The following is a 121,896-nucleotide window of genomic DNA, read 5'->3' as shown; positions in this document are numbered from 1 at the left end:
ACCTTGAGCAATCCACCCGCCTCGGCCTCCCAGAGTGCTAGGATTACAGGCGTGAGCCACCGCGCCCGGCCTCCACATCATCTCTTGATGTGGCAAGATGTCAGTTTTAAAAACAGCTTAATCTTCCATAAATAGTAATTATGGCCCATTTTAAGGATGCATATTAATCTAGTTATATCTGCCTTCAAGCTAATAGATATACTATATATACTATAAATTCAAGAGATGTGATAATAGAATTTTTTAATGGTTAAAAAAATAGTAAAAAGAACTTTTGAACAATGAAATGAAAATTTATACCATTGCAGGTTTGCCTTTTAATATGGCACAGCTAATCTTTAATATACATTTGTAAAAGGCACCATATGTTAACAGAGTAAAGAAAGCAAGAAACCAAAACTGAGCCATTTTCCCCAAATTCCTTGCTGTACAAGTGCATACATTTTAAGGCAGATGCTTTTCTGTGCAAAATACAACAGAAGAAAATCAACATTATAGTATATGTTCACACACTGAGATTTTTTCAATACCATTTGTCAGGATATTTATTTATGTTAAAGCATATTAAAACAGTTTTTCCCAATAAAATGTATAGAAGTCGATGAATAATTTTTAAAAATTATTTAGAGATCTCATTATAGACCCCTCACACAAGATAAAGAAAAGTCAATCTTTTTTTCTTGTTTCTTCTTTTAGAAATGTCCATATCAGTTTGTTCACTATGTCAGGTTGGTCTTGCTGAAGCCAATGACTGGCTTCTGACAAAATAGTTAGCCTGAAATAGTTTTTAACATAAATCTTTGTGACTTCAGCCATCTCAACTTCCATAAATGCGTCTTTCTCTCCCCACAGTAGTAGTGTTGGAGTGGTCACCATGTGGTGTTTGAGAGGCAGGCAGCTATAAAAACAAAATACATGGGCTTTAGATTCATTGCAAAAGTTAAAATAACATTTTCCCATAATGTTCCATTAGGCCATGCATTCTCAAAGGGGGCAATATTGCCTCCAAAGGGGCAAAAATTTGTTCTTGGGAGGGTGAAAAAAAATCTTACTCTTTATACATATAAAGCCTGGATATACACACAGTATATAAACAGATATTAAAATTTCATGGGGTGGGGGTGATTAGGAAAACAAAATGTCTAAAAAGGCTCCTTAGGGAAGTGATAATGAAGAAATGGTTGAGAAACTGCATTATGCAATCAACCTGTACAATAAAAAATTTAAAAGGCTATTTAAGAAAAGGTCCAATAAATTTTTAAATTGGATGAGCCTAGCAAAATTTATAATGAAGGCTATAAATTAAATGTAGAATTCATGACTATGAGGAATAATTTTCTTTACAAGGATACCAGAATTTCTGAATGGTGTGATGAAAGAGAGCTTTAAACTGTGTTACTGTTTAAGTATATTCTAAATTGTTCTTAGATAATTTGATGCATTTTATGTGAAAATTGGAGCTAAAAATCAGAAAATATATATGAACTAAACTTTAATATTATGCATACTTTATTTATTTATTTAGACAGGGTCTGCTGTGTTGCCAGGCTAGATTGCAGTGGCATCATTATAGCTCACTGCAACCTCAAAGTGCTGGGCTCAAGTGATCCTCCTGCCTCAGCCTCCCAAGTAGCTGGAATTATAAGCATGGGCCATCTCGCTCAGCTAATTTTTTAAAAACTTTTGTAGAGACAGGATCTTGCTATGTTGTTTAGGCTTAAAACATAAAGTTTTTATGTTTTAATATTTTCTTAAACACAGAAAAATATAAAAATAAAATCATGTATAATTCCATCGCCAAAAAATATTATTTTTGTCATTTTCTATGCATATATTAATATTTGAAACCATACTATAAATATAATGCTATAAATATACACAATTACATATGGTATACATATCCAAATTTCACATTAAATTATACCTTAGGAATTTTCTCATTTCATAACATTTTTTTTTTTAATTTATTTTTTTTTTTGAGACAGAGTCTCACTCTGTTGCCCAGGCTAGAGTGAGTGCCGTGGCGTCAGCCTAGCTCACAGCAACCTCAAACTCCTGAGCTCAAGGGATCCTCCTGTCTCAGCCTCCCGAGTAGCTGGGACTACAGGCATGTGCCACCATGCCCAGCTAATTTTTTCTATATATATTTTTAGCTGTCTATATAATTTCTTTCTATTTTTAGTAGAGATGGGGTCTCGCTCTTGCTCAGGCTGGTCTCGAACTCCTGAGCTCAAAGGATCCGCCCACCTCGGCCTTCCAGAGTGTTAGGATTACAGGCGTGAGCCACCGCGCCTGGCCTCATTTCATAACATTTTTAAAAAATAAATGTAAGAGATATTATTTTTATGGTATAATAGCCCATAAATGATTTGACTATTCCCTTATAATTGAATATTTAGGTTTTGTATTATTTCCCCCTGTTTTAAGTGATGCTATAGTAAGCATTTTGTGCCCAGATTTTTGTTGGCATTTCAGATAATTTCTTTGGGCTTGAGCTCTGGAAGTGGAATTCCTAAGCTAATGAGTATAAATATTTTTAAAGCTTTGACACCTTTTTTACACTGTTTCTCAGAAAGGTATATGTTATTAATTATACTCCTATTAACTAAGAATGAACATTGAACTAGATGCTCTCCAGCACTGAGTCACATTTTTGCTATTTAACCAAAAGCTTGACTTGTGGCTACTTGGGGTTGGTAAGATGCTACAGAAATGTACAAGATATAACACATGCCCACCAAAGACTTAACTTTTGACTCCCATGCAAGTGGCCATCATTTGGTTGCAACAGTCCTAGAAATTAAGTTCTTTGTGAATAGATAAATTCATAGAAAAATATTTGGGGTTTTCTTGTTTTTTGTGGGTTTTTTTTTTTTTTGAGACAGGGTCACACTCTGTTACCTAGGCTGAAGGTGCAGTGGTGTGATCATAGCTCACTGCCACCTCCAACTCCTGGCCTCAAGCAATCTTTCTGCCTCAGCCTCCCAAGAAAAATATATTTTATACTTAATTATTGATGGATGGATTTCTATACAAACTGCCAAGCCACTTAAATTCTAGAGCGTATAAAATGTTCAAAAACATTTTCTAACAGTTATCTGCCTACTTTAGCAATATCTATGCATGTAATAATTGAATTAGTAAGGTAAAGGGAGTTTTAAAAGACTATCAGTCAAAAAGCAAAGACAACTACAAATTCTTCACCAGATCAAATTGGGGATAAAAGGGAAGAGTTGCCAGAAAACTAAAAAAAAAAAAGCATATTCTCTTGTCCTGAAGTTTCAAACTGCTAAATTTCACACGAAATGTAAGTTACACATAAAATAAAGTAAAACTTAAATGTTTTAAGAGAGTAGGTTTTAGTATATTAAGCCAAATACTTATTGGGAAGTACTTAATAAAGCATTTCTGATTAAAAAGTGATTAATCTTAATAAGTATAGAAACAATTTGAAAAATCTAAAAAACTGTAACAATTAGTAAAGATTACTGCTCCATATTGTTAACCATTTGGCCTATTAAAATGTATTTTAAAGTACCTATTTTGAATTAGTCTGAATGTAACATGTTACGCCTCCAAACTGAGTTATCAGCTGATTTGCAAGTATTAAGGCAGAAATTTCCAGATTATTATACATTCCATCATCACTTTTTGCATGGAAATATTTCATTACTTTGATTAGAAAGTAATGTAGAAAATAAGGTCCACATACTTACCACTCAGCTTGAGAAGTAAAACATTGCAAATATTATTGCATCTTTCTGCTTACCTTTCATTGATACCATTTCTTTTCTTCACCTTTCCCTAAAGCAAGTGAAGATGTGGTTCCCTGACCAGCAGCATCAGCATCACCTGGGAAGCTGCTAGAAATACCAATTCTTGGGCTCTATCCCAGACCTACCAAATCAGAAATTCAGGGTGGGGTCCATTCATCCCGATTTTAACAAGCCCTCCAGGTGATTCTGATACACACTAGTTTGAGAACCACTGCCCTAGGAGTAATAGCTAGGCTGAATTTAGTTCTTACCATCTCCACGAATGTTTTTGAACTTTTATTATATGTGTTAGGATTCTTCTCCATTCTTCTAGTTTTCATGAAGAGAGATTTTCCTTAAGGCCTCCTGGGTCCTTGCCCCACCCCTGTCTGGTAAGTGAGAGCTGTTGGTTCAGGGTTCTAGACTGGATACATTTGTCAAATACTATGTTCTGAGGGTAGGAGATTTAGTCTCTTTCTCCATCTCACTCTACCAGATTAATGGGAAGAAGTGACCTAGGGGATAGGGGAGGGAAAGTTTGCTCTGCCAACGTTCCCATGGACAAACTGTTCTAAAGTGTAGACTGACAATAGAGAGGTAGCAACACCATTGTGGTTGTCATATTAAGCCATAGCCTTCGATCCAGCCTTTATCAGTAATTAAGATGGTAGCTTGGTTTTCATCTGCTGACTCTTACTTGATTTCTCAACTGGTTCAAAACTTAGGCAGGAAAAAAGAGGTGCTATTTGTCAGATTCCCCCCAAATACCCAACAATACATGTATTTCTATAAACAATTTATAGAGATGTTTTGAATGTTTTTAAACTTTATATAAATGGTATCATACTATATATATCCTTCCACAACTTAGGTTCGTTTTTTTTTTGTTTTGTTTTTAGAGACGGGGGTCTCGCCACATTGCCCAGGCTGGATTCGAACTCCTGAGCTCAAACGATCCTCCCAACTTAGCCTTCTGAGCAACCAGGACTACAGGTGCATGCCAGTACACCCAGCTCCCACAACTTGTTTTTGTTTCTTAACATTATATTTTTGATATTTATCCATTGATGATACATGAAGTTTTACTTCATTCATTTTCACACCTATATAGAATTCCATCATATGATTATGCCACAACTGATCCATTCTCCTGTTAATGGACATTTAAAAATTTCAAATTATTTTGGTAATTAAAATAATACTGAACTCATTCTTGTACATGTCCACTTGTGCACATGTGTAAGAGTTTCCTTACAATATATTACTGAAATAGAATTGCTTCCTCAGAGAGTACACACATCTTCAACCTTACTCGATATTGTCAAGTTGTTTTCCAAACTGATTGTGTGGTCCACAAGCAGCATAGAAGAATTCTTGCTCCACATCACTGCCAACACTTACTTGCAAACAATTAATTTTTTACCAATCAAATGAATGTGAAATACTTTTCATTTACGTGATGTGTTAGATACTGCTCCACAAAACTTCTTTAGAAGGACAAATGGCCACCCAGAATAAAGACTGACGACAGCTTCTCGCAGCTAGGTGAGGATACGTGGGCTATGAGAAACAATGTGTGCTAACTTCTAGGCCCTGCCCAGCATGCCCTCCCTGGCCCTTTCCACCTTCCACTGACTGAAATGCAGATGTGGCGTTCAACCATGTTGGGCCACACAGAAAAGGGCAACACCCTAGGGATGGCAGAACAACACCCTAGGGACACCTAGGCTCTGACCAAAGAGTGACTTGACAGCTCTGATGATTTCATGGAGCATAGCTACCTTATCCTAGACTTTTACTTGTGAAAGAAATTTCTATCTTGTTTATGCCACCGTTATTTTACATCTCTTTATAAGCTGTAAAACCTATGTTCTGTATCTGATTACTAGTAATTTGAGCATCTTTCATGTGCTTATTGACTTAGATTCCTTTTCTGTGAATTGCCTTTTCATACCCTTTACCCATTTTTCACTGGACTACTTTTTTCTTATTGATTTGGGGGCATTCTTTATAAACTCTGGCTGTTGTTAATTCATGATTAATTGTGTATTGCAAATAACTTATCCCCATCTGAGGTTGCCTCATTATTTTGTGCTATCTTTTGATATATAGACATTTTTAAATATTAGTATAGTCAAATTTATCAAGCACTTTCATAATTTGAGCTGTTTGTGCCTTAAGAAATCCTTCCCACCTGAGATCATGAAAGTTTGATCTTTAAAAGTTTTATCTTCTAGACATTTGAAAGGTTTGCTTATCATATTTGGATTTTTATTTCCCTAAAGCTTATTTTTTTCTTTGGCAAAATATCAGGACCTAATTTCATTTTATTCTATATGGATATCCAATTATTTTAACAAAATGTATTTAATCTTCACCACTGATTTAAAATTCTGTAGCTGTCATACCAAGTTCCCATATACATGGTTCTGTTTTGGGGCTTTCTTCTCTGTTTCATTAGTCAATTTGTCCATCCCAGAGTGAATATCATATTCTATTTATTTTATAGCCTTATTCAAACACTTGATATCTAATAGGGCTAGTCACCCACCTTTTCTTTTCTTTAAAATGAATTCTTGACCCTATGCTCTCCCATATAAATTTTAGAATCAGCTTGTCAAGTTTCATAAAACACTTTCTTATGTTTTTGATTAAAGTTGCATTGAATTTATACATAATTAGGGGAGAAATAAAGACTTTATGATATTGAAGTTTTCCACTAATAAACATGATAAACCAGGGCTAGTTCTCAGTAGTTTATATCAGCAAGTCTGTATCAATTGTAACATTATTAAAATACTTCTCTACTTTTGGTAAATAGGCACTGCTCTGAGCCTATATTCTTTACTGTCTTACAATTAGTTTTGATAATCCATAAAGGTTATCTTTTGTTAGAATCATTACTATATACCTTACAATTTTTGTTGCTTTGGCAGAGCATCTATTTCAGAAATATATATTTTCTGTTGTTGGTTTGTAAGATCATAATTTTGTATATTGAATTTTATACAACAACTTTGCTGAATTATTTTAATTTTGATAATTTTTCTGTAGATCTCTTGGTTCTTCTAAATCTATAAATACATTATTTATGAGTTATTATGGTTTTGTTTCTTCCTTTCCCAATTCTTTTTTTCTTATCTTACATGCTGGCTAAAACTTCAGTACACAATACAGTGGTGAATAGAAGCAGTTATAGCACTTAACTTTGTCTTTTGGGGGGCAGATAGAGACAAGGTCTTGCTATTTTGCCCAGGCTGGTCTCGAGTGACCCTCCTGCTTTGGCTTCCCAAAGTGCTGGGATTACAGGCGTGAGCCACTGTGCCCAGCCCCAAGTTTATTTTTTATTTTTAAAGAATGCTTTTAGTACTTCATCACAAAATGATGTTTACTATAGGTTTTTGGTAGACAGAAGTTCTTTTCTTCATTGTGGTTGTAACAGAACCATAATATGATTAACAGAAAGGCACCAACAGACACAGAGAATATCAAGTTTAATGGCAAATGAAAAGAAACCTTACAAAGATGGTTTCATAATGTAGGAAATACTCTCTCAGACAGACGTAGGACTTCCCGGTCCTCCAAAGTTTCCCATGGTAATACAATTGTGGACAGTACCACAAAGTAAGTATCCATGGAGGTTTTGTATCCTCTTGGCCCCAACTCCTGAAGAATCTTTTTATGTGCCTGCCAGCTCTCCAGGTACAAATAACCAGTGCAGAACACCCTCAGTATCTTTTTTTCCCTTCAGACAATTGAGTGAAGCCAAGGTCAATTTCCCAGAAATATCCCTTCAGTGGATTCAGGCTTATCTGGCCTATCTGAGGCCCACTCCTATATCCTCTATTTCTGGATTACTAAGAATTGTTGCATGAATGTGTTGGATTTTATTAAATGCTTTTTCTTAATTTGATCATATTTTTCCCCTTTAATCTGTTAATTTGGTGAATTAAATTAATGGATTTTTTAATGCTAACTCCTTGGTTTAATTTTTTAATGCATGCTGAATTCAGTTTGATAATATTTTATTTTGAATTTGTGGATCTATATTTATAACTTAAATTGACCTACAATTTGCCTGCCTTATACAATCCTTGTCTTGTTTGGTATGAAAGTTATATTAACCTCATAAAATGAGCTGAAACATAACTTCTTTTTATAATGTCCAAAAGAGTCTATTTATAAGAGTGGGATTACCCATTCTACTAAGTGAAGTATCCCAAGAATGGAAAAATAAGCACCACATGTACTCACCATCAAATTGGTTTCACTGATCATCACCTAAGAGCACATTTAGGAATAACATTGATCAGGTGTCGGGCAGATGTGGGGGGGGAGGGGATGGGTGTATACATACATAATGAGTGCGGCGCACTGTCTAGGGGATGGGCACATTTGAAGCTCTGACTCGGGGCGGGGGTGGGGGGTGGGGGGTGCAAGGGCAATATATGTAACCTAAACTTTTGTACCCCCACAATATGCTGAAATAAGAATAAAAAAAAAAGAGTGGGATTTTCTGTAGTAGAACTTACATGTAAAACCATCTAGGCTTATATGTATTGGTGTATATTTGTGTATCTATGTGTGTTTTGTAGATACGCTTTAAATTAATACTCCAAGTTCATTAATGGCTATAAGTCTATTTAGGTTTTTAAACTCTTCATGAGTCAGTTTTGAATGTTATATTTTCCTTAAAAAGTGTCCATTTTGTCAAAGTTCTAAAACTTGTTAACTTAAAATTTTATATTTTAATATCTGTTATATTTGTAGTTATGTTTACTGTTTTCTGATTCCTAATATTATTTATTTGTGCCTTCTGTTTTTTTTCTTGACCAATCTTGCCAAGTTTATCTATCTTAATAGTCTTCAAAGAATCTGCCTTTAGTTTTGTCACTTCTCTCTCTGTTGTGTCTTTGTTTCTATTGTAATAATTTCTGCTTTTTACCTAATTTAAATTATCTTCCAATTTATTTTTGTTTACATGTTATTCTGTTTCTAACTTCTTAAACTCTTAGTTCACTAATTTTCAATCCTCTTTTCTAATATAAGCGTATAAAGCTGTATATTTCTTCCTATTATTTTGACTATATTTCGTGTTTGTTTGTTTTTAACAATAGTCATTAATTCATTTATTGAACAAATGTTTGTTTAAGTTCCCAGTTGTCAGCTAGGGTATGTTAACTCTTCCCATAGTACCAGGTTTGAGTTTTAAGTAAAAAACTATTTTCATAAATATAGTCTCTTAGTCCTAGTTCATCCTGGTTCTTCAGTGCCAAATTTTGGAGAGTCCTTGGATGAGATTGTAGTTCTAGGGAAGCTCAGGGTGGTAAGTGAGGGCTATTTTCTTGCCTAAGTATAATGTACTATACTTATTTGTAATCTTAATGTATGTCATATAACTTTTTAATGATGTGCTTGGCTTTGCTTACCTATATAAAAAACTGCTCAGGGGGGGGTCAGTTGAGCTTCCAGAGGTCTGATGTGACCTTCGCCCAACTAGATTTAATCTACAACAATCTAGTTTGAAACTGTCTTTTGCTTTTATAAAACTGTGAGCTTTGAGCTTCATAGGCCTGCTTTTTTTCTCTCTCTCTCTCTTTCTATATGCTAATTAACAGGTTCTAGTGCTTACTCTTGGGAATACACGTCCTCCTAATTAACAATTGTTGGTAAAAGAACCTCAGAAAGATGAGAATATTTTCCCTCTTTCCTTATAGCTACTTGAAACATACAGTTCTGCATCTCAAAGCTAGCTCTGATAAAAAGATAAATTAAAAAACTATCATTCCTGCCTCCTGTCTAAAACTGAGACTTGTGTAAAAATGTGTCATTATCTGTGAACAAATGTATTTGTTAAAACAACAACAGTAAACAAGAAAACAAACTTTAGACATTGTTGCTGTATCCTATAAAATGTAACCTGTAGCCTCTGCAATCTTTGTCTGCCTTTCAAATCATTGCCTTGCTTGATAAATTGCTACCTACAAATTTCATTTAAATTAACAGCTCTATTTTGCTAAAGATATATGTATTTGTAAGTTTGTTTTTGTAGTTAGAAAAGAAGGTTTGGATTTACCTCTTTGCCCCTCATTCATATAATCTTCATGACTCCCCTTGGATTCCGTATTTAAACAGAGTTTGAGAGATTTTGTTTTTATTTAATCCTAAACCTGCTATACCTTTTTTCTATCTCTTACTTTCAACCATTTTGTGTCCTTATGCTTTAATCATGACTGTGTAAATGCCACATAGATGGATTTTTTTTTAATCCAATCTAAATTCCCTATTTTGTTCCTGGCAATAGTAAAACATTCATATTGATTGTGCTCACTGACATATATAAATTGTTTTTGTAATCTTTTTTTTTTTTTTTCTTGAGACAGAGTCTCGCTCTGTTGCCTGGGCTAGAGTGCCATGGCATCAGCCTAGCTCACAGCAACCTCAAACTCCTGGGCTCAAGCAATCCTCCTGCCTCAGCCTCCCGAGTAGCCACCATGTCTGGCTAATTTTTTTCTATATATATTTTTAGCTGTCCAGATCATTTCTTTCTATTTTTAGTAGAGACGGGGTTTCACTCTTGCTCAGGCTGGTCTTGAACTCCTGAGCCCAAGCGATCCACCCTCCTTGGCCTCCCAGAGTGCTAGGATTATAGGCATGAGCCACCGCGCCTGGCCTGTTTTTGTAATCGTATTTTATTCTTTCTATTTACCATGCTTAGCTTCTTTTTTCTCCTTTCCTGCCTTCTTTTGAATTGATAGTTTTCTTGTTCTTTTTTATTGGTTTGAAAATAATACCATTCTATTTCTATAATTTTCCCAGAAAAAATTGTTAGCATATATATGTAAATATATAAAGCATATATACATAATTTCAAATTCTACCGTCTACATCAAATATAACCTGTTTTTTACATTTTTCACTTTATTATTTCTATGAGCTACACTATGGGTAATGTTTTCGAATCTCTCTTCCAACTCAATTCTTTTTAGCTTGCCTGCTCTGCTATTTAACTCACATAATGGTCTTTGAGATTTCAATGGCCATACATTTCATTATCTAGAAGTTCTTTCTGTTCTTTTTCATCCCTCTACACTCTGCTTTATGTTATCTTATTCTTTTCTCATATTTTTATTCTTTCATATGTTTAATGATTAAACATACTTTATAATCTCTGTTAGTTCTATTATTTGAAATTTGTTGTAGTTCTGCTGCAATTGTATTCTGACTCTCATGAATAGTGGATTGATGTTTTTGGTAATTTGGATTATGAACTCATCTTCAGGGGACTTTATCTGTGGGAATATTCTGAGGTCTGAATTGAAATGTACTCTACACAGAGGTTTTGTCTTTGTTTCTTTCAGGCTTCCTAGGGAGTATTAGCACCCAAAGACCATGTTAACATATAATTTCTGCCCTGAGAATTCCAATATCATGGAGGTAGCATAAATTCAAGTCCGTAAACCTCCTCAAGGCCAGCTGTGGTTGCTATTTTCAAGAGAAATATTTTTTCTCCTATATAGAGTATAGACCCAAACTGGCAGATTTGTGTCTTATCTTTCACTCTATACTTTCTCTTTAGATAATATCTCCTGAAACCAAAGCTTCAGTTTTCTCTCTGTCAGTGACTCCCAGATTTTGGATAGCTTCATCCCAGATTCTCTCCTCTGAGTTCCAGACCCGACTATTCAACTGCCTATTTAAATATCTAAGGCACTACCCAAAACTCAGCTAGCCTAAGATCAATAAAACTCATAACTTTTCCCTCTAAACTAGTCCTCCTCTAGTGTTTTCTATCTCAGTGAATGGCATGACTGTCCATACCATTGTGTGTGCCAGAAATCCAGGAGCCATCTTTGACATTTCTCTTATCCCCCCTCCAACCCATCACAACAGCTGTCAGTTTTACCTCTTAAGTATCTCTTAAATCTACCCACTCTCAGCTGGGTGTGATGGCACATGCCTGTAGTCCCAGCTACTTGGAAGGCTAAGGCAGGAGGATCACTTGAGGCCAGGAGTTTGAGGCCAGCATAGGCAACATAGCAAGACCTCCATCTCTTAAAATAATGTTTCTCCATCTCCACTGTTTTCAGACCAGTTGTTCAAGCTATTATCATCTCTAGCCTCGACTGCTGCAGTTTTCCAACATTCACTCTGAATCTCCTCCAATACATTCTCCACTCTATATAGCCTGAGTGAACTTATCCAAATACACATTGTATTGTTTTTCTTGAAAGTCTCATTCACTGGCTTCACATTCGTGGCTTGGCTCTGCATGGCCAGTTGCTGCCTACCTCTTGGACCCATCCTCATTTCATGCTCTTCTTCTCACCCTTACTTTCTGGGCTCCAGCCACATTGGCCCTAATTCTGTTACTTGAAGCCACAACCCTCCATCTTTCCATGCAGCTTTGGTACTGTGGTTCCCTTTTCCTGGAATGCCAGTCCTCTGATCCCCTCTTTTATCTAGTCAATATCTAACTCATCCTTCACTTCTTTGTTTAAACATCATTTCCTCAGTTCTCATCTGTTTCCTTCAAAGCCTGTTAGTTTATAACCATTCACTCATCACTGTGGTTATTTGTTTAATATCTGTTTCCTCCACTAGACTACAAGTTTTATGAGATCAGGGACTCTGTCTAGTTTTTCTCATTACTGTATCCTGAGTACTAACATAGCCTAGAACATAGAAAGTGCTTAATATATATTCTTGAATGAATAAATGATCATTAAAAATATACATCTACTGAAAATAATCCAAAGGGAGAGAATAAGTGGCTAGAGCTATGGATAAAACAAGTGACAGCTATGTGGGTTGTCCATTATATTACTCTCCTTGCTTTTCCATATGTTTGAAATTATCCATAAAAAATATTATATAACTTACTAAAAAAATTAAAATACTTTGAGTCTTTGGATAAGTGGTGAACTTAATCTTAAATAAAATACTGTCTCTTTAGGATAAGACTGAAATATTTTACTTAAATAAAAAGAAATTATACTGACCTGAAGATATTTCGGTAATAGTTAATTGGACCACTCAATGCTCCAGGCTGAGAAAAGACATAAATATAAGCTTCAAGATCTTCTGTTGTTAATCGACATCCTTTTCTTCCAATGCCAGTGCTATGACTGGTAAACAGCTGTTTCAAAGCCTAATTTAAGTGAAAAGAGAATAATTAAAACTTTTTATTTAGCTAGTAATAAAGTAAATCTTTGGCTTTCGACGGGATGGTGGTCAGTGTGGAGTGACAACTCCTAATTTCTGCTCTAGCCAAGTTGGGGACCTCATTGTTTACAAACTTACCCATTGAATACATTTCTGCTTTCCTGGTTTTATTTTTGATATTTTTCCTTTCTAATCCCCCACTGCACATTTCATGTTTATGAAAAAGCATCCTGTCTTCTTGGTGACTATTTGTATCACGCAAGACCCAGCTCAAGTGCTATCCCTATGCTAAAGCCTTCCCTCACATTCCAACTATTATTTACTGCCAACCCATCTCCTTTCCCGAACAAAATTGTTCAAACTTTTTTGACCACAACCCAAAGTGACAAATAACATTTTACATCATCATCTAGTTCACATCCTAGTTCATACCAGTTTCATATATATTAATATATAAAATAAATGGGATAAATGTAATATATATGAAATATATGCTATATATGAAACAAAAATTCAAAGAAACAGCCATTACTGTTATTATAATGTGCATTGATATTCTCAATTCAATTCCATTCTAGTTAGGTTTTAAAATTCTAACTGTAAGCCACTACGTTGATTTCATGACTCACTAGTGGGTCACCACCTACACTTTGAAAAACAGTGCTCCATACCAGCATTCCTCAAAGCATGGATCTAAATCATCTGCATCAGAATCACTGTGATGCTTATTTAAAATGCAGATCTCTCAAAATCCCCAAAAATACACTTACAAAAATATGAAAGGATATATGCACGAGGTAATCAATTACAACATTATTTATAATAGAAAAAGACTGAAAACAATCCAATGTCCATAAGTGGGGGACTAGATGAATAAACTATAGTATAACCACACAATGGTGTACCATGTATTCTTAGTACTCCAAGAAAAGATGCAGATAATCTCTATGTGCTGACATGGAGTGATCTCCAGGATATATTGTTAAGTGGGGGGGGGGGAGTGGAAAATAGTATTTATAGTATGTTACCTTTTGTTTAAGTAGAGGAAATAAATACATACCTATCTGCTTATATATTTTAAGAGAAACAGTAGAAATATAAATCAAAACTAATTAAAATGGTTTCTAATGGGAAGAGGGGGAAACAGGATAGAGGGGACAGAGAGGCTAGCAAGACCTCTCTGAATGTAACTTGTTTTGGAACCACATAAATGTTTTCTATAAAATCACAGAAGTTAAGTAAAAACTCTGTAGTCTTAAATTTGCTTTAGAAATATAAGTAAGAACTCATGATTTATTTATTTCTTCTTTTTAAAAACTATGTATATCCAAATTCTGTCCGATGTAAAGATCTAGAAGCAATGAAAACTCAGTAACAGTGATCACCCTGACACCCAGATTGTGGTCTCTAAATACGTACTAAAAGGAGGTAGAGTTCCTTGGATAAATGACTGATTCCAGATCTGGGGCAGGAAACAAAAGATAAGCCTAGGACATTAAGAAAGCAAGCTATTGCTGACTAAAGGGATTATGTCAAAAGGATACAGGAGCCAACCTGGAGGGGTTGCCATTTGCTTTATATGGGACCATTTGGACATGAAAAACAATAATGACTATAATTGATTAGTATATGTCAAATATATATTCATTACTCTGAAACTTGTTTCATAAAGAGAAAGAATGAAGTATTTATCCTGCCATTCTTATGTGAACTATATTTAAGAATAACCAAATAGTAGATGTGGAAAAATTCTTCTTTATACAAGAATTCCAGTTAATAAAAGCAGAAAAATGATAGAATTAGAAAATCGCCATTTTTGACACCCTGATAAAATAATAGGCCTGGGCTATGATCATACTGTATGCTAAAATTAATCTGGTGAAAGTTTGTTAGGAAATTTTGCATAGACTGACAACTTGTGAGCCTACTGATCAGTGTTAGCATTACTAAAACTGGAATAAGTACATATTATGTGCTTCTCTGATGTGATACAACAGAAATATACAACAGTGCCTATTAATCAATCTAATCAAGTCTCTAGATCACTAGCACCTGAGAAGTAGGAAAACCAAGGGTTAGAAGAACATGCTAAATACCAGCACGATGAAGCAATCAGCCAAATCCAAAATGTGGGTCTTTCCTCAGGAGAAATGACCAAATGTCTTCAATAAATAAGTGGTATTTAAAAAGAAAAGAGAAGCCTGGCCACAGTGGCTCATGCCTGTAATCCTAACATTCTGGGAGGCTGAGGCAGGAGGATTGCCTGAGGCCAGGAGTTCAAGACCGGCCTGAACAGCAAGACCCCATCTAAAAATAGAAAAATTAACCAGGCATCGTGGTGAGTGCCTGTAGTCCCAGCTACCTGGGAGGCTGAGGCAGAAGGATTACTTGAGCCCAGGCGTTGCAATGATCTGTGATGAGACCACTGCACTTTAGCCTGGGTGACAGAGCAAGACCCTGCCTAGGAAAAAAAAAAAGGAACTGTTATAAATTTTAAAACACATAACAACCAAATACAATGTGTGGACTTGTTCAGTTCCTTATTCAAACAAATAAAGTATATCAAGACAGTTGAGACAGTTAAGGAAATTTGAATGGTTATGAGGTGATATTAAGGAGTTGTCATTAATTTTGTTAGGTTTGAGAGTAGCATTACGGTTATGAAAAAAAATGTCCTTATCTGTCAGAGATATACACAGAATTATTTCCAGGTAAAATGATATTATGTCTTTTTTTAACGTCCCCAATATCTAACACCATGTTGGACATATGAGGGCTGTCTGGAAAGTATCCAACCAGGTAAACCATTCTTGTTATATTAACAATGGCTGGATACTTTCTGTATCGTATAAAAGGCATTCAATAAGTTTCTAAGACAATTGCCTATGACTACTGGTGTCAGTGTTCATGGTACACCAATATCTGCATGCTCACTTTGTTTAGGGGTTTTGTTTATCCTCAAGGAATTCCATGTCTACTGCTGGCAAACTTACCTAGCATTTATATTTCCTCATCTCCCATGAGATATTCTCTAAAAAGAGGTATGCCTGTAGGGGCAGAGGCTGTCACAAAAAATTGAACAACAGCCAGGCATTTAAATATATAAACAAGGCTGGGTGAGGTGGCTATGACGATGCCACTGCACTCTCACCTGGGAGACAGATCAAGACTCTGTCTCAAAAAAAAAAAAAAAAAAAAAAAAATATATATATATATATATATATAAATAAGTAAGCCTATAGTTGTCCTTAAAACTATTTGTTAAGTTTTAATATTTTTCTTTCATTTTTTGTTTTTCTTTCTTAAAAATGGACTTTAATTAAAAATATTTTTCATTAATAATAATAATACATTATTTGTTTGACTTACCTTGAAATCATTTATTGAGAACATAAATTCTGGAAACCGTGGTATTTGGAAGAAGTAGTAATAGCTGGATTTTAACAGTTGGGCAGGGTGTCGTAAAATATATTCTGAAATTAAAATGCCACGTTAGACCTTATCCAAGGGGTATAAATTACTTACTACTGGAAGGATTTCTTTTTTTTTCTTTTGTTTTTGAGACGGAATCTCACTCTGTCGCCCAGGCTGGAATGTAGTGGCGTCATCATAGTTCACTGTACCCTCAAACTTCTGGGCTCAACCTCCTGCCTCAGCCTCCTGAGTAGCTGGGACTACAGGTGCGCACCACCATAGCTAGCTAGTTTTTTCTATTTTTAGAAGAGAAGGGGCTCACTCTTGCTCAGGCTGATCTCCTTGTCTCGAACTTCTGACCTCTAGCGATCCTCCTGCCTTGGACTCCCAAAGTGCTAGGATTACAGGTGTGAGCCAACAGGCCTGGCCAGAACGTCTTTTTAGGGCAATTTCACTTTAAAATGATCCCATAAAAGAATTCATAAGTAAGCCTTCTTTGGAACAATTTCTATGTTTTTATATTTTATTACGGTACTTCTGGAATTTGAAAGTTTTATAGCACTTTGAATAAAAAGAAAGTTCCACTTTATGAAGTCTTGACTCAGAAGGGAACAGGAAGCCCAAACAACATGCTTTTCCTCCAAGGTCATTATCAGTGACCTAACACTTTTCCTAGGAATACATGGTGATGTAATTTTCTGTTGTTTAAAAGATTTTCCTTACAGCCTGATTCAAATTGAACACGTATTCATTTGGCCTCAAAAGGACTGAAGTATTTCCTATAAATTCATTCATATATCTAGAAAACTCATTCATTCAATGAATATTCGAGTATATACTGTGTGTCAGGGGATTTAGCAGTGAACAAGACAAAAAAGGTTCCCACAAATGAGGGACTTACACAATAAATAAGTAACAAATACTTAAAAGATCACTTTAGAGAGCAATAATATCATAAAGAATATAAAACAAGGTAATCTAATTGAGAGTGATGGTGAGGTGGTGTGGAGGGTCTATTAGTTAACAGAGGTGGTCAGAGAAGGCCTCTCTGAGGTTATGATATGTACCCTGAGTCCTGATGGTAAGAGGGAGTCAGCCATGTAAAGATCTAGGAAGAGCATCTAGGAACAACAAGTAGGTCCTGGGCTTGGCACAGTCTAGAAGTAGAAAGGTCAGTGTGGCTGGTGTATAGTGACTGAAAGGAAGATTGTAGAAGAAGAGTTAGAAAGAGGCCAGGTTTGGTGACTCACATGTATAATCCCAGCACTTTTGGAGGCTGAGGCAAGAGGATCACTTGAGCTTAGGAGTTTGAGACCAGCCTGGGCAACATAGTGAGACCCCATGTCTATAAAAAAAAAAAATTCAAAAAATTTAGCCAGGCATGGTGGTGCCCTTGTGTAGTCCCAGGTACTCAGGAGGCTGAGGCAGAAGGAGCACTTGCCCAGGAGTTTGAGGGTGCAGTAAGCTATGATGATGCCATTGCACCCCAGCCTGTGTGACAGAATGAGACCCTGTCTCAAAAAAGAAAAGAAAAGAAAAGAAAAAAGATGTATTCACCACTGCGTTGAGAGAGAGCAATACAATTAAGGGTGCTAGAGCCCAGGAGTTTGAGGCTACAGTGAGCTGTGATCATGCCACCGCACTCCAAGCCTGGGTGACAGAGTGAGATCCTGTCTTTAAAAAAAAATTTTTTAAATACAATTAATGGAAAAATATAGACATGTTACTTGAAAACCTCATATTGACCTGACAGTGTTGAAACTATTGTTGACAAAATAGTTCTAGAAACATTACAAGTTTGTTTTTTGTTTTCTGAAAGCACCAATTATAGTTTGTCCATATAGCACCACCAACAAAATAACATTTAATCTAGGGTCCTGATCAGTTGAACAAGCATGTAGTATGACTTCTTTTGCCTAATTCAACGGAGAAAAATATAATGAATCTCAGGACATTTAATCCTAAGCATTTATCCTACTGTACCTCAACAGCAATAGGTCAACTGGATATGTATCTAAAATTCAACTCTTATAATATGCTTACTTACCCTTATATATTTATATAGTCATGGTCTGTTTCTTCCTTACCTGTTTAATTTTAAGGAAGAAATAGAAATATACTGTTCTGAATTTTTTGTTTCTTAGAGGGCTGCTGTGAGTAGTAGCAGTACTTGAACCTCAGAAAACAGGGTAGTTAAAAAGGATAAAATTATAATTTTTACCAAAACCAAATAAAAATGAGAGTTCCCTTTAAAGCAGAGGTTCTTTCAAGTATAGTCCATGTGAATCCCTGGGCCCTTTTAAGGTATCCAGGTAGTCAAAACTATCTCATTATGATACTACGGCATTCTTTTTCTTATTGTGTTGATATTTGCACTGATGGTACAAAAGCAATGATGGATAAAATCACTGCTGCCTTAGCACGAATCAAGGAAGCGGCACTAAACAATACTGGTAGTCATTATATTCTTCACCGCCACACACTTGCAGCAAATAATTTAATTTAATTAATTAAGTGCCAGTTTTACTTACCAATGACCTTGATAAAATAGCAAAAATTATTAATTGTATTAAATCTCAACCTTTGAGTACATGTCTTTTTAACATTCTGTGTGATGAAATAGAAAGCGCACATAAAGCAATTCTGTTGCACACCCAAATGCAATGGTTGTCTCAAGGAAAAGCACTTCTGCAATTGCTTCAGTTGATGAGTTGAATTAGCTGCATTTTTTAAGGAACACCATTTTTACTTGAAAGAATGACTAATAAGCTATCATCAGTCAGACATGGGTATCTGGCAGATAATCTCTTGAAAATGAACAAAGTGAGCCTGTCACTTCACAGAAAACAATTAAAAATATTTGTTGCCATTGATAAAACTCAAACTTTCAAACGAATAGTAGAATTTTGGAAAACTTGTATTTGCTACTGTGAGCTCAGCAGCTTTGCAATACTTAAGGGCTTTCGTTTTGAGATTGATATTAATGAATGTGATTTTTTGATATTGTAAAATAAAATGTATCACCTTATGGAAGATCTGCATAACTCACTGAACCAGTATCTTCCAATGTATAATGATACAAAATCATGCATGGATAAAAGATCCATTCAAAGTACCAGGGAGACCAGTGGGTTTTATTGTAACAATACGAAAAGTTCATTTATATGATAGATATCACATTCCACATTGTTACTAATCTTTAAGAAACCATGAATTTTTAAGTTTGGTGTAGTGTTAAGGAAGAAAATCCATAGTTACTTGAAAAGGCTATTAAAATGCTCCTCCCTGTTCCAATGACAAATCTGTGTGAGCCTAGATTTCCTCATACACTTCAATTCAAACAACATATTGCAACAGATTGAATGCAGAAGCAGATATGAGAATCCAGCTGTCTTCTATTAAGCCAAAAATTAAAGAGATTTGCAAAAATGTTAAACAATGACACCCTTTTCACTAAAATTTGCTTTTGGAAGATATAGCTAGTTTTCATTAAAATATGTTATTTATGTTAACATGTAATGGGGGTTGTAAAAAATGAATTAATATACATATTTTAAATTTCTTCTGGTTTAATTTCCAATAAATATTTATAGATATAACCCATATAAACAAAAGCTCAATGGGATCTTTAATAATTTTAAGAATATAAAGAAGTCCTGAGACTGAAAATTTGAGAACTGCTGGTGTAAAGAGTACTGCTATTTCTGACGGCCAATGCAGTCAGGCAAGAGGAGAATTTATTTCTAGGCTGTCAGAATTCATTACTGTCAAAGTAATGTCATTGCATTTTCCCCTTTATCCCTCCCCAAGTTAACAATAAAATATTTTCCAAAAAGTAATAAAATCATGAAAGCAAATATTAAGCTAAATTTTCCTAGACTCTTTGGCAAGATTTAAAACCAAGGTATCTGACATTGTCATGTGCTACCATGGTCTAGTCATCTAACTTTTAAAAGATTATATTAATCAAATTTTGCTGTTTTTAATCTAAAATGTTAACGACAATAGTGAATTTTCATGTCAGCAGAGATGTTTTAATAAAAACTTAAACTCACCTGTAAATACATTTGGATGAGGGAAATTAATAACAATAAGCTTCATCACCATTTCTGGATAACAGATGGCAATTAGCCAAGCAATCATGCCTCCCCAGTCATGGCCAATAAGAACACACTTGCTATACCCTGTAATCAAGAAATAAATGTTAACATCATTGAAAAGAAACAAGAGGGTGCACTGTTACCTCACATAAAATAGTTACACTTCTGAAACTATTCTTTCCATTATCCTACCTTAATTATGCACTTTGTACAGATATATCAAGTTCAGTGGTTCCAAAACTTGTCTGTATATCTGAATCATCTAGATAACTTCTCTCTAAACCTACAGATTGAGAATATCTCCCAGGAATCAAAAAAAAAAAAAACAAAAAAACAAAAAAAAAACAATCTGAAATAGCCAGCTCAGCTCTGGTGCCATGAACCTGAGTTTGGAAACCATGGTAAAGACTGCACATAACTATGTCATAAGCTAGATTATTTGGGTTATTTTTTTGAATGCTAACAAATTTCTAGTTATAGTAAAATCATAAATGCCTCCTCCATGTCCAACTTATAAATCTTTATTTCTAGGAATCATCTATTTTCTCCCTAACTTCACAAATCCAATGTTATAACTCAACACAGTAAAATGTCACTAATTTGGAACTGTGAAATCAAACAGAATTAGTGAAAACTCTTAATTGTAGCACCATGTATATACAAGTTTCATTTTGTGTAATCATTATGGTAATTTGAATTAGGTTAAAATGTTGATTAATAGAGATTTTTCCAGGATTTTTCATTGTATGAGTGGATAAGGTTCATTTGTAATTTGTTCCTGGAATACTCAAAATTATTTAATTCTCTCAAGAATTTATCACCGTCACTCCTCACCACTGTACTAATACACAAACACAAAGACAGACACACACACGTACAATATCTTGTTTATATTGATTTGCCTAAAAATTTTATGAGGACAAATTTATGCCAGGTCTTACTGAATTATCACAAAATCTGAATGAAATATACCTGCTCAAAATCAGTGTATGAGCCTATTTTAAATATAATTAGACTAATAACAATACTGCACATTGACATCCCCAGACCCCATCCGTTTTTTCTACTCTAAAAATATTGGCTTAACAAACATATGAAAAAATGTTCAACATAACTAATTATCAAAGAAATGCAAATTAAAACCACAACGAGATACCATGTTACCACAGTCAGAATAGGCAGTATTAAAAAGTGAAAAAACAATTGATGATGGCACAGATGCAGTGAAAAGGGACCACTTATACACTGCTGGTGGGAATGTAAATTAATACGACCTCTATGGAAAACAGTATGGAGACTTCTCAAAGAACCAAAGGTAGATCTACCATTCAATCCAGAAATTCTACTACTTGGTATCTACCCAAAGGAAAAGAAGTCATTATATCAAAAAGACAACTGCACTCATATGTTTATCGCACCATAAATCACAATTGCAAAGAGATGGAATTAACCTAAATGCCCATCAACAAATGAGTGGATAAAGAAAATGTGGTATATATACATCATGGAGTACTACTCAGCCATAAAAAGGAATGAAATAATGTCTTTTTCAGCAACTTGGATGGAACTGGAGCCCATTGTCCTACGTGAAGTAACTCAGGAATGGAAAACCAAACACTGCATGTTCTCACTTATAGGTAGGAGCAAAGGGCATACAGAGTGATAGAATGGACACTTGAGACTCAGTGAAGGGGTGAGGGAAGAAACATTACCTATTGGGTACAAGGTACACTATTCGGGCCATGGGAATACCACAAGATCAGACTTCACCACTTCATCCATGTAACCCAAAACCACTTGTACCTCCAAATGTGTTGCAATTAAAATTAAATAAATAAATAAAATAGAAATAAAAATATTGGCCTGATCTATGCTCTCATTAGAGTATTGTAGAAAGGGACTTTGATTTCATGTTGTATCTCACTGTATTGGTTCCATCAGCATACTGACAGTAGCAGCTTGGTTTTAGTTAAAGGGGATGTAGTAGATTGGATTATTATTTAAAAATATTTACTCCTCCCCTCTCCCAACTGCCATAGGAGTGTCCTTAGCTGCCCCTGTGGCCCGTAGACTTGGTCATGTGATTTGCTTTGGTCTCATGGTGGCTGTAGACTTGACTTTGAGCTCCACCATATGACTCGCCACTGAGCTCACCCTCTTGCCACCTCTGCCATTGCCAGGAGAACAGCTTCCCTCAGTTGCTATTTCCCTTTAGCTTGGGCTCCAGCCCAATCCACAATAAGGAGCCAGCTGGACCTGCAGCCTGAGGCAAAGACCCAGAGGAGTCCAGCCTACAGTTGACCTGCAGATCCATGAACACAGGAATAAATGGTTTTGGCCTTATGCCCCTGTGGGGTGGTTTGTTACACAATATCATGTGGTTCTAGCCCATCAGTACAAAAGAAATAATGCAAGTGCTTCTGCATCTTATAACATTTTAAAATGAACATTGAGGTGTGGGTTCTGAAGAAATAAATCTTCTGAGTGCAAAAATCAAATTTTTAATAATTAGTTCTGAAAATAATAAACAGCATACAGTATGTCAATTTTTAAAAACAAATCTTGAAAGTCATTCTTGGCTGGTAGACTGAATAGTTACTCTGGATGCATTATTTTAAAATTGTATAGGCTGGGTGCAGCGGCTCACCCCTGTGCTAACAGCGCTCTGGGGAGGTCAAGGCAGGAGGATCAATTGAGCCCAGGAGTTCCAGGCTGCAGTACCATCAGGCCACTGCACTCCAGCCTGGGAGACAGAGTGGGACCCTGGCTTAAATAAATAAATAAATCTTCTGCATAAATAATTCATTCTATATATTCAAAACCATGGTGACAGGATCCAGATAACAGTTGGGACAGAGAAAATTCACACTCCCAAGAAAAGAAGTCATCAATTCACAATTTGTTAAATGTTAGTCCCTTAAAAAGAATTAATACTGTTTTTTTAAACTAACTTACCTAATGAATCTAAAATATCCTTTATATCTGTAATTAGACAGTCTAATTTATAATTTTCTCGATGAATGGGAGCATCTGTTTCTCCATAGCCTCTCAAATCCAGCGCCACAACTCGATATTCACTTTTAAATTCCCTCAGTTGGTGCCGCCAAGAATACCTGCAGGAAAAAGAAATGTTAAAAATACCATATTAACTAAAACAAAGAATAACATTACAGAGTTTCTACGTGGAAAACTCTAAGAAATTCCTTATTTTGAGAGAGGATATATAGCTGTGAGTCGGCAGGAAAAAGAGACCTATCTGAGAAGGAAACACTGACATTCTAATTATTTTATCTTTTCAACAGCTCCAGTGGAGGGTAACAAAGGACCAGTATTTACAGAAACTACAAAATATCAGATACTAATATCGATGATTTATATATGTCTTATAGATAGTAGATTTTCTACAGTAGATTTTCTAAGCTTTCCTTAAATGATGCTTATAGCCTTCAGGGAGTCTGTACCATGAACAGTTAGTTATTTTATAGCCTGAATTTCAAGATAATAAATAGAGTATAAAGTTTTCTAAAAGGTGAGAGGGAAGAGGGGCTTGAGAGTTTTACCAAAACATCTGAATGCTTATCTGTCCCAGGACTTCGGTGGAGTAACATAAGTAAAATGCATCTGTATTGAAGAACGATTTGATTCTCTGGTAAAAAAAATTTACTAGATTAAAATTTATTCACCTCAAAAGTAGATTTTACTCACCTTACTCCACTGTCAAAGAGGGTTCAGTATTTTTAGCAATAATAATAGCTTAGTTATGGATGAAACAGTCTGATGATTAAAAAAACCAAAGATTATCACTGAAAGAATCTAATGTAAAACAACCATTTAAGACAAACCTCTGCTTGCTAAAGCAGAATTCTTCTGTGTAGAAGGTCCGGAACCATGAATACAAGCAAGAGCGACATTAAAAACACTTAACCACCAAAATGTCACCAGCACTGACCAATTATAATAGAGTGGCCATTGTGCTGCATCCAAGTTCTGGAGGCCTCTGCTAGGCCAGGCACTCCCCCTGTGCTTGATCGTAGAACTGCAGAGTTAATTGACATACAGAGATCCATGAGATTCTCTTTAAATAAGCAAAATCATTTTGGATAACTAACAGAAAAAAGACATGGATTTTTCAAAGTGACTCACTATGTTATGGAACTCAAAATAAGCATTTTTAAAAAGCATCTGCATGCACATCTGTTCAAAGAAACACAGTGTAAAATTATCTGACACAAGCCAAATGGGAGATCATTGTCTAAAAATATTTTTGGAGTGCAATAGGCAAGCAAGCACAGCGATGTACGATTGTATACCAATAGTGAGAGGGGAACTACGATGTGAAGTGACACAAAGCAATACCATCAAGGTAACACGTCAACCACCTTATAGCAACAGATCAGGAAGGGTCAGACACATATATGAATTATAGATGGATATAGAATTCCTAATCTGTTACTATTATAGAATATCTATGATTTATGAAAATATGCAAAAGCATTGCCAATTAAGATGGATTTGAAGGCCAGGTGTGGTGGTTCTTGCCTGTAATCCTTGCACTTTGGGAGGCTGAAGCAGGAGGATCACCTGAGTCCAGGAGACCAGCCTGGGCAATATGGTGAGACCCCTTGTCTACAGAAAAAAAAAATTAGCTAGGTGTGGTGGCACATGCCTATAGTCCCAGCTATAAAGGAGGCTGAGGCAGGAGGATCATTTCAATTGAGCCCAGAAGTTTGAGGCTGCAGTGAGCTTTGATCACACCACTGTATTCCCCCAAGGTAGGAGTACAGGCCAAAATTCTATCTCTTAAAACAAAAGACGGATTTGAAAATGTTAATAAATAGAATCTTTTTTTAGCTAGGTCATAGTAATCTTGTTAATCTTTTCTCTGGGTTGTAACAAACAAAAAGTAGTTTGTTTCCTTAAAGATACTCATCTGTCAACACATATGACTTTATTATTTTCGCAAGTAGCCTTGCTTAAAGTTTTTTTTTTTTCTTGCTTAAAGTTTTGAATTGATTTTTCAATGTCTTTATAACCAAAGCTCAACTCTTCCCTCTTTATAATCCCTCATACTCAATCAATAAAGTTCTGCAGAATTAACCTCTTAAATATTTATTTAAACACTCCCCGTCTATCCTGCTACCGTCACCTTAATTCAGGCCTCCATTAATACAGCAGCCTATTGACTGGTCTGTGTCTATTTCATTCCTTCAGCTTTATCTTCTACAAAACCAGAGTGATGTAGCAAAAACACAAATTCTCTCATGTCATTTTTCTGTGTACAATCTTTTCTTGATTCCCTATTATGAATAACATGAAACCCAAGCTCATTATCCTGGCAGACAAGACCTGCAAGATTTGACTATTGCCCAGTCTTCCAGCCTGATGACTTTACACTCTCTGTCATTTGCTTTACAGTCAAAAGAACTAACATCTATTTCATTCTTCCTACATAACCAAGCACAAGTCCAAGTGCTTCTTGTATGCTAATGTTGAGCCTCAAAACAATACTATGAGGTGGGTATTATTATTATCCCCACTTTACAGATGAAGAAACAGAGGGTTAATTGATGTGCCAGAGGTCACAGAGTAGCAAACAGCAGAGCCAGGATTCAGATCCAGGCATTCTGGCCTCAGAGTCCCTGTTATGCTGCTCTGCAGCACTAGGTCACTGTTGTTTTTTGCTTTTATGACTTTGTTTGTATGGTTTCCTTTGTCTGAAATACCATCACTCCCCACCATTCCCCTATGGCTCCACAATCCATGACCCTCACCCCTCATTAACTCCTCCTCACACTGGGCACCTCCTCTTTCAGGAGACTCCCCAGGCTTCCTTTCTTACAGGCTGGGTTGGGGGGCCCTTGTGTACTTTCATACTCATGCATACATTCTTCAGTGCACTGGGCACATGTTCTATGATGATCTGTTGAATCTGGTTCTTCCACTCGATTGAGACTTTCCCGAGTTTTCTGGTAGAATGTCTAGCCCACGTAGGTGCTTAATAAAAATTTGCTGAATAAGTGAAACAACAAACCAATGAAAACACCAAATAATGAGAGTGTAAGAAATACCAGTTGTTCAATAATAAGACTTCTGTCCCAGTTCAAACCTTGAGATAATGACAACTGAAGGTCCCAAATTCTCACCGGGGAATTTATATTCAATTTCTATTAAAGTATGCATTGTTTTAATATATTAAATATCTGTCTTCATTTAAAATTCATTTAATTAGAGATTTCAAGGTAGAAATTTTACTCAAAATAATGCGCACAATCCTACAACATTTTACATTTAAAATTGCATTAGAGATTATGAAAACACGATTATCTGCATATGTCATTATATTTTGAAGAATTTAAATTGCCTTAAAAATAAATTCAACTACTGCTGTTAACAATGAGTGGAGCCAAACAATATCCTAAACAATTCTAAGAAATAGGGCAACTGCATATTTTAATAAGTTACAAAAGAATAATTTTTAAATGTCATCTTCCCGGAGGTCATAAATAAAACACATTTGATTTATACTTTAGCCGGAAACTGAAAAAAAAAAAAAAAAATCACTCCACTGTTAGACTGATAGACATGTCATTTATTGAATAAAACAAAACAACCTCCTTGATATAGGAATAAAACATACTACTAAAGCTGTAATCCCTGAAAATATCATAAATAAACAAAACTGTTTACATTCACATTGTCTTTTTTTCTGGTAGCTTTCGGTGACAGCAGAGGACGCTTGGGGAGACAATAACCTCTTTCTCAATCATTACTGTTAACCTAAGGAGGGTTTTACCAGGCTAGCCGCTTTCAGATATAGAATGAACGTCCTTTCCCTTTCGCTACAGAGAAAGGCCACAGCTGCTGGCCAGTGGGCTCGCGCTCAGCCGCACGCATGCAGAGCCCTCGCTTGCCTCAGTACTTGAGTGATGACGCATGCATTTCACACAGCTGGTGATGAAGGCGGCTCAAAGAAGTTGCCTGCCTCAGCCCAAAATATTTTTAAAAGAGATGCAAATTGAGGTGGAGAGAGAGAGTGGGAGAAAAATCACACTTCAACGAACAGCCTTATTTGGGCTAATTTAGCTAAAGGTCCCATAGATATGTATATTGTTTGGGGTTTCCTTTAGAGTTTAAGGAAGAAGACCCAGGACTTTACTGTTTCTGTGTAACATCTGGTAGTACACATTAAGTATTACCATTTCTCAATAGCTGTTCTTAGGCCATGATGATGAATGCAGATATGCATTTGTATCGTGGTTTTCTGCTTAAAAAGTACTTTCACACGCTTTATCAATTTATGACTTTTTTTTGTTTTCACCGTTTCAAATATTTCTGACCTACTTGACCTACAATCAAGTTTATAATTTCATGTGTATTTAGGGAAAATTTAATTGATAGAGAAATTTACATTTACATTTACATTTATAATATAAATTGAAATTGATTGGAAATACCAGGCATAGTTTTTGGGGCCCTTAAAATGAAAAAAAATGTTTTGTCCTAAAACTTAAATTTCAGAGTTTTGTCCTAAATGCTAAGATTTAGATTGACTTTTTCCACTAGCACGTTAATGGAATTGACTAGACCCCATAAAGGGTAATAGTGGTGATTTGATTGGAAGGCAAGACAAAGTGAGCATCAACAAAGAGGTCTTAGTTTAGAACATGACATACTCAAACTGAGGTATTTGATTACCAACAGCCTTCATGTAGTTGTGTTAGGACTCTCCCTGAAAAACTAGGTAGCTTTCAGATTAATGGTCAGCACAGTTCAGTGAATTTGATACACTGTATGTGAGTAACTGAGTTATCCGAGTTTGTTGTTATTGTTGTTTTAAATTACAGCAAGGCTCTTGCTGGAGTAAGAAATGATGGATTTGTGAATGGAAGGGACTCCTTCCTGTCTATGATCTTCATATATGTCCTAATCTGTGACTCTTCAGAGTGAAAGTATCTCTGGGGAGCTTTTCAAAAACTAAACCATTCCTCATAATGACCAGCTCCCTTGGATACATCCAAGATTTGACTTTACTAGAGCAAATGGGGCTGATATCCAGGGACCAGTGCTGGACCCCTCCTAGGCTGTCCCGTCCACTGAAGAGTCTAAGACATGTACAAGAACCAGGCATTTCCATTTTGCAAAAGGGCTCTCAGGAGTAAATAATGGGATAAGGCTGTGGAAAAGTATCATTTCTTAAAATATGACAGAGAGCATCTACTGCCCTGTGTTAAATAGGTATCACTGCCATTCTCTGAGACTCCTTGAAACAATTACCAAGTGGTTAAAGTGGTTATAGGTTCATTTTTATCTTCGTGTGGATTGTTCCATACGTAAAGAGGTGAAGTTCCAGGAGGAATAAAAGCATGGACAAGTATTGGGGTTGGTGTGAGATGGAGAAAAACAATAGCCTTTAAATCTTTTCTTTCTGGGCTGGGCACCTTGGTTCATACCTGTAATCCCAGCACCTTGGGAGGCCAAGGCGGGAGGATCACTTGAGGCCAGGAGTTCAAGACTAACCTGGGCAACATAGCAAGACCCTGTCTCTACAAAAGATATATATATTTTTTAATTAGCCAAGTGTGGTGGTGCATGCCCGTAGTCCTAGCTAGTTGGGAGGCTGAGGCAAGAGGATCACTTGAGCCCGGGAATTCAAGGTTACAGCGAGCTATAATTGGGCCACTGCACTCCAGTGAAATCTGTCTCTAAAAAAGAAAAAAAAAAATTCTCTTTCTATAAAGTTAAATATCACCCCCCCATGCAGATCATGAATTTTATTTAGAATGATCATTTAAAATGCTAGAGTAAGGTATTTATATATTGCTGGCTGACATTTAACATCTTCTTGAATGTCTGTATAAAGTATGAAATCTAAAGTGTAAAAATCCATGCACGTTATCAGATCATCATCATTCTCATACACTGAGGACAAACAGCAGAGGTCAGCTCTGAGTTTCAAGAACGAGGGGCACTTTACTTTCTGGCACTACCAACTTCAGATGGGTAGTGATGAGGCTTAAAAGAGATGATATGTGTAAAACACTTACAACAGTACCTGGCACATAGTAAATGTTAACCATCATCAGAAAATGTTAACTATCATCATTATCATCACCAGAAACAGGAAGTTATCATCTGACACATGGATCTCCACACTGAGTGAATGGGAATGAAGGAAGAAAATGAGCATTTATTGAGTATTCACTGGGACTAACAGTCACCCGTTTTGACTCTCTTTGTCCTCACAATAACTCTGCAAGATTATTATATTAAATAGATGATTTTGCAGAGTCCTGCAGCAAATAAGTGGCTGAGCCAGAATTTACTGCCTGTGCTACTTTAGGCAGATTTGACTAATGCTTCAGAGTAACATTTTATTGTGAGCCAACCATGCCATGTGTTCCATGAGGTAAGTCCACATGCATATGCTTGAATTACACTGGGCAGTTTCTCTACCACCTCATTAAGTTGTCTCCAGATGGAAGAACAAAGTATAATATAAAAATGACTTAAGTTTATTTATGCAGGTAAATCCAGAGAGGTGAAAAATCTTCATGAGGGGAAAATCTTCTCTGGAAGAGGCACCCATAGACTTCTTGCTCTGGAAAAATTATGAGGCAGATGGGTCTTTGCCATCCTCCCTTCCTTTCTTCAATGCCTGATACTTCCTCATACAGTAACAGCCTCAATGCATTTATTCATAAGGTCCCTTCCACTGACAAAGTATTAACTAAAGCATCTTAAGGTCATATTCCTTTCAGATGCCTTTTAAATCAGGACTTTGGGTAACATAAGATCTTTAAAAGTCTAAAGGAGGTGAAAAACCTATAATTGTGGAATTCTAGGTATTCCTAGAATAAGATAGTAAGTAAGAAATTTCAGGACAGGATAGGATGTTGTCCCAGACCTTTCAAAAGATACCAAATATTCTATCTTTGCATCAACTCAGAGAACTGGTTTTTTAAAAATTCATTTCTTGACCTATTTAGTTCATGAACCATCTCAAGATCATAGCCCTGTGCTATCAAAATTTGGTTTTCTTTTTACCACTATGATATATATCACCTCTTTTTAAAATGTTCACTTTTTTAAAAAAGGGTTTAAGTGTTGCTTTCATCTATACTTACTTGGCCCTGTGGGGTTAATAGAGAATAAAACATTTCCCCCTAGGTAATTGCTATGGTCTGAATATGTCATCCAAAATTCATATGTTGAAATTTAATCACCAATGTGACAGTTTTAAAAGCTGGGGTCTTTAGAGGGTTATGAAGCCACGAGAGCAGAGCCCTCATGAATGGGATTAGCAACCTTATAAAAGGACTGGAAGGAACTAGCTAGGCCCCCTTTTGTCCTTCTGTCCTTCCACCATGTGAGGATACAGTGTTTGTGCCCTCTATAGCAGCAGTCCCCAACCTTTTTGGCCCCATGGACCAGTTTCATGGAAGACAATTTTTCCACGGACCAGAATGGGGGTGAGGTGGGGTGTCATGGAGGGGCAGAGGGTAGTGTAGAGCTCAGGGGGTGATGTGAAGCCAGTTTCCTAACAGGCCACCGACAGGTACCAGGCTGCAGCCTGGTGGTTGAGGGACTGTAGCTCTAAAGGACACACCAACAAGGTGCCACCTTGGAAGCAGAGACCTGGTTCTGAGCAGGCACCAAACCTGCTGGTGTCTTGACCTTGGACTTCCCAGCCTCCAGAACTGTGAGAAATAAATTTCTATTCTTTATAAATTATGCAGTCCCAGGTATTTTATTTTTTATTTTTTTATTTTTTACTATAGACAGGTTATTGCTATGTTGCCCAGGCTGGTCTCAAACTCTTGGCCTCAAGCAATCCTCCTGCCTCAGCCTCCCAAAGTGCTGGGATTATAGGTGTGAGCCACTGTGCCCAGCCTAGGTATTTTGTTATGGCAACACAAATAAACTAAGAGAGTAACTAACAACTGTGTATTTTTGGCTTTAGCTTTTCTTCCTATTATGAAATACTTAGTTCCTTAATTTATCCTGCATTCATATAAACCTGTTGCTATGTGCATAGGAAATAGTTCATTTTCAGTTTCCATGAGTCTTCTTTACTCTGCCTTCTCCTCACCCCACACCTCACCAAAAGCTTCCTGATAACAAGCACTCCAAGCCTTTGATTTATTTAAAATCTCCTTTCCCCACCTAGTGCTGTAATTTGTCTATAGTAGATTACTCTATAAAATTGTTTTGAAACTATTTCAGAGATTTGAAACATCAAAAGATACTTCTTTTAATCCTCAAAATAATGTAAATTTAGGATGGTAGCATTTAGGTTTCTTTAGACTAGGAGGATAATCATTGCTGTGATTCAGGAACATTCAGGAATGATAACCCTGGGCAAATGATCATACAGTACAGTCTGTCAAAAGTCATTACAAGAAAATGATATTATGATAATTGCTGTGGTCTGAATGTCTTGTCCAAAAGTCACATTGAAATTTAATTGTTATCTTAACAATGTTAAGGGTTAGGACATTAAAGAGGTGATTAGGCCATGAGGGCTCTGCCTTCCCTGGTAGTATTAATGCCAGTATGAAAGGGCAAGTGTTGCCCCCTTTTGCCTCTTTGCCGTTCCTCCTCCTGCCATATGATGACTCAGCAAGAAAGACCTCACCAGAGGCTGGCACCTTGATCTTAGACTTCCCAGCCTCCAGTACTGTGAGAAAATAAATTTCTGTTCATTATAAATTACCCAGACTGTAGTATTCTGTTGTAGCAGCACAAAACAAACTAAGGCAATAAGCCAAATTTTAATGCGAAAATAAGTTAGTTGGTAAGTTTACCAGAATTCTGGAAATCCATGAAGCAGCAGCATAAGTGGTTTTCCTCTTTCTCCACCAGCAACATAGTGAAATCGTAACCCAGAATCCTGAAAATAGATGGCATAGAATTTTAGTGATGTTTTGAGTTGACTGTCAAAGAAGTACATTTAATATTTCCATTTCATTAAAAAATACTTGGCTGGGCCCAGTGGCTCACGCCTGTAATCCTAGCATTTTGGGAGGCTGAGGCAGGATGATAGCCTGACACCAGGAGTTCAAGATCAACCTGAGCAACACAGAGAGATCCTGTCTCTACAAAAAAATAGAAAAATTAGCCAGGCCTGGTGGCGCACGCCTGTAGTCTCTGCTACTCAGGAGACTGAATCAGGAGGATCATTTGGGCCCCAAGTTTGAGGTTGCACTGAGTTATGATGATGTCACTGTACTCCAGCCTGGGCAACAGAATGAGACTCTGTCTCAAAAAAAGAAAAAACTCAAAAACTCACTAGTATTATTTTTAACATCAAGAAGTAAAATAAATTTACTTAATTTTCAAAAAGAAGAAAAATCCATGACTTATCAGTAAGGGTAAATTGACAGAATCACTTTTGTCAACATTCACTTCACAGTACCTTTTCTTCTTGTTCTGGTACAAGGTCAATTTATACATTATAAGCTTTTGAACCAATGTCACAATTTGTAACTTTCATCTTACTTATGTGTGACATTTCATCTCATTCAAATTCTGCAGGGCATGTAAATAATTCCAATCTGAATTTATATTCCTGCCATGTTTACCTCCTAGTCATGTACTTTTGTCAGCTTGCCCGTTAAGAGCTGTGCAATCAGTTATATAATTCACACCTCCTTCCCTTATTTTTAGGTCTTTCCTTCCCACGTTATTATTTTGAGTGTTGCATGTACTGTTCCCCTTGCTGCCTGCTCCCCAAGTCACACGTCATTGTGCATTTCTAACACAGAATGCCCTGACTGCTCAAGACTTCACTCTGCATGTAGGAGACAAGAAAACCCTAGGAAAATAAAAAGCATGGGAATGACAGGGGAATTCAGCAAATGCTAAGCAAACTGAAGAGAGGGAAGTAGAGGAAATATCAAGAAAGAAAAAACAAAAGCTCTCAAAGAAAGAAAGCAAGAAAAGAAACCAAGAACCAAAAGCTGAGCACAGCACTGGGCTGCCATATACAAAACAATAGGGTTTTCAGAGGTGAAAGAAGCACTTTGCAGATTTGGAAAATGAAGCCCAAAGATGTTAACACAGGTCATAAAGTGGTTGGGAGCAGGGCTATGACCAGAATCCCCATCTTGTCCTAACTCCCAGGACAATATTCTTTCTACTCCTTGGTTCTGCATCTCTGGGAAAGCTCTTTAGGTGGCCAGCGTCAGAGGAAAAATGTTATGAGGAGTTCCAGATGATTCTTATACAACATTTTCTCCTCAGGTTGGACAGAGATAACAAATCTGACTTTGCCCTCACTGCAGAATGCTTTCCTAGAAGTTTAATAATTTCTTTTCTGGGAGTCTGAGCTAGGAGTATCACTTGAGGCCAAGAGTTTGGGACCAGCCTGGGCAACATCGCAAGACCCTGTCTCTCTAAAAATTTAGCCTGACATAGTGGTGCACGCCTGTAGTCCTAGCTACTCAGGAGGCTGAGGCAGGAGGATGCTTGAGCCTAGGAATTTGAAGTTACAATGAGCTATGACTGCATCACTGCACTCCAGCCTGGGAGACAGGGTGGGACACCACCTCTAAAATAACAACAGTAATAACAAAAACATCTTTTATTGGTGCTGAGTCTAGGAGGATGAAATGCTATGGGCACTTGATTGCATTTAATTAACAGATACTTTATTGCACTAACTATGCACCAGGCACTGTTCTAAGTTCTTTTTTTTTTTTTTTTTTTTTTTTGGTTTTTGGATTTCTTTTCTAACAAATAATTAACTCATTTAATTCTCATATCAACCCCAGGCAAGAAAGAAGTCCTCTTGCCCTTCTGAATGCCAGGTGCTGGGCAATTTAGCTTGTAATAGGAAATTAGGACTTGGTGACATAAATATCCCCGCATATGAAGCTGTTTTTGAAAGGCTATGAGTCAGACTGTAGGGTGTATCACAGGAGCCATTTCCCTTCACCACCTGGAACCTCAGGAAATAGAATATCTGTGGGCTGTGAGGAAGCTAGGGACAAGCATAAACAATTAAAGAGCTGCATGTATGGCTGACATTTACTTTTTATTCCATTCCTTTGGTCCCTGACTTCATAAGTCTGCTTCCCTCCCCACAAACACACACCATTTACTTACTGTTGCAGGTTACCTAAGTCATCTATGGTCAGCATAAACTCCTGCTTTGCAATGACTTATTCTGTTTATCTCTAAAATTTAGGTAAGGACAGCCTCCTGAGACAGTAGGGTGCCACCAGAAACAATTCCCTACAGCTGATATAAGCTCTAAAGGGCAAAAAGATGACAGGAGACAGCTTCCCCTTGCAGTAGTGGGGGACAGTAATATAAGAGGACCCTGATTAGAGAAACTCCACATTCAGAAACCAACCAAGGCGCCTGTGAGAGGGCTTGCTGTTTCTCTTTCTCTCTGACACGCGCGCGCGCCCGCGCGCGCCAACACACACACAAACACACACACACACACACACACTGAACAAGAGGCCACACACTGAGACCCCTCTCCCTCCACACCTCGCCCTTCCTGCCTCCCCTTGGTATCTTCCCTGTCCCCGCGCTGCCTGCAGGGGAACACTAGGGGACGCTGAGCCGGGCGTCATGCAAGGAGCAGCCTGGCGTCCGCTCTCACAGCAGTCAGTTCCCTCCCGTTACCGCCAGGCCGGCGCCGTCCTTCACCTTGATCCGCACGTAGCAGTGGGTACCCAAAGAGGGGTCATTCAGACACGCGGGAGGGTGTTCGCGGGCGACCCGCCGGAAGGTCTGCGCCGGTCCCTTGCCGATGCTCCACAAAAGTTTGAGCAGGTGGATGGAAGCACAGAGCCAGCAGTAGCAGTAGACCAGGGACCAGAAGAGCAGGGACCGGATCGTGACCATCAGGCGGGGCAGGCAATCCCGCAGCCTCGCCATCCGGCGGCAGCAGTGGCGGCGCGGCCGCTGCCCTTTCTGGGGAGCAGGAGTGAGAGCGCCTCGGCGCGTCAGGCCCGCCCGCCCGTCAGCCGTCGCCTGCTCCGCGCCTGCCTCCCCCGGGCCCCCAGGCGGCCGCGCTCGGCCCGTGTCCCGTGTCACAGCAACGGGCTCCAGCACACACGCGGCGCGCTCGGGGGTCGCTGGGCCCAGCCCCAGGGCGCCGCAGGGGAGACCCCTGGGGCTGCGAGGTCGGCCCAGAACAAGACGGGGATGGAGACGACGGCCACTGTCCACAAAGAGTGAAATCCCGTTTCAAAATTGCAAAGATGTGGGTAAAATGAAGGCGAAACTTTCCCAAACCAAATTGGGTACCGAGGAGGGAAACGCCACTCTTGTTCTGACCAGTGTTCAAATCCTCCCGTGTCCAAGTAACTGTTGGAAATTCGTCAGGCATTTTTTTCTGTATCATAGAATAATGGGCGTGAGGAGAGAGGGCGTAGTAAGGGATTTTCATACTATTAATACATTAAAGACATTTTTACTTTATTTATTCCTGACAGTCTTCTGAAGGTGGTGATATTTTCCAACTAGGTTCAAAGTCGTTATTAACCCAGCTAGAAAATGGTAAGTAGCCGTCTCTGGTTCTAAATTCAAGCCCCTGGCAACCACTGGTCTGTTTTCTATCCCTATAAAGTTTTGTTAATGGGAAAAAAAAAAAAAAAAAAAAAAACCCAAACTCTCTAAAATAATTTAAAGGGGTTTATTCTAAGCCGAATGTGTGTGACTGGCCTGGAGCATATGGCCTCAAGAGGTCCTGAGAAAATATGCCTGCAGTAGCTGGGTCACAGAGTTTGTTTTATACAGTCTTGGAAACAGGAATTACACATAAGACCCTAAGTCAGTAGAGGGTGTACATTGGTTTGACCCAAAAAGGTGGGACATCTCAAGGGGTGGGGAGGGGAGTTACAGGTATAGGTGGGTTTAAAGATTCTTTGTTTTGTAATTGGTAAAAGAAATGAAGCTTTGAGGCTTGGACTATTTTAACTTAAAATAAGGATGTCTATTAATCAGAGACAAGCCACTGGACATTTACTGAAACTCTAGTGACCTGCTAAGTAAATGGATGGCCTGCAGGTGTGGTTTAAACTTTGTCTGGTATAGCTTTAGGCCTGTTAATGATTTAGCATCTTATTGTTACAAATATCTCCAAGAAGGGAGAGGGGCATGAGGAGGTGTGTCTGATCTTCCTTTTCATGGCCAGCAACCAAGCTTTAGGGTATTTCTGGGGTCCCTGGGGCCAAGAGGGAGTCCATTCACTCATCTGGGGGCTTAAGATTTTATTCACAGGTTTTTTTTATGCAAGAATATTGTGCAAATGGAATGTAACCGTTTGTTTTTGGCTTCTTTGACTTAGGATAATGTATTTGAGATTCAGCTATGCTGTTGCATGTATTGTTTCTTTTTTTTATTGCTAATTACTATTTCATTGAATGGATATACCACCATTGTTTATCAGTTCCCCAGTTAAGGGACATTTAAATTTTTTTCCCAGTTTTTGGCTGTTATGAGCCACAACATTTTATGCTATAAATCTATACTATAAACGTTCACATAAAGTTTTTTGTATGTGTACATATGTGTTTTTTTCCAATTTATTTATTTCTTTTCTTTTTTTTAATTTCAGAATATTATGTGAGTACAAACATTTTGGTTACATATAATGCCTTTGCATCGCCCAAGCCAGAGCTACAAGTGTGCCCATCCCCTATACAGTGCGCTATGCACCCATTAGATATGAGTTTGCCCATCCCCCACCCCTCCCACCTGCCCAGCACCTGATGAATATTACTTCCATGTGAGCACCTAAATGTTGATCAGTTAGTACCAATTTGATGGCGAGTACATATGATACTTGTTTTTCCATTTTGTGATACTTCACTTCAAAGGATGGTCTCTAGCTCCACCCAGGATAATATAAGAGGTGCTAGTTCACTATTGTTTTCTATGGTTGAGTAGCATTCCATGGTATACATATGTGACATTTTATTAATCCACTCATGTATCGATGGGTACTTGTGTTGTTTCCATATCTCTGCAATTTTGAATTGTGCTGCTATAAACATTTGAGTGCAGATGCCTTTATTGTAAAATGTATTTTTTTCTTTTGGGTAGATGCCTAGTAGTGGGATTGCTTGATCAAATGGTATTTCTATTTTCATTTCTTTGAGATATCTCCAAATTACTTTCCACAGACGTTGTACTAATTTGCAGTCCCACCAACAGTATGAGTGTTCCTATCTCTCTGCAGTGACACCAGCATTTGTTGTTTTGGGACTTTCTGATAAAAGCCATTCTCATTGGAGTTAGGTGATGTCTCATTGTGGTTTTGATTTGCATTTCCCTGATGATTAGAGATGTCGAGCACCTTTTTATATCTTTGCTCTGTCTTCTTTCACAAAGTTTCTGTTCGTGTCCTTTGCCTACTTTTTAATGGGGTTGTTTGATTTTTTCTTGTTAATTTTCTCAAATTCTATATAGATTCTTGTTATCAGCCCTTTATCAGATGTGTAGCATGCAAATATTTTCTCCCATCCTGTAGATTGTCTATTCACTCTAAAGATAGTTTCCTTGGCTGTGCAGCTTTTTAATTTGATCAGGTCCCATTTATTTATTTTTGTTGCTGCTATGATTGCTTTGGGGGTCTTCTTCATAAATTCTTTGCCTAGGTGATGTCTATAAGAGTTTTCCCAACATTTCCTTCTAGAATGCTTAAGGTTTTACGTCTTAGGTTTAAGTCTGTTATCCATCGTGAGCTGATTTTTGTGAGAGGTGAGAGGTGCAGATCCAGTTTCAGTTTTCTGCATGTGATTATCCAATTTTCCCAGCACCATTTATTGAATAGAGATTCTTTTCTCCAATGTATATTTTTGTCTGTTTTGTCAAAGATTAGATGACAGTATGAAGATGGTTTTATATCTGTATTCTCAGTCCTGTTCCAAAGGTCTATATCTCTGTTCTTGTGTCAGTACCATGCTGTTTTGGTTACTATAGCCTTATAGTAAAGCCTAAAGTCTGGTAGACTGATGCCTCCCAATTTGTTCTTTTTGCTTAAGATTGCTTTGGCTATACAAGGTCTTCTCTGATTCCATACGGAGCATAGAATTATTTTTTCTGGATCTGCAAAAAATGATGATGGTATTTTCATAGGGATTACATTGATTCTATAGGTCACTTTAGGTAGTATGGACATTTTAACAATATTGATTCTGCCAATCCATGAGCATGTTAGGGTTTTCTATCTGTTTACATCCTCTACAATTTCTTTTCTCAGTGCTTCATGGTTCTCCCTATATAGGTCTCTCACCTCCTTAACTAAATACATTCCTAAATATTTTTCTTTGATGCTATTGTGAAAGGTGTTTAGTATTTGCTTTTCAGCTTGACTGTTACTGGCATATATGAATGCCATTGATTTGTGTGCATTGATTTTGTATCCTGAGACTTTACTGAATTCATTTATCAATTCCAGGAGCCTCTTGGTTGAATCTTTGGGGTTTTCTAGATGTCATATCATCAGCAAACAGTGAGAGTTTGACCTCTTCTGCCCCCATTTGGACACCCTTGATTCCCCACTCTTGTCTGATTGCTCTAGCAAGGACTTCCCGCACTATGTTGAATAGAAGTGAAGATAGTGGGCAACCTTGTCTGGTTCCAGTTCTAAGTGGGAATGCTTTCAATTTTTCCCCATTTGGTATGATATTGGCTGTGTGTTTATCATATATGGCTTTAATAATTTTGAGGTATGACCCATCTATGCCTATTTTATTAAGAGTTTTTATCATAAAAGTGTGCTGAATTTTGTTAAATGCTTTTTCTGCATCTATTGAGAGAATTATATGGTCTTTGTTCTTGCTTGTATTTATATGGTGTATTACATTTATAGATTTATGTATGTTGAACCATTCTTGCATCTCTGGGATAAAGCCCACCTGGTCATGATGAATTTTTTTTTTTTGATGTGCTGTTGAATTTGGCTTGCTAAGATTTTGACAATTTTTGCATCTATATTCACAAGGGATATTGGGCTGTAGTTTTCTTTTTTTGTTGTGTCCTTTCCTGGCTTTGGTATCAAGGTGATATTGGCTTCGTCGTAGAATGAGCTGGGGAGGATTACAGCCTTCTCAATGTTGTGGAATAATTTCTGCAGTAATGGTCTCAGTTCTTTGTAGGTTTGGTAAAATTCAGGTGTGAACCCATTTGGTCCAGGACTTTTGTTTATTGTAAGATTTTTTATTGCTGCTTCAATTTCTGTGCTTGATATTGGTCTGTTCAGGAATTCTATTTCTTCCTGATTGAGTCTAGGTAGGTTGTGTGTTTCTAAGAATTTGTCTATTTCCTCCATGTTTTGAAGTTTTTGGGCATAGAGATTTTCATAGTATTTAAAGATGATGTTTTATATTTCTGTGATGTCTGTTGTGACCTCTCGTTTTTCATTTCTAATTGAGCTTATTAGAGCCCTTTCTTTTCTTCTTCTTGTCAATCTAGCAAGAGGGCTGTCAGTGAACATACATTTTTATTTCACTTGTATAAATACCTGGAAGTGGGATTGCTGGGTCAGGTGGTAAGGGTGCATTTAACTTCCTGAGAAACTGTCATACTGGTTTCCAGAGTGGCTGTATAATTTTTTTCTATATATTTGTATAAGAACCTATCATGGGCAGGGTGGCTATACAATTTTGTTTTTTCGTTTTTGTTTTGGGTTTTTTTTGTTTTTTTTTTTTCTTTTTTGAGACAGAGTCTCACTCCGTCACCTGGGCTAGAGTGCTGGGCATATCTATCCTATCTCACAGCAACCTCAAACTCCTGGGCTCAAGCAATCCTCTTGCCTCAGCCTCCTGAGTACCTGGGACTACAGGTGTGCAATACCACACCTGGCTAATTTTTATGATTTTTTGTAAAGATGGGATCTCACTCTTGCTCAGGCTGGTCTTGAACTCCTGAGATCAAGCAATTCTCCCGCCTTGGCCTCCCACAGTGCTAGGATTACAGGCATGAGCCACTGTGCTCAACCTCAATTTTGAATTTATTTCAGCAATGTGTGACAGTTATACAGTTGATCCTTGGACAATGTGAGGGTTATGGATGCTCATCCCTCTCACTGTCAAAAATCCTTATCTAATTTTTGACTCCCCCAAAACTTAACTACTAATAGCCTACTATTGACTGAAACAGCCAATTAACAAATATTTTGCATATTATATACTGTATTCTTACAATAAAGCCAGAGAAGAGAAAATGTTATTAAGAAATTCATAAGGAAAATATATTTACTATTCATTAACTGGAAGTGGACCATCATGAAGGTCTCCATCCTCCTTGTCTTCACATTGAGTAGGCTGAGAAGGAGGAAGAGGAGGGGTTAGTCTTGCTGTCTTAGGGTTGGCAAAGGCAGAAGAATGGACTTGCACAGGTTAAACCCATGTTCAAGGGTCAACTGTACTTTGTTCTTCCTATTCTTAAGTTAGGAATTTATGGATTTGAGACCTTTCCCTGTTTCTAATGCAAGCATTTAGCACTTATAAATTTCTCTCAGTACTTTTTAACTGCATTATATTTATGTTGATATGTTGTAGTTTCATTGTCATTCATTTCTATGTACTTTCTAAAATTTCCTATAAGTCTTCCTCTTTACCCCATTGATTGTAAGTTAAATATGTGTTTAGAGATTTTCCTGTTGTCTTTCTATTATTGACTTGTATTTGATTATATTATGGTCAAAGAACATATCCTATATGATTTCTATTCTTTTTTTTCTCACTTAAAAAAATTCCAATAATTTATTTAACCCACTTATTTTCTAATGATTTCTTTTAAGTTTGTTTTATGACCCAGGAAGTGGCCTGTTTGGGTGAAGGTTCCATGGGTATTTGAAAAAAAAATGTATATCATTATGTTTTTGAATGCAGTGTTCTGCATATGCAAATTAGATATATTGGTTGCTTATGCCCTATCTACTTTTAAATAAGAGAGAATTCTTGTTAAATTCATTCAGACCAAATAAGTTCCTTAATTTATGGTTAATAATAGCAAAATCTGATAAGAATAACTCAAAAATTATGGCATATACCAATTTCACCTATGAAAATTATTTCAATAACTATAAATAAAGTACTAGAAATTGAATCTAGCAGTGTATCACATGAATAATACAATATAACTATGGAGGTTTTATTCCAGGAAAGTAAGAATGGCCCAACACCAGAAAATCTATAAACATAACACATCAACATTTGTGGAAGAAAACCCATGTAATTATATCAACAGATGCCAAAAAAGGAATGTGTTAAAATTTAGCAGCTATTCCTTTAAAGCTAAATTAATTCAGGCAGAAAGAAACTGTTTAAACACTACAGTTACCAAAAAACAGTAGCCTATGGTAAAATAGGCTTTAGCCATTTACTTTAAAACTCTGAATAAGAAAGAAACGTTGCTATTAGTTCTAGTATTTAACATTATTTTTGAAAATTCAAGCTAAGGAAATAAACCAAAAGGAACATAAAAATTAACATAAAAATTAGAAAAGAGACAAAAATACATGTTTGCAGATTGTTATATTTCTATAAACTTCAAAACACTTCCTTAATAAAATAAGAAAATTTGGTAAGATGCCTAGATACAAGGTAAGTATACAAAAGTCAATAGCTTTTCCATATCCTAAGCATTAGCCAATTATAAATTGAAACAGCATTCACAAAAATGCAGGAGAGCTCAACATTATATATCATTCTTCTATATTATTGCATATAATTATGGTTAATTTATTTTTGATAATATTCCATTTTGAGATTATGCCAGAGTTTTTTTCATTCTTCTATCAACAGTATTTGGGTTGGTTCTTTCTTTCCTTCCTTCCTTCTCTTCTCTTCTCTCTCTCCTTCCTTATTAATTATGATCTTTGTCTATAAATGTTTTATATGTTCTTATACATATCTCCTCCTGGTTTGTGATAGTTTCTCTAGGTTATATACTTGGAGGGAATTGCTGAATCATGACTATATAACTATTCAATTTTATAAAATATGCAATTATTTTCCAGAATGGTTATATCTATTTACATTCCTGACCACGTGTGTATGAGTTCCCACTGATCCTTGCTAATACTTGAATATGCTAGAGGTATCACTTTAGCTAATTTGATGGGTTAAAATTGGTATCTTCTATGGCCTCAATTTTCATTTCCCTCGGTATTAAGAAGGCTGAGCATCTTTTCATGTTGATTAGGCATATGTATTTCCTCTGAAGTAAAATAATCTGCGTGTAGCAGAGAATTACCAGTACTCATTCATGTGTTTCTCTGAGTGTCCCTACTTGCAGTCAGGTGTGGATAAGAGATTGGGTTCTGGTGAGAAGGATATGAGTACAAGAAGTATAAATGTCTTCCAAGTCTGGCCATAAAAGATATTCTGTGAGATCCTCTGACCCTATCTTCTTGTGCTGCACCAATTTTACAGACCACATGTTCTAGGTAGCATAACTACAAGGTGGAGTAGGACCACTCAAACTGCTTTACTTTCCATGAAAATGGAATATTCCTCCTCCATTTCCTTTAGAGGAAAACGTTTTGTGGTAAACTTTCTTTTTATTTCACCCTCCTTTTAATAGTTTTACTGGGTTCAGAATCTCAAACTGACTCCCCCGCTTCCAGTTTTCCTTTTTATTTAATCAAAGAGGGGTGGATAAACACAAAAACAGCACAATTACTTCAGATCATTCTTTATATTGTATACGCACAGACCTATGAATGTAATCTGAAAGGAACCGAAGTCAGCAATGAAATGCATACAGCTTTTCCTTTCCTTGCTCAAAAAAACTTTTGTTGCCAATAACTGATTGTTATATTTGTTGAAATAAAAATAAGCTCCTCTATAGCTCCTTTTCCCTAGCTACTTGCAAAATTTTACTTGCTTATGGTGTTGGGCAGGACATGGAAAAATGTCTTAGGTATGGATTTCTTTTTGTTTGAGATAAAAGGATTCATTTTTCTTAATTTTAAGAAAATCAGTTATTGTCTCCTCAAATAACGACTGTCCTTGTTCTCATGGTTGGTTCTAAGGACGCTGATTAGATGTATGTTAGATCTTTTCACTCTATCCTGTAGATTAACGGTTGGCAAGCTTTCTGACACTTTCTCAGCAAGAGGTTAGATAGTAAATATTTTAGGTTTTGAGGGCCACACAGTCTTGTTGCAACTACTGAACTCTGTCATTATAACACAAAAGCAGCCACAGACATTATGGAAATAAAAGATGTGGCTGTGTTCCAGTAAAACTTTACTGATTTGACCTGTGGGCCACAGTTTGCCAACCCCTACTCTAAATCTCTTAATATCTCTTTTGCATCTTCCTTCTTGTCTCTCTGTGCTGTATCCTGGTATCTTTATTTGGATATATCTTCAGCTCACTAATTTTCTCTTCACCTGTGTCTAATTCTTTTAACCCATGGGTTGAGACTTAAAAACTTGAGTCTATTTCAACACTTTCTTTTCTAAAGTCCTAGATAGAATAGGGTGAGAGGTAGTGGGTCTGCATGTTATTCATTGTTTCTGCTTTCATTCATTGTGGCTTGCTTTTGAATGTCATTCAGATTTGATCATGAGCTGATTTCCTGCTCTTAATCTGTGGTGATCTGGCTTCTGCTTATAGTCAGCCTGGGATCTTTGGTCTCTTGAAGACCTTCCTTTACCTTTCTCACCTCACCATTGGCTCATGGCACAATTAGCATCCTAACATGGATCCAAGCAACTGACCTCAAAGAAGCCCCACTATCCCAGTTGCTTACTGCTCTGCTCCCAACTAATTTGGGGCTGGAACTCCCCTGCTTCTCTTGAGACTGGCAGTGTCTCAAAAAAATGGGTTCCATCCAGGATATATTTGTAAAGCTGGAAATAAAATTGGTAGGTCTCTAAGTTTAATTCTCATCTCCATCAAAATCCTAATGGTGTATAGGTTCGTACAACTTTTACAAATTGGATAAAGTGTTATAAATTTCTTATAGAGTGACAGTTATGCAATTCAGAGGTTTAATAAGCAACTTGTGGTAGCATAACTGACAATTCATTTGAAAGAAAAGAAAGCTAGTCCCCTAGCTCATATCATATAGAAAAATATCTTTAATACATCTGGAAGTTTGTGTAAAAATTAATCATATCTAGACTTCTAAGTGCAAAAAAACATAAGAATATTTTATCATCTCAATGTGGGGACACACATCTAAACAAGACAGAATATCCAGACACCATGAAAGAAAAGAATGACCACATGAAATTTAAAATTTTAATGGAAAAAAAGACAAACCTTAAAAGACAAACAATAAATTATAAAAAAAAAAAATTCCAAAACAAAGGTCCAACATCTAAAAATAAACCAAAAAAAAAAAAAAAAAAAAAAAGAAAGAAAGAAAGAAAGGAAAAAAAAAGGAAGAAGAAAAAGAAAATCAGAGCACAAATTGATTTAAAAAAAAAATACCAAGATACCCAAAATGAATGATCAGGCAACTCACATGGCAAACAAATGATCAATTCCACTTGTAGTCTGGGAAATACAAACTAAAGAAACAAGTTGTAATTTTTTCATTTATATTAACAAAAAATGAGGACAAGAACATCTGTGGCTGGTGAGGACAATGGGAAAGTGGTATTTTCAAACTTACAGGAATGTGGACTGCTCTAAAGTTTTTTGGAATAGTTACCTGGCACCATCAATTAAAATGAAAACTACTCCCTTTGACTATACCCTCTGACCCAGCAATCTCATTATAAGAGCTCTACCCTTTAGAAATAGAAGAGTACTTATTTAAGGCTATATAAACAGGCTATTACTTCATTGTTCATCATGGGAAAAGGCTGTAAGTAACTAAAGGAACAGGGGATTATTTATATAAATTATACCTATACTACTAAATGCTATACAGATTTAAAAAGAATGAATTAGTATATACTCATCTAATGACCTTAATGCATTAAAAAAAAATCAGCTACCAAGTAACATATATAGATAACCATATTTTTATAAAAAACAAGTCCCTCAAATCCTCTACATGTCTATGTTTGGATGAGCATAAAGAAGCCAGAATAATATACAAGCTTTCATCCCTCAATAATTGGGGTGGAAGGCGAGAAACTGTCTTAATATCTCTAAATTTTACCTTTAAATCATATCTAAAATATTCATATATAAATGATTGGCAACATGACTTTTGAACTGGCAAATTGGTTTCAAGTGTCAGTTTCTACACAATTTTGTACAAATTGATAAATTAACAAGTAAGATATAGAGACAATATTTGTGACACAAAATGTTAATATCCAGAATATATAAAAAATCATAAAGAAACAAGAATTTCCATATAGAGATAGTAACTATTCTAAAAACCACTGAATTATACAATTTAAAGGGTGAGTGTTGTCTTAATAATTTTTTAAAAATTATTAAGGCTCATGCCTATAATCTCAGCTACTCTGGAGGCTGAGGTGGGAGGATAGCTTCAGTCCACTTCAAGACCAGCCTGGGCAACACAGCAAGACCCTCTGTCACTAAGAAAAATAAAAAACAGTAGTGAGGGCAGGGGTGGTATGTGCCTGTAGTACCAGCTCCCTGGGATGCTGAGACAGGATTGCTTGAGCCCAGAAGTTTGAGGCTGCAGTGAGCTATGATTGTGCCACTGCACTCCAGCCTGGGTGACAAAGTAAGACCCCATCTCTCTTAAAAAAAAAAAAAAAAAATTACTACAAAGATTAAAAAGAATGGGCCAAGGATATGAGGAGACAACTTAAAGAAGAAAGCCTATGTTTTCTTCTGACCGAATTGATTTTCCAGAAAAACCACAGTTTGTATGCTGATAATTATCTACAGGAGGAAACACTGATTGTGGAAATCAGAACTGCTGGAGCAATGTCCTTGGGAAGATGTGGAAAAAAATCATACTTGAGATTCACCTTAACTGAAAGCATGAACAATTTATCCTTAGTAATGGAGGGGAGAGCAGAGCATATGAAGAGTGATACTTGGAGCAGTGGTACTGCAAGTTTGTGAAAGATCTCCTCAGATTGGTTCCCTTCTCAGTGAAAAAGAAGCAAGAAAAAGGTAGCAGGGGCTGACGATGGGAGAGGTGGTATTGGTTGGAGATCTGAGTAGAATGGAGATATAAAATAGTTGACTGCCTAGGGAGAGTGAACAGACCATGGAAACAGATTTCTGGGCAGCATTAAGGCTCATTTGAGTTGATGCTCAAAAATTTTAAATGAACCTGGTTATTCAGCTTCATCAGTGTAGAATAAGCAGTCAGATTTAATAAGGATTTGAGTTTTGCCAAATAAATATAACAAAGAAAGGAGCAATGAATGGAGTTGAGAGAGTATGCAAGGGAGTAATTATTATAACGTACTGCAAATTTAGGATAAGCAGAGAAGGGAGGGCATGTAGGGGAGAGGTACTGTGAAAAGCTCCAGGGTTTAATGGATTAAGTCCTGATGAAGTCTAGGAATTGAAGGAGTCTAGGGCGTATACGGAGTAAGCCAGAAAAAGACAGGAGGAAGTAGTGAGAGAATAGGATGCTAGAAATTGAGAATAAGGAAGGGGTTCAGTTATTGGTAATGGGAAAGGAGTAAGTGGCTGAGGCTAATCCTGCTCATCAAGATCATTAGCAGAGATGTCAAAGAACTGAGAAGTGTCAGTTGGAGAGTAATAGTAAGATAGAGACTAAAATCTTTGGGAACAAGGAGTGAACCAAGGGTGGTAAATGACTATGAGTGGTATAGCCTGATCATCATGAAAAATTTAAAGGTGGGGTTTTTTAGGGAGGAGGGAGGGAGAGAATGGTCTGCAAGTGGCACTACAACGGTAAGAAAAACCACAAGATGATCCTTTTGTAGTTCGTAAGTGTGATGATTGGGTTTTCACACTCCTATATGAGATGTGCTTCCCTTGTTACCACAGCACATTACAAGAAAGAAAGGAACGAAAGGAAGGAAGGGAGGGAAAGAAAGAGAGAGAAAGAGAAAGAAAAGAAAGAAAAGGAAGGAAAGAAGGAAAGAAGGAAGGAAGGAAGAAAAGAAAGAAAAGGAAGAGAAGAGAGAGGAGGGGAGGGGAGGGGAGGGGAGGGGAGAGGAGAGGAGAAAAAAGACCATGAGAAAACAAGTGCTAAATGGGAGGCTGCAGGACTCTGTAAGAGCAGCGGGTCTCAAACTTCAGTGTGTATGAGAATCACCTGGAAGGTTTGTTCAACTGTAGACTGCTGGCCCCCATGCCCTGAGTTTCTGATTTAGTAAGTATTAAGTCTGAGAATTTGTATTTCTAAAAAAAATTTCTAGGTGATGCTGATGCAGCTGGTCTGAGTGGTACTTTCAGAACAACTCAGAACAAAAAGAGGGAAGAAACAAGCAAAAAGGTTTACTGTATAGGGCATGTTGTTGCTGACTTACCGTGAATCCCAGAAACCACAATGAAAAGGTTTTATGAGTTGGAGAGGGATGAGAAATGGGTCCTCACAAAACCAGATTTTAGTTGAAGACAGCTGTATGCAGTAAGAGAAGCCAAACAATCTTTTACTAAAAAATAGTGTACAACACAGGAAGAATCAATTACAAACCAATATTTTTCTTACCAAACTGACTTCAACTAACCTACTAAAAGTTTAAGTATCTATCATGTGCCAGGCCCCTTACAGACTAAGAATAGGTTAATCATCAAGTTGGTTAAACACAGTAACCATAATGTAGGTCTCTATAATCTTTTATATTATGTACATAAAATTATATATATAAACTTTTAGGACAATAATTAATACATACTGTTTAGCATATACATACAGATTTCTTAGTTAAAAATAGAGTTGGATAAGAATAACTATCACTTTAATTCTGGCTGTGTCATGAAGGCAACACCACTATTTTAACCACTAGTTAATTATGTTTTTAAAATGCCTGATAGTTTAAAGATATTTCAAAATTTCTCATATAAATTATAAAAATAAAGAAGTCAAGAAAATTTTTTCTCTTTCTCTATATAATACACATGTTTTGAATTTTAACTTTAGATGGTATCAGAACACTGCCTGAATCATTGTTACACTTTAAGAGTTCAAAATTGTAAAATACATAAAACCGATACACATGATTTATACATAAATACAACTTGAAAATGATAAAACAGAAAGATTTTACAGAATATTTAAATAAAAGTCTGTTAAGTAAAATATTTAAACATTCATTGCTATCACACTTGCATATTAAGAAATGTCTCATAAGTTCCTATGGAAACTTACTTACATAATATTCACTATTAAATATTACTAAAATATTTAGTTATTTGGCCTAAAATTCAACATCTTTCAAACCATAGGTAATATTTCATTAAACTAAATTTCAGTGTAAATTTTGGATATAGAACCATCAGAGAATCTTATGTAATCTGACACTCAGTAAAGCCAATTATTTGTTAGAAGCTCTAAATATTTTTGAACACAGACAAATATTTGTTTTAAAAGTTAAAAACTCAACAGGAACTATGTTTTTAATACACTTTTATATGTTCTTCATTATTTTTCACTTATTGAATTAGAAAACCATAGTCTTCATTTTAAAACAAGCAGAGGCTATCTCTTTTGGATTTTCATTGCTTAGAACAGGGCCTATAACATAGACAATTATTTATAGAATGAATAACATCTGGAGTTTATTCAAATTTTAGGGATCCAAAATTATAAAATTTCCTATGAATTATTCATTTAAAAAATGAACATATAGCTATTAAAAATGTAAGTGAAAATTGTTTAATCATTTTAGAGCAGTCAAAATGCAATATAAGATTGGTATCTGAAAGCAATCATTTTACCATGTGCATTTTAATCTTTTATCATTCATTTTAAGTTGATGGATAATTTAAAAACTCAGTTTTAATCAAAATTGTTTTCAAACATTGCCATAATGTCACTTTGAAGAGTCATATCAATGGTACCCGCCATCTGTAGAAAAGAGGAGAAAATTATAATGTTACTTTAAAATATATGCCTTTATTAACAACTATATAAAATGATTATGCAACATTTGAGAACAGACTACACAAAATGAAAACTATTTAACATAATACATTTGTACATAATTTTTTATTTCTGTTCAAATATTACCTGACTTTAATATATTGTTCATGTGATAAATAAAAATTAAAACCTATAAGAACACTAAGTTTGACCTTTGTCTCCAAGTAAGAGAAAAAACTCTCAATGTTGACCAAGTGGGTATTAGTAAGAACATGACCTGAGAGCACACTGTCTTATTTATTTCTATAACCAACATAGTGCTAGCCGCATAAAATTATTTTGTGAATGAACCAATATCTTCCCTCTGTGAGAGAATTATATGTAATATTAAGCCTATGGGCTTGCCTTGATTCTGCCAGTTATGTGTAACCTAAAGCCAATTACTTAACCAAGTCTATTTTATGTATAGGCATTTATGAAGATCGCATCAGATTGCATGTACAACACTCAGCAGAATACTTTATTAAGTGCTAAAAAGCTATTTAAAAATACCAAAAATGCTAATTAAGACAAAGGAAACAAATGTTTACTATAATTTGAAGACTTGACTTTTCTTTTTTTTTTTGTTAAGGGTAGCTCCTAGAACCAGAATGGGTTCAGAGAGACTCCCTGAAGCCTTTTCTAAATGCCCTTGTTATAAGGGTTAGATATTCTTTAGCATCTGAAATGACAGCAAATATTAAAATTCAAAAAAATTTTTTTAATCAATAAACAGCAAGAGACCAGAGTGGTAGGTAAAAGCACCAGTTAGTAATCAGTTGGTTGGCATCCTGAATGGGACTTAGCTTTCTCATTAAGCTATGTGGGAAAAGATTTGGAATTATGATTTACCAACAAAAATATATTTAAAAAGTATGTCTAGGCCGGGCGCGGTGGCTCACGCCTGTAATCCTAGCACTCTGGGAGGCCGAGGTGGGCGGATCGTTTGAGCTCAGGAGTTCGAGACCAGCCTGAGCAAGAGCGAGACCCCATCTCTACTAAAAATAGAAAGAAATTATATGGACAGCTAAAAATATATATATAGAAAAAATTAGCCGGGCATGGTGGTGCATGCAACTACTCGGGAGGCTGAGACAGGAGGATCCCTTGAGCTCAGGAGTTTGAGGTTGCTGTGAGCTAGACTGACGCCACGGCACTCACTCTAGCCTGGGCAACAAAGTGAGACTCTGTCTCAAAAAAAAACAAAAACAAAAACAAAAACAAAACAAAAAAAAAAAGTATGTCTAACTCTTACAAACTACAAAAATTTCTTAAAATTTGCCTTGGAGACAAAGGATACTTCTTAAATCCTAACCCAGGCTACCTTCCTAATGCCCAGTTCCTAGGATGCCAAATGTCTTCCTAGATAGTTCCTCAAAGTTCTTTTTAAGCCTCCAAAATAAGAGTTGGATATGTTGTCCTAGTTTAAATATCATGCGATACTGCTATAAGTATCCAGACATACTGCAAAATTTGAAGACTATGTAATGAAACCTGTTTTTATTTAAAGGTTGTATGGATAGGCTTATTTTAGACTTTCTTCCATATTGACTAAAATCTGTGCATGTAGAACAATTATTGATAGAAAAGTGGTTATTCTCTATACAATTAACCTTAGATACCATGATTTTAATACTAGCTAATGTTCTCTGGATTCCTTTCTCCGTGGTCTTAATATACTCTTCAACTATTCAAAAACTTGGTCAAGGGAACTGGCATGAAGTGAACTTTTGGAAGCTCTGCTAAGTGTCAAGTTTTTATAGTTAGTTAGTTTATTGATTGATTTACTGATTGACAGAATCTTGCTCTGTTGCCCAGGTTAGAGTTCCATGGCATCAGCCTAGCTCACAGCAACCTCAAATGCCTGACCTCAAATGATCCTCCCACCTCGGCTTCCCAGGGTGCTAGGATTACAGGTGTGAGCCACTACGCCTGGCCTGTAACATAGCTTTTTAGAGTATGAATCTGTCAACATCAAGATAAGAGGTTGGGCTGTCAAGAATGATAGCAGGTAGATCTAAAATCAGGTTGACACTTATTGAACTGCTAGGATGTGACATTATTAGTCACATTTCCATGGATTCCAAGTCTAGTCAATTTCCAGAAAAGTGCTTACGATATTGGGGATTATATCAGGTTACCCAGTTGGGTTGTTCAGTGGCAACTAGGCTGCTATGAAAACGCTTGGGGAGGCTGAAGTCATGTCCTTGCAAGTGCCAACAGGAGAAATTCTTAGGTCACTAGAGAAAAACTTCTGGTCAAGTATTAATGACATTTAATAATGAGTTCCTAAAAACCACAAAATTAAGACAATATCAAAAAGTTGCTATTTAAATGTAAATTAATTAAAATTAAATAAAGTTTAAAATTCAGTTTCTCAGTTGCCTTAGCCACATTTCAACTGCTCAATAGCCATATGTGCCTAGCTGCTATTGATTTGACTATATAGGCAAAGCAATTTCTATCACTGTAGAAAGTTCCATAAGACAACACTGGTCAGGCCAGGCACGGTGGTTTACACTTGTAATCCTCACACTTTGGGAGGCTGATGCAGGAGGATTGCTTGAGGCCAGAAATTTGAGACCAGCCTAAGCAACATAGCAAGACCCCGTCTCTAATAGAAAAATTAGCCAGGCATGGTGGCATGTAGCTACTCGGGAGGCTGAGGCAGAGGGATTGCTCAAGCCCAGTTTGAAGTTTCAGCGAGCTATAATGACATCACTGCACTCTAGCTCGAGGAACAAAACAGACCCTACCTCAAAAACAAAACAAAACAAAATAAAACAGACCACACTGTTCTAATGTAAACTCTACCATATGTTACAGCACTGTTATATGCAATTTGTTTCTATCTTATTATTTTAAAATATGAGGCTGACAAAACTTTTGTTCATTACTGTCTAGAAAATTAATTTGTATTTTAACCAATACTATAGCCAAAGCCAATGGCTCTTTTCTTCTCAAACTAATGTTCTCATATGTCCTATGAATTTACATGTCTTTTCCAGGATTATAAAAATACCTAGCACCCAACAAGGTAAAATGTGCAAAATCTGGCATTAATGGTTGCCAGGTATGCAAAGAAACAGAAAAACACTATCTACAAAGAAGAGACTGAGATGAAAAATACTGGATGGGATTAACAGAAGATTACAGACACTGAAGAAAATATTAGTGGATTTATCCAAAATGAAACCCAAAAGGAAAAAAAGAATTTAAAAAATGAAAAGAGCATCATTAATGTGAGCTGTGAGACTACTTTAAGTGGCCTAATACATGAGTAATTAGAGTCCTGAAAAGGGAATGAGGGGGACATTATTTGAAGAAATAATGGCCAAAATTTTTCCAAGCTTGATGAAAACTATAAACACACATATCCAATAAACTCAACAAAGCACAAGAAACATGAAGAAAACAATTGCTGAAACCCAGTGATTGATACAAATGTTAAAAGCAGTGGAGGAAAGACATGTTCTGTACAAAGGAACAAAGATAATGTTATCAGATTTCTCATCCGAAACAACACAAACAATGAGACATTGAAGGAGTATCTTTATAAGTACTGAAAGAAAAAATACTAACAATCTAGAATTTTTTATTCAACCAAAATGTCTTTCAAAAAAATTGAAGGCGAGTTGAAAACACATCCACACAAATATTTATAGTGGCTTTATTCATATTGCCATAACTTGGAAGTAACCAAGATGTCTTTCAATTAAGTAAATAAATTACTAAACTGTGGTACATCCATATAATGGAATATGATTCTGTGCCAAAAAGAAATGAACTATCACAATAGCCAAGATATGGAATCAACCTAAGTGTCCATAAATGGCTGGATGGATAGAGGAAATATGGTATATATTGGAATAGTATGCAATGGAATACTATTCAGTCATTAAAAAGGATATCCTGTCATTTGCAACAACCTGGATGAACCTAAAGGGCATTATGTTAAGTGAAATAAGCTAAGCACAGAAAGATAAATACCATATGACCTCACTTATATGTGGAATCTTAAAAAGCTGAACCCATAGAAAATGAGAATAGAATGGTGGTTACCAGGGGCTAAGGAGGGGAGGGAGTATTGTTCAAAGAATACAAAAGTTCAGATGGCAATAAATTGAAGAGATCTAATGTACTATATGGTAACTATAGCAATGTATTGTATGCTCAAAAATCACTATGGATAGATTTTTAAGGGTTCTCACCACAAAAAAAAAAAAAAAAAAAAAAAAAGTGAGCCAATGCATGTTAATTAGCTTGATGTAGCCATTCCACAATGTTTCATATGTTTCAAAACATCATGTATACCATAAATATATACAATTTTAACTGTCAATTAAAATAATTAATTGTTTAAAAGAAATGAACTATTAAGCCACAAAAAGATACAGAGGAACCCTAAATGCACATTGCTAAGTGAAAGAAGATAATTTTAAAAGGCTACATACTGTATGATTCCAACTATATAACATTTTGGAAAAGGCAAAACTATGGAGACAGTAAAAATATCAGTGGTTGCCAGGGTTTTGAGAGGGAGGGATAAATAGGTGGGGCATAGGGAAGTTTTAGGGCAGGCAAATTATTCTGTATGGAACTTTAATGGTTGATGTGTGTCATCACACAAATGTCAAAACGCACAGAAACTACACGGAGTGAACCATAATGTAAACTATGGACTTTGCTTGATAAACTAAGGTTGACAATGATGTGTTGATGTTGATGGTGGGAGAGGGTATGTATGTGGAGAGAAAGCGAGTACAGTATGTGGTAACTCTGTATGTTCAGCTCAATTTTGCTATGAACCTAAAACTGCTCTAAAAAATAGTCTCTCAATGAAAAAAAAAAAATAAAGGCCAAATAAAGGCATTTTCAGAGACACAAAAGCTGAAAGAATTTATCACCAGTGGACTCATACTATAAAAATGTTAACAGGAAGTCTTTTGGAAAAAGGAAAATTATACTATTTAGAAATCTGGATCTGAACAAAGGAATGAAGAGCACTGGAAATGGTAACTGCACAGGTAAATATAAAATCTTTAAGAAATTATTATTTAAAATTTTTAAGGGATAATTTGAGTGTTTAAGCAATAGACAGCATAAGGCTGAGAGGGGAGAAATGGAAGTACGTTATTGTAAAGCTCTTACATTAAACGTGAAATGATATAACATAAATAGAAAGTAGAGGGTGATAAGTTAAAGTTATATACTATAAATCCTGAAGCAACCACTAAAATAAGAAAACAAAGAGTTACTGATAATAGGCTAATGAAGGAGATAAAATGGAATTCTTTAAAATACTTATTAACACAGAAGAAGGCAGAGAAGAAAAAAAGAGAGAACAGGAACAGACAGGACAAACAGAAAACGAATAGCAAGATGGTGAACTCAAACTTAACCATGTCAATGATCATATTGCATGTAATTGGTCTAAACACCTGATACCAAGACTTTGGCCAGGCACAGTGGTTCACACCTGTAATCCTAGCACTCTGGGAAGCTGAGGCAGGAGGATCGCTTGAGGTCAGGGGTTTGAGACCAGTTTAAGCAAAAGTGAGACCTCGTCTCTACAAAAAATAGAAAAATTAGCTGCGTGTGGTGGTATACACCTGTAGTCCCAGCTACTCGGGAGGCTGAGGCAGGAGGATCACTTAAGCCCAGGAGTTTCAGGTTCCAGTGAGTTCTGATCATGCTGCTGCACTCCAGCCCAGCAACAGAGTGAAAACCTGCCTCTTAAAAAAAAAAAAAAGAAATCCAGGGTCTCCATATATCGTCTAGGCTCAAACTCTTGTTCTTAAGCGATTATCCCGCTTCAGCCTCCAGATGGCATATCTTTTGGTCACAATTAATAGGCGGTTTACAGATTTTTCAAGAGCAATAATATTACTATGAAGTGATAAATTACTTCAACTATATGCCAGGCATTTTCCCATGTACTTAATACATGTAAATTCATTTCACCTTCACAATAGGCCTTATTAGGCCGACTTTACAGGTGAGGAAATTGAGTCACAGAGAGGTTAAATAAATTGCCAAGGTCCAAAAGTCTAGTAAATGACAGAAGCAGGATCTGAATCCAGGCTCTATTATTGCATTATGTTTGCCTCTTTTGACTAAGAAATTTTTATTTTAAGCTGTGATTTTAGAACTTTATCCTCACTAAAGAAGTAATTCCACTGTAACTGAAAAATTACCCTGAACATATCTTTGAACATAAGACTATGTTCTGTTAACTCTTGCCTTTGTTAGATTTAGTAAACTAAAATTCACTTACTGCTTCTCTTCTCCTCCGCTCTTGCTCTTTCTCCCTTGCTAAATTACGGTCTTCGAGATGCCAGAGTTTACATTTATCTTGAGCTTCCAATGACTGCTGATGTTCTTTCTGCTCTTCTCCATGGCACTTGTTTTGCGTTTTATTTGAAAAAGATTCTGGAGTCAATCCATTTCCAAGGTCCCTTAAAGAAACCATATAGCTCAAAGTAGGTTTTAAGTTCCTTAAAAGTTTTTATTACAAAGATATGTTATTAAATGACAAATATAAAGCAATATACTAGATACCCATTTTCATATTATAACATTATTTTTAGGTTTTATACTGATGTGTCAAATTTTACATAGGATAATCTATATTATCAAAGAAAATGTTTTGGAAAACTGTATCAAAGGTGAACTACTATCTTCTTACATGTAGAATGGAAAAACTTTAAGACATTCCTGGAAAATAATGTCTTTATAATTTAGTAATTTAAGTATTGATATCTTTTCTAGCTTAATCACTTGATTATTTCTATCTTCTTCAAGATAGATACTACTATTGGAAAAATTATCAATAGAAACGTACTTTTTGCAATCACAATGTGCTCAGTGTTCTACTAAATGGCTGAATCATAGTCATTTGACAGATAAGAAATTTAACATATTTAAAATACATGGCTATACCTCCCAAGGCCTCCTTTAATCTAGTAAATTACATACCTCTGATTTTCTTGAGATACTTTTGGTTCCTTTGTGTTTTGTTCCATATGTTTCCGTATAAGTTCCTCTGTTCTAGCTTTTACTTCTTTTTCTATGGCTGCTTTTCTAAATTGGTTGAAGAGTTCATCTGAGGATTTCAGCATACCCGATGTTTTCACTGGTTTACCTAAACTTTTCCAAGAGTCTGCATTCTTAATCTTTATATCCTAAAACAAATATTTGATTCAGTCTACATGTGTCAGCCAAGTTTTGGAAGGAAGACAATATATATTGATACAGTAATGGATCAAATTAAGATTCCAAAGGCCTTCGTGTATTTTTACTAAACTTAAGCTAAAAGGTTACTTAAGGCCAGAAAAAAATAAGAAAACATGATAACAGATCATTATCTAAACTCAATTATTCATCTAAGACTAAATTAAAGTAGCATGCTCACCAATTATTTCAATTTAAGATACACACATATATAACTGCATAATAATTTGCAGGGGATGTAAACATAAACCATTCAATGTAATTAAGATACTTATGATCCTATAGAGAAAATAAAATAAATACACAAATGATTAATAAAAGGCAAAGTAAGATTATGTCCTAAGAATGATGTGGAGTTTGTTGAGAAACCTCTGACATAGCTATGTCTTATGTATGTTAATTTAAAATTTTCTAGTAGCCACACTAAAAAAATTTTTAAGTAAATTTAATTTTAATAATATATTTTATTTACTTAACCAAATAACCCCAAGCATTATTCTTTCAACACGTAAGCAATTTAAAAGACTTGTTAACAAGATATCTTACATTTTAAAATACCAAGTCATTCAAATTACTAGGAGTTGTAACATCCCTTCCCATACCCCACCACACACAAAGATCTTCACCAGTGGTTACCCAGTTGTGTTTTTAAAGTTGTTCCTATAAGTTGCCAATAAAATCTGTTTTTGTCGCTACCAATGGAATGGCCTAAATACCAGTTCCAGGTTTCATGTGACTACTCAGTCAGCTAAAGAATCTCACCTTCTGACAGAGATTTGAAACAAGACAGGTAGTATAGTCATCCCTCCATATCCCTGGGAGATTGGTGCCAGTACCTCCCTTGGATACCAAAATCTGTGGATGCTCAAGTCCCTGATGTCAAATGGCATAGTATTTGCATATAATCTATGCACATCTTCCCATATACTTTAAATCATCTCTAGATTACTTACAATACATAATACAATATAAATGTTACATAAATAGTTGTTATACTATATTGTTTGGGGAATAATGACAAGAAAATAATCTGTACATGTTCAGTACAGATGCAATTTTTTTCCCAAATATTTTCAACCCATGGTTGATTGCATGGAGGGCCAACTGTATATTTAATAGGGAATAAAAGGAGGATGAAACCCTGGTCTCTGGCTCTGTGTCCTGAAATTATTATTTCATTGCAATGAAATTTTGACAAACCCTAAAACAGGAGAGAAAGTTCACATGTGATTTGAAGTATAGGAAAGTTTATCAGGTATCACAAGATACCTGTGAGAAGACTTCTGACAGGGATAGATGAGGATGGAAAGCATTCCTTGTGGAAGAAAGAATACAATCAAAGGTACTAGTAGGTGTATCTGGAAAGAAATGACTAGTTCAGTTGCAATGAATTACAGAGCATATTAGTGAAGACTGAGAAGTTAGATTGGGGTCACAACGTAATGGTGCTTTATCTTCATGCTGGTGGCAGAAGTTGGAAACCACTAAAGCTTTCATACAGATGAGTGATATGATCAGAGCAGTACACATCAAGAGGACTAATATAAGAATGTTAAGATTGGAATGGATTAGAGGAAAGAGAGTCTCAAGTAAGTCAGACCAGGACTAGGTATGTTAAAAGAGCTCAGATTAAGGCAAAAATGCCTAGTTTTTCTGATGAGAAGGGAAAAGGAGCTATCTTTAGAAGTAAAACTCAAAGAATTTAACAACTCTTTGGCTGTAGGGGACTGAGAAGTTGTCAAAAATGTTAAAACTTATGAGAGGTCAGGTCTAGAAGTATATATTTGAGTCATCTGCATAGAGACTATAACCAAAATCACCATAGTGTATGTTCAATCAGAAAAAAGTGGAAGACTGGTTTCATGCCCCATCAAGACTTTAGGAGGGATGCAACTATTTTAGAAGTCACTGGTTTCCTTGGGGGAAAAATTACAGGCACAGGGGAATAACTAGATACCAGACAAAATGAATACATTGACTCTTAACTGGAGGTGACCCCTTTCCAGGAGGATAGTTGGCAATGTCAGTAGACGTATCGGTTGTCACAGGAGGCTGGGGGCAAGGGTACTATTGGCATCTAGCAGGTAGAGGCGAGGGTTTCTATAATGCATAGACCCACCCCCAACAAAAAATTTATTCAAGCCAGGCACAGTGGCATGTGCCTATATTCCCAGCTGTTCAGGAGGCTGAGGCAGGAGGATTGCTTAAGTTGAGGAGCTGGAGACCAGTCCAGGCAACATAGTGAGTCCCTGTCTCTAAAAAATAAAAAATTTGGTCAGCCTGAAATGTCAATAGTGCTATAGCTGAGAAACTCCAGTTTAAGATGTAAACAAGTGGTAGGAAAATAAGACAAAAAGTAATAATGGATAGAGGCTACAGAGATGACAGAAGTCCACAATAAATCTGTTGAATGAAAAAGTTAAGAACAGAGATGGATAGGTTAGTCTTGGCAAGAAGGGATATCTTTTCCTGAGGCAGAAGTAAATAAGAGAAGAAAGAATGGCAAAGCTAGGGCTCCTGAGTAGAAAGATAAGAAGTTGAGAGTTTGTTGAAATAATTTATTTTAATTCCTTTTCTTACTTGGTCAAGATGCTTGAACCATCTGGGCTGCAATTTATTCATAAAGACCAATTATCACAGATTTCTTCTAGCACCAAAATTTTGTTGCCTCTCTTTTCAATAAGTGTTAATACTGCTGACAGGAAGGAAGCAAGGGTGGCAAAGATGTCAAGATTAGAAATAGTTTACTTGACCCTTTGTTGTGAAGAAAACAGGCTACACAATCCCATTTCTTAAGCTTTCATTCTAAAATTTTACTGATTTTCACCTGCAGCACAAGTGTCAATGGTATGACAGAGTCGATGTTTTGGTGCTTACTTTTGCTGTAACCTCTTTGCTCTTTTGGAAATTTTCTTCTTGTTTTTAAACTTTATTTTGGGCCACTCAAAATTACGAGGTTTTGTTAAATTAGAAACATAAAGATTACAGTACACAGTAAATCAAATGTTTAAGAAATTTATTCTTTTCATCCTAAAGGGGATGGATGATACTTCCATTATTAAGTAAAACAATAAAATTAAAAACTAATGTTGGTTGTCAGAAAAGGCACTTTTTTAAAAAATGAAAGTGAGATTTATTCAGAAACTATAGAAAGTCTACTCCACAGGCAGAGCAGAGGCTAGTTCTCCCTGCGCAAGAGAACCGGTCCTCTGGTTCCTGTTGCCTTTCTATTTAAGCAATGGCTTAATTATAGGTTAAATAAGAGGAGAAATATTCATGGAAGGGGTGATGTTTTCCTGAAATCAGCGTGACACCTCTATTTCTCCACCATCTTGGTTGTAATCAGTTGGAACTTGCCTTGCCTCCATCTTGTTTTTTTTTTTTTTTTTTAGAAAAGGCACTTTTAAAATAATTCTTATGCATGCCTATCAATAATAAAACACCAACATCAGACATAGCTGGTCTTTAATGCTAATAATGATTAGCAGAGAATTATGTAAAAAAATCAAAGATACTAAGAAAGCACAAGGGCCAAAGCAGTATGTTCCTGCGGTGAAATGTTAGATTGCCTAAGTGTCCCTAAACAATAATCTTAAACACTAAGGCTAAGATTTGTCCTCTGAAGTACTTGTGAGGTAAAAAGAAATGGTGGGGGGGTTATATAAATATCCTGTTCATAGTCAGTTTCTGAGAACACCTAGAAAAGTATCTGATGTATCTAATGTATCCCAAACATCCAGAATATTTGTTTGAAGAATATTATCAGTGTGTAGTTTGAAGATAAAGTGTACATAAGGCTCCATTAGGAAATCCCCCAGATTTCATAGATATCTCTAGAATAGATTCTAAAAGATAGTTTTATGACATGCTTTAAAATTTGGATAGCTGGCAAATACCAACATTATAGAATTTTCAACTAAACACAAGCATGAAGACCAATGGGTAGAGGTAGGGTGTTCCTCACAGGTAATTTTTTAAATTACAGAGGTAAAAATTAGGCTTAGAGGCCGGGCACGGTGGCTCACGCCTGTAATCCTAGCACTTTGGGAGGCCGAGGCGGGAGGATTGTTTGAGCTCAGGAGTTCAAGACCAGCCTGAGCAAGAGCAAGACTCCGTCTCTACTAAAAATAGAAAGAAATTATATGGACAGTTAAAAATATATATAGAAAAAATTAGCCGGGCATGGTGGTGCATGCCTGTAGTCCCAGCTACTCAGGAGGCTGAAGCAGGAGGATCGCTTAAGCCCAGGAGTTTGAGGTTGCTGTGAGCTAGGCTGACGCCACAGTACTCATTCTAGCCTGGGCAACAGAGTGAGACTCTGTCTCAAAAAAAAAAAAAAAAAGAAAGAAAAGAAAGAAAAAAAGAAAAGAAATTAGGCTTAGAGATCCAAAATCTTATTCACATTAGGGCTTAAAATACCACTTCTAGACCCAATTTTAATTCCCTTCAAGACTTGTGAGAAAAAATAGCATTACTTTTACCTTCTGCATAGGAACTTGACATTCAGATTCTACAGCCATTGTGTCATTGTCACCAGATGGGTGCATCACAGTTAGGCCATTCAACAACTGTTTAGAATCACCTAGAAGCACACATTTTTAGAATAGTATAATTAAAATATTTCATCTTACTAAGAATTTGATTTTTTTCCTTCCAGGTCAGACACTATGAAAACAAAGTGACTGATTTTTTTGATGCGTCTTAACTTTGGAGTACTCCTACTTGAGGACTTGCTATACTGTAAAACCAACATTTCTTACTTGACATTTACCCCATTTATTTTTTCTTCTTTTTGTTGTTTTTGTTTGTTTTAGTCAGCATTAAGTATAGCAGACATCGTGACTCACCCACTAAAATATGTTTTATCTGTCCCCACGCTATAGCACTCTCCCGTTTATAGACCGACCTCAGCTCCAGAGGTGGATGGTGTTTAGGCCAAGTCAATGGTTGTTCCATCTCCCCAACAATAACTCATTTGGGAAGAACAGACCTCCTAAGCCAATGTAAGGCTTCCAGGGACAGATGCTGTCTGGATGGCCAATTTGAAAACAAATAAAACACAGAGAACAGAAGAACTGAGATACAAGACTGCCATAATAGCTAGCAAGGGAATAGGGTTAAAAGAGAAAAAGTTTGACTCTCTGAGGTGAAGAGAACAAACTATGCAATCTCGTTAATTCTTGGGATTTCATACAAATGTTTCATTTACTATTATGGGTGAAGATTAACTTCAGAAATAGAGTTTCAACTCTGATAAAGCCATGACTAAAAGATTGACTTATATTTGTACTACTGGTTATGTAGGCTAACCAAATTCCTTATTATTTAAGTCAACTCGGGGGCAGTAGTTCATGCCTGTAATCCCAGCACTTTGGGAGGCTGAGGCAGAAGGATCACTTGAGGTCAACAGTTTAAGACCAGGCTGGGCAACATAGTGAGAACCCATCTCTACAAAAAATAAAAAAAATTGTCTGGGCACAGTGGTGCACGCCTGTAGCCCCAGCTACTTGAGAGGCTGAGGCAGGAGGATCACCTGAGCCTAGGAGTTCAAGGCTGCAGTGAGCTATACGCCAGCGTGGGCAACAGAATGAGACCTGTGGAAGAAAGAAAGAAAAGAAAGAAAAGAGAAGACAAGAGAAAAGAGAAGAGAAGAGCGAGAAGAGAAAAGGAAGGAAGGAAGGAAGGAAGGGGGGGAGACAGAGAGGAAAGGAAGGAAGGAAGAAAAGAAGGAAGGAAAGAAGGAAAGAAAGGAAAGAAGGAAAGAAAAGAAGCTTAATTGATAATTTCTGTTTCAATTCTCTCTAGTTCCTGTCTATAGGTCCTAACTAGTATCTAAAGGACAGAGGGGACAAATCAAAACTAAATTTTTTTCTTTTTTTCTATTTTCCTCCTCTCTAAGTAAAAACTAAATTGCTGTTTTTGTTAACTAACTCAAGCTCACAAAATCCTGGACATACATATTATAGGAACTTTCATTTAAGCTTCTACCACTCATCAATCCCTTGACTGATTTTCTGGCTAAATCGCACTCTTTGAAGTTGCAGCAAGAAGAGAGCAAGGAACATCAAGGGAAAGGAGGGTGAGACAAAACACTGTCAAAGGACATGTTAATGAAAGCACACATTTTAAATTTGTATGTCCCTACACAGCCCAATGTACCTATGGTTTCCCAGTTCAATAAAGAGTGGAAAAATAGCGAGAAAAGCTATACATACAGAACTATCTTCTCTTCTCTGCTTGGAGTCAGATATTGTTTAGGAAGTAGAAAAAGTATACATGGTAAGTGAAGTAAATTCTAAAATGACTCTCAACTTACTAACTCTCAGTTGGTAAGTGGTGATAGTATCATTATCAAGAATTAAGGGGCCGGGCGCGGTGGCTCACGCCTGTAATCCCAGCACTCTGGGAGGCCGAGGTGGGCGGATCGTTTGAGCTCAGGAGTTCGAGACCAGCCTGAGCAAGAGCGAGACCCCATCTCTACTAAAAATAGAAAGAAATCATATGGACAGCTAAAAATATATATATCAAAAAAATTAGCCAGGCATGGTGGTGCATGCCTGTAGTCCCAACTACTCGGGAGGCTGAGACAGGAGGATCCCTTGAGCTCAGGAGTTTGAGGTTGCTGTGAGCTAGGCTGACGCCACGGCACTCACTCTAGCCTGGGCAACAAAGTGAGACTCTGTCTCAAAAAAAAAAAAAAAAAAAAAAAGAATTAAGGGGGGCCAGGTGTGGTGGCTCATGCTTGTGATCCTAGCACTCTGGGAGGAGGAGGGGGGAGGATCCCTCAAGGTCAGGAGTTCGAGACCAGCCTGAGCAACAGCAAGACCCCCCCCCCCGTCTCTATAAAAATAGAAAGAAATGATCTGGACAACTAAAAAATATATATAGAAAAAAAATTAAGCAGGCATGGTGGCAAATGCCTGTAGTCCCAGCTACTTGGGAGGCTGAAGCAGAAGGATTGCTTGAGCCCGGGAGTTTGAGGTTGTTATGAGCTAGGCTGACACCACAGCACTCTAGCCTGGGCAACAGAGCAAGACTCTGTCTCCAAAAAAAAAAAAAAAAGAATTAAGGGGGAAGGATTAGAATTTGGGAACTGAAAGGGGGAATTCAGTTTTTACATGCTGCGTTTACAATACTTATGTGATGTTTAAATAAAGACATTCAGTACAGTTGTATAAATGTGCCTAGGGCCTTAGATATGCCTGAGTTGTAAAAATGAGACTAGAAGTCACAGATGCCAAAATTGACCAGGAAGAATGTATAGAGCACCACTTTCCAACCTTTTACATGTCATATGTAGAAAATGATCAATGTCTGGGCACACCTCGGTAAACGGGAAGGCTGCTATGAGAGCTGAAGGGAACACTAGCCCAATAAGCCTGTGCTTTGGAACATGGTTAAGCAGCTCTGGAGTAGAATAAAAAGAAAAGCAGCTTAAGGATGTAATTCAGAGTATTATCAACATCTAAAGGTAGGTAGATAAATAGATACCTATAAGGAACATTCAGAGAGATGGGCTGGTCAAGAGAATAGTGTCACAGAGGCCTGGGAAGTGTGTCTGTCAACAGTCCAACTCTGAAAAACATTTTTCTGTGAATGATCCTCTCATACCTCAAAACCCTATAAAACTCATCTTTCCTCAAAAACCTATTCTTCATCTGTGTTCCAGGTTGGTCAGCCTGGACCAGTATCCAGCCAGTAACTTGAGAGCCACCAAAGTTTATATCCCTCTTATTAACCTAGCATGTGTTCCTAATTTGCAGATCTACTCATTCCACTCTTGCAATTTTTTTCAACTTTCCCCCTTTCTTTCTTTCCATAACTTTACTTCATTTTATTTCTACTATTGTAACGGCCCAATTGGTCTCCTCCTCCTCTGATCTCAATACTCCTTTCCCTCAACTGACCTACATAATATTGGCAGATTAAATACCTTGAAGCATACCTTTTGCTCAAAAAACCTTCATTGGCTCGCCGCTGACTACACAGTTATCACTAAGTCCAAAGGGTCTAAACTTCAAGGTTTAAATGGTCTGACTCTGGTCGACCTTTTAAAATTGTTTTGTTTATCCAACTCAAGCTTTAATCACGTTGAATTATTAGTTGCCTAAATACCTTCACATTCGTGTTGTTTCCTCCATCCAAATGCCTTTCAATCCTAGATATACATAGGTAAGTCTTATTTTTTTTCTCTGAAATCCAGTTCAAGTGATACTTACTCTGTAAAATATGCATCTGCCAAAGAGATCAGGTCATTCTACCTTCCTTATCTCCTTAAATTTCACTTTTACTTCTTTTAGGGCATATTATTTTTACTTTATATACCAGTTCTTTATAGCTCCTATGAGGTAGAAAACTCCTTGATTTACCTTTTTATTTGCCATTGTGAATTCATGTTGAGGTAACAGCATAAATATTTCTTTTTTAAAAAAACCTCAATATAATTCAGTGATTTTTCTGAGACGGAGAAAGGATACATTTTAAGGATAAGGTTAGTAATCTTTTGTGACTAAAAACTTCAATTTACAAGTTAAAAAAATTAAACATCTTCCATTTCATGTGGACATGATGGGGGAGGTGATGAAAACCAATGACACTTAAAAATTCAATTTCTTAAATCATTTATTTTGTTTATTTCTCCAATAAGAAGAAAACTTCAGTATAAAAATTTGTTACTTTCATCATTTAAATTTAAGGTAAGGTTTAACCAAAAATTTATTTCCACTGAGATTAAACTTCAGAAAAGAAAATGACTATGCATTTTATAGCTTAATAAACATTTGCAATTTCCCTTGGGCATAGTGTCACCTACAGTTAGCAAGTGCAAACCACCCTGGTTCTGAAAAACTTGCTAACTGCAATAGAATAACAACTGTAGCATCATCCAAATCTGTGTACACATTATGTTGCTCATAAGCATCATAAAAATAGAATCTGAAGAAATATTTATAATAAACTGGTCCTTACTGAAGATTTAGGTATGAAAAGCCTGACTTTTCATAGACAGGGTATTTTCTTAAAATAAGAATAAAAGAACATCTTACCATTATTTTTCATTGTCTTTATTCCTTTCCAAAGGCAAAGCTATCTTTACCATTCTTCTATAAACATTCTCTAGTGAAAACAGCAACTTCTCCCTACTTTGGCTTTTTCTAATCAATCTTCAAACATGTTCAAATCTCTCAGACTCAAAACCTCAAAAACAAAACAACCTTTCCTACTCCACCAAAAAAAAAAAAAAAAAAAAAAAAAAAATCTATCTTTCTGTTAAAGCCACAACTATCTTCCCATTCTCCTTACCAACAAACTTATTAAAAGAATGATTTACATTCACTACATCCAGATTCCATTACTTCTCAACTTACAACAATTTGGCTTCTGTCCCAATCACAGTGGCTACTAAAAAAAGGTTTTGCAAAAGCAAAACTTCACACTTTGCCAACTTAATCCTCTCTCTGCATTCCTCATCTGACTTTAATGCTCTGCAGTATGTGATACTCCTGATGATGACTTCCTTCCGTTATTTTTCCCCCTCCCCTCCATCCCTATGACTTCCTTCTAAAAACCTATCTTCCTGGGCTTCTATTATAGCATTTTTCCTTTTTCTCCTACCTTTAATTACCTCTCCTTTTAACTTATTCATTTCTTCTATTTTTACTCCTAGAGTTTTGTAACTAAGATTTTCCCTTCCTGCTCTGCATATTTTCCTGGGTATTTAATCATCTCATGGCTTCAAGTAGCTTCTACACACTGATAACTGCTAAATCACAATTCCTGTGATATTCTGTTAGTTCCAGAAACCTATTCCTAGTTTTATATTTCCAATTAGATATTCTATAATACCTCTAATATGTCCAAAATGAGCTGTGCTTCCTATTTTCAATCCAACTATTTTAGATAATATCCTGGTAAGTCATTCATTCTAACAAAGTCTATCAATTCTGCCACAAAATACCTAATATATCCACATCCTTTCTATACTCACTGCTTTAATTTTGGTCATAATAATTTCTTTCCTAGGCTATAGCACTCAGCTTCCTTACTTGGTCCTAACTATATTAGGGCATCCCTATCTTAATCCATCCTGTAAATAATAAGCAGCAATCTCTTTCTAATATAAAAGCTGATTTTGCTATGCTCCTGTATGAAGCTCCTTGTTGTATACAAAATAAAACACCCAAATGTAGCGCAAGGTAATTTATAACCTATGTCTTTCATATCTTCAGTTATGGTACATACATATAGGTATCTTGAAAATCTATATCCAGAAAAGGATGGGTATAAATATTTCATAATTTGCATGTTTGTTTATTCTCTTCCTAGAATGCCCTACAGTGTGGACTTAGGTATTTTCTCTCTTGATCTCCATTCCCTTCCCCACAATGAAGAGATACCATTTGAGTTAAAGGCAAAAATGGAATGTCCAAACACAGAAATAGTAGGGGGATTTTATGCTGAAAGTAACAGAGGATCAAAACTTCTCTCTGTTCCTCCTAATCTGTGTTGCAGTAAAACAGTTTAGAAATTTCTTCTGCTGGGGAGATGCCTCCGCCCTTGGGAGGCCAAATGGAAACCAGGGAATAGCCTGGAGGGAAGGAGACATGGACAAGGAATATTCACACCTGCCTCCAATCTAGGCCTAAATGCATTGTTTAAAGGTTCGGGCACTCTCTAGGCTGATCTCATCAATATCACAGAAGTATCCTTTGTGCCATATACACCCCCTCTCCCCCAGGAACCAAGTTGAGACAGGTAATACCTTCACTTCTGACAAGACAAACAGACAAAATATTTATAAAGTCAAATGAATCTAAAAATATTAAAAGTTAGCCAGTCTTGGGAGATATTTTGGTAAATAGCAACCACTAGGCAAGTATTTCTAGCCCAAGTTTCCTTAACTATAAACTATTTCTGATATATATAACTTCATTTCTTTAGCTACAGAATCTTTAAATATCTTTTCCTTATTCCATCCCATCTTTCTAACCCACACAGATGTCATAGAAGTTAGAGCAGCGTTTCCCACGTTTGCTCAGAACTTGGGAATATGTACTTTGGCAGTGACAGGTTTTTTGTTTGTTTTTTTTGTTTGTTTGTGTTTTTATAGCTCACATGCCAATGCATACAATTTACATGAAAGTAAACTGTGTGTGAACTATATATATAATTTTCTTTCTTTCAAATGTAATGAGTGCCTATCAGTATAAAGCAGATAATTTCTAACAATACGCTTCAGTGATTACTTCTAACCTAGATTTACTAGTCATAATTTTCAGTATTTCCCAGATATTTAAGATGACTATAGCATTTTCATATATTATAGAGGTTTAGAAGTTAGAACAACTTAATCGCAGTTGTTTATTTGTTAATTTCTTACCTGTAAGAGGCAGAATTTGTAAAGGTGAAGTGTTTTTCATAGTCTGTAAATGTTCTAATTCTTGATAATTAAATGCTGACTGGTGGTGATTTGGTGGTATTACACAAGAATGTGTGGTATGATGAATAAGGGTAGTTTTAGCTGAGATTGTTTCTTGCGCAGAATATTGCACCTGCTAAGACAAAGTCAAATAAAGTTATCATTCAGAGTTTTAACCACACAAGTATAACTAAAGTACAGAAACACAAGAGGCAAGAAGGTAATTTAATACTACCTTTTAAATACTATATTATTTAAGTCACACACACCTATAAGATATAATTATCCCTATCTTACAGATGAGGAAACTAAGGTTTAAAAAGATTAAATAACTTGGCTGTCATATAGCATATGATAAGAGGTAGAGTTAGTCAAAGCCTATGATCTTGGTTACAAGTACACACATGGATTTACATATATGTTATTAAACAGTGCTACTCATTTTTAAAAGCTTTCCCGGGGTCACTAAAAATAAAAACTGAGCTTTTATATCAAATCTAAAGATACTTTCATAGTTCATAAGCATGATCATTGGGTTTTCACAATGCATGTGTGAGATGTGCCTCCCTCAAACCCTGTTACCACATCAGCACATTGCCTGTCTGATGTGGAAAAAATATATACATATAATATACAAATATATATATATTTGATATACAATATACATATATACACATACACCAAATCTAGAGACTAATTCACTTTTTTGCCCCCTTTTCCTTAATGAATTATAGACATAAGGAGAGAAATTTCAAATTACATGAAGGTGACCCACAAGACTATCAAATTCTGAATAAATGCTGAATAAAACAAATGTCATAGGAATATTTATCACAATAATGTAGATCCAAGCCCAAAGTTTAAAATTCAAATGCTCAGGTTTCAACCAGAATATAAAATCACTTTCTGAACTACACACATACATTCATTATGTATTAACCTACAGATTAGTATATACTATCTTTTATCATAAATGGCCATTTTGTTCCTTAGTGAGTGAAACTGAAAAACTTTTGGCCACAAACAGACCATAAAGGTGGCATTCTACATGTTATATATGGAGAATGCTTCCAAAGTTCCTTCATAACTTGACAAAATTTTTTTATTCCACTAATACCATTGGCAATACAGACCATCTATAGCTTTTTCCTATTCAAAAGGAATACTAGGAAGAGCTCTTTGAGAGTTCACTCCCGCCTACCAAATTAAATATTAACACTTCACTTAGGTGTTTACTGACCTCCCAGTTATACAACTCAAACCATCTAATCCCTTAAAAACACTCTCAGCTTCCACATTTCTCTGAATATAACTTCTGTGCTTTTTCTGCCTCTCTTCATGTTATTACCTTTTTTTAAAAAATAAGCTCCTAATCTGTATGTCAACATACTAACCATTGCTTCCCCATTCTTTAAAACCCATTTTAAGGCCAGAGACAGTGGTTCATACCTCCTAGCACTTTGAGAGGCAGAGGTGAGAGGATTGCCTGAGGCCAGGAGTTTAAGACCAGCCTGGACAACATAGCTAGATGCCATCTCTACAAAAAGTGCAAAATGTAGCTGGTGTGCTGGTGCGTGCCTGTAGTCCTAGCTACTTGGGAGGCTGAGGCAGGGGGATCTTTTGAGCCCAGGAGTTTGAGTGATTATGCCACTGCATGCTAACCCGGGCAACAGAGACCTTGTCAAACAAACAAACAAATAAATAAATAAATTCATTTTAAGCTTTATCTCCTCTATGAAGCCTGTCCCTCCTTCAGGGAGTATGTATTCCTTCTACATTTTCTAAAAAATATTTTCATATAGATTACTATAGTACTAATCATATAATCTCTTAACTGTGTGATTATATCCTTTTTCACAATTTAGAGCCCTTTCAAGATAGCGTTATTTATTGTTTTTTTTAAAAAAATTTTTAAATTTTTTTTATTTCAGCATATTACTGGAATACAAATGTTTAGGCTACATATATTGCCTTTGCTCCACCCAAGTCAGAGCTTCAAGCGCGTCCATCCCCCAGGTGGTGCCCATCACACCCATTAGGTGTGAATAGACCCATCCCTCCATCTGCCCGACACCCAATGAATGTTACTACTATATGTGCACATGGTATTTCCCTAACATAGATACTGTTCAATAAATTTACTGTATTTCCATTATTTGTTTATTTTATTTTTCTGTGCAAGTCACACAGAATGTATTTCCATATTTGGAATGGGTACAAAAGAACAAAATTTTATGTGAGAATGATAACCTGAATTAGTAAAAAAATAAAATTACTTCTATTCTTTCCAAAGCATGTCAACTACTAAAAAGTGCTAAAATTGGTATCTGGCAATTATTAATATAACCTTTATCTGTAGAAACCCTAGGTACCATTGTCCTACTCCCTTTTTGATAAATTTCCCCTTTCTATACACACAGTTCTGTGCACACACTGGGGATATCAAGGCCATCCCTCTGTACTTAGATTCTCAAGGATAAGCTGATGCTTCTGGAATTTGTTTTATATATCTTATCTGTTTGACTTATTTAACAGTTATATCTTATTAGAAAGATGAAACCAAATAGTTTCTCTAGTCAATCTTCTTTAGGAAGAAATATTTGAACATTTAGTTGATAAGCTAAAAACAATGACAACTTTTTTCATGTAAATAAAATAAAAACCAATTTTAAAGAAAGCTATTACTATACCAGTGAGTTATAACATATGTACTTTTTAAATTCGAAGGTATAAATAAAAAATTAACTTACCTTCACATTCTCTTTCGAAGGAGAACCATTCTGTTTTACTCCAGTAAATTTAGAGAACATTTCTGAAAATGTATATAAATAAATATTTCAATATACATTAGCTTAAAAAAATACCAAGTTATAATTTTTCCATATTAGAAATAAAGTGGTGATTTCAAGAGAATGCCTTTAATACCAACCTTTCATATCAAGAAATTCTTATAGTCACAGACTTTTGCCCTCTTTGAATTAGCCAAAATTTCTAAAGGGATACCTACTTTTAAGATATTTTCTTTTCCCATAATGGAATAAACACCCACTCACAAATTTCAATTTAAATAATGTTTAGGCAAAAAAGAATAGTGTGTTACTTCATAGTAAAGAGTTTGAGTAAAGAGTTTGAGTAAGAGTTGAGTAAAGAGTTTAAAAAGTAAAAAATTACAACAGAAATAATAAGGTTTCGAACAAGCAGCACCAATTACACTAAAATTTCTTACCACATAGCCATAAATATAGCAAAAGAGGCTTAATTGAAATAGTTAAGAATTTACTATAAGAGAAGGGAATGTCATTTATCCGAGAGAACACAGTATTTTATTAAAAGTGAAACTATTTGATTTCTGTGGTCAGGTCTTCTATGCTTGCTAAATACTATGATGAAGAGCCCATCTTACTACTTCTAAGCTATTTGGCAGCCTCAACTATATAGCAACAAATAGGTTTTATAGTATCTCCTCTACCTTTAGCAATATCGTGCATCTGACACTGGCAGTAGAAGTACATATAAAGAGATCTCTCTGTCAGGGCGCTATTAGGTTTACCTTTATCTTTCTTTACCCTACAATTGATTTTGGTGCTATCCTTTCCAATCATAATCCTACGTCAGTGTGGTAAAGAACCAAACTGGTAGTTACTGCCTTGATCCATCTCTCCAAGCCAACTTTTATGAACCACTTGAGTGTTTTTTTCTTCAGGCTTCAGGGCACCAAGGCTGGTCAACACCAAATATTATTCAAACTTAAAACATTCTAATTTTAATAATTACCTTCTGCCTCCTGAAATGCCATCAGTTTCCACTGGATGTGTTACTGTTCTTTCCTCTCCTAAAATGTTTGATGCTGGACGTTGTTAAAATTGCTAAATGCCACTCAATGATATGCTTTAATTTAAAGAATTCAAGTATTTAAAATGACATGAACCATCTTAATGTCACTCAGCTAAGTATTATTTAAGTGTTGGAGTTAGGTGGAAGAGGAAGAGAAGGAGACAGATGGAAAAGATTGAAGAAGCTTTCACACTTAAGGGAGAAATTACAGTTTCAGCTTCGAACAAAAAACAAAAATAGACTTCATTAATATGATCATACAATATATGCACATCTACATATCTAAATTATTCAAACATATACCTAAACTATATTATCCTACAATATAAACTCAAGTATAATAAAAATATGATATATCACACTGGTATTCTGCTAAAAAAAATTTCAAGAGCATCACCTTAGTTTTCTGACATATAACACTAAAGCTCAGAATTATTATAGAAATTAATACCTCAAAATCTGAAAACATTAGCAAAAGGCATCAACGAATTTTAATTAAAAAATCAAAACCACCTAGTACATATAGTATGTCTCATAAGTCTTATAGATTATAGATAGATGAATGATAACCTATTATTCAGCATTTTTCTTCTTATTCTAATCTTATATAGTCTACTTTCCAAGAGCATAGGAAACTAAAACTGTATACTATCTGTTTATGTATGAGTTCCTGGCCTTTGGAATTAAAAGACAAACATACATTCTTTCACTATTAAGCTTAAGATCGTATTTTGATTAGTGAAGAATCTCTACAAGATCTAGCAAACGTCAAGTAAATCGAGAATAATGACAACATATATGTTGTCAACTAATTTCTCTGGGGAACTGTGATAACATGCATACCTACCTTAAGAGGATTGACTTGGATAATATGTAAATTACTAAACAAATGTATATTATGGCATACACATCCATGTTCTAATTTAACTATGTATATGTTCTAATTTCACATCTCCCAAAAAACTCTATATAAAACTTTGATTACAAAGTTCTCATTTTAAACTACATCAAAAAATTTTAACCATAGAATTTAAAAGAAAAAAGAGCTGGAATCAGAGATTTAATTAAAGGGTTTATTTAATATCTATCAAAGCAACTGAGATACATGCTCCAGAGATACCAAATATTATCAGCAAGCCAATTCAAACTAAAAACTTAAAAAGTTGAATAGGAGTGTAATATGATAATGCAAAAACAGAATAGGCTGCTGCCACAGATAGCAGAATTACTAAAGATTCTGAAATTAGAAAAACAAATCACACTTCCATTATAGAAGACAGAGTATAGAAATGTGATTAAAGTCACTACCTGGTTCTGCTTCCTTATTTTATAGAAAAGAAAGGAGGTCCAGAGATATCAAATGATTTTCCCAAGCTGATCGCCCAACCTATGTTCTATTGATAAAAAACAAGCAATTTGGTTTTGAACTAAACAAAATGTACTCCTCCTAGGGAATGTTTTGGCAATTTTCACTGGCATGCTTCATAGTTCTTTTAAGAACAAACCAATTACAGACCAACTGTTCCTTTTACCAACAGCATTTCAAATAGTTGGAAAATGAAAACAAATAGAAACCACCAAAGCCCCTCTAGACCAAAGGTTCTCAAACATGACAGCACATCAGAATCAACTGGGATACTTTTAACACCTCAGATACCTGGCTCCACTCCCACATTCATAGCTCAGATTCAGTCACAATAGTTTGAATTTCACAGGTGATTCTAATGTACTGCCAAGGTTGAGAATCACTATTCTAGACAGACTGTCTATTCACGAAGAACCAGTTTGAACAGAAAATTTTAAAATGCATGGGACAGAATTTATCATGATTTCTAAGACTCAAGGCTCAAGTATGAACCTTAATATATGGAAAGTTTTTTATAGTCTGGGTCCTTGAATTTTATCCATCTAGTGCTTTGAAGTAATTGATGAGAAACTTATAAAAGTTAAAGAAACTTAAATGATGAAATCTAATTATTTCTCTTAAGCTTTCTAGCTTGAATGGCAAAGATTACTTAGAGTCTCTCTTTGCATACTTCCTGCATTTACTAAACCATTTGCCCTTAAAAAGTTAACACAAAATATAGACTTGAACCAAGTTTGTCAGTTTTTGGATGAGATTAGGCAGGTTGGTATGGCCGTAGACCAAGTTTTCAAAACTTAAACAACAACAAAAAAATCATAAACCTTGTCACTTCTATAGAACACCTAAGTTGTAATGCTAAAAAAATCAGGCTGGGCATGGTGGCTCATGCCTAGCACTTTGGCAGGCTGAGGTGGGAGGATCACTTGACATCAGGGGTTTGAGAACAGCCGGAGCAACAGTGAGACCCCATCTCTACAAAAAACAAACAAAAAAAAAAAACAGAAAAATTATCCAGGTGTGGTGGCAAACACCTGTAGTCTCAGCTACTTGGAAGGCTGAGGCAGGAGGTATTGCTTGAACCCAGGAGTTTGAGGTTGCAGTGAACTTTGATGATGCCACTGCACTCTAGCCCAGGCAACAGAGTAAGACTCTGTCTCAAATAAATAAATAAATAAATAAATAAGATTAAAAAATCAATTGCTTTTTCTACTTTGAAGTCACCCATAACTAAGAAAGGTTAAAAAAAGAAACAAATGTTATTTAAAAAACTCATAAATTTCATTCTCTGAACATGACACTAATACCAATAAAAGCAAAAAGTACAAAGGATAAAGTGACAAATTCACTTTAAGTCTTAACCAGATAAAGAAATACAGTGAATTGATGTCATAACCATTGAGTTTCTTTGTGTTTAACTGTGTAACAAACTGAAATTAAACATGACTAAACAATGCTCTATTTCACACTAATCAAGTATCTGAGCCTATATTTAGACAGTTTCTGAAGTTATTTCCTATAAGGTTTTAATCAAAATCTCTACTATTGATGAGCTGCTCCGTTTGATTGCCTTTTCTCAGTAACATTATTAATGCCAAAATTAAAGCTATTAGTTATAATATATTACTTCCCTACTATTTAACTCAAGGTAACCCCAAGGTTGTTGAACATTAGAAAACTCTCAATAGCTTGTATATACATATTAGCACAGCCTAGCCAACACAGGATATATGCATTAGAATTAATTTTATTTTCAAGGCTTATCTACATCTTTGATTTGACATTTAATGATATTTTGATAGTGATAAAAATTATTTTAAATGATTTTATATTTATACCAATGTTTAATAAATGTTGACTTACCCGCACATGACTATTTGCACATGCTGAAGTCATTAAACAAGATAATTTAAATGATAAATCAAATTAAAATTTGCTATGAAGTACTGCTTCTAGCCCACAGATCTCTCGTTTTCATTTTTTAGGAAGTTGGGATTTCATTATAACTCTCTATCTTGAAATTGAGTTAGTATCTTGTTTAAAATGAAAATTAAGTGAATCTCCTAGATTTTTAAATACAACTTTCCTTGGAAATCAATAATCTACCATGTACTCAAGCCGACTTAACAAAGCAGAATTAAGTCTATACTTTTCAAAAGTGTATAAATTGAAGTTTTAGAATGATGGAAGATATCCATTTAAGTAATGTGGAATAATAGCTCCAAAACTACTTACATCACATAAATGTTTTTCTGGTATATACTCTTAAAACATTAGCCACACCTAAAGAGTAGGACACTCTGGTAAAGAGAGACTAATTTATAATACAACATAACCATAAGAAGTAGTCAATAATATTAAGGAATTTAGAAAAAGTAATTAGAGGTCTGTCCCTAACAACTAAAATTCTAAAAGGCTATGACTTGGTTAAGAAAATTGCATAAAAAGCTGGGCACAGTAGCTCATGCCTGTAATCCCAGCACTTTGGGAAGCTAAGGTGGGAGGACTATTTGAGGCCAGTAGTTCAAGACCAGCCTGGGCAACATAATGAGACCCGGTCTCTACAAAAACTAATTTTAAAAAATTTAGCCAAGCATGGTGGTGCACCTGTAGTCATGGCTACTCAGAAGGCTGAGGCAGGAGAACTGCTGGAGCCTGGGAGTTTTGAGGATGCTGTGAGCTACATTAGCACCACTGCACTCCAGCCTGGGCAACAGAGGGAAACCCTGTCTCATTAAAAAAAAAAAAAAAAAAAATTAAAGAAAAGAAAAGAAAAAAGAAAAGAGGGAAGGAAAAGGCAAAGGAAAAGGAAGGAAGGAAGGAAGGAAGGAAGGAAATAAATACATTGCATATAGCCAATCCAGGAAGACAGGTGTTAAAACCTAGATTAAGAGAAATATGGCCGGGCGCGATGGGTCACGGCTGTAATCCTAGCACTCTGGGAGGTCCAGGAGGGACGATTGCCTGAGCTCAGGAGTTTGAGATCAGCCTGAGCAAGAGTGAAAAAAAATTAGCCAGGTGTGGTGTCACAGGCTTTACAGTCCCAGCTACTCAGGAGACTGAGGCAGGAAGATTGCTTGAGCCCAGGTGTCTGAGGTTGCAGTGAGCTGTGATGAGGCCACTGCACTCTAGCCTGGGTGACAGAGAGAGACTCTGTCTAAAAAAAAAAAAAAAAAGTTACTAAAGATCGGTATGCTTCTATCAGAAGAAAATTTGCCATAGAGGCTTTCATTAAAGTTTTCTCTATTAAAATTTTGAAGAAATAAAATTATATTATCTCTTATCTTAAATAATCAAAACTCTATCAACCAGAGCCCTAAAAATCATAATATTCAACTATTAAGTTTCAGTTCTAAACAAACCATAATTAATTTTAAAGCTATAATATTTTATATTTTCAGTTAAATTTTACTGATACAGCAGATAAAGTTTTTACTGATACACTAATTTTCACAAATTAGATTTTCTTAGTAAAGAGACCCATTTCCCCCATCTCTGAAACTTTGACAAAGAATTTGTTATTTGTTCCTCAAGAATGTCATGTGCATAATTAAGAATAGTAGGTGCTTTATTATTTTTACAACTGGTATTGTTATTGATATGGTCTGACTTGCTTATTTTTCACAATTTATAGTCTGTTTATTTCTTTATGATTTTTGTTATTGCTGTTCCCACGGAAGTAAAAAATATTCTTAGCTTACACACTAGAAATGAAGCACATTGAAGGATTTTAATGGGTACAACTGAAATTAATATTTAGGACAAAAGGTCCTATTTCTTCATTTATTTACTATATTAAGCAAAGATATAATTTTTCCCCATTTTGTTAGAATTTGCATTTGCTATTTATAACATACATAAACAGCATTTTTCCAACAAAGTACATGGTTTGAATGTTCACAAAACAATTAAAGTTTCAAAGATAAATGACAACTCACACTATTAGGTTAGAAGACAAATTGACCTTAGTGTCACAAACTGTACACTATCCATAATGCAGGTTCACATATTAAAAAAATCTGATTTTAACAATATTTTTTAAACTCCTTTTAATTAAAAAACATGACATTAAACAAGAATGTCAGTCATAAAGTAAACATTTGGCACAGCAGTGTTTTAGGATTAGAATTCTGAGACTGTTATTCTGCTAGAAACTTAGGAAAATATAGCATATACATTGCACAATTTTAAGAACACAAGTTGATAATAAACATTCTTTCCTTCAAGAAATATATGGGAATATTCTATCAGAAACTGATAATTCATATTAAAATTAAACTACTTTATTGAAAAAGTCTGTATATAATACTTGCCCTCTAATACTCAAGGCATTTATTAAAAGTAGATAATTCAAGCTAAGAGTTACACTAAGAGTTTTATCCAACAAATAAGAGACAAAGTGCTCTAACTTATTAGGTCACAAACACTTTATTAGATGATATTACAAATGCTAATTACAATTTAAAATACTAAATGCAACTTTGATTTTTCCAGTATTGTTTTATGCTTATAAGTCAAATATAAGGAAATAGTATATAATCAGAGCCCTAAATTTTTAATTTTCTAGTATGACAAATTGCAAAAAAAGTTAAAGTTCTCTTTATTCTAACAAAAATGTTTATCACTATATACTTTGTGAAGTGGAAAACAAAATGCAGCAATTGGCACTATATAAACGCAAGCTAAACAGAACTGAGAGTGAAACAAAATGTACTACAAACTAGCAGACCCTACTACCACACTGAAAAAGAGGGATGTTCTTATAAATGGTAAGAATTCCTGATGTCATAATATGCTGTGTGGGGTTTTTTTTTTTAATAAAAAGAACTAAATTGCATTAAAAAAATCTCATTTAAAACAAAGCCAAAGTTAGGCCCTATCTTCTGAATTTGTCTTTTGGTCAATAAAGATGGAACACCACCAGGTCAGTATTCTTGGGGCAGTGATTACATTCATGAAAAAGCACACCAAAAAAACCTATGAATAACCTAAGCTTGATACAACTGATAAATCTATGTAAATAACATGGTACTGTAGCATAACTGAGAATCTGGATTTAAAGTACATTTTTCTATAGATGGAAAATAATATTCTACAGTAACAAAACCACAGAAGTGAAATAAAATCTGCTTCTGGGATGACTGGTTTCTTAATTCAAAATGAGTGTTCAATTCAGAACATAGTATCACAACAGGACGTACTTTGCAACATTAGAGTGATCTGATATACCATGGAGAGTAAAGTGAAAAGTCCCTTCATATAATCTTTTATTTCATAAAAAGAAGATCAGCATTTTATTATCTGGTATTTTCTGGTATTAAGATCTGGTATTATTTATTAAGAGACTATCCCACCTTGAGTAAACTTATTTTCAACATTACAAACCTACAAATCACATATGTATAATATGAAGTTTTATTTTATACAGTATCTCTTTTAAGGGAAATATTAAGATTGTCAACATGCAATTAAATAATAATTGTGGCATCCAAACTATAGGTTTTAGGTAAGTAACAAATATTTCTTCAAAATATAAGTCTCAATATTACAAGAAAAAGATGTTCCCACCAACAGAGGGACAGCTAACCTGATTCGGAATCACTGCTGTCTGAAGAGCTTGAATCACTGCTGCTACTTTCAGACTCTGATGAGCTACTGCCGCTGCCACTGCTAGTGCTGCTCTCACTCAGTCGGGAACCACAACCAACAACAGCTTTGGACGGCTGCGTTTTCTCAGCTACAAAATAGGGAAGCACATTAAAATGCCAATAGAATTAAATAGTTGCAGGAACATTTAAAAACCACCACCTACCTTTAATTGGACGTTTTCTAGAATTTAACTGATTATTGACATACAGCAACCGTTTTTCCAATTCCTGTTTTTTCTGTGAATGAAGTTCTTCTTTGGATTTCATTATTTTCTTAGCTGTGTGATTTAGGAGGAAAAAAAAGTGAGTATAAGCTAAATTTAACACATATATCAGACTGATTTCTATTAATTTACAGAAATACATACCATGAGGTCTTGGTGGTCTTTTTCTTAGACACACTGCAACATATTTTTCTAGTTCTCTTAGTGTTGATGCTTTTAGTGTTTCAAAGTCTATCTCTATCTCATCAGGATTGGAATTTCTCAGTGAAGGCTCTCTTGATTGTATTATGCGAACTACACGCCCAAGTTTATCACCAGGGAGTTTGTTTATATCCAAACTTAACCGCCTTTTCTCATCATAGGTCATAGGTTTAGCATTATCTCCATCTTCAGATTTCAGAGCAAAGACCTGTTGTTTCCTCTTCTTTGGTTGACTGTACCAAAAATTAAATTGAGTCAAACTTATTTTAGATAATGTTATAATTTTAAAAATCGATCATAAAAGATACTTACTTGCTCTTAGACTTTTCCTTTAGTTTCGTCTGCTTAAATTTTTTCCTTGGATTTTCATCTCTGTTATTAACCTTTTCTTTTTTCTTTTCCTTTTTAGACTTCTCATTCTTTTTCTTCAGCTTACGGAAAGGTACTTGGGACAGAACCTGTAGCTGTTGATGAACAGCTTTAAGCTGATAAAAGAAAAAAAAATCTTTAAATACCCATGGCTCTAAATAATTAAAGACACTAGAAAAAAATTAAGGCTCTTCAAAGTCAAGAGTATCTTTTGTGAAATTCATTTCATATTATATTTCCTTCAGATTTTTATTTCATTTCACAAATTCATTGTTTCAAAGGGCATATATTACACTACAAACACTATGTGCTTAACACATAAATGTAAATATTCATCTAAAAACAGACCAAAAATAATTAACATTTTCAGGTGGTCTTAAGGTTTTAATCATTGATTTTTCAGGTTTGAGCTCAGAGCAGTTAATATTTTATTACGTAAGGTAGCAAATGTTAAGTAAGATCTCATTCATAAAATCTCAGATTATGTCATAAATCCTATCAATGAGAATCAACCATGCATTGTGATTAGGAATATAAATATTTCTTAAATAAAAGAGTTTTACAACATATAGATATTTGAAAAGGAAAAGACTACTAAACATTACAAAAGTGTCAATAAGTAAATAAAGCCACAGTTGCTAAGTGATCTAAATTTAAACAGCTATAAATCTACAAAAAGGATTTTATAATAGATCAGCAGCTCATAGAAAGATTATCAAAACTTGTAACAATACAATCAACTACCTGCTCTTGAAGCTTTGCAAGTCGCTGCACCCGTTCATCTTCAGAATCATCGGAAGAGTTACCATCTGAGGAAGCTTCACTACTGCTTTCTCCACCAGTGGTTTTTGTGGGATCTGTTTTGATGTGACATACAGGCATACTCTCAACGGGTTCATCTGGGATCTTGGCAAAATGCATTTCAAAAACATCCTAAAATGGAAAATTAGACTATTAAGGTCTTCTGCATTTTTTAAATTTAATGCTACAATGACAACTTTTAATAAAAAGTACACTTAAATGTTGTATTTTGACCACAATTCTTTTTTTTTTACTTTAAGATATATCAGAAGAAATACATTAAGACTCATGCTTCTCTGCTTGCCAAACTTAGCAACTTTTCTCCATTTTCTTTAGGCAAACTAGACCTCTCAAGTTATATAAGAGACCTTGTTTCAAGGGCCCTGTAGTTGTTGCATCATTCTTCTACCTCCAAATGGCTCAGCCTCCAAAGTCTATGGACTGTCCCTTCAGTGGGACATGGGCTCCAGTCAACCCTGTCTCAGAATCTACTACCCCCACTTTAGTGATATTTCCCCAATTTCTTCTATATGCAGGGAGGCTTTGTTAAAAGATCTTCTACTAAAGAATGTAGTAACTCAAAAAACAAACAACTGTCACAGTTTTAAAAGTATGATTTATAGTTCAGGTATAGTGGCTCACACCTGTAATCCTAGCACTTTGGGAGGCTAAGCGAGGCAGGAGGATTGCTTGGGGCCAGGAGTTCGAGACCAGTCTGGGCAAGGGCAGAGACCCCATCTCTATAAAAAATAGAAAAATTAGCCAGATGTGGTAGTGCCTGCCTGTAGCCCCAGCTACTAGGGAGGCTGAGGCAGGAGGATAACGCTTGAGCCCTGGACTTTGAGGTTGCAGTGAGTTATGATAATGCCACTGCATTCTAGTCCAACAGAGTGAGTCTTTGTCTCAAAAAAAAAAATTTTAAACAGTTTTGTACTACTTAGGGGTGTGGGTGTTATTCTTTACCTCTTGAGTTACGGTACTAAAAATTTCAAATTATGTGCAGAGGAAAACATCTTCAGAGAACAAGTACGACTCACCTGAAGCATTTTTGCCATTGTCACAACTTCATGATCCGGAGGATTGTATTTGTAGCAATTCATGAACATTAATCTAACATCTGCAGCAAATTCATATGCATCCTTATATTCTTGGTTGTCCATTTTCCCCTAAATTAAAGAAAAACTACAGGATTCATAAACTATGTAGTTTGATTCAGTAATTATTTGAGCACCTATCTTGTCAATATTATGAAATACAGACGAATACACAAAATAACAAAAAGTTACACACCATTCAGATTTGACAAATGTTAAAATTCTGCTACATTTGTTTCATATTTTTCAGACTTTGGAAAAACCCAATGAATTCTGACAAGCAGAGATAAGAAAAAAGGGTATTTCAAATAAAGAGAAGAACAGGAACAAAAGTAGCAAAACAGAGTGTTTTCGTTTGACCTTGATTAGGCAAGTTTGACAGTAGGAAAGCAATGAAAAGATAATCTCCTTAAACCAACCAACCTTGAACATTTATATGAGAGGTTTATACTAAAATTCTCCTGGGAATGAAAGACAGTAAAAACAGAAGAGTGTCACTCTAGCCTGGGCAACAGAGTGAGACTCTGTCTCAAAAAAAAAAAAAAAAAAAAAAAAAAACAGAAGAGTGATATGAGCATCAGTTACATTTTTAGATGGCTGCATGTAAGATAGACAGAAGTGTAAGATGTAGAGTAGCCAGTTAGGAAGCTTCTATAAAAAGAAAAACAAACTAACAAGAAAATTCCATTATTGAGCAAAACACATGTAAATTATTGGACAATTCACAAACAAATACAAAAGGTCAATAAACAATTGCAACAAGCCAGATCTCATTTTTAATTAAAGAAATGCAAAACAAAAACAGGAAACATAATTTTGTACCAATCATATCACTGGCAATTGAGAATGACTTCAGAGAATTAAATTAAAGTCACCATCTCCTAGTCCTTGGAATCTATAATAATAGCATCCTAACCAGTTTACACATTGCTGCTAGAGAAAACATGAAAGTAAAATGAGTACATTATTTTCATGTTTAATGGCAACTTGGCCTCTTTATGATGTCTTTCTTGTTAAAGACCTAGATTTCCTTCTATCCTCATTTTCCCCCAGTCATTCCTTCATATTCTTCATGTGTTTCAAGTTGGCCTAAATATAGTATTCTATGTCCTCTACACCTCAAGGCTGTCCTACAAATTATTCCCTCTCCCTGGAATATCCTATGACTTACCATGTCTTATTTATCCTTTAAGACTCAGCTCATTTCAGGTAATGTTTCATGACTCCTGAATCTTAATCAGGGAAAAGTAGAAAAGCAGTATTTTGAAGAGACAATAATAAGGTTAACCTTTTTTTCAGAACTTAAGACATGATTCTTCAGATTGAAAGTGCTAATTTCCAAACAAGATGAATAAAATTAAGTGTACAAGAAAAACACAGATTGCTTATAAAGGGATGAGAAGTAGAGTGACAGCAGATATCTTATCAGCAACAATAGATGCCAGAATATATCTTCCAAATGCTGAGGGAAAATACTTGTCATTCTAGAATTCCATAGTCATAATTCTATAGTCAGAATTAAACATCTCAACAATAATAAATAGGGCCAGGAGTGTTGGCTCATGACTGTAATCCCAGGTACTTGGAAGACACAGGTAGGAGGATTACTTCAGCCTAGGAGTTACCGCCTGGCCAATATAGTGAGACCCTGTCTCCAAAAAAAAAAAAAAAGAAAGAAAGAAAGCGACTGGGGCTTGGTGGCTCACATCTTGTAATACCAATACTTTGAAAGGCAGAGGCAGGAGACTCCTTGAGGGCAGGAGTTAGAGACCAGCCTGGGCAACATAGCAAGACCCCATCTCTACAAAAAATAGAAAAATTCAACTGAGGCAGGAGGATTGCTTGAGCCTAGGAGTTGCAGGCTGCAGTGAGCTATGATTGCACCACTACATTCCAGCCTGGGAGACAGAGCAGGTAGATGTTACAGTTCTATTCTTTTAGTAGTTATCCTTAAAATTAATATACATAACAGTTAAATTTTTCCAATAATTTAAAGCTTGCAAATCAGCAACAAAGAAAACATCAATCCAGACAACAAAAAGAAAAAAAAGGCAGGAAGAGAGTTAGAAACTACACAAATGTCTTACCAACAGAAACAAACAAATCCCCTCAAACACTAGAATTATACAATTATTAAAAATAGTTCTGAAGAATATATAACATGAAAATGTCCATAACACAGTAAGTGAAAATATTGGGTACAGATTCTATTACATACTGTAACTCAAATATTATAGTGTAGAACTGTAGAGGTGTTTAAGTAGAAAAAAATGAAAAGATATATTTTAAAATGTTCCAGTGATTAACTCCAAATAGTATGACTGGTGATTTTAATTTCCTTCATCTTTTTCTGGCTTTTAAAATTTCTTTGCAATGAATTGTAAAGAAGAGAAGTTCCTCCTATCAAGGAAAAATTTACCTTAATAGTTCCAAGATCCATTGGATTTTTGACAATGTCATAGTAGTTATGGAGTCCCAAAGCATTAACATCAACAGGATTATAAAAGGGCCAGGCATATGAGAAATGTTTCTTTGCAAGCATTTCTTTAAGAATCTCACTACAGTGCCTTAATTGTTCAGTTACTTTAACAGTCTTTACATCTTTATATTGCTGTTGAGAATCTGGCAAAGCATTCTTCAGCACATTTTCTTTTATAGGGGGATTTCTCACTGATTTATTTTCTGTGAGTGCTGGAGAAGATTCACTATTTGTTTTAACTACTGCAGTTGTAGGAGTTGTTGTGTCTGCTTTCCTCTTCACACCCCTTGTAACCTAAAACAGAACAATTCAACAAAAAACTACATTAAGGTAATGTTCAGAGCAATATTTTTCAATTATTTTGATCATTATTCTTATAAGCTAGAAAAATGGAATGATTACTGTGCCAAAAGTCTTTGTATAGATAATTTACACATACTGTTTCGATCCACGTATTAAACATTAGGAAAGGTTAATTTCCTTTTATAGGTAAAATAAGTAAAATTTTCTACTCATACCCCAAGCATGTCTTGCAAATGCTTCAGATGAAAGGCAGAAAAGCAAAGTCATGGTTACACCAAAAAAAGTTTCTGAATACCCGAAATCAGCTAGAGTATACAATTTTAAAAAGAAAAATATGCAGGTAGACAACTTCTGATTGTTAATACTATCATGATTCTAAAACAGTTCAAATTCTACTAAGAATCTAAGAAACCTCTAAAATTTGGCTAGTCTTCTAGGTCTCTATTCACAAAATGTATAGAGAGGCAGAAATAGTGTGACTTAAGATTGCTACATGTTGAAGACCAATTTTCGTATCAACTGGAAAAAAGTATAGACACCACAACATCCAAAGTTATGTTGAAATATTTAAGAAACCAATCATTTTAAAACTGCAATAAACTTACTTGGGCTATAGTTTGTGAGCTAGAGTTGAGTGGAGCTCCTTGTGCCATGTTTAAGGGAGAAACAGATGCCTCAGGAGTAATTGCTTGCTGCTTAAATACTTTCTCTGTTGCTTTGGGGGATGGTTTTTCTTTAATGGAAGAAACCACTTCATTCTGTTGAGTCCCTAGTAAAGTATGAACCAGAGTCAAATATTTGAGTGAGTACAGTATAAAACACCATTTTCTCTCTTAGAATTCTATTTTAATTCATTTAGGTCAGCTTTTTAGCAATACAAACACTCTCATTCCCCTTTGAAATCCTCCCACACAGTTGCTGACAGTGTTAGACCAATTTAGATATAATAAGAGAGTTTTCTTAATATTATAAAACATACTTAATTTTATAGACATTCGATTTATTTAGCACCACTAAAGACCATCCCAATGAGAATTTTTTTCCCCCCAAAAAAAGAGCTTATGTTTCTGAGCATTGATATTCATATTTGATACTTTGTGATAAATTGCAGTACATGTCTTATTATAATGGAGACTTCAAAACTTACCATTAATGGCATGTTTATCAATTTTATTCAACAAGGTGGCTAGCTTAAACTAAGACTAATAATAGAGCTCTGTGGGGTTAGCTTCAGGTAGCTGTGAACATGAGCAAAAATTTCAGATACCCTGGAAACAAACCCTATAGTACTATGTGAGGTCTTCCAGATGCTCTGCATAAATATTCAAGGACCTCACAATTGTTACAGATCATCCACAGAACAAAAGGTGTGAATATGATTCTCTTATCAATACGTCCTCAGACAGTTCTGCTATAGGAACAACTGTGCATATTTTTCTGCCCTGTATGTTACCAGAGAATGTTATAAGATATTTGGATCACATCACTCTGAAATCTCTTATTACAAAAGTCCATCCTTCCATCAAGGCACTCCATTCTTCTTATAATTGCTCAGGACAAAACCCGTAGAATCATCTTTGACTCCACTGTCTCTCTAACCCAATATCCAATCCACCAGCAAACGCCGTTAGCTCAATCTTCATATCCAGACTCCAACCACTTCTTACAAGGGGTAATCACCCTGGTCCAAGGCATCATCTGTTTTCAGCTTGATTACTGTAATAACATCCTAACAGGTCTTCCTTTTGCTTTTGCACCTTACAGTCTGTCCTCAAAATAGCAACCAAAGTGATCTTTGAAAACTCAGATCAGATCCTGACACTTCTGTTCAATCCTCTCCAATGGCTTCTAATCTTCTAAGTTAAAACCAAAGTCCTCAGCATGGCTCACAGGCTGTATATGTTCTGCATGCCCTCTTCCCCAACCTCTGCCTTCCTTCCAACTTCAATTCCTATTACTTCCCTCCTCCCTTTTCTCACTCTCGCCTACTGGCCTTGCTCTTCTCAAATTTAGTAAGCAGAAGCAGACTATTTGCTTTGCCTGAAAGAAGATATGCTTATATCTCACTCCAACATTTCCTTCAGCCTTTACTCAAATGTCACCGTCTAAATCACCTGTATAAAATAACTCTGTCTCTCTACCCTACCTTCCCATTATCTAGTTCTCTTATTCTGCTTTATTTTTTACATGTCATTAACAGATTTGATATACAACATATAGGCATCCCCGGCTCTCCAATTCTTGCTAAACAAACTCAGAAACTTCAGGAACTAAATAGATTTGAATGTATTTAGCTGGGTGTGGTGGCTCACACCTGTAATCTCAGCTAATCCAGGGTTTGAAGTGGGAGGACCACTTAAGGCCAGAAGTTTGAGGCCAACCTGGGCAACAAAGCAAGATCCCATCTCTACAAAAAGTAAAAAAATTAGTTGGGTGTGGAGGTGCACGCCTGTAGTTCCAGCTACTGGGAAGGCTGAGGCAGGAGGATCACTTGAGCTCAGGAGTTCGAGGCTGCAGTGAGCTATGATCACGTCACTTGCATTCCAGCCTAGGTAACAGTGTGAGACCCCATCTCTAAAAAAATAATAAAAAATAAAAAACTGAATAGATTTTAATGTATTTTAAGATAGGGCCGATATTCCTCAATATTTGCGTTCTCATTACTCACTAAATCTTAGGAATAAAATACATTCAGATAATCTCACATCCTTTGATATTCCAACTATTGCTCTTTGAACTCAGGAGCTAAATAGATATGTATAGTGAGAAATACTTATATTTACTTATTTATTTTTTTTTTTTGGAGACAGAGTCATTCCGTCACCCAGGCTATTGTTCAGTGGCATCATCACAGCTCACTGCAAACTCAAACTCCTAGGCTCAAGCGATCCTCCTGCCTCAGCCTCCCAAGTAGCTGGGATTATAGGTGCATGCTACCACGCCTAGCTAATTTTTTTCTATTTTTAGTACAGATGCGGTCTCACTCTTGCTTAGGCTGGTCTTGAATCCCTGAGCTCAAGCAATCCTCCTGCCTCAGTTTCCCAGAGTGCTAGGATTATAGGCATGAGCCACCACGCCTGGCCTTATATTTACTTAATATTGCCTATATCCCTCACTAGAATAAAAAACTCTGAGGGTAAGGGGACTTTGTTTTGATCACACCTATATTGCTTGTGCCTTACTCAGTATTTGGTACCTAAGAGGAAGATAATGAACATTTATTGCATGCCTATTATATGTTAGGTACCATTTTAGGTGCTGGGGCACAATAATGAACATGACAGCCATAGTCTCTGCCCTTGTGGAGCTTACTGTCTAGTAGAAAAAACAGATTAAAAAAATAAGCAATCAAATTGAGTACAAGTGACGCTAAGTGTTAGGAAGGAAATAAATAGAGTGCTGACTAAATTATGGCAGGAGCCTACTATGGAGAAGGTAGCCAAGGAAGGCCTCTTGTAAGGTGACAGTTAAGATGTCACCATAAAGGTAAGAAGTAGCCAGGCAGGGGAACTGGGTATAGAGTGGAGAGAAGGTGGCAGTAAAAAATGTATTCCAAGACAATCAGTGGGGAAAATCTCAGTGAGAGGAAAATAGCTCAGGATGAGAATGGAAAATTGGGCAAGGACCAGATTACAAAGGGCCACAGTATGAAATTTAGATTTTATTCTTCCATGGGAAGCCAAAGACAGGTTTTAACCAGGTAAATGACACATTCTAGTTTGTTTTTGAAAGATCATTTTTGCTATTGTGTAGAAAATAAACCAGGCATCATAATCAAGATAACTAGGACTAAGGAAACTGTAGCTTGGACTACGATAGCTGCAAGAGAAATTTGGAGGTTCAATCCAAACGACTTACTAATGAACAGAATGTGTGAGAAATATTAAAGCAAGGAAGGAATCAAGGATAACATCTAGGTTTCTGGCTTGAATAACTGTGTGTGTGTGTGTGTGTGTGTGTGTGTGTCATTTTCTGTTATTGGGAAGATCAGTGTTTAACTGTGAGCATGTTAAGTGTGAGATGTGTGTAAGACAAGTGGAGATGTTGACTGGCTTGAATAATTTGTTGCTCAGAGAAAACTATATTGGAGATATAAATTTGGAGATTAATAACACAGATGGAATTTAATAAAATAATATCTAATACCAAGCCCTAAAGAAAAACAAAAACCAAACCAATATTTAGAGATTGAGCAGAAGAGGATGATATGGCCAAGGACTACAGAATGGGAAGTAAGCCTACATGATTAGTGTGTGCACCAAGAAATAAAAGCATTTCAAGAAAGACACATAGCCTTCTAAAGTAAATAATACTAACAGAGATGAAGTAAAATGAGAGCAGAAAAATACCAAATAAATTTTGCAACAGGAAGACAACAAGTGACCCTGACTGACAAGAACGTTTTTGGGGGGTACAGTAAAGCTGGAACCTATACTGAGATGAGTATGAGTATACAGAAAGAAAGCAAAGAAATGGAACAGTGTCTGGAAGAAGGATATGGGTAAAGATTTTTTTTTTTTTAAGAATTAATTTTTCTTGGCCGGGCGCGGTGGCTCACGCCTGTAATCCTAGCACTCTGGGAGGCCGAGGCGGGTGGATCGCTCAAGGTCAGGAGTTCGAGACCAGCCTGAGCAAGAGCGAGACCCCGTCTCTACTAAAAATAGAAAGAAATTATATGGACAACTAAAAATATATATATATATAGAAAAATTAGCCGGGCATGGTGGCGCATGCCTGTAGTCCCAGCTACTCGGGAGGCTGAGGCAGGAGGATCGCTTGAGCCCAGGAGTCTGAGGTTGCTGTGAGCTAGGCTGACGCCACGGCACTCACTCTAGCCTGGGCAACAAAGTGAGACTCTGTCTCAAAAAAAAAAAAAAAAAAAAAAAAAAGAATTAATTTTTCTTTTCTTTTCTTTTTTTGAAAACACTCATTTTATCATTCAATTCAGTGGCTCAGAATTCCCATGGGTCAGTCTCAGAAATTAAATTTTTACACAATCATTTATATCCTGGCTGTGTAAGGAATATTTTAAAAAATGACATACTAAAGCAAGTTTATAGAGTAATGAGACTAACCTCACAGAGAAGGACAGATTAATGATGCAAGAAACAAAGGGGATAGATAACCAAAGAAATACAATTCTTGAGCTGATATGATCCAGTCACATAAATGAAGGCATTGGCCCAAAGTGATAGGGGAGGAAAGGATCTTTTTATATGCTTTTGCACTAGAAGATTCCTCTGCCTGGAATGTTCTTCTTCCAAATCTTAACTTCTCACTGAAGCCTCCACTGAACCTATTGTTTGTTGGTCTCTTTCTTCTTACTAGAATGTAAACTCCAAGAAGGCAAAGTTTTTCGTTTTGTTCATTGATATATCCTAAGAGCTTAGAACAGTGTTCTGTCATATAATAAGCACTCAAGTATACATCCAATTAATAAATCAACATCAATTCAAGTTCAGGTACTAAATTTTCTTTGCCATAAATTATCAACATGTAAGTAGCCAAATGATTTTAGACTAGTTACTATCATATAACAATTTTCCTACCACTGTGTATAAAAAACACATGACTCTGGCATGAAGCTAAATCCTACCTATTCTGCAAGGCCAAACAGAAGTTTTCTCACCTCTAAAGCCTTTCCCAACTTTTCTAGGACAAACCAATTTTTCGCTCTTTGGAACCATACGCACATACTACGTATATAATGCGCTGTCATAATTTTTTATTTTATTTCTAACTAAAAATATAAATTTATAGCTTGAGGGTTAGGGTGGTCATACTTCTTTGTAGCTCCACAAAATGTGCCTTATGTGACAAATATCTAAATATGTACTGACAGAGAAACAAAATCAAAGAACTTTTGCCTGAGAGAAACTTACGCTCTGAGCATCTGCAACAAGCAGCTACCGGAAAGTGTTATTAAACACTGTTTTTTTAAAAATGAGAGCATTCTGAAGATCAGTAATTTTTACCTTGCTGGAGATAATAAACTTAAATCAGCAATAATTAGCAAGTTGGTTTAACAATTTACTTTTTTTTTTAACATTCCCATTTTGCCAGTTCAGGTTTAACAATTTAAATACCATACTGATCTATGTGTTATCTACCCTACAAGGGCTTATTTTAATCCTCCTATAGAAGCCTAGGTTTCACATTGTCAGACTTAAGATTAACCTTTTCCAAAAGAAGAATAAAATAAGAACTTTAATAATTAGTGAATATCTCACAGATTTGGTTGAAGCAAACTGTAAGTCATGACCCATCTTAAAGATCTATTAACAATAAAGAAAAAGTACATATTACTATCAACAAAAACCTCTATCATTAACCCACTACAAGCCTCCTATATGCCAGGCACTTAACTATATACTTCACAAACATTTATAACCATGAAAGATAAATATTTTCCCAATAACATAGATAGGAAAATGAACATGGAATGATTAAGGAACTTAATAAAGATTACACAGCTTGAGTGACACAAAGATAAAACCACATTTATGACCTTCTTGGTTAACCTCTACAATAAATCCATTTGAATACTTAAGATTAATTTTGTAACTCCATATTTAAATGATATGATTGTTAGCTGTAAAGATGTTTCCTTCTAAAGCTTTGTGAGTGGCCGGGCGCGGTGGCTCACGCCTGTAATCCTAGCACTCTGGGAGGCCGAGGTGGGTGGATCGCTCAAGGTCAGGAGTTCGAGACCAGCCTGAGCAAGAGTGAGACCCCGTCTCTACTAAAAATAGAAAGAAATTATCTGGCCAACTAAAATATATATAGAAAAAATTAGCCTGGCATGGTGGCGCATGCCTGTAGTCCCAGCTACTTGGGAGGCTGAGGCAGTAGGATCGCTTAAGCCCAGGAGTTTGAGGTTGCTGTGAGCTAGGCTGATGCCACGGCACTCACTCTAGCCAAGGCAACAAAGTGACACTCTGTCTCTAAAAAAAAAAAAAAAAAAAAAATAAAGCTTTGTGAGTTAAGAAAAAAATTAGAAAAAAAGACAATATTCAAATCCAATGGTTAACATTTCACTTTCAGCTATGTGATTTTTTTAGCAGAGAGCACTGTGAATTGGGCCTTCGTATCATTACAGCACAGATACAACATCCACTGAAAATAGTAATAAACAGCTATGTTTATTGGGTCCCTACAATGTGAATGCCACTAAGTTGCAGGAAACCTGGCTCCAAGGCCATAATCAATGCAATCCTACTTATTCTTGCATGATACTCACCCTTGTGATCAAGGTTCAGCAGATTGCCTAAATGGAAATTGGTAACAATAGAATAGGATGCAGAAGGACTTCCGGATGTCTGTCCCCTTTGAGGGATTTTATATTTACTTCCAGTCATTACACATACACACGTACGTACACATGACAAAGAAAGAGAGAGAGAGAGAGAGGAGGGTGGGGGTAGGGAAACAGACAGATGGAGGGAAAGAGGGAGAGGGAGTGGGGAAAGAGGGGGAGAGAAAATGAGAAAGAGAAAGAGAGAAAACATAAACTCTTTACCTCCTGGCTTACTTTTCTTTATTCTTTCCTTACCACCCACAACTTGTTCTTCTTGTGGCATCTGAGATAATTTCTGCATAAACAACTTCTCTAAAGCTTGTGCCATAAGAACAATGTCATCTCCAGGCTAGAAAAATATTAAATATACCATAAGGATATATATACACAGTAGGGTCACTGTACTGAAAATTTAGGCCACCTTATGGAAGGAAGTGACATAGTACTCCTAACAGTACTTACCTCTTCTAAATTAAGTTTAGAAAATAATGAAGCAACTCACATTTTAAATTCTAGCACCCTACCCCTTCAACTTTTATTTCTAAGTTAGGTAGCTCAGGAAAATTGAACTTCATTTAAAAATGTTAAATGTGAAAAGACCCTTTGGAATTGTTAAATTAAAATGAAATGGTACTGACTGATTAGTATGGTACTGATTTTTTAAAAATTCACACTGGAGTCGGGTGCAGTGCCGCACACCTATACTCCTGGCTACTCAGGAGACTGAGGCAGGAGGATCGCTTGTGCCCAAGAGTTTGAGCCCAGCCTGGGCAACATAGTGAGACTTTGTTTCTTAAAAAAAAAATTCACAGTGGCTAATAGTTTAAAATCTTTTGTACATATAAGGTGACATTGATACTTACCTCGAGAACCAGATCAAAATTTCTATTACATTTCAGTGTCACTAGTGATTTTGAATAAACTAAATGCCAGATACTTAGATTTCTCATATTTACATGGAATATAAGCTTTAAAATATTTACACGGAATATAAGCTTTAAAATATTTAAATACTCTAGAACAGTTTGAAAAGGATACAGTACCATAGGAAATAGGAATACTATATGGAGGAAAAACCAAATACACAAATCCAATTTTATGAGTGAGAGCAAACGTGAATATTAAGTTCAAAATGTCCACACATAAACCATATGCATTAACACAAATGCGGCTGGGCGTGGTGGCTCAAGCCTGTATTCTCAGCACTTTGGGAGGCTAAGAGGGGAGGACTGCTCGGATCCAAGAGTTTGAGACTGGCCTGGGCAACAGAGCAAGACCCTGTCTCTACAAAAAATAGAAAAATTAGTTGGGTGTGGTGGCAGGCACCTGTATTCCCAGCTACTCAGGAGGCTGAGGTGGGAGGATCACTTCAGCCTAGGAGTTTTAGGTTACAGTGACCTATGTTTACGTACTACACTCCAGCCTAAGGGACAGAGCTAGACCCTGTCTCTAAGGAAAAAAAAAAAAAAAAAAAAAAAACCAAACAAACCAAAAAAACCACAACACACAAATGCAAGCAAGTACTGCTACTAGAATAGAACAAAGAATGTGTGTGATCTTTAAATCAACTTGTTGTGAAGTCTAGAAGTATGAAATTTATTTAGCTTCTTAGGTTATGGCCAGGGATCCATACTGTGAATATTGATGTGTGAAAATTATGAAATCCAGTGAATAAATATTATCCTTAAAAATATGTAAAATATCCCAAATCAACACTTGAAATCTGAAATCAGCACATGATTTTTATACTTAACTCTCCTATACATAATAGTAAAAAATTTTTAAGTATAACATAAGGCTTACATACCTTGTTGTATAAATAACAATTTGAGAACATTATATTGAAATCTTCTATACATTCTGAAGCCTTCACATAATATTTATTCTCCAAGCGCTTCTTAATTGTATTTAAATCCATCGGGTTTTTTATAATGGTATAATAATCCTATGGTTTTGAAGAAAGTCTAAATGTTAGTAAGAATTAATACACTACAACCACTGGTACACAAAGAAATTTAATAAGAAATCTGTCTATTTGACAAATCCAGAGTAAAATCCCAGCTTCATGGTTCACTAGCTATTTACAAATTACTCAACCATTCCATTACCAAATGGCTAAAAATTCCTAACATAAGACTTAAATTTGAATTCTGTACATCATACAGCTGAGTCTGTCAGGGAGTGTCAAGAGAGACTTCATAGAGAAGGTGACATTCATGATAACCCTGCATCAAAAGATCTAGTGACATACGCTACAACAAAATGTGTACTATCATTTATCACAAACTATTAAAAGAATGTCAATGCTCAGAAAAATAAGCTTGTTTTTGGGGAAAAGTACTCATTGGGATAGTCTTTAGTGGTGCTAAATAAATCATCTTTGTTTGTGATGTTATTAAATTAAATATATTTTATAATATTAAAGACTATTTTTTACGGAGATTTTATAGGATCTTTCTTTTTTTAAACTAACATTATCATGAAGACATACTTACAGGCAAATTTAGTTTCACAGCATCCACAGGATGTTGAAAAGGCCAAGAAAAACTATGCTTCCATAAAGCCTTGAGGACAACTTTTTGTAGATACTGCAATTGATTTGTCAATCGCCCATTTTTCTTAGTATTTATATATTCTGGTGGAGGAGGGTTAACAATAGCTGTTTGTTGACTTGGCAGAGACATTCTTAACTGCTTTAAGTCCTGATAGTCCAATGCTGTCTACAAGTCATGTCCTGAAAAAGAAAACACTGAGTACCTTAGAAGCACTTTAACAGATACTGTATGTTAAAGCACACTGTGATGGGTAGGGGGGAGCCAAATGATAAACGAACCAATTTTTAAACAAAGACGAACCTTTTTCTATACAAGTAGTAAAAGCTGTTTCATTATGTACGCCTTAGTCTTGGATGGTTTAAACTATTCACCATTTCAGTCTTTCAGCCTTTCAAAAACACAAATTGAGGTCTTACCAGGAAAAGCCTATGAATTCCTGGGAAAAAGAATTAACAGGGAATGTTAAAGATATTATTAGTATATAGGCATTCTACAATTGTTAATTCAATGACAGGAGAAAAGCAGAGTAAAAGATTTCTCTAGCTAATTTGAATAAAGTGATTTATTTTAAAATGTAACTTATTAGAAAGAAAAACGCCTTAAGTGCTAAAATGCTGTTCTTTGGCCCATACATTAGATGCTACATCTAAAATAAAATACTTTTCAGTTTCACGGGTATTTCAGAAAGACACTATCTAATATTTCTACACAGCATTATCACTTTAAGGATAAAAAAACAAAGGTACTACCAATATGCACACAATACCTCAAGTACATCAGCAAAATGAGTATGGTTTGTCCATTCTTAGAGACCAGTGTTAACACTTAGCCAGTATATCTTTGTTTGTATTAAGGCAGTATCACTTCTCAACTCTTGTGGCATATTAAACACTTGTGGATCTTTTTAAATTGTGGCAAGATACACAACAAAATCCACCATCTTAAGCATTTTTAAGTGTACAGTTCAGTGAAGTACATTCACGTTTTTTGTGAAAGCAATCCCCATACTTTTTCATCTTGCAAAGCTGAAATTCTATACCCATTAAACAACTTCTCTTTCTTTGCTCCCACCAGTACCTGGCAACCACCATTTGGCTTTCTGTTTCTGTTAATTTGACCACTCTAGATACTTCATGTAAGTCTTCAATAAGCCATGATTTTGGGGTAAAAGAAAAAAAAGAAAAAAATATATAAAAAATAGATACTTCATATAAGTGGAATCACATAGGATTTTTGTGCATGTGATTGCTTACTTTACTTACTATAAAGTCCTCAAGATTCATCCATATCATATCATGTCAGGATTTCCTTCCTTTTTAAGGCTAGATAATATTCTATTTTGTGTGTATCACATTTTGTTTATCCATTCACCCACTGATGTCACTTGCGTTGCTTCCACCTCTTGGGTATTGTGAATGGTACTGCCATAAACATGGGTTTACAAACATCCCAAGACTCTGCTTTCAGTTCTTTTGGATAAATATACCCACAAGTGCAGAAGTGGAATTGCTCGATCATATGGCAATTGTACTTCTAATTTTTTGAGGAACCCCAGCCTATTTTCTATAGCCTCTACACCATTTCACATTCCCACCAACAGTGTACAAGGGTTCCAATTTCCCCACATCCTTGCCAACAGTTATTTTGGTTTTGGTTTAACAGTAGCTGTCCTACTAGGTATGAGGTGCTATGGATCTTCTTAAAAATTCTAAATTATCTCCCAATGTCTGGAGTCAGGGCTTGGGAATCAGTTATGTTGGTTTTCTAAAGGTTACCTGGTGTTTCTGACGTATAGACAAGATTGAGTACCACTGCATTAAATTAACTTGGAGGTGGTTATCAACCTTGTAATTTATTTCACCTCATGATTTTGTTTTTCTCATGTTATAAATATATGAAATAGAACACTTAAAAGTCATGAAGGGCAGGTGCAGTGGCTCACTGCTTGTAATCCCAACACTTTAGGAGGCCAAGGTGGGAGAATCACTTGAGGCCAGGATTTTGAGACCAGTCTGGCCAACATGGCAAGACCCTATATATACAAAAAATTTTAAAATTAGCTGAGCATAGCTGTCCATGCCTGTATTCCCAGCTACTTGGGAGGCTAAGGCAGGATTATCACTTAAGTCCACGAGTTTGAGGCTACAGTGAGCTGTGATCATGCCACTGCATTGCAGCCTAGGCAGCAGAGTGAGATCCTGTCTCTAAAAACATAAAAATTAAAAACAAATAAAAATCATTCAGAACAAAGATGGAGATATTCTAGGTTGGCACAACCAAACTGGTTCCTATCTTGGCTTTGTGAGTATTTAAAGCTAGCCTACTTTTGGGGTGTCCCAATCACCACACCCTCCCTCATCCAAAAAGGTTAACCACTATGCTGTCTTCTATCACCACAGATCAAGTTGTGACCATTTTTGAACTTTAAATATAGTATTATTTACTACATATTATGTTTTATTGGGCTTCTTTCCCCCCAACATTTTTTGTGTGACTTATCTGTGTTATTCCCTATGTAGTTTGTTCATTTTCATTGCTGTAAAGTATTCTGTAGAATTGTAATACCATAATTTTTCCACTCCTATTGAGACTTTGGGGTTGTTTCTTGCTTTTGACCATGACAAGCAATGCTGCTATATGCTTGTAGTGTATATATGCATGTATTTATGTTGCTGCATTGAAACTTCGTTCAACCCAGCAATGAAGTTGCTAGGTCATACATACTTGTTCAACTTTAGTAGATCTGCCAGTTTTCCAAAATGTTGTTGTTCAAGGGTCAACTATACAACCTTTGTCAATAGAATATTTTTAAGTAAAAAATCATTATTGGCCAGGCGCGGTGGCTCACGCCTGTAATCCTAGCACTCTGGGAGGCCGAGGCGGGTGGATCGCTCAAGGTCAGGAGTTCGAGACCAGCCTGAACAAGAGCGAGACCCCATCTCTACTAAAAATAGAAAGAAATTATATGGACAACTAAAAAATATATATAGAAAAAATTAGCTGGGCATAGTGGCGCATGCCTGTAGTCCCAGCTACTTGGGAGGCTGAGGCAGGAGGATCGCTTGAGCCCAGGAGTTTGAGGTTGCTGTGAGCTAGGCTGACGCCACGGCACTCACTCTAGCCTGGGCAACAAAGTGAGACTCTGTCTCAAAAAAAAAAAATCATTATTCATTCTATTTTCAGCTCTGTCTTATGGTCTCATTTTCTACATTTAATTCTTTATCTGTAATTAACTTATACTTGTATCTCTGCCTACAGACATGATCTAGTCAGTGCCTTAAATTTTTTTCTTAAAAATACCTTCCCACACAAAAACCTGCACACAAGATGTTTATAACAGCTTTATTCATGATTGCCAAAACTTGGAAGCAACCAAGATGTCCTTCAGTAGGTGAAGAGGTAAACACAATGGAATATTATGCCACACTGAAAAGAAATGAGCCATCAAGCCATGAAAAGACATGGAGAAAACTTCAATGACTATTACTAAGTGGAAGAAATCAATCTGAAAAGGCTACAAACTGTATGATTCAACCATATATTTTTAAAAAGCAAAAACTATGGACACAATAGAAAGATAAGTAGTTGCCAGGGGTTTGGGGAGGAAGGAACAAACAGGCAGAGCACAGATGGTTTCTAAAGCAGTCAACCTAGTCTGTATAATACTATAATGGTGGATACATTTGTCAAAGCCCACAGAATGTACAACACCAAAAGAGAAGCTTTGGTGCAATAAACTATGGACTTCAGGGATAATGATGTGTCAATGTAGGTTGACCAGTTATAACAATGTACCACTCTGGTGCTGAATGTTGATAGTAGGGGAAAGCTGTATGTGTTTGAGAGCACGGGATAGATGGGAACTCCATACTTTGTGAACCTAAACCTACTGTAAACAATAAAGTCTGTTTAAAAAACAAAAACAAACAAAAAACCTTTCCTGCTATACGCTTGATTGCCAACCTAAAATTTTCACTCTCCCAAATATCATTAAAACCTTGAAACTTCCCAGATCTCTCACTGGCTTTCTTTAGTTATCTTCCTAGACTTCTCTGTAGTATTTAACATGTCTAAGTACACAGTCTTGATAAAGGACCTATGAAGGTTTTTTTGCCCAAAATGTTCAATTGAATGTAATCAAGCTTGTAGATTTAACTTTCATTTAACAGAGAATTCAGGGACTAGAGTTTTGCTGTCCAAAATGAAAGCCCCTAACCACATGTAACTATTTCAATTTAAATCATCCAAAATCAAACAAAATTTAAAACTTAGCCACATTTCAAGTGCTGAATAGCCACATGTGGCTAGTGGCTACTGCAGAGGACAACACATATATAGAACATTGTCATCATGGTAGAAAAATTCCTTGGGATAGTGCTAGAATAAAATGAAACCATAAGGAAAGACAAATCTAGAGTATAGAATATTATACAAAACAAATGGCCTATCTTTTATAAAGCCAAGGTCATTAAGGAAAATAATGAAAATAATAGCAATTCAATATTGTGTATATCAAATATTGATTTGAAAAGATAAGCTATAATAGACATTTTGGGGACAGTTATAGAAATTTAGGGAATTGTTCCGTTTGATATATGTGATAATAGTTATTATGCAGGAAAAAATTTAAGTATATGCTCAAGAAAAACTTGGTGTGAATACTCATATCTGTATTATTATTTTTTAGCTGAAGAAAAAGTATTTATTGAATTTGATTCTAGTATAATTAAAAATTTTCAAAAGGAATCATAAGGGAAATGTCTACTTTATTCAAATCGCAAGTTAATAAAAACATTTAAAAACACTTGGTATCAGTTAAGAATTCTGAAATCTTCAGAAGATAGCTATAGCTATCTGCTTAGGCATATTGTTTCTCAGCCCTCAGGCAGCTGCAGTTGCTCCATATATCACATTATATAGCCCACTTCTATTTTTCATTGAAGAGAAAATGAGGCATAGGATATGGAATGATCTAATGTTAGGCACACTTCCTTGACTCCATCAATCTTTTTTTTTTTGAGACAGAGTCTCGCTCTGTTGCCCGTGCTAGAGTGAGTGCCGTGGCATCAGCCTAGCTCACAGCAACCTCAAACTCCTGGGCTTAAACGATCCTACTGCCTCAGCCTCCCGAGTAGCTGGGACTACAGGCATGTGCCACCATGCCCAGCTAATTTTTTCTATATATATATTTTAGTTGGCCAGATAATTTCTTTTTATTTTTAGTAGAGACGGGGTCTCGCTCTTGCTCAGGCTGGTCTCGAACTCCTGACCTCGAGCGATCCACCCGCCTTGGCCTCCCAGAGTGCCAGGATTGCAGGTGTGAGCCACCACGCCCGGCCGACTCCATCAATCTTGATGGGTAGAGAAGAAAAGTGTGTTTTTAAGGTTTGAACTAAAATTTCAAGCCCTTGACAGTGTTTAGGCAGTACTCTTTGTAAACTACAGAAGCTAGCCATCTGGATTGCCTCGGATTAATATATGAAGCTGCAGGTTTTGATGATGGTTTGTCTTGCTGAACAACACATGAGATAAGCATGAATCCTCTTCTTGGTAATGTTCTTGAGACAAATGTTAGCATAGTTCTAAAAAAAACCCTTCCTTTTAAAACCTGAGATTGGATGCCACAGTCACTTGTACTGTACAAAAACGTAACACTCTTGCCATATATTGATTATAGGACATCCACATCCCAGAAACACCTCATCAGGAAGTACATACCAGCGCTCTAATTTTGACATGAAGCCAGTTAGAGTACAGTATACCTCAAAGACTCGTGGTGCTCCATACCCAAAGTCACAGCAATTAAGAGAAAAACTAAAGCTAACTTTGTAAAACCAGATCCAAAGCAATGACCTCTCAGGATGCAGACAATAAAATCGTCGCATGTGTATTATATAAAAGGCTTGTGGGAAGAAAACTTACATAGAAAAGCAAACATGGCAAAATGTTGACAATTGTTGAACACACAGATATTCTTTTACTGTTTTTCTATATGCTTGAAAATTTTAATAATAAACTTAACTACACTATGATTGAGGGCTATACATAGACTGAACATGAAGGGACTGAACTTGAACAAGAGTTCTATCACTGGGCAAAATAATAGCTAATATTTCATAACCTGATTATCTTCGGGGTACGGGGGGCGGGGGGAGGTGAATGTCCTGGTTTCTAGTGTGAAGTGAAGCTCACTGCCCAGCAAAATGAGTAAGAATTTTCCTCTATGCAAAGTACTCTTTGTAATTACCCCAGTCTTAGTGTTCAAAGTATTTTAATCTTCTGTTTCTCAGTCTTTAATAAGCTTATGTGGCTTTTTATGATACTTGGCAAATGATTGTGCTAGATAGATGTCAATTTCATGATTTCATTTTACTTTCTCCAAAGACTTGATTATTTATTTTAACTCAGACAATGTCATCATAATAGCCCTGCAACAGATCCCAAGAGGTTTTCACCTTATCTTGACATAATGGTGGGTCATAATCAGTTGAGAAGTGTCAGAAGTAATCTGTCATTAACTTAAACAGATTGATTAATTCAGTTTTCTCTAAAATCACTTACTTACACTAACACTCCAATATGCTAAGTAAGGAAAAAAATATGGAGTTAACAATTATACTGGCACTATGCATAATCTGTAGCCTAACCTGTCTATATGAAAGTCCACTGCTGTTTCTAACATTTATAGAGTTATTTTATTGTTACTTCTGCTTTCAAAACATTTTTTCCCATAGATATATTTCTAAAAAAAAGTCCTAAGCAGATGAAATCTAATGTCAATAAGATTTTAATGTTATATAGTAACCACCCAATATAATTGCTCAAAGACAATGTATCATAAATGATTATGAAAAGTTCTTATTTACTTCGAAGACAATCACATAATAGCATCACCTTGTTAAATAATTCTGTGGTTCCACGAACAAGTTGCCTGCAAATCACATCCCTTTTGCCCACTCAATAATTCATAAAACAATTGGGAATTTGAGAAATTCTTAAAGATAATGCATCATTTAAGGAATTCTTAAAAACAAAAGTTTATTTGAATTTTAACATCCCTGTGATGTGAAATTTTGATGAAAATGGTACACAAACTGTTATACTGTTCTATTTTTGTCCCCCAGCCAACCAATCCCTTTCCTACTATTTAGCAATTTCTTGTGTATGTCCTTTCAGAAATGGATTGTTTTTTGCCCTTAATTCATCTTTAAAAGTGTCCCAGTGTAGGCTGGGTATGGTGGCTCAGGCTGGTAATTCTGGAACTTTTGGGAAACTGAGTGAGAGGATCACTTGAGGCCATGAGTTCGAGACCAGCCTCAGCAACACAGCAAGACCACCTATGCAAAAAATAGAAATTAGCCAGGCATAGTGGCATGTGCCTGTAATCCTGGCTACTTGGCAGGAAGAGGCAGGAGGATTGCTTGAGCCCAGGAGTTTGAGGTTGCAGTAAGCAATGATGACACCACTCCACTCTAGCCCAGCCAACAGAGTGAGATCCTGTCTCAAAATAAGAAAAAAAAATTTCCCAGAACAACACATACATTATTGCCCATTTCTTTTTAATTGCTGCATAATATATCATCATATGGATATTATGGTTATTTCTAATCTTCTGTTATTATATACAATGCTGTAATGAATATTCTTACAAATATATCATTGCATATATATGCCAATATTTATTGGATATATCCCCATTAACAATTTCTGGGCCAATACTTTCAAATTTTGCTAGGTGTTTAATTGTTCTCCATAGTTATCTCAACTTATATTTCTACCAACAATGTGTAAGAGTAAAATTTTAAACTCCTTATCTTCTTAGCTTTGGCCTTGAAAAAAAATTTTTTTTTAATTTAAACTTCAAAGAAAAAGGCTTTGAGATAGTTGTGAATATTTCAAAGTCATCCCTGACAAATACTACAGAGCAAAGATTTTTTTGCTTAAAAATCTTTCCAAAATGTTATAAGAAACATAAAAGTTCACTTCTAATTGAATAGCTGCACAGGCATATCAGGAAAAGTCCAAGTCTCCTTGGCAAAAGTCCCCCCCTTACAAAAACATCAGGACAAATCAGTTTCTTGAGTTTGCCAAGATAAAAATTTTTTTAAATTCCTCAATGATTTTTAACCACAGTGGTGCAGGTATTAAATTACCCTATATGCATACTGAAGTCTCAAAGAATTGATCTTATTAAAAAATGAAATTAATATAACTTATCTTAAGCCTAGAAGACTCAATTTCATATAAGTATAGTTGAACTTTGAGGGTTTGAAGAAATATTGTTTAAAAAAATAATTTCCATGTATTTCAATATATAACAGTAAGTTATTCTGTGGTGTGGCACTTCTGGTAGAACTTCCCAACAGGTCTTACATATGCAGGGAGGCAGTACAACTGAGGAGGATGAATTCCGGATAACAGATAGCTCTAGGGCTCAGAAAGGTCAAAAATAACCTGGTCTGGGATGAGCTCATATACTAACTCTAAATCTTACATCAAAAGAGCAGTCTCCAATTCAAGTGAAAAAAATAGTTTCTTCAAAACTAGATTAGGCTTCAGTTAAGACCAGAGGTAATTCATTGTCAATGTATATTCTTTATAATGATCAATCTCATCTGCTCCTCTATTATCTCTTCCCTTCAGGTCTAAGAATGAGGCACTTTCTGTCTAGAACTCTTTTCCCAGGACTCTAGATAACATCCTTTCCTGAAGGTCCCTGCTCCCTCTTTTCTGTACTTTTAACATTTCTATACTAGCTTCCCTCCATATAAACTTTCTCAAGCCTACTTAAAAATTCTTCCTTTAATCCCGTCATCTCCTTAAAGCCTCAATATTCTCTTCTGTACTTCACAGCAGGGCATCCTAATGACATTGTCTTTATTGCCCATGTCACCCTTGGCTTTTCCCTGCCATTCCTCTAAAATTCCCCTTATGCTAAGGTTAACACTTACCATACTTAGCTGTTAAATCCAATGGATTCTTTTTCAATCTTATCTTACTTGACCTCTCAGCAACATCTGTCACTAGACTATTATGACTCTGTTAAAACTCTCCTCTAGTTTCCAGGATACCATTTCCCAAATTCTGTTTATTTACTTATTAAATACGTATAAGGCATCTACAGAGTGAGACCCTGTCTCAAAAAAAAAATAAAATAAAATAAAATAAAAGAGAGAGAGAAAAAGGCAACTACAATGTTGCCAAACACTGAGCTAGAATTTTGGGACACAGTCTCTTTACAGAGAATTGTTAATAGGCAATTATAACTCAATACATATAATTACAATCCTTGTCACTTAACACCATGAATTAATGCAATGGTGATGTCTTGATTTTTTTGTGTGCAGCAGTTTGCTTAAGATCATACTGTTCAACCCACTGTCCTTCATGATATACGAACCCTTTTATAATACCTTCCTTGGCCATCTCACTAGACTCATCTCTTGCTACTCCATCAACTCCCAACATTGTGCCAGCCACTCAAAAAATACGTAATTCTTGCCAGGCACCATGGAACAGCATCTGTAGTCCCAGCTACTCAGGAGGTTGAGATGGGAGGATCAGCTGAGGACAGGAATTGAAGGCTGTAATTTGAAATGACAATGCCTCTGTACAGCTACTGCATGGCAGCCTGGACAACATAGCAGCCTCATTTTTTTTTAAAAAAAAAGCAATTCTCCACTGTCCTACCATACTCTGTGTACATACATCCATGCCTTTGAGAAATTTCTCTTTACCCCAGCTTCCCTCATCACTTTTTAGTCTAACTTCTATTTGTCCCTCAACACCCAGCTGAGTTATCACTTCTACTGAGCAACCTCCCTTCCAACCACCCAGGCCCTTCCCATGGGTCCCAAAGCACCCTGTACATATCTCTATCTTAATTCTTAACCTAAGCCAGTGCACTTTGATGTCAGGCTCACCTCCAATTCTGCAGCACCCTGCAGAGGGTTTAGCAGGTTCCCAGTAATTAATAAAGTTGAATAAATGAATCAAGGACCAGGATGTCCCTGTCCCAAATGAGGACTGGTAGAATAAACACAGCAAAAGTGCCAGCTAAAGCTAAACGCTCCATACTTTCTCCTGCATTCCCGAAACCACAGTACTGGCAGCAGCGACACACCAATCCAAGACCTAAGAAGAACTTGTGGGCCATAAGTGTTTTTCGAGATGAGAGGAGGCAGTTGCACAACTGGACTCCCACGTCCTTGCTCCAACCTCCTCCTTCCCAGCCCTCCCTAACACAAAAACCAAACATTTAGAGGGAAGGGGTCCGGGTCCGGGGGAGGTGAAAAGCTCACTGGGGCAACGAGCTTGCAGTTGGTAAGGCCAAAGGAAAGCAACTGGCAGCTCACCTGGACTGCAGGCACGAAGAGGATGGCCTCCCCAACTGCCTCTTGCCTGTCGCATAATGTTGATGGGGGAGGGGAGAGAAAAAAACGGTTGTTCCCACCCAAGGTCACCCCCAGGGGCCGGCGTAGGGCGATGCTTCCTGTAGAGGGTATATTACCTGTTATGAAAAAGACTTTATATGATCGCCCTTTTCAGTTTGCAAAAGATGAAGCGGTGCAGGACAGCAGCTCTCCACCGTCCGTCGCAGCCAGCTCTCACCCTAATGGCGGCCGCTAGTCGGCTTCCCCAGGCGCCTTTATAGGAGACCCGCCGCGCGGCCTGCCCATTGGTCTGGGCCGGTCACGTGGCCACAGCTCGCCCAGGCGGCGTAAGGTGTGTGAGTTGAGTCTGGCTAGGGCGCGTTAGGGTCATTCAATTACCCAGAGCACGTATATTGAGCTCTTAATGAACGCCATGCAGAGGGCTGGGAGTTTAAGTAGAAGTAAACGCCCTCAAGGCGTTTACTATTAAAACAACTTTCTCACTAATCCAATAGTCCTATGTTGTTACTTTGGAAGTTCGTGAGTTTTGGCTTGTGGTGTTTTTTATGTTTTTCTCCAGCCCTCTCCACAGCTCCGGTCTCTTGCACATAATAAGTGCTTAACAAATATTAGGTAGCAGCTGAGGCTAGAACTAACATGATCTCATTGGGTTTAAAATGGCAATTTAGGTTGGTCCGAGTGCAATAGTATTCACAACTAACTGAGCACAACCAGTTACAGATTCCTTTCTTCCTTCTCCAGTCCTGCTGCTTCACTTGACTAGCCTTAAAAAATAAAATAAAATAAAATAAATATGGCAATTAGCTGTTTCACAACAGCTGTTGTGCTGACAGTGTTTTAGGATTTTGAGAGTCTTGGCAACTACCTCTTGATGGTTTGCAGGTACTTTAAAAGTGCTAACATGTATCAGAAGAATATATTTAGGGCAGTAGTTGCCTTTTGGATCAAACTGCAAACAATATTTCTGAATTCTTTTTTTTTTCTTTTTTTTTTTTTGTTGAGACAGAGTCTCACTTTGTTGCCCAGGCTAGAGTGAGTGCCGTGGCGTCAGCTTAGCTCACAGCAACCTCAGACTCCTCGGCTTAAGCGATCCTACTGCCACAGCCTCCCGAGTAGCTGGGACTACAGGCATGCGCCACTATGCCCGGCTAATTTTTTCTATATAGATTTTTAGTTGTCCATATAATGTCTTTCTATTTTTAGTAGAGACGGGGTCTCGCTCAGGCTGGTCTCGAACTCCTGACCTTGAGCAATCCACCCGCCTCGGCCTCCCAGAGTGCTAGGATTACAGGCGTGAGCCACCGTGCCCGGCCTGAATTCTTAATACTCATTGCAAGATGGATGGATGGATGGATTGGGGAGGGAGGGCAAAAACAGCTGATGAGCAGCTCTCTGATCCCGTCAAAGAAAAACCAATCCCCAGTTACCTTAAAAGGGGAATCTGAGGACCATTAACAGTTTGACATGTCTTCATTCAGTCACTTTGATGTGGGAGGAAAGGACCAAGTAAGTGTTCACAAGAAAGCAGCATGCTTGATGTACTTACTAGAGGTCATATAAATACCTGGAATGACAGGCAGTTTTTGCTTAGATTGGATTTTTTATGTTCTTGTTTTTGTTTAAAGTCTTATTCAGGGCATGGTTACATACCTCTGTCGTCCCAAGTACTCAGGAGGCTGAGGCTAGAGAATTGCTTGAGCCCAGGTGTTTAAGGCTAGTCAGAGCAATACAGTGAGACATCTCTCCCTAACTGCCATCTCAAAAAAAATTTTTTTTGAGACAAAGTCTCACTCTGTCACCAGGGCTAGAGTGCAGTGGCATCAGCCTAGCTCACAGCAACCTCAAACTTCTGCCTCAGCCTCCACAGTGGCTGGGACTACAGGCCCATACCACCGCACCTAGCTAATTTGTTCTATTTTTAATAGAGATGGGGTCTCACTCTTGCTCAGGCTGGTGTTGAGCTCCTGACCTCAAAAGATCCTCCTAGGCCGGGCGCGGTGGCTCACGCCTGTAATCCCAGCACTCTGGGAGGCCGAGGCGGGTGGATCACTCAAGGTCAGGAGTTCGAGACCAGCCTGAGCAAGAGCGAGACCCCAGTCTCTATTAAAAATAGAAAGAAACTATATGGACAACTAAAAATATATATAGAAAAATTAGCCGGGCATAGTGGCGCATGCCTGTAGTCCCAGCTACTCGGGAGGCTGAGGCAGAAGGATTGCTTGAGCCCAGGAGTTTGAGGTTGCTGTGAGCTAGGCTGACGCCACGGCACTCACTCTAGCCTGGGCAACAAAGTGAGACTCTGTCTCAAAAAAAAAAAAAAAAAAAAAAGATCCTCCTGCCTTGACCACCCAGAATGCTAGGATTACAGGTGTGAGCCACCTAGCCTGGCCCTATTTTTTTTTTAATCTTTTTTTATAGGGAAAAGGTACAGGTAGGTACAGACCTAGGCTGTGACCCTCACAACCATGAAAGGCCTAAAGGAAGTCAGAGGAAATGAAAGCCAGGAATGATTCAGTAGAAATCTTACCAACTATCAGCTTTTTGCCCTGCTCCTGAGAAACAGTGGCAGGGAGAAGTGCACACTCTATGGAAAAGCCTGAGTGACTTTTTTTTGAGAGGAGGTCTCGCTGTGTTGTCCAGGCTGGAGTGCAGTGGCTATTCATAGCATGATCATAGCACAATGCAGCCTTGAACTCCTGGCTCAAATGATCCTCCTGCCTCAGGCTTCCTAATAGCTGGAACTACAGGCATGAGCCATCTCACAGGCTTCTGAGTGATCTTTTAAAAAGCTAAATCTCATCATGTTACCACACTTAAAACCTTTCAATTACTTTCCATTGTTTTTAGGATACAGAGCAAAACTCTTAAAATGAGCTGCAAAGATCCTACATGATTTATCTACCTTCAGCTCCAGCCATACCTACAGCAGTCCCCCATCTCCAACCACACTGACCTTTTAGCTCTTTCCAGTGCCCTGTGTGATCCATGGGCTGCTACCATGGCTCTTCTCTCATTCCTCCTGCTCCTACACTCATTTCACAGGTCTCAGTCTAAAGTCATTTCCTGGCTGGGTGGGGTGGCTCACACCTATAATCCTAGCACACTGGGAGGCTGAGGAGGGAGCATTGCTTGAGCTTAGGCATTCAAGACCAGCCCGAGCAAGAGTAAGACCGTCTCCTACCAACAATAGAAAAGTTAGCCAGGCATGGTGGGTGCGTGCCTGTAGTCCCAGCTACTTGGGAGGCTGAGGCAGGAGGATCGCTTGAGCCCAGGAGTTTGAGGTTGCAATGTGCAATGAGGACACCACTGCACTCTAGCCCAGGCAACAGAGCAAGATCATGTCTAAAAAAAAAGGAAAAAGTGAATAAACAGGTATAGTAAGTAATGAATTATCTTAATGTAATCATTTCAAAAAATAAAGATTGGAAATAATTTTTGAGGTAGGAGGAGTAAACATGGACCACATCTGTGAGGAGAGAAGCCATAAATTTTGTAGTACTTCCATAACTCTTAAGAATTTAGCACATCAGATTGAAAAAATTTATAAGATTCTGTTCCATTAACCTTGTAAATAAAGATTTGTAAATAGCAAAACAACATTGGAAGACACTAAAAGAAAGTTAATTTTGCATCAAGAATGATGAAACTATATGACAAAAAAGAATCTGTCCCAACAATAAAAAAATACAAATCAGATAGAGTAGGAAGGTACAGAGAATGTTTATTTGAAATGGCTATAACCTAACCTGGAAGTGCTCAAAAATTTCTTACGTGTTTTCTTTGGCAATACATATACAAAAATTGGAACTATACAGAGACAAATAGCATGGCTCCTGCACAAGGATGACACCCAAATTTCATAAATTGTTCCATAAATTAAAAGAAAAAATCCTTGCCCTCTTAAGTCAAAAGGATGCCCTTATTCAGCCTAGGAGGAACCATCATGGAGAAGGATTATCTGTTTACCCAATTCTGGATTTTTTTTTTTTTTTTTTTTTTTTTGAGAAAGGATCTTTCTCTGTTGCCCAGGCTAGAATGCAGTGGCATCATAGCTCACAGCAACCTCAAACTCCTGGGCTCAAGCGATCCTCCTGCCTCAGCCTCCCAAGTAGCTGGGACTACAGGCCCTCACCACCATGCCTGGCTAATCTAGATTCTCAAGGGGCTAATGTAGGTGAGCCCCACCCTTCCAAATGAAAATGCAGTATCAAAACTCAGTGGATCCTCTGATTTACGTCCCAGCAAGGAATCAGGATTTGGACTCCAACAGTCCTTCACCTCCACTGGGATCAGTAATCTATGAATCCTACCATCGTTTCACTATCTCTCACTTGTCTAAAGTCCTTTCTTCCCTTCTTATCCACCTTTAATCATAATAATTCCTTTTGCAATCACCCTCAGCTCTTTGCCTTCTCTTGCTCCCTCCTTATTTCATTCTTGGCAAAATCACAAACTTTATTAAACCCTTATTAAATCTTAAGTTAAGCTGGGTGAATGGCACAAGCACCTGTAGTTCCAGCTACTAGGGGAGGCTGAGGTGGGAGATTTGCTTGAGCCCAGGAATTCGAAGCAAGCCCAGGCAACATAGTGAGACCCCATCTCTTAAAAAAAAATCTTAAATCCTTGTTAAGTCTATATCTATTCTGTTCCCTGCAACTCGTTGTTAACTAAAGGAATATGTACAACCTTGCTGTCAAGTCTCTCTTGAAATTTATGACCATGAACCTCAAATGGGCAAGTATACTGTATTTCTTTTTTTTTTAATTTAATTTAATTTTTTTTAATTTCAGCATATTATGGGGGTACAAAAGTTTAGGTTGTCCTTGCTCCCCCTGGCCCCGAGTCAGAGCTTCAAGCGTGTCCATTCCCCAGACGGTGAGCATTGCACTCATTATGTATGTATACACCCATCCCCTCCCTCCCTTCCCATCTGCCCGACACCTGATTAATGTTATTCCTATATGTGCTCTTAGGTGATGATCAGTGAAACCAATTTGATGGTGAGTACATGTGGTGTTTATTTTTCCATTCTTGGGATACTTCACTTAGTAGAATGGGTTCCAGCTCTATCCAGGAAAATACAAGAGGTGCTATATCACGATTATTTCTTATAGCTGAGTAGTACTCCATGGTATACATATACCACATTTTATTAATCCACTCATGTACTGATGGGCACTTGGGTTGTTTCCACATCTTCACAATTTTGAATTGTGCTGCTAAAAGCATTCGAATGCAGATGTCTTTTTTATAGAATGTCTTTTGTTCTTTTGGGTGGATGCCCAATAACGGGATTGCTGGATCAAATGGTAGGTCTACTTGTATCTATTTAAGGTATCTCCATATTGCTTTCCACAGAGATTGCACTAGTTTGCAGTCCCACCAGCAGTGTTTGAGTGTTCCTATCTCTCCGCATCTATGCCAACATTTATTGTTTGGGGACTTATTGATAAAGGCCATTCTCACTGGAGATAAGTGATATCTCATTGTGGTTTTGATTTGCATTTCCCTGATGATTAGAGATGTTGAGCATTTTTTCATATGTTTGTTGGCCATTGTTCTGTCTTCTTTTGAAAAGTTTCTGTTCATGTCCTTTGCCCACTTTTGATAGGGTTGTTTGATTTTTTTTCTTGCTGATTTTCTTGAGTTCTAAATAGATTCTAGTTATTAGCCCTTTATCGGATATGAAGCATGTGAAAATTTTTTCCCATTCTGTAGGTTGTCTGTTTGCTCTTGTGACAGTTTCTTTGGCTGTGCTTTTTTCATACTGTATTTCTCTTTTTTTTTTTTTTTTTTTTTTTTTTTGTTACAGAGTCTCACTCTGTTGCCCGGGCTAGAGTGCCGTGGCATTTGCCTAGCTCACAGCAACCTCAAACTCCTGGGCTCAAGCAATCCTTCTGCCTCAGCCTCCCAAGTAGCTGGGACTATAGGCATGTGCCACCATGTCCAGCTAATTTTTTCTATGTATTTTTAGTTGTCCACATAATTTCTTTCTATTTTTTTTCTTTTTAGTAGAGACAGTGTCTTGCCTTTGCTCAGGCTGGTCTCGAACTCCTGACCTCGAGCGATCCTCCCACCTCAGCCTCCCAGAGTGCTAGGATTACAGGCATGAGCCACCGCACCTGGCCTATACTGTGTTTCTTAATACATCACTTTCCCACTCACCCTACTGGTGAGCCCTCTCATTGTCCTATTTAAAAGAGCAACAGAGGCCTGGCGTGGTGGCTCACGCCTATAATCCTAGCACTCTGGGAGGCCAAGGTGGGAGGATCCCTTGAGCTCAGGAGTTCAAGACCAGCCTGAACAAGAAGAGCAAGACCCTGTCTCTACCAAAAATAGAAAGATTAGCCAGGCATGGGTCCCAGCTACTTGGGAGGCTGAGGCAAGAGGATTGCTTGAGCCTAGGAGTTTAAGGTTGCTGTAAGCTATAATGATGCCACTGTACTCTAGTCTGGGTGACAGAGTGAGACCCTGTCTCAAAAAAATAAATACAAAATAAAAGAGCAATCACCACCACCACCCTCATACTCTATTTTCCCTGCTTCCTTTTCTCCATAGGACAAATAACCATCCAACACATTATATACTTGTTTATTTATTTAATATCTGTCTCTGCCTTGAATGAAAGCTCAGAGAAGAAAGGGATTTTTGTGTGCTTTTTTCACTGCCTTATCCTTAGTACCCAGTGAAGTATCTGGCACACAGCATGTGTTCAGTGTTCAATAAATAATTGTCTAATAATGAACAAACAATTTATGCCTAAAGACCCACTCTTCACCAGGTGAGAATGGAGGGAACAAAGAGGTAAGGGAACAGAGAGACCCACTTGCCAAAGGAAAAAGTGGAAGACTGTGCCCTAGCTTGGGGGCCTGAGGAGAGGCCAGAAGTTCCCTGACATGGTTCTGTAATTACTGCAGAAAAGACTTATCTTATACCGAAGAACAGATTAGGGAGTTCCTAGATATCTGATGGGATTGCCCAGCAATTTAAACAGACTACTAGCTTTTAAATATTAATGAAATTATTAAAAATATGTATATAAACGTGAACTAGTTGACTGAAAATTGGGAAATATATTCTCTATTGTATTGAAAAAGCAAACAGGTCAAGGAAAAAATTACACATGTAAAATATGACAGTCTGCAATTTTGTAGGCAGTGAAGTAATGGCTGCTATTTATATATTTTTTTTATTTTTTATTTTTTTATTTTTGAGACAGAGTCTCGCTTTGTTGCCTGGGCTAGAGTGCCATGGCCTCAGCCTAGCTCACAGCAACCTCAAACTCCTGGGCTCAAGCAACCCTCCTGCCTCAGCCTGCCAAGTAGCTGGGACTACAGGCATGCACCACCATGCCCGGCTAATTTTTTTTTTCTATATATATTTTTAGCTGTCCAAATCATTTCTTTCTATTTTTAGTAGAGACGGGGTCTCATTCTTCCTCAGCTGGTCTTGAACTCCTGACCTTGAGCAATCCTCCCAGCTCGGCCTCCCAGAGTGCTAGGATTACAGGCGTGAGCCACCGTGCCCAGCCTGCTATTTATAAATGGAACTCCTATCAAAGTAAGTAGCTGTTTATAAAATTAGTTTTTGAAGGATTTTCCAAGGAAAAGTCACTTTGGTTGATTGTTTCTCATTAAATTTTATAGAAGTGAAAAAAAGGACTAAGATAAATAGTTCATAAAAGGGAAAAGATCCCCTCTGATAGAATCAGAAAAAGAGCCATGATAGCAGCATTTAAAACAAATTCAAAGGAAAACAAACTAATTTGTCAGAATAAAATTATTTTATTGTTTATTCATTTGTTTCTTAGGAGTCTTTGTGTTAATTTTAATGAATTCTGACCCCCTTTCCAGATCTAATAAGTTATAATGATACATTTCTGTTGGAGAATTGGCCATTATAACTCAACCACTTCCTAAATTTTTATTGATACAAAGATAAACTTTACAATATTCACAAAGGCTCCTACAAAACAAATGGATAAGCAATCTTGACAAATTGGAGCACAGATCAAGAAAGGGGAAGTTCCTTTGTTTGTTTGTTTGCTTTTTGGAGATAGGGCCTCTGTCACCCAGGCTGGAGTGCAGTGGCATGATCATAGCTCACTGCAGCCTCAAGCTCCTAGGCTCAAGCAATCTTTCTGTCTCAGTCTCCAGAGTAGCTGAGTAGCTAGGACTACAGGTACATGCCACTATGCCTGGCTAATTTTTAAATTTTTTTTTAGAGAGAGGGTCTCATTATATTGTTCAGCCTGGTCTCAAACTCTTGGCTTCCAGCCATCTTCCCACCTTGGCCTCCCAAAGTGATGGGATTATAGGCATGAACCACCATGTCCAGCTGGGAAGAAATTCTTAATCATTGATTTTTGTTTGTTTTTCTTTGAATTTGTTTTTACTGTACTTTTGAAAGATGATTATTGACACATGGGTAAATTTTAAAATATTAGTAGTGTAAAAGGGGTTTTGATATATTAAACAAGATAAAATTATTTGATTTTAAAAATTTTTATATAGCTATGTCCCCAAATACATAAATTCTATGTATTTATTTATTTAGAAATGCTGGGATTTGCAGATGTCAGTGTCAACAATGCTTACATTTCTTGATGCTAAGTTTTACCAGAAAATAAAGCTATTCAAATAAGTGATTAACAGATGTGCTATTATTACCAAAAGTTGGCACTTGTTCCCAAGGCCATGTCAGAAGAAAGAGGACAAGTGGTTTGAGGAGAAGGAAAGAGAAGTTTATTAATTTTTCTGGCAAATGAAGAGGTTGGCAATACCTTATCCCTGTAGTCCCCAACCACTGGGCCACGGTCTGGTACTGGTCCATGGCCTGTTAGGAAAACAGGGCCAGGCATCACTACCTGAGCTTTGCCTCCCCCACCCATTGCCTCCTCCCCTGTCCCCCAGCCACCCCTTGCCCCAGTCCATGGAAAAATTGTCTTCCATGAAACTGGTTTCTGGTGCCAAAAAGGTTGGGGACCACGGCCTTATCCCACTTTAGATGGGTTTCCTGCATCAATTCCAGGGTACATACAATTGCCATTCTAGGTGTAGGGCTTTGCTTACTTGCTGGGTTATCTCCGATACAAAGGAGGGTCCATTATCACTCTTGTGAAATGCCCAGGGCTCCATGGAGTGTGCTCCTGGGTCCTGTTGACAATGGGGTGCCTGCTGATATCCTCGCTATAGGAGGAGGAGCTGCTGAGCCATCTCTGCAGCTACCTGCCCACAGTATCCATCACCAGCATGCCATTCTCCATCTGCTCGGCCTCTTTCCCTGGACGGCTGATGCCCATTATCCCATCATCCTCCGAGGCCTGTTCCAGCTCTGCACTGGTGTGCAGGAACCTGGCTTAGAACCTCAGATGTTCTTTCCATTGGGGTAGGGCAAGCCTCTATGCAGCCTGAAAAGGTATCTGCCAATACAAGCCGAGGCACCTGAGTGAAACTGCCAGTCATTGAAAAGGTGGGCCCCTACCTGTTGGGCTCCCTGTGCATCGGACCACCTTGGACCTTCTGACCTTGGACCACCCCAAGCACATAAACAGTTTGTTGCAAATGGGGTCCTCTCAACTAAGGTCCTACCAAATTTATCAAGGCATCACACTTCCAATGTGTGCATTCATGCAGGTGCCCCACAAGAGGCCAAACCAAGGCCTCAGGCAGGAGAACGAGTCCATGAGAATCCTGTCTCCACTTAGCTGTGCCATCCCAAATGGCACAGCCTCAGTCTCTAGTTTTAAAGAGGATCTAAATCTAGCCAGGGAACGGTTTCATGGAAGACAATTTTTCCACGTATCTGGGTGGGGATGGTTTTGGGAAGATTCAAGCACATTACATTTTTTGTGCACTCAAACCTGTCTGCTAATGACAATCTGTATTTGCAGCTGCTCTCCAGCACTAGCATCACTGCCTCAGCTCCACCTCAGATCATCAGGCATTAGATTCTCTTAAGGAGCCTGTAACCCAGATCCCTGCATATGCAGTTTACCGTAGGGTTCGAGTTCCTATGAGAGTCTAATGCTGCTGCTGATCTGACAGGAGGTGGAGCTTATGCAGTGATACGAACAATGGGGAGGGGCTGCAAATACAGACGAATCCTGTGGCTCACCTCCTGCTATGCAGGCCGGTTCCTAACAGGCCACGGCCCCCGGGGTTGGGGACCACAGTTATGGAGGAAACAATTCAGGGGCAGGCACAGGGTAGAGATGTGCAGGGCAAGTTTGGGGTGGGGTGGGGAGGAAGGTGCAGACATCCATCCCCTCTTCAATGTGCCACCCTCCCAGCACCGACCAGGAAGCTCCTGGAACCCCATGGCTTAAGGGTTTTCATCAAGTTTCTTTACATAGTCTTATTGATTAAATCATTGGCTGTTGGCAATTGAACCTAATCTCTCAGCCCCTTTCCCCTTCCTGGAAGATCACCTGAGCCCAGGAGTTCAAGTCCAGCCTGGGCAACATAGGGAGACCCTGCCTCTAGAAAGAATACAAATAAAATACAAAATTTGCCATGATTTTGTGAATAAAAGCATTTTAGTTTAAATTTTATCCCTTCTTTTAGGTGTGAAAGTTAACAAATGGCTTATTTAATAAAAAAACAGGTCTAGTGATTTGACTATCTGCCTTCCTGTTGATTCAGAAATTTTTGTCAAAGAAAAAGTTTGTTTCAAATACAGAATGAGTGTTTTATATGCACCATAATCAAAAGAAGTGTTTTAATTTTAACTAATGATTCACCATAATTGATGCTTGACTAACGACTGTCCATAATTTGCTTAAAGGGGAAAAATATATAAAATACCATTTCAGGAATGAAAGACAAAGCAATACTACTTTCTGAAAAGGTAATATAAAGGACATCATAAGTAGGTTGAACTATTCATCAAAAAGAACAAGTTTAGGTTTTGTGTCTATTATAAAGATGATATCTTCCTCTTTCCAACTGATCTTTAAGGATATCTGACAAAGTTGAAAAATCTTTTCTCCTTTCCATGAGCATACCATAGCTCTACATTTATTTGAATCTTCCTTAATGTCTCCTAACATGTTACAATTTTCCCTTTAGAAGTCGTATGTGTCCTTCCTAAGCACTTAATATTCTCTGATAGTATTGAAAATGGTGGCATTTTTTAAAAAAACATTTTCTTTCTTTTGTTTTTTTTTTTTTTTAGAGACGAGGTCTCACTCTGTCACCCAGGCTGGCGTGCAGTGGTGCGATCATAGTTCATTGCAACCTCAAACTCCTGGGATCAAGCGATTCTCCTGCCTCAGCCTCCCAAGTAGCTAGGACTATAGGTGCATACCACCACCACTGGCTAATTTTTCTATTTTTTGTGTAGAGATGGGGTCTTGCTATGTTGCCCAGGTTGATTTTTCTATTTTTTATAGAGATAGGGGTCTCATTATGTTGCTCAGTCTGGTCTCAAACTCCTCACCTTAAGCAATCCTCCTACCTCAGCCTCCCAAAGGGATTATAGGCATGAGCAACCATGCCTGGCTTAAAAACATTTTCAAGTTGTTTGTTCCTGTTGTATAGAGATTCAATTGACTTTTTACTTTTTTTTTTTTTGTATGTTTATTGTTTAGAGATGGGGTCTCACTCTATTGCGCAGGCTGGAGTGCAATGGCCCGATCATAGCTCACTCCAGCCTCGAATTCCTGGGCTCAGACAATCCTCCTGGCTGAGCCTCCCAAGTAGCTGGGACTACAGGCACATGCCATCATGCCCAGCCCATTGACTTTTATTTATTAATCTTCTATTCAGCCACCTTGCTAAAATCTCCTATTATTAATAATTTTCTATGAGGGTTTTCTATGTGAATGATCATCTACTCTGCAAAAATGATAGATTTATTTCATTCATCCCAATTCTTACACCTCTAATTTCTTTCTCTTGTCACATTTCACTGATTATTTCCTAGAGTAGAATTAATGATGAGGACATTATTGTCTCAATCCCAGTTTCAAAGAGAATACTCTAATGTTTCTGTATCTGGGATAATGTTGTCTCTAGATTTTTTTTTTTTTTTTTGAGACACAGTGTTACTCTGTTGCCTAGGCTGAAGGGCAGTAGCATCATCTAGCTCACCACAACCTCAAACTCCTGGGCTCTAGTGGTCCTACTGCCTCAGCTTCCTGAATAGCTAGGACCACAGGTGCGTGCCACCATGCCCAGCTGATTCAATAACTTAACAATGTATATTCTTTCCAAATTGTTCTGTAGATTCAATGCAATTCCAGTCAACATCTCAACAAGGTTTTTATGGAACTTAATAAGATAATTTTAAAATGTATAAGGAAGAATAAAAGGTTAAGAATAGCTAGCTCTTCTGAAAAAGAAAAGAAAAGCAAGAAGGGAATTTGTCTTGCCTAATATAGGATTCATTATGATGCTAAAATAATTAAACAGTGTGATACAAATTAACCAACAGAATAGGTTAGAGAGACTAGGAACAGACCTATTCATGTCTGGACCTTTGTTTTTATATTGGAATGGCATGTCAGGTAAATGGGAAATGGAGAAATTGGTTATTTAATACAGCAGAGAAAAAAGATTATCCATTTGGAAAAAGATGAAACTGGATCTCTAGCTCACACTTTAAAAAAATCAACTCCAGGCCGGGCGCGGTGGCTCACGCCTGTAATCCTAGCACTCTGGGAGGCCGAGGCGGGTGGATCGCTCGAGGTCAGGAGTTCGAGACCAGCCTGAGCAAGAGTGAGACCCCCGTCTCTACTAAAAATAGAAAGAAATTATATGGACAACTAAAATATATATATACAAAAAGTTAGCCGGGCATGGTGGTGCATGCCTGTAGTCCCAGCTACTCGGAAGGCTGAGGCAGGAGGATCGCTTGAGCCCAGGAGTTTGAGGTTGCTGTGAGCTAGGCTGAAGCCACGGCACTCACTCTAGCCCAGGCAACAGAGTGAGACTCTGTCTCAAAAAAAAAAAAATAAAATAAATAAATAAAAATAAAAAAATAAAAAAATCAACTCCAGATGGATTAAGGACTTAAATGTCAAAAATAATACTTTAAGAACACTTTTACTAGAAAACATGGGTGACCTGGGTTAGGAAAAAATGCCTTAAGAAACAAAAAACATTATCTACAAAAAGAAAAGGTAGGTAAATTTGACTATTAAAATTAAGAACTTTTGTTTGTCAAAAGACTCTTAACTAAATGCAATATATTATCATCCTATATTAGATCTTGGAAAAGAAAAGAACATTAGTGGAAAAACTGATGAAATCTGAATGAAGTCCATAGTTAGTTCATAGTACTGTGTCACTGTTGATTTCTTAATTGTGCTATATAAGATGTTAACATCAGAGAACGCTGAGTAAAGGATATGGGAACTCTTTGTACTATCTTTGCAACTATTCTGTAAATAAAAAATTATTCTAAAATAAAAAAGTTTATTTGAAAAAAATTTGTGGCAGGGCATGGAGGCTGCCATGTGTAATCCCAGCACTTTGGGAGGCTGAGACTGGAGGATCATTTGAGCCCAGGAGTTCGAGGTTGCAGTGAGCTGTGATTGTGCCAATGCATTCCAGCCTGTGTGACAAACTGAGACTCTGTTTCTAAAAAGAAAAAAGAAAAGAAGAGGAAAAAATTGTTAAAAGACTCTTTAAAGAAAGTAAAAAAGGTAATTTACAAATTGGGAGAAAATATTTACAATACACACAACCACAAAGGTATACATAATCAAAAAGGTTTAACATCAAGAAGATATTTTTAAAAAATACTCCTACAAATGAATAAGAAAAACACAACCCTAAAGGAAAATGGGCAAAAGACATAAACGAGCATCCCATAAAAGAAAAAACACATATGACTAATGAACATGTAAAGTGATGTTCAGTAACATTATTGATCAAGGAAAAGCAAATTTAGACCATGATGAGATATCATTTTATGTCCATTTCAATGGCAAAAATTTTAAAATCTGGCAGCACCAAATATTGGAGAGGATGTAGATCCACAAGATCTCTTATACATAGCTTTTGAGAATATAAATTGGGGCAACCACTTTGGAAGAGTGTTTGGCACTATTTTCTGAAATTGAACATTCATATACTCAACAGCCCAGCAATTCCACTCCTGTATATATCCCCCAGAGAAACTCCAGCACATCTACACCAGGAAACATGTAGAGAATGTTCCTAGGAGCACAATTAACGATAGAAAATACCCGGAAATAACTCAAATGTTGATAAGAGTGTGAATGAATAGACTAGAACATTCACATAATGACATGTTATACAACAGACAAAATTAAGTGAAAAAAAGATGTCCCAGAAGTTTCAGCATGATATCCTTTTAAGAAAGTAATAGACAAATAAAAAGTACTTTTAAGAGATATGTATCTATAGCAAAGCTATAAAAAAGAGTAAATGAATCATGGAGATAAGATGGTTACCTCTGAAGGTGGGAGGTAGGAGGTAGAAAGGGGGGAGTGAAGAGATAAAACAAAGTTAAGTTAGGTGGTAGGTTTTGTGATTGGTGCTTATTGCATTATTAAATCTAGCTAAATAAGAAAAGCTGGTTCGATGATGAGAGTGTGTCATCAAACAAGGATTATTATTATATTAACTCAATTCCATGCATATACCATTCTTTAAATAAGCAAAATAAAATAAACAATCTTGCCATGCCAGGCTCTTCAGGTTTTCACCTCCTTCTCAAGTTTTATTTCCCATTCATTCATCTAATGTTTCCAAGCACCAGGGACCACATAGGGATAAGCTCATAAACAAGACAGTATGAAATTTACATTAAACAACTAGCACATTAAGCATTTAGTGCTCTATTAAAGTCTCTATTTACTATCTTCTTTGTGTTTGAGATACTTGCCATACATATCTGCGCCCACCACCAGACTCAGAGCAGGGCCATTCATTCCTCCAAGGCATCACACTTATTTTGCACCTAGCATAGACTTTGCGGGGCACGAATTCAGTATTGTTCAATGAATGAAGATAGTGGAGGAATGGAGAATAGAAAAGAAAGGAGAGAAGGAAATGGACATAACTGGACTCTTTTCTTTCCCCTTCCTGGGGGAGGTAAGATTTGGCTCTCTGCTCCAACTTCCCCTCCTGTCTGTCTTGACCAGGGTAGGGATTCCTTTCTCTCTCCGTTCTCTCTAGTAATCTTATCTTTTCTTTCCTTCCTTCTTTCCCTCCTTCTCTCCTTCCTTCCTCCCTCCCTCCCCCCTCTTTCTTTCTTTCTTTGTCTCTCTCTCTCTCTTTCTTTCTCTCCTTCTCTCTCTCTTTCTTTCTTTCCTTCTTTGTCTTTCTTTTCTTTCTTTCTGACACAGTCGCGCTCTATTGCCCAGGCAGGAGTGCAGTGGTGTCATCTTAGCTCACTGCAGCCTCAAACCCCTGGGCTCAAGGGATCCTCCTGTCTCAGCCTCTTGAGTAGCTGGGACTACAGGTGCTTGACACCATGCCTGGTTAACTTTGTATATTTTTACAGTGACAGCTCTTGCCATGTTGCTCATGGCTGGTCTCAAACTCCTGGCCTCAAGTGATCCTCCCACCTCAGCCTCCCAAAGTGCTGGGATTACAGGTGTGAGCCACCGCGCTCGGCCCATTTATTATGGAAACTCAGGAACAGCAGCCAGATGGAAGAGATGCACAGGGCACGATATGGGAGGAGTGGCAAGGAGCTTCCATGACCTCTCTAGTAATCTTAGTAATATTTGGAGATTCACTGGAAACTCACCCTAACAATTGCTTTCTAGAATAAAAGTGATAAGTAACATTAATTATTAGATATAAAAAAGAAGACATATCTTCTCATCCCCAAATAGTTACACCTTTAATTAGCCAGGACTGTCCATGTAGGAGCTACAGCTGACAAAAAAAGTTTCGTTTTTAAAGAATAAAACACTAAGTCCAAAGCATATCAATTTACACTCCCCTCCCCCAAAAGAGGCAAATTATTGTACCTTCATTAGGAAAGAGAGAAAGCTATCTTCCCATCACCTACTCCCTTGTGTGTGATTTCTCACTGGATGACCGTGCCTGTGTCCCTCCCCGTCTCTGGGAAGACTGAATTCTCAGTCTCCATCTCTACATGCCTCTTGCTCAGACTCACAGGGTCAGGGTTTCTCACCCATGCCCGGCGTCGGGCCCACTTTATTTACGCCTCAAACTATTGGTCAGTTACTCTCCTGAGGCCTAGTTACTTCTTTCCATCTTGCTGACCACCTAATTCCCAGGTCTGCATCCTGCTTCTAACCACCACGGTTATGTTATGTTCTCCACGGTCCCGGTCCCATGAGGCTTCCTCCCAGCCCTGGTTTGCAATTTTAGGAATTCCATAGCCTCATTGTCATTTTCCTGGTAGCAATTTGCAAAAACAATGGACTGAAAACTTCAGAGCTTTTGCTGTAGGTCCAGCTCTGTCACTAACCAGTGGGATCTTAATTGATCAGATTTTCCTCTTTTTTAAAATGAGGGAGCTGGATTCAATCATCTCCAATTTTTCTTTGCTTCTAAAATTCTGTAAGTGTAGGCTTGGCCTCTTGACTTCTGGTCTTTCTTGGTTTGGGGCCTAGATCAAGGTCACTATTCCTGGACCCCACCCCCACTCTGTTTTCCTTGCCTCTGTTCCTGCCTGACTGGGTGTCCTCATACATTAGGATAGGGCCTCCCAAATGCCATAGCCTTGTCTCCAGCTCTCCCTCTGCATTTGTACATTGCCTTGTGACATCTTTTATGTGCATGTGTTTTATTTTATAAGTGACTTTAAAGCAGGAGCCCTGTCTTGTGACCCAAACCTAACTTTCCAGGTCACCTGTCTATAGTGGACATTCAGGAAATATTTATTTGTTCATTGAAGAGTATCTTGAGAATTTATGGACCATTTTTGTGAAAGCCCCCCTTTTTGGAGACACTCCTGAGTAAAAATAGCTTCAGCTTGCCTGATATAATTTGTTTCACTGTGAAGATGTTATGCATTCTTCCTCTATAACCCTGTGAGTTCCCTTAAAACAGGCTGTTTTTATAAGTGTTTTGAACAATTTATGTTCTTATGGGAACCATTTCTTCCCAGGCATTCCATTAAACTTGTCTGTCAGGTTATTTGGTATTTTATTTTGTTTGTCAGAGAGAGTTACCCAGAATTATTAGGTCATGCCACTACTCAAAACTCCCTCCAGTGGCTTCCCCATCTCACCCAGAGACCCCAATGCCAAGTCTGAATTCTTTACCATGGCCTATGCCAAGCTGCCATCCCTGCGACCTCTCTGGCCTTGTCCCCTCCAACCCCGTCACTCAC

At 36.8% G+C, this 121,896-nt stretch overlaps 2 protein-coding genes, 2 non-coding genes and 1 pseudogene across 4 annotated transcripts; 3 read left to right on the top strand and 2 right to left on the bottom strand.

The window, feature by feature from the left end:
* Positions 1 to 426: 426 nt before the first annotated feature.
* On the bottom strand, positions 427 to 35,433 carry EPHX4 (epoxide hydrolase 4). The gene is made up of 7 exons (XM_069478205.1): positions 35,096 to 35,433; positions 32,239 to 32,324; positions 23,390 to 23,547; positions 20,390 to 20,518; positions 16,290 to 16,393; positions 12,758 to 12,906; positions 427 to 898 (listed from the first exon to the last, which is right to left on the bottom strand). Exons 1-7 carry the CDS (start codon positions 35,324 to 35,326, stop codon positions 667 to 669), a joined length of 1,089 nt encoding a protein of 362 aa, XP_069334306.1. The 5' UTR covers positions 35,327 to 35,433; the 3' UTR covers positions 427 to 666.
* Positions 35,434 to 47,243: 11,810 nt separating this feature from the next.
* Positions 47,244 to 47,337, top strand: LOC138391228 (small nucleolar RNA U13; annotated as a pseudogene).
* A 1,800-nt stretch (positions 47,338 to 49,137) lies between these two features.
* On the bottom strand, positions 49,138 to 94,345 carry BRDT (bromodomain testis associated). The gene is given in 18 exon segments (XM_069478203.1): positions 49,138 to 49,345; positions 55,677 to 55,857; positions 56,378 to 56,583; positions 61,114 to 61,214; positions 68,010 to 68,186; positions 69,784 to 69,829; positions 70,799 to 70,860; positions 78,833 to 78,982; positions 79,058 to 79,171; positions 79,262 to 79,551; positions 79,631 to 79,803; positions 80,432 to 80,620; positions 81,526 to 81,654; positions 84,002 to 84,355; positions 84,970 to 85,133; positions 91,896 to 92,010; positions 93,469 to 93,606; positions 94,157 to 94,345. Coding segments are annotated over 18 exon segments (2,847 nt in total). The 3' UTR covers positions 49,138 to 49,276.
* Positions 68,552 to 68,656, top strand: LOC138391217 (small nucleolar RNA U13). Its single transcript, XR_011234825.1, has one exon. It is a non-coding gene; the product is annotated as a small nucleolar RNA U13 (small nucleolar RNA).
* A 14,038-nt stretch (positions 94,346 to 108,383) lies between the features above and the next one.
* Positions 108,384 to 108,489, top strand: LOC138391074 (U6 spliceosomal RNA). The gene has a single exon (XR_011234713.1). It is a non-coding gene; the product is annotated as a U6 spliceosomal RNA (small nuclear RNA).
* Positions 108,490 to 121,896: the final 13,407 nt, after the last annotated feature.

Source organism: Eulemur rufifrons, chromosome 8 (assembly GCF_041146395.1).
Source record: "Eulemur rufifrons isolate Redbay chromosome 8, OSU_ERuf_1, whole genome shotgun sequence".
NCBI classification, from domain to species: domain Eukaryota; kingdom Metazoa; phylum Chordata; class Mammalia; order Primates; family Lemuridae; genus Eulemur; species Eulemur rufifrons.
The sequence above is the reverse complement of the archived record's forward strand: the minus strand, read 5'-3'. Positions and strand labels throughout refer to the sequence as shown.

Excerpts from the sequence above, each read along its gene's own strand:
- EPHX4 (XM_069478205.1), bottom strand. The coding sequence starts at position 35,326 with ATGGCGAGGCTGCGGGATTGCCTGCCCCGCCTGATGGTCACGATCCGG. Across the intron at positions 16,394-20,389 it reads TCATCCAAATGTATTTACAG|AATATATTTTACGACACCCT; the intron begins GTGAGTTTAAGT and ends TTTTAATTTCAG. Across the intron at positions 899-12,757 it reads TATTACCGAAATATCTTCAG|CTGCCTGCCTCTCAAACACC; the intron begins GTCAGTATAATT and ends TTGTTTTTATAG.